Source organism: Molothrus aeneus, chromosome 14 (genome assembly GCF_037042795.1).
Source record: "Molothrus aeneus isolate 106 chromosome 14, BPBGC_Maene_1.0, whole genome shotgun sequence".
Classification (NCBI taxonomy): Eukaryota; Metazoa; Chordata; class Aves; order Passeriformes; family Icteridae; genus Molothrus; species Molothrus aeneus.
The window spans coordinates 11,014,284-11,142,433 of record NC_089659.1 but is presented as its reverse complement, the minus strand read 5'-3'; the positions used below and the strand labels follow the sequence as shown (position 1 = coordinate 11,142,433).

The 128,150-nt window shown below is 41.0% G+C and overlaps 5 protein-coding genes and 2 long non-coding RNA genes across 8 annotated transcripts; 4 read left to right on the top strand and 3 right to left on the bottom strand.

The window, feature by feature from the left end:
- Positions 1-27,610: 27,610 nt before the first annotated feature.
- LOC136562792 (sarcoplasmic reticulum histidine-rich calcium-binding protein-like) lies at positions 27,611-28,762 on the top strand. The gene has a single exon (XM_066559799.1). The coding sequence runs from the start codon at positions 27,611-27,613 to the stop codon at positions 28,760-28,762; it is 1,152 nt and encodes a 383-aa protein (XP_066415896.1).
- Positions 28,763-35,820: 7,058 nt separating this feature from the next.
- On the bottom strand, positions 35,821-38,359 carry LOC136562704 (uncharacterized). 2 transcript variants are annotated; one of them, XR_010784548.1, is made up of 3 exons: positions 38,105-38,359; positions 36,743-36,885; positions 35,821-35,976 (listed from the first exon to the last, which is right to left on the bottom strand). It is a non-coding gene; the product is annotated as an uncharacterized lncRNA (long non-coding RNA). The 2 variants fall into 2 exon arrangements; XR_010784547.1 differs by lacking the exon at positions 38,105-38,359 and adding an exon at positions 37,730-37,796.
- Positions 38,043-45,724, top strand: ESX1 (ESX homeobox 1). Its single transcript, XM_066559677.1, has 5 exons — positions 38,043-38,157; positions 38,264-38,477; positions 38,556-38,601; positions 43,113-43,399; positions 44,316-45,724. Exons 1-5 carry the CDS (start codon positions 38,058-38,060, stop codon positions 44,539-44,541), a joined length of 873 nt encoding a protein of 290 aa, XP_066415774.1. The 5' UTR covers positions 38,043-38,057; the 3' UTR covers positions 44,542-45,724.
- Positions 45,725-48,442: 2,718 nt separating this feature from the next.
- LOC136562764 (uncharacterized) lies at positions 48,443-50,857 on the bottom strand. Its single transcript, XR_010784563.1, has 3 exons — positions 50,814-50,857; positions 50,632-50,739; positions 48,443-49,237 (listed from the first exon to the last, which is right to left on the bottom strand). It is a non-coding gene; the product is annotated as an uncharacterized lncRNA (long non-coding RNA).
- Positions 50,858-64,228: 13,371 nt separating this feature from the next.
- FAM199X (family with sequence similarity 199, X-linked) lies at positions 64,229-77,073 on the bottom strand. The gene is made up of 6 exons (XM_066559681.1): positions 76,862-77,073; positions 73,942-74,161; positions 71,702-71,851; positions 71,136-71,297; positions 69,780-70,040; positions 64,229-68,944 (listed from the first exon to the last, which is right to left on the bottom strand). The coding sequence occupies exons 1-6, from the start codon at positions 77,047-77,049 to the stop codon at positions 68,774-68,776; spliced, it is 1,152 nt and encodes a 383-aa protein (XP_066415778.1). The 5' UTR covers positions 77,050-77,073; the 3' UTR covers positions 64,229-68,773.
- A 162-nt stretch (positions 77,074-77,235) lies between these two features.
- On the top strand, positions 77,236-92,941 carry COMMD5 (COMM domain containing 5). The gene is made up of 7 exons (XM_066559751.1): positions 77,236-77,386; positions 79,423-79,583; positions 80,698-80,726; positions 83,992-84,042; positions 88,023-88,118; positions 89,813-89,888; positions 92,423-92,941. The coding sequence occupies exons 1-7, from the start codon at positions 77,242-77,244 to the stop codon at positions 92,522-92,524; spliced, it is 660 nt and encodes a 219-aa protein (XP_066415848.1). The 5' UTR covers positions 77,236-77,241; the 3' UTR covers positions 92,525-92,941.
- Positions 92,942-99,256: 6,315 nt separating this feature from the next.
- On the top strand, positions 99,257-119,060 carry LONRF3 (LON peptidase N-terminal domain and ring finger 3). The gene is made up of 12 exons (XM_066559814.1): positions 99,257-99,878; positions 101,074-101,192; positions 101,753-101,875; positions 104,065-104,220; positions 105,591-105,834; positions 106,513-106,603; positions 109,747-109,861; positions 110,260-110,381; positions 111,078-111,236; positions 112,224-112,386; positions 113,175-113,324; positions 114,026-119,060. Exons 1-12 carry the CDS (start codon positions 99,257-99,259, stop codon positions 114,182-114,184), a joined length of 2,223 nt encoding a protein of 740 aa, XP_066415911.1. The 3' UTR covers positions 114,185-119,060.
- The last annotated feature ends 9,090 nt before the right edge of the window (positions 119,061-128,150 follow it).

Sequence of the window (128,150 nt, the reverse complement as noted above, 5' to 3'; positions counted from 1 at the left end):
AACTCCTCTCCATGTGCACAAATAGTGTCCTCCTGCCTTTGCAGTGTTCTGTGTTTTCACTGTCAGTGCCCAGCAGGATAATTCACTAATTTTGTTGGTGCAGTGACAGTGATTGATATCCCTCTGGTAATGGCACTGGGGAATGAACCATGGCACATAACTCCACTGCTGCTGCCCCAACAGGCAACAAGGCAAACCCAGGCCATGTCAGTCACCTCCTTGATCTATCCAAGGCCATGGATAACCCATTGGTATTTCTGCTGATCTTGGCACCTAGCTCCTTTTCAGAAACTCATTTCAGAAAAAGTAATTCCCAGAGTACTGGACAGCATGGAGATACAACGACATCCTCACCACAATCAAGAATTCAGTTGGAAGAAGCAAGAGATGGTTTCAGTCTGTGTTTCAAGAACCATTCAGATACTGGTCACAAAAGAGTCAATGATGCAAAAGCCTTGGGTCAGGACACACAGCTGCCCTGTCCTGGGGCACCAAGCTTTGGGAAAATAATCTCTTCCTCTTGGACTCAGTGAATTCTGAATTTTTCTGCACAGACCTGCAGCCTGGGGCTGTGCCAGCCCCTCCTGAGGGCTGGAGACCACAGGAGCTTTTGCTTATGAAACAGGAGGTATATGTTTGTTGCTGCAAAGGAAGGAAGGGAGATGGAAGCTGAGTCCCTTCTCACATCTCTGCCCATGGGCCAGGTGTAAGCTGTCATTTCCCAGCCTGTGAGGCAGCCAAGCACTGCAAAGTGCAAATGCAGGTGCCCACATACTACTACAATTAATTCACTGAAGCAAAACAAACTCCAAGAACAGGATAAAAGAGATCTGTGTCCAGTTCTTGAAGATACAGGCAAGGACAGCTGAGTGCTGAGACATTAATCCTGTGGGGAAGGCCAGGCTCTGAGGTCCTTGCTGTTGTACTGTCCTGAGCCCTGATCCTGGCATCTTTACTGAGCACTGCCCTAATCACAACAGCAACACCTGATGGGAGCAGTGCCTAAATAAGGATGGCAGAATCAGGCCTGAAATTTCCATGAGAATATGATCACAATATTTGGCAGAATAATATCTCATGGCTCCACTAGATTATTTATATCCTTGATTTCTGCTAACAGTCTTGTCAAATAGGGAGAGATTTATTATTTTAATTATCTCAAGCTTGTAGAGATTTAAACATCTGTTATAGGTGTTCAATAAGTATTAGAACAGCAATCAATTTTTTTCTTAAACAGGGGAGTGATTCATGGTGTTCTGTGAATAGATAAACTCTCCACAGTCAGTACCAGTCAGATACATTGTAAGAAAGCAGAAGGCTTTTTTAATTAGCTCCTAGTTAACTCTGTTTAAGAAGTCTAGATCAAACATAATGTTTAGGAACGCTAAAAGTCATTTAATTACAGGATTTGGTGTGTTCCTCTCAGATCTTTCATGCCAAAGCAGCAGTGCTTTCTGTTCTGTTTCCCAGCAGGACAGTGTTTATGGATTATCTGTACAAATTTCATTGAACATCCTCTGTCCCACAGGGCTTTCCTGCTTATGTAACAGATTTATCATTTAGCAGTGATAGCCCATCGGAAGAATTCAGCCCAGAGCTTTTCTTGATGTGATTTACATCCCCCCTTGGGCATGACTTAACATCAATAAAAATCAGAAAGGAGGAGACTTCCAGGCTTGATTTGGCACAAAGGCTCAGTTAAAACAGCACATCTTAGAGACCACAGATCTTGGAGTCTCAGCCTTTGTGTCCAGCATCCATTCTGAGGTAAAACTTCAGCTCTAGAGTAACATCTTCCTGTGCAAAGCCATGGGACTTTCTCTGAGTAAATGTGCCACAGGCCCCAGGAGGATGAGAGGATGGCAAATCTCTGCCTCTGCTCCTCCCCACCAAGGTAACTTTACCTCCATCATCTCCTGCAGCGTCTCAGGCCAGCCCAGGTGTTTGCACCTCCAGTGTCTTTTAATGCATCCCCCAATCCTGATTCTCCCACAAAGTAACATTCCCATCCTAGGACCTCCTCTGTTGAGGATCTAGTCCAAAATAAAATAAAAAAAGGCAATTAAAGGCAGAGCTAACACAAAGATTGTTATTACTTTCTTACTGTGGGCAGTCCTAAATTAATTTTCATGTGAGATTTAAGGTAAGAAGGAGTAGAATTGGAAGATAAGGATGTATCCTATGAATAGGAGACAGCAGGAAAATGAGACATGGAGCTGTTTATGGCAGAAATGGATGAATGGAGTATTGAAACTCATCAAGTTAATGGGACAAAGACAGATGTCTAAACAGAGAAGGCTTTAAACAGGATATCTGAAAGATGCAGTGAGCAAAAATAACTACCATAAATCTGTTTGCTGCTCCCCAACAGAAAGCAGACAACTTTTAGCACAAATTATCCCCCAAAGCAATGATAGGAATATCATTTTCTCCTCTATAACAGATTTTATCAGTTTCCAACCTTTAAAGTCAATCTTTTCTGCAATCAACAGACAAAGCCAATATTTTTAGGAATTAGAATACAGGTGCAAAAACAAAGGCCAGCTACAAATCTTAATAAATTCACCATCAGTTTCAAGAAAGCCTTTGACTATGTACTGAATAGATAAAAATTAATACACAGTCAAGGGTGGCACTTCTTCAGCATCAGATGCCATTACTGAATTTCAGGAATCCTATATGAGGAAGCAAATCCCCACTGTGTCAGGTGCAGGGGGCAGCATCTGCAGGGGGAAGTCAGCAGTCTGAACAGATGAAGCAGCCAAGACTCTGAGGAGAAAGCACAGCACAAGGGTGAGTAATGTCCTTAGGGTTGCAGTAGACAGTCTGGGTACAGAACCAGGTGTCCTGGCTCCCAGCTCTGCTTACAGCACCACATCACTGTGCCAGACACACAGATGCTGCAGTCTGAAGCCTATCAGTCTTCATGTCAGGTGTTACCTCAATTTATATGAGGTAAAAGTGTCATAGTAATTCCTCGCAGATTTCTGTAATTTTTTTGGCCTTGCCAGTTGTGTTAGAATGCAGTCCACAATCACTACCAAGTTGGGATCTTTCTATTTGTGCCTTTTCTCAGAATTTTTGCATCATTTTGTTTTCCTGCATATAAATAAACACCAACCATTTGCAGGTGAATATAAAACCATAGACACAACAGTTTTGGGTAGTGTTACATCTCTTCTATCACTCACAGAATTGGACTATCCATCAAGGATCATGCTAGATTGTTTCACACTCAGATAATCTAATTTAGTTCAAAGGAGTCCTCACAGCAAAATATGACTTTGAAAAATCAGTCAGCAGACTGTTGTCAGGAAGTTTATCCTAGCTACCTTCTACTTCCAAACTGATTCCAAAGTGTCCCTTGTCTCTGACAGCTGGCTGTGCATAAGAGGAAAGCAGCACGCAGAGAACGTGGCTAAAATCAGAGAGGAAGGTTAAGAGGAAAATCAGCAGGGAAAAAAAATCAGTCTAACATCCTAGTCTTCAAAAACTCTGCTGAGTTACAGGAGGTCTATAAATGCTCTTAGAAGCTCTCTGAGAGAATAGGTCACTGAGAGGTTAGGGAGAGGAAGAAAACCTGATGAAAGATCAGCAAAATGAAGGAGGGCTGTAATTTCACCTAAAAGGACAGCTCTGAATTTGATGGAGCTGCTGGAGCAGACACTACCACCCATCAGAACTTCTCTTCTTCCCTGTGGAGAATGAGCAGATTTGTAAAAGCTCCCCAATCTTCAAAGATTGTCTCATAATAAAGCACCACGATATCTGCAGCACAGCAAGAAAGCCAGAGGTAAGGTTGCCACAGTATCCTCCTTCTGAAATGTATGGCAGGGTTTTTCACAGGAGCTTGAAACAGAAAAGGGACCAAATCACACAGATAAAAAGCAGCAGGAACTGAGTATCTCCCAGCTTTCTTTGAGGGAGGAATCCAATTAGCCATCCCTAACAAGATCATCTGGTCTGGGACTATGAAGAGTCTATGAAGAATATGTCTTGGCCTAAATCCTGCAGGGACTTTGCTGGTGGTGGGTGCTCTGAAAATCCAGAGGCATTTTTCTGCTGCCCCAGAGTTCACAAGTCATAAGTGAAAGGCAAAATCACAGTCCCTACAAAATAGACACAGCCAAAACTCTCAAGTGAGGTATGCCAAAGGGCTACAACAGAAGGAGTCCTGTAATTCTTCAATACTTTAGGTTTCTAGAAAGACCATGATTATTTTATGACAGGACATAAGACTCACCAAATGCTCAGTTTACTCCTCTTTCCTGACTGCAATATGGTGGACCCTTTAGGCAGGATCCTAATGAACTACAGAAACTAATTCCATCCCTCTTTCTCTAGAAATTCACTGTACAATAAAATAAGTGGAAATTGATTTTAATTAACTCTTCTTCCCTCTCCACTATTTTTCTTTCTCACTCTTTTCTCTCTCACTTTTTTAGAAGGCAAAAATGCAATGCAGACTCCTACATGCTCCACACATTCCCAGGCTGAGACCTTCAGAGCACAAACTCTCTCCCCACTGAATTTCTGTAGATGATGTGCCACACATGAGTTCTCCTTACCAGAGATTTCTGACTGGACAAATTAAGCCTAATGCCTGATGTCTGTAGAAGTGCAAACAGCCAAAGACTTAACCTAGCACATAATTTTTCATATTTATCCCTTACTCTGGGTATCAATCTGCATGCAGAAACTCAGACAAGAAGTAAAGGGTTTATTTCAGGTGGATTCAGTGATCTGTGAAAACCTTGTTCCTTACTGCCCCATGGGCCCCCAGGAGCTCCCACCATCACACAACACCTTATAACAGGCAAGAGGAAGGTAAAACTCCAGGAAGTGTGGAAACAACATGCAAGATCAAGACAGAAGCAGTGACAATAGAAGCAAAATGAGATGAATATGGCAGTGCAAAGAGCATTTGCTTTAATCCAGGGCCACAGTTCAGAACCGCAGCACTGCCTTACGTTATTGTAGCCAGCATTAAAGAGAATCCAAATATAATTTCTTTCTGGTGAAATACTATTACCACACTACTAAAAAAGATCCAACAGTATATCCCCCAGCCTCTCCATGACTCAAGGGGTCATGATACAGTTGAGGGTTTATGATGAAGTCCCACACATCTACATAGGCACCATAGTTTGAAGAGGCAATTGTCTGTTCTAATAGTCCAACAAATGTTCTTCCTCTAAAGCGCAGGAAAGACACATGGTGAGAAACTTGTGTAGAACATATGGTGCTGAAATAGTAAGCTGATAGTTCTTTAACAGCTTTTGACAGTGGTAAGAGATCAATTATTGCACTATAAATATTAAAAAGTTCCTCCAGCCATTGGCTGGAATGAATGTATATTTAAAAATCAGTGTTTCCCTTTAATGGTAGCCAAGTTGTGTCTGAATCACAAAGTTATGCAGCCCCACAAAATTAAATTAAATGATCAATTGTTGTATATTTACATCTCCAGCTGCTGAAGAACCACCCTAGTGACTGAAGCACAAACTCCTGAAGGCACTGAAGGTGCAGGCACTCTGAAAACGGCCCTTGACCTTTTGTTGAAACTGAAGTGTAAAATGGAATTGCCATTCCCTTCCTTACCGTTCCCTGCAATTGCATGAGTTTGCAACAGAAATAACCAAACATGGTTCTGAAAAGTATTGGGGAAGACAGGTTGATTTCCCAGCTTGACTGCTGAGCCAGCTGACATGAGTATGATTTTATTCTCTGAATTTCTTGACCCATGAGATTTCTGCCTTGGACTAATATCCATGTGTATATAAATATGTGTGTGTGCATACAGAGACCCACACTACTCCAAGCATTTGTTTGAATCATGAAGAAAGCTGACAGCTCTGTTTCAACAGTTCTCTGTGCAAAGTCACCAAGGTACCACAATGATGATATAGGTTTCCTACTCAAATCAATACTATATGTGGCATTCTTTGTGGAGATTTTATGACAGAACCACATATAATGACCCTGGGCTCAAGTTCAAAGCACAGATACAGAGCTAAAATGTCTTATTATGGTTCTGAAATAATTCATATGGATCCACTTCTATTCCTTAAGGGCAGCCTACTCCAGAAGCACACCAACTCCTTGCTCTGAAAAGCTTCCTATCCAAGGGAAGCTATCTTCTCATGTTTTGAGTTTTTAAAAGTGCCTGCCTCTGCTGACTGCTATAGGTAGGGCTGTTATAAACCATATCCATTATTCATACCAGTGGGATCACACAGTGATAGCAGGGAAGGTCGTGGCTTTGCTGTGCATCAGTGAACACTCCCTTGCCACATGAACAGAGAAAACAGGGAGAGAGGCAGAATAACACAAAGGGTAATGAACTCTTGAGTTCCAGCACAGCACTGATGAATAGCAGAGGGGAGTTTCTGTGCTCCCAGGCCAGTGCATCACCTGACAGGCCAAATCACTGCCCTGCTTCTCACTCAATTCAACACTACCCACATTTGACCCTCTGTGATCCAGATTCCCAACATGCCCTGAGGGCATGGCTAGCCTTACACACAGCAAACTATCCCATGAACAGATATTGTTTCAGGATGTTTTCTGGCTCTTTCTGTTGGTTTGGTATTTGATTTTGGTTTGGATTTTTTTTAAATAGCTGGGCAAGCATGTTCAGGAAAGTAAGGAAGTAATCTCTCTGCCTTGAACCAGTGGAAGTGCAGCACCTGCCTGTCAGATATTTTAGTCTCAATTGCAGGGCTACAGTTCCCAACCTTCCCTTTCGCTCCAGCTGCAATGGGCCAGACTGCACAATACAAATGGGCATAAATGGAGATTATAATGCCATGGAAACCTCTGCAGGTTACCAGCATGGTCAAGACAATCATGAACCCACATAAATGAAAACAACTAAGTGTTCCACAACCCTTCACTCTTGAGAGAACCTAAAACATCAGTGGAAACATGTGAATGAACAAAACAAAGCACAGAAGATGAACCTGAGGCTGAGATGAGATGGAATTTCAAGGAACTTTATTTCAACACAGGAAATAAAGTTTCCCAAAAGTAGAGTAGGTTTGAAAGCAATACTAATCTAATACAACTCCTAGAAACAGCACACCATGTAGACAGAAACGTTCTGTAGAAAAAATTCACCTAAAATACTCCCCATCAATGAAAATATACCTTTTTCAAATCAGGTTTGATTGACTCCAAACAACCCCAAGAAAAGGTCCAGTGGTGAAACCTAGGCTGCAATGAAGTGCAAAGGTACTTACTCAGTGTGGACTGGCCAGAGGCACCGAGGACCATTGCAAGTCAAGGTGACACTGAGTGTGTGTGCAGAGGTTGGGCCTACAGTCAGCAACCCAGGAGCCCTTATCTCAAAAAATGGCCCTGAATGACAAACAGGCAAAGACCAGAGCCAGAAAAAGCAGCAAAGTGAGGAAACAAGGGAGGGAGGGAGGCTCAGGAGGAGATGGAGCAGGCTCAGCCAGCAGTGGCACTGCCTTGACACCTGCCTGGCTGACAGCCAGGAGCTTGCCATGGCTCACAGCACCTTGTGTGGAACAAGCACTGCATCATCAGCCCCCCAGCTACTCCTGCCTGTTTCACAGCTTGTGTCAGCAGTGCCAATGCCGAGAAAGAGAAACACATTTTGCCCAAAAGGAGTGTGGGCCAAGGGGAGTAAATTTACAGTGACATATTTCAGCATTTACAGAATGATATCCAGTTCATAGGAAGTGTCAAAATATTTATTAGCAGTCTGATTCAAACTGACACAAAATATAATTTAAAAAAAGTTGTAAAACAACATGGGAAACCTGCCTTTTGGCCAGCTCCAAATGATATCCCCATGTCAACACAAAAAACTAGGCACGTGTTTCTTCCTTCTGTATTTCCTTGTTGCACTGCACAACTGTAAGAACAAGGAGGTAACACACTCGTTACATTTCATAGGCTGATGTGGATCTGATCCCATTTTCAATCAGCAGAATTTGCAGTCAATTAGTCAAGTTATTTTCTAACATCATTGCAGGACATTCAAATGGTTGGCCTTTTTTTTTTTTACAGAAGCTAGGCTACTTTTAGAGATTTATGTCTTGCTTTCATGCCTTACAGCACTCCTTGAAACATTAGTAATATCATTTAGGCAGGAGCAATAAAATGCCAGAACCCCTAACCACATGCAACACTGCCTGACACCAAATCAAGTTTCTCAAGTGAAATATAGATTGAAGAAAGAAGTGGTGTAAGGAGCAGAATTAAATTCATCTCAGTTATACTCATGCCACTGATGTCAATATATTACCATCCCTACCATGCTAAACCAAGGGTATCTTCTGAAAGATACAGGGGTAGAGCCTTGAACTGGAAACAAAACTGACACAGGGGTCTGTGTCTATTTTTAACATTACATAGTGTTGTACTTTCTAACTCTGAATTACTCTTTTTTATTACAAAAAAATCCTATTCTTTCTGCTCAAAGCCATCTAAAAGATTTAATAAGACTGTAGGAAATAGAGAGAGGAGGAGTAACAGACTGATTTTAATCCTGCCATTAGTCAATGAAAAGATTGTAGATGAAAGGCTGCAGATTAGTCTTTTCAGTCTCTGTCTCCAATTCCCCGGATCTGGTGGGAGAATTAAATGTGAATTACAGCCACAGTCAAATGATCACACTAGATATTTATTTTCCAGACACTGTTGAAAAGAAACATTTATTTCAGCAGACTTTATTTCTGTGGAATCCTGAGCACCAAATTGCCCTCAAGAAAAGACCTTCTCCTCACTCAACCCAAGACATTTCATGTCATTCTGACAGTACTAAGAGCACTTAATATGATCATGCCTTGTAGCCTCTGACATGCTGTCAAAGAAGGGGAAAATACTTTAGTGCAATTGAGAATTGAATTCAGAGTATATTAAAACAAACAAGAATGAAATCAAAATGCCATCAAAAGAATGACTTTTGTGGAATCCACCCATGAGTACTGAGGGAGCTGGCAGCTGAGCTGTCCTAGCCACTTTCCTTCAATTGATGCCTAAAGAGGCTACCTGGAACAGAGGCTAGACAGTGTTAGAGGAATGAAGTAGGTACTTATTAAAAGGCCTTTAAAGGATACACCTTGGGCAATGCAAGAGCCTGGCCATAGCTCTACCCAAGATGGACCTGAGCTGGGCCCAAGATGGACAGCCAGTCACAAGTTTTCCCACTTTTATAGGTATTGGCCCATTTCCATATTGGGGATAATTGTCCAATTACAGCTCCAGGTAACCAGATTGCTCTCCTCAATTCTCTATTTACACTTCTTAGGCCTGAAGCTGTAATGGTGTCCTTGGTTCTCCGGCTGGAAAAGGATTGTTTTGTCTAACTAAACTGTGAAGAGAACTTGCTAATACTTTATATAAGAGTCACACACTAAGGCAGTACCAGAATCTGAAAAATGTAAAAGCTAAAACTCAAGGCATCACAATTACCAGCAATCCTGGCTAACCAAGGAGATCCCAGCTGAGTAGAGGTTGGTAAATGTTATATCCATTTCCAAGAAGGGCTGGAAAGAGGATCTGGTGAACAAAGGACCAGGGTGGTGACCATCCCAAGTGCTGGGCACTGGGGACACCCCACCTCAGACCCTGTGCTCAGCATTGGGCCCTTCACTACAAGAAAGACATTGAGGAGCTCGAACTATCCAGAGAAGGCCAACAGAGCTGGGAAAGGGGCTGGAGCACAGATTTTTTGAGGAGAGACTGAAAGAGCTGGCAGTGTTCTTCCTGGCAAAAAGGAGACTCAGGGGGACTTGATTTCTCTGTAAAACTCCCTGACAAAAGGACACAGGCAGGGGTTGGTCTCTCTTCCCAGGTAACAAGAAATAAGACAAGAGGAAACAGCCTCAAGTTGCAAAAAGAGGAGGTTTAGATTGGATATTAGGAAAAAATCCAGCACTGAAACAGGCTGCCCAAAGCAATGAGAGTCACCATCCCTGGAAGTATTGAAGGGATGTGTAGATGTGGCACCTGCAGACATGGTTTAGTGGTGGGCTTGGCAGTGCTGTGCTAATGGTTGGACTTTATTGTCTTAGAAATCATTTCCTACTTAAAAAATTCAATGGTTTTCTGATTTTATAAAATGTCTAAGGGACAGAACTCAAACATTACTCAGGGTGTTTGAATGCCATTACATAAATGCCAATTTCCATCCTTCAGGACAGGCCAGCAGCAAGATATTCATATATTGTCCCTCTTGAAGATTTCTGCTTGTTCCCAAGCAGAATTTTAAGGCTTTTCCCTGTTATGCTGCCCTTGACAGCTGTCAAATAGGATCCAACTCATGCCAATAAAGCTGTCAAAAAAAACACACTGGTCAAAGCATTTTGTCCTTAGCTCACACTGCCACTTACTGCTTAGTGCTGCCCAGTTACTTGCTCTTGTAAACTCTTTTCATACTCAAATTTAAATTGCTTCATCCTCATAACATGTGCAAGTCCAGGGAGACCAGAGCTCAGTATGCCTCCAAAGAAAAACACTTATTTAGACATATATTACTTTATTGACATACAGGTTGAAAATTGCTGGTTGTTTATAGCCAAAAGTCTCATGGAAACGAGGCCCTGGCCTTCCAGGAACAGTGCCTTCCAATAATGAAATAGTGACTTTATAATGCAGACTGAGGTCTGAAGCACAACACCTCCTGCCTGTGAGGGGCTCTGCTGCAGGGCTGATGAACAGACACACAGTGCACGTGAGGCCAGCCCCGAGTCCCTGACTCCAGGGGTGCATTTCAGTTTTTAGCAGGGCTCACAACTGCACCTTCTCCCCCAGGCCATAACACAGGACCAAGAGCCACCTTTCTCGTGTCTCCCTGCCAATGCCCACTGCCCCACTGACCAAGTGACAATGGCCACCAGTGCTTGGTCACTGCTGGGGGCACACTGCAGGAAGGCTGCGCTGTGCCCACCCCCTGCACGGGCAGCATCTCCACACTGCAGCACTTACAGGGAGCTGTGCAGGAGCACCAACCCCTCTGTGTGATTCCCAGCACAGTTCCCACCTGATCCCACGGGCTGCCTTAGGGCCCAGCCTTCCTGCAGGCTGAGGAGCTCCCCACAAGTGAGCAGATTGGTGCCTGGGTCAAGGGCTGCCTATGCAGATTGCTCCCAGGCAGCTTCACTTTGAACCCACACATAGCCAGAAATTATGTTTTGCCTGCTCTGTCTGCAGAGAACATTGAAAGAGCACAGTGAGCATGCATTGCTTTTTAGAGATCATGATTGACAATGATTTATGCTTAATTAGCAAATTCCCTATGATTACTTGATAGTGCAGATTAAACCCTAATAAATGTGTTTCCTGCAGGATTAAGTGACTAACTCTATGATCTATTAGACTTGTCTCATCATTTTTCTTGGTAACCATAAAAACTTCAAAAGAATTGGCAGCATCTGTGCCTGGAGTATAAAAGAAATCTATTTTTATTTGCAGAATTTTGCACAAATTAATTCCAGTCTCGTATATAAAATGCTACACTTTGTATTATTTCTGCATATTTATTAGAAAAATTCAGAACAAACCCCTATAATCAGTAAAAAAATTAAATTGTTAGATATTCCTCAAACATTATAACAAATCCTCTCAAACTGCAGTTTCATATTTTATTTCCTAGTTGTTTTATGTGTCTCAGTTAGACATTTACAGCACATAATATATTCTGTGTTATTCCTCCCCATTCCTAATACTTTTATGTGTTGATCACTACAGGGAAGTTTTAACATGCATCTTCTTTTGGTTAACATCCGTCAGAAACCCAAAAAATTAATGTCTGGTGCTGAGCAGCAGGTCCAAACTTCACAAGCCTCCATTAAAATTTTGATCACTCTGGAGGAAAGGGGTATTTCAGAATCTCTCTGAATGCAAGAGGGAGGGAAATAATCACTTTGAATGAAAAATCCAAATTCACTCAACTGGTAATGAAATTGCATGGAATATTGATTCAGGGTTCTAATGAGCTCAGAATTTCAAAGCAAGCACTGAAAGGCAAACATTCCTTCCTTTTCCTTTAGAGAAATCTTCAGTAGTACCACAAAGTAAGATTTCACTTTGTTCTAAATATACAAGATTATAAGAGTTCTGAAAGCAGTCCTGCAATAACACCCTTTGCCCTCCCCTTTCTCTCTCCCTCTCCCCCTCATTTGTACACCAAAAATTTTAACATCAACTAAATTCCAAGCCAGAGAAAGCAATTTAAAGTGATTTACAGCTAAATTAATAGTTTTCTGTCTCCCTTTGGTTTTCAGAAATTATAGAATTGCCTTTTTTTTTTTACTAAACCAGACTACTCTGAAATTAATGTTCAGCTAAAGCTCATCCTTCATTCCTCCCAGCTATGCCAGAGACACTAATGACAATGTTAGGAGTTAGTTTTGCAGAGGATTCCAGTCACCACAGCACAGAAGGAGAGTTACAAACAGTAGAAAGGGAATTCTTCAATTTTTTTTTTTTAAATCAGTTACCAGCTTTTCTTCTCCCAGCAGATGGTGGGACAGGCTGCACAAAGAAAGGAAAGGGAGAAAGGCTTTTTTGAGAGTTTTGCCTGATTAAGGATTTGCACATATGACACTGATCAGAGGAGGGTTTCCAGGTTGTAACTCAAAGATGAGAGGCCGAGGGCTCTCTGTGTTAATGCTGGAGAGTTCCTGGCAGCAGCAGGAGCCTGCCCTCGCCTGCTCAGGAAACTGAGGATTGCTGTGGGCAATCCTCTGACATTCCAGAGGATCCCAGGGAGGATTGGCTGCCCTCAGAACTGAGCTGCCACTGCTTAGCAATGCTGCCAGTGGGGCAGGCAGCAATCTTGACTGTGCTGATGACCAAGCAAAAGCACTTTGCTGTTCAATGCTTCCATTCTCTTCCTGCAAAGCAGGGATAAAATCCACCACAAAGCATTATGGAAGCACTGGGCACACTGTCGTGCTCTTTGGGGCTCTTTATCAATCATCCATTCTCAGAAAGGATCAGCTACTGATGGGAGTGAGTGAGACCTTCCCTGATCACACACTCTGAGGTCTCAGAATGAGACCTCAGAAATGCCTTCTCAAAATATGCTAGGTCATTTAGAGCAAAGTTTAAGCTTTTGCCCCCACACCATCCTCACTCTGATGTAACAGTTCTATGTGCTAACATTTTCCCATTATTCTCTGGATAAAAAGGGCTGTCTCTTCCTTTCCACTAACTTTTTCTATAAGAACTTAACAGATTCCAGCACTCAGAAGTCCATCACTAGCCAAGTCTCTGCTACTTGCTTCTAAGAGCTGGCACTTTTGAAAAACATCTATTTGCACTCTGCCTAGCTGTAGCAGGACTATGAGGTTTCATGGTCACTAAGCACCGTGTTGTGTGCCTGGTAGGCACTTTAGCTAATATTCTGTGTGCTTCAACAAAGTATTGAACTTGGAATAAAATCCAACTATTTCTTACTAGACCACTATCAACACAAAGATCATCAAGATATTGCTAAGGATGCTCTGTCCCAAATGGAACTGGGAATTTTGCTTTGGCCAATATTTGTGGCTCTGGGCTGGAGAGAAGAAAGCACTTTCTCTCCATGGCATCCTTACTGTCTGAGAAGCCTTAGAGCTGACATGCACATCCTACTCCTGCTACCTTCTGTCCCCTCCTGGTAAGTCACCATGTTTCACACTGCAGGCTTCAAAGACACTCTGGTGATGCAATGCAGTCACACCTTTACATTCAGGAAGTGTCAGGCTTGGCTCTAGCTGCCAGCATCTCCCTCTCTGCACAGCATGACACGGCTTGCACACCAGCACATGGTTCCCATATGTCTATTGTTATAAATCACAGCCCTTTGTGCATTCAGGATGTCATGGGATAGGGCAGGTGAGGAGAATAAACTATTTAATTATAACTTATGTCATGCACTGAAAGAGAATATTAATCATAGTAGAAGACACAGCACAGACTATAATATAGGATTAAAAGGAACAGTTAGATTATGGTGACCCATTCCCTGCTGTTATCAGTACCTTGTCAGATCTCTCTTTGTCTGAACAAGCTCTATTTCAAGATAAACAGACACTGGGAGGGCTGAGATATTTTTGGGGTTCATTGGCCCAAATACACCAATACAGCACAGCACTGCACAGCAAATTGACAACTATGGATGAGCCTTGTGCCTGGTAAACAGCAAGGCACCCAGCATGCTGCCAACTGCATATGCTGTCCCCATACAGATCGATATAGTCATTGGGAAAAAATACCTGCCAGATCCCTGGCTGCAACGTGAGTGTCAGGGTGAAAATGAAAGGGAAGCACCACCCACACAAACCATCCACAAACATCCCCCAACATGTCTGCTAATAGAGGAAAAAAGATATCTTACTTCAAGGCCTAGCATAAGTTAAACCTTGGACTACATTTTCAAGAGTTAGATATTATATGGATAAACACAGAGCTGGCTTTGTAATGTCTCTTCACTCTTTCTCACAGTCTAGCTAGCTTCAGGATGCAGCCTCAGGCTTCAACTTCACAATCAGCAACTTCCACTCTGAGTATTCTAGTAAACATTATGGTACATGGAGCTGAGAGAAGAAAGAGGCATATGTGAGCAGAACACAGAAACCAAACAATCCTGAAAAAGCCTCAGCTTCTGTTACTTTTCAGATTTTCTTTTACTATGTTTATCTGTTATATAAAATGAGGGGTGGAGGAATAAATTTATTACAAAGCCCAGGGTATGGGCTAACTGCTATTGATGATCAGCAACATCTGACTTTTGAAGTACAGTAGCTCTACCTATGAGTTCATAAAAGCCTGATGGAAAGAACACTATGTGAAACAAAACCTAAGGCATGGTGTAACAGTTGGGCACAGGAGGCAGAGCTGTGTATCTTTGCCATAGCAGGGGTTTAATTTTAACTTCTTGAACATTTCATTCTTTGTTACTGCCTTGCTTGAGAAAACCACTTTCTTATGTTTGTCCATCTGCAATTCTGCAGAGAAAGAGAAGCTATAGGCAGCTTTTCTTTCATCACCTACTCGCATGAAACTTACTTCTCTGAATTCTCATAGCACATAAAATGTCCCTGCTGCTGCAAGATAAAATGTGTCACTGCTCCATCTGCTACTCATTTGCCGATGATTCTGTGTGGCAACATGCTGCCGAGCAGAAGATTCCAAAAAAGAAGAAACTGCGCAGCCCAACAGATCTGGTTTTGACAGAGGTACAGTTCGGCCTCATTAATCATTTCCCTGTGCTCCCTAAAGTACCTGGTGGAGTATTAAGACTGCCTCCCCAACTCAATATTTCATGGTACCATCACACACTTCTTGGAGAACTCTTCCTTTGGGACAGGAATGTCGAAATAGAGGCAGCAGGAGATTCTCAGTGCTAAACGATTCCTTATTTCAGTATGGCTCTGAAATTCACAGGCACAGGTCCTTTGTTTGGGGGCAAGAAGTGATGGCAATCCAGGTACAGAATGTACTCAGCTTCGTCTGTAGTGTGCTAAAGCTGTATCTGAAGATACCCAGATTTAAGACACACGGTAGTGAGGCATTGCCAGGTACTATGGTATGGATCCCTGCCCAGTGCCTGCCTACTAAGCAGAAATTTTACCTCTGTTTTGGAGAAACAAATTGCCCCTCAGCATTTGCCAGTGGGCAAAATTCAGGGGAGCACAGCAAGAGATGTGCAACTTCTGGCCACTCTCAGGGAGGCTGCTCACCATAAGCACAGATTGTGCAGGAGACTGGACAGAGCCAAGCACTGAGGAAAAGCTTTTTAGAGGGCAGGTTGGAGAAGAAATATAAATAATGTTTCCATTCAAGTCACTCAATGGTTCCACTGTATAGAGTTGCTGCAGGACAAACAAAGGAATCTCAATTTTTATCCAGAATCAGGATCACAAGCCTGTTGTGCAGGGCCATAGATGGGAGTTTAGTTCTACCCTCCAGTGCATACTAATGCCATAAAGTCAGCCTCGTTGTCCTAGATCTTGTGACAGCCTCACTACACTGCTTCCAGCTCTTCTGCAGTAAAACTGTGATTTAACAGGCTTCTCCAAACACTCCAAGGCAGCAAAACTCTTGAAGCAACTACCTGAACACTTCAAGACTCCATAAGAAGGCAGAAGATGAGGTTAACTCTGATACAGTGCACAAATCAGCACAAACAAAAAAAGCTGCTATGAAAGTCTTTATTGCTCATTACCAAGATGCAAAGGAGAGGAAATTTGGATGGCTGGAAGCAGCAATCTCCTGTTAATATTCTTTCAAGCCATCACACTCAGTCTTCCACATGGTCAGCAATTACCACACCAGCCTCACTCTCCTGTGACACTCCCCTAGGCACTCATATATCAACCACACTCCTTAAAAACTGTAAATGCTGAAAATTTTGTTGACATGCCACTTGGTGGTTTTTTACAACAAAGGTGTATTTTGTAAAAACAAAGTCTTTCAAAAAGTATGAGAAATGAAGGGTATTTATAAAAATAACCAGAATCCTTCCCCGAGGCATTCTGAATAAGACATTCCCAACTGCCTAAAGGTCCAATGTCAGCAATGTGAGGCTTGATGAAGCATTGAAAAGGCACATCTCTTTCCATAATTAAAGGGTAACTTCATTTCTGATTACTTCAGTGGAGTGACAGTGAGTACGTGATTAACTCAATATCCAGAGAGCTAAACACACTTGCATCCCCCCAGAAGAACCCAGCATTGACAAGGTGGAATAAATGCCCTGCTTTAGTTTAACAGACTTTTTAAAAACCATATGCAAAATACAGTAATGTCAGCACAAATCTGAGGCCAACTGCATAGGTTACTTTTTGTATCAGGACCACTCCACTGATTTTATCAGGAGCCAGGCAAAAAACTGGGAGACATCTCAAAAGGGTTACCAGTGAACTGTTGTTTTCACTCTGAAATTTAGTCACAGGCTTTTTTTTAGTACTCAACTGATGAACAGTCCCACCCAAGAACTTCCCCTAGAAAAAATAACTTCCATAGTAAAAGTTTCATTCTCTCTGATCTTAAAAGCCCAAAACAGTGAGAATTCACGTCCATGGAGCCTAAGAATACACATTGCCTGAGAATGCTTAGGATCATATTTACTTGCCTGCAAAAAGGGCACATTGATATCCCAACCAAAGTCGGGCTCAGGAAAATTGTTTCATGGAAAATAGACGCAACCAGCTCTATGACCATGTCCTTTGAGGCCCTCCTACTTTAGAGGTTAAAAATCTGTCTCCTACTGGCAGTAATACACTCACAAACACATTGTCTTTCCCCCAAGCCTTTCAAAAAGTTCAAATTCTCACCTAGTCACCAATCAGTGCTGTAAAGGTTTTAACAATCCAAGAGAGAAACTTTTGCTGCTATACTTCATAAGTTGGCTTCCATACCTCAACCTCACTCACAAGCCTATTTGTTCCTCATCCTCCCAAGCTGGGATACATTGATCTACAATTCTTTCACCTTGCAGCAGCCAAGGCACCAAACTGTACATTTATCACACTTTCTTTGTCTTGGCTACTGCTTAAACCTGCTTTCTTGTTTCCTTCCTCCCCTGTCCCTTGGGTCCTTGACCCATCCTACAGGGATTAGCTTAATAAATTTAGAGCAAGAGAATTCTCTTCTGGCATGTTTTGCTGGAGTTTCTCTTGTTCCACAAAGACCTTCCTGAAAACCTGTACTCAGTAGAAATTCCAGTCATAAGATGAAGCTTCAGCTTAAATCAACAACAGCCACTTGAATTCATAACACACTCTCATCTAGAACATCACACACAATTTCAATAGGAATAGTTATAGTTTATATCCGGATTTCAGCTCCTCAAAGACCTCCACCCCATCCCTCACACATCCACATCTTCCTCCAAAAGATACTGGGCCATGTGCTAAGCTGTGCATAACACACTGAAGTCCTGGCTTTAGGGAAGCCTCAACCCACCCTCAAAGTGAGCAAATCTCTGAATATCCACTCACAGCTCAGACACCTGTGTGCCTGCCCCACATGAAATGTCTAATTACTCTGTTCTCACATGTCACTAAGTCTGTCAAGCCTCACATTTTGCCCTCCGTGCCTGCAGAGGATCTCTGTTAAAGAGACGCCCTTTCTCCTGGTGCTAGGTGAAAAGGCCACACGTGTGCTGTAACACGGACCACGGGCTCTGGGATCTGCTCAGGATGGGCTGGAAGGGCTGGAACCCCTCAGGAGCCGGAGCAGCAGAGCAGGCGGGGGGTCACTGGCTGCTCCCCTCGCTCCCTGCCCAGCAACCGCCCGTGAGCCCCTGCCAGGGGCAGGCATCGGCAGGCCCCTTCCAGGCCTGGTCTTCTTCCTCCTTCCTCACAGGCTTGTGAAGAAGTAAAATCTCAGCTGTCAGGGGCTGGCGAGAGGAGCAGGGTTTCTAGGTGAGAAGAACAGGCCAAATGCTCTCTTTCTATCACTCTCCAATGTGCCAGCTTCAAAAACCTGCTGACAGTCCTTGAGAGCTGATGACATTTTTCAAAACACTGACAAAAATAGAGAAGCACTTTCCCCCACCATTGAAAAAACTACTTCCACAAAGTCTTTCTGCTCTCCACTCTCTTTCTTTGACCACCTTCACAGATGGCTCTTATCTATCAAAGCATTTACAAAGACTCACCCTGTTCCAGAGGAAAATGTCCTGTCTTCTAGGGAGAGATGACACCCCAGGCCCTTACGAGATTCTAAAATTTTAAACAGCAGCTACCATACATTGTAAACTCTGTTTCTCTCCCCTTAAACAGAAAACTCTAGCAACCACAAAACCATATTTGCTTGAGGGAGATTTTAATGTAATGATTTCCCAAAATGTAAATGAACTCTAACTAACCTCTAACTAAAACTGGGAAAACAGTTAATGCTCATTGATCTCATAATTTCAAATTAAAAATTTATTTCTGTAACCTGAGTACATACCTTGTTACATAAAAACAGTGTCCTTTGATTATGCACTAAACTGACCTAAGTGTTTTAAAGACATTTATATCTGTACCTTTTGTACTGATCTTCTAAAATTTGTAATTAAGCCTCTGTTGGAAAGGAAATGTACTAAGATATGTATTCTAGAGGGGCAATACAAATACTTTACAAAACAGGGATTAATATGCCCATTATAAGTAATTAAATCACATAGGAATAACAGTAAAATGGGAAGCATTTCAGCTCTTACTGTACTTAATACTTCTGTTTTGAATATGCCTGCATCCCTGTAGAAAAAGGAAGTTGCTTTTCACCAGATTAGGGGCATGAAGAATCAAACTCTCACAAGAAAACGATGCTGTTATGACAAGTACTGTGATATTTGTGAATAATCAAGTATCACATGCAGAGTAAAACCACACAGTCCTACTAGAGATAAAAAGCCAAAGCAATTGAGATTGAAATCTTACAGAGACTAGGTCTATTTATGAAGTACAGACCTTTTCTCTGAGCTCATTAGAAGTTAGTTTTGCTGTGTGTTGCTCTGATTTAGAAGAATTTCTCCTGTTTCTTATGTCATCCCACATAAAAGGAACTCTTAGACACTGCCCAGCCTGCTCCAACAAGTCTAAGAACATGCCTAAATTATTGACAGCTCTGTTTGTCTTTAAAATAAAAGGTCACAAATAAAAGCTGTTCATGTTGCAAGCTCACAAATCTGAATGCAACATTTCACAAATCTGAAGACAACATCATCTTCATTACAGCATGAAAACTAGTAATCTCCAACCTTTTTTTTTTCATTTCCTATGTTTTAACCATAACTTTCTGTAAGAGAGTCAGCAAAAAATCCTCCTAAAGCCACAGCAGGTATTACTCATTACATACTTAGCAGTTTTTAATTATCAAAATTCTATATTCAAAAACATCTCCAGCCTTATAACTTAACCACAGTACAGAAGTTATTGGACTCCCCAAAGGCAGCTTAATGTTTATATACAAATTCTGACTCTTCAATAAAATATCCTTCTTCCTCAGAACAAACTCACAAAACACTAGTTCTCTTTTATATAAATCAAACATATTTTCAAGTTTTGTGTTAAGTAACATCAAATTAATGACTCATATGCTAGCATAACACTTAGCTGTATCCTGATCCTACACTCTCGAGACTCCAATATTTCTATCCTTATGCTTGCTAGAAAATTCTCTCTCTGGTTGAACAACTTAACAAATTCCTATTATGTACATAACATAGGTAATAAAGAGGTGATAAACTCCATATGCACATTGAGGTAGTCACATATCTCATAAGCTTTTTTTGGCAATGATCAATGGAGCATTATTGTCAAGCAGAAAAAGATGTTGTAGCAAGTAATTTAGCCCAATTCCCATCATTGCTTATATTCATTGAGGAAAGACGAAGATCCACTGAGCACAAATTGTCTATAATTAAGTTGCTTACATGAGATTAGAAAACCCACATTAACACAAAGCAAGCCATGTAATCAGAAGAAAAACTACCAGCATGTCTGTTCTTGCACTGCAATGTTTTCAAAAGCAATGAAATTTATTGTTGAAATCTCAACTCATCCAAAAAAAGCTCTAACTCACCACCATCATGGAATATTTTTTACAACTGTTCCAGCAAGATGTTACAATAGGGCCAGTCAATAAAAGCTGCTGGGAAAACAAATGTCTGAGCCTGTTCAGAAAGTTTCAGTAGCTCATTAGACATTTTCATCAATTTTGTTTGATTACTAAATATGCCGCTTTTCCCCTACTGACAAACATGGCCTGTTCATGCTACCAATCTGCACTGGGCAATGTTGTCATTAATTGCAAAGATTCCATATTGTTGTTTGCTTATTGTGAGAGCTTCATACCTCCTTGATGTTTCTCATAAGCAGCTCCTCTAAGCACTGACTCTCCCTTCTTCTCACAGCAGCCAACTGACTCCAGTTCCCCCTCACCCAGCCACCCCACTCTTTTACAGCACTCTTCTTCTCTTTGGTTACAGCTGTGGCCTGTTAAAGTCAGGCTTGCTCCTAGTCTTTAATAATTAGCCCAGCTGCAACTCCTTAGGGGTAAGATTACTTTCTATGCTACCTTTATTTTCTTATATTCTATCCCCCTACAGGGCAAGACACTCCTACCTGCACACAAATGTACAGCAAAGGAAGCTGGAGAAAATACTCACAGCCCCAGTAGTAATTTAGAGGGGTTAGCCTGGCACAGAGGCACAGGTGGTTGTGCACCCAGTTTTCTCATAGCCCCTGTTTTTCTACTCTACTTTGCCTCACATCACTAAGCATCAAACACAGTCCTTGAATAAACACTTCTCATGCAGGATCAAAGCCAAATGGTCTGACTTTGTATACTAGGGTTTTATATTATTTTCCTCATTACTCCTCATTTCAGTATGACTTTTGTCTTTTTCTTACTGCTCTTGGATCTGTATGGTCCCTGTGTGATGCTATAGCAGCCAGGAATGATCTGTTTGCTCACCCTCCAGCTCTTAACTTTGGGAAAGTCAGATCCATTTGCTGCATGGGCCAAACACTGTATTTATGAAGTCTATATTTAAAAAATTTATGGAAATCCCATTGCATGGGATCGATCAGAGTAGTGCAACGTATTCCGTGCCAAATGTTCACAGACCAAAGAACAAGCTCATATTGGCCTAAATCTTGTCTCACTGAAAGCCAAGATATCCACATCCATCCTGAGCATATGACAGTCTGGATCTGCCTAGTGAGGAACAGCTCAGAAATGAGTCTATGAATTCAAGTCTTTTGTCCTGTCACAGTCACAGTCAATCATATTCAGGCATTGTATTTCTCTCTGTACAAACAAGCCCTTCCTTTTTCACACAGAAGGTTGAAAGGGACCTTTCCTATGCTGGGTATCTCAGTCTATCTGACTAAAGCAGAATCTCAGGGTTCAGATAAGCAAGAATCTTCTGCACTGGCTCTTTCTTTCCAGTCATTTCTTGATTTATGATGTGAACAACACAGAGTTTTCATTGTTCACACTATTTTTTTCCTTCAAAATTGCAAGTATCAATGAAAGCTGCAACAAAAGAAAGGAAGTTTCCACTAAATTCTGAATCCAATTTTTAGCCCATTCTATATCCTACCAAAACATAGTGTAAGAAAATAACTGGAAAATGTTACATGCTCTCTGCTGAGAAAATCTCAGAAAATTCTTCCATAACAGCACATTTTTATGTAGCAGATAGATTTATCTTGCCTTGCCTGTGAGTGTGCAAGCACCATAACTTCTCCCAGCCCATTAAGAGACAAGGTAGGAAATCAGAGAAAGGCAGGAGAGAGCTCTGAGTGGCTACCTTCTTCATACCTCTTGTCAAAGTCTTTAAACCCTGTGTTACACCACAGATAAACTGTTCAAGGCTGCTAATACAGGCTCTAATGCATGGGCTTGGGCAGCTGGGTTAAGGCTGTGGCAGAGCTAAGGGTGTATCCAGACCACTAGTGCACATTAAAACTGCAACACCTGAATTCTCACTAGAATTTACCTTGGGCTAACAGTGTTAACCTTGTTTTCCTCAAAACAGCAAAGCTGTGAGGACTAGTACCCTCATCAAGGCTGGTCACAATGATGTTTCAGGGAAGGAAGTACTTAGAAAGGGAAAATTAGAGAGCAGCTGCTCCTTTAAATGTAAGAAATGTAAGACATGGAATCAAGACTACTGCAACCATGGCTGAGGAAGCAATACTAGAGGGGGGAGTGATCCCACCTCCTGTGTGTACCTCCCAGCCAAGAACCCTATTGCTATGCTAGGATGGTGGGCCAGAGCACCCTGTGCTCCTCACAGCTCTTTGATCCTCACTGCCTAGGGACAGAACAGCCTCTGCTCCTCCTGGGAACAGAGCCTAAAATCCTCTGTGCATAACTGGGACAGGGAGAGCTCACTTGTTTTCTGCAGGCAAAGAGGAGAACCAGGCTGGTGCTGGCCCTACTCTCACCAGCTACCTTACATGTATAAATAGTCACATCCCAGAAAGATGCCCATAATTGCTGAGTCTGGATAGCAGCTAATTTAAGTCCATAGCAGAGCTTTTAAAACAGAAATTCTTTGTCAGCACAGCCCTTCCTTGCTGGAAGGTAACATCTCTTTTACCTGAAACAAAGACTTGCATAATTCTGTCTCTCTGGTGACACTAATGAGTAGCTGCTCTGGGGAAAGCTCACTCAGATCCCTCTAAATTATTTCCTTTAAGCCGTCATAGCTGCTGGCTGCACCACAGCTCCATACTATGGAAATAAGGCCTCCAGGGTAGCACATTCGCTGTTTGCTTTGTTTCTTTTATCTGTTTCCCCTCTCCTAAGTCCTTACCTTTATTCTCTAAACTTAGACCTACCACAGGTCAGGGCATGAAGCGTCAGATGAGCCTTAAATGTGAATTCATTCTCTTCCTCCCACATAACCCTCACCTGCCATCACCTCCCCCAATACCTTTCACTCTGCCTTCTCAATCCTTTACTCACACTTTGGTCTTTTACAGGTTTAGGGTTCTACTTTGAAATGTGACATGAAACCTTGCATAGGATTCTATGCTCATTGTCTTTGAGTGACTCCAGATCAGAGTTCAGTTCAGAAGAGGAGTGGGGGCAAGAGAACCAGATGCAGCAAAGTTTCTGGCAGCTCAGGAGTTTGGCTGCCATTCTCCCTTCCTCAAAGTGTTCTGCAGATTGAAGCGAGCATTTTGAACAGGAAGGTACCACTGTTCTCAGCCTTGTTCACAGGAACAGCAGGGCCAAAATCCAATCCAAAATGAGGGCATCACTAAAGCCCTCAGACCTGATTCCATAGGCACAGGGAACAGATGCAAAGAGCAGTAATACATTAACCAAAGTCATCATGCTGTAAATTCACTGGACCTAAACCTTCTGTTTCACCCAGTGATTCTCTAATCCTAAAACTCATCCTAACCACATCTGTCTTCTTCCATTTCAGAGATGTTACCAAGCCCAGTGGTGTTGTTAGAAGCTCTATAGACAAACTGCTCTCTGGTTTCCATATCTGATACCTACCACTACTCAGCCTCCTTTCTCTCCTCTTCCTTTATCTCTTGCATGTCATCTTCCATCAGTGGAAGCCACTGTTTTCACAGTACTGCCCACCCCACTGTCTTCCAAGTCATTAAACAAAGCTGTGGGAAAGCAGCAAATGTACAAAATTTTCATGGATCTTCATGGGAAAATTTTGCTCTCTTTCTTTTTGAGTAATGTCAAAACTTGAACCAGGCATTTTTGCAATGCTAAGGGGTCAGTGGGACATTCTGAACATGAGATCATGACTCCATATCTTCATAATGCTAAGATATGAAGATATGTTCCAAGCCACAGAGAACTGAACAAATTGCATGAAAATAAGACTGTCAGGGCAGACAGAGAAAAGTGGCTTACAGGCTCTGTGGTGTGCAAGGACTGTTTTGGGCTCAGTGTTAAGTACAGGATTCACTGTGAGCTTTCCTTGGGCATATTGGGAAAGACAATATAGACTGATACAAAGCTATAAAAAGTTCTAGAGGCATATGGACACTAAAACATCAGATGCTGATGACTGGCAAGTTTAAAGCCTATCAGCTGTGAACAAATGAGAGGAAAAGCAAAGGGGTAAAATAAATAAAAGAAAATGTAAGATAGTCAGACAAATAAAGAAAAAAAATCAAGTCCAGAAGGCACATGGGGCGCTAGTAGTAAAGCAGCCAGAATGGCTCGGAGGGACACAGCAGCCAGGGAAATTTATCGAGATGGCAAAATGACGTTTTCTAAAACAAGATAAATTAATTATTTGCCTCAGTGCCCCAGAAGGAGAAAAGAAGCTGACAGAAAATGACATGTCATATAATTCTCAGGGTGACAAGGAGGGGAACTAACAGAGATGCAAGGGTTGAGGCACTTATATCCCCGCGGTGCTTCTTGGCTGCCCAGGGCAAAGCCTTCAGTGGATGAATACAGAGAACATACCAATGGCAGGCCAGCTGTGCTCTGTGATGGGGAAAGGCTCTGTCTGATCATTTTCATAAAGCTGAAGAAGATTTCTAGGTCTGACTCCTCTTTGCCACAGCCCTTATATCTTCATTTTTGCCTGCATAAACTGACTGTGAAATTCTTCCAAAGAAGAATTCTCCTTTTTCCTCAGTGGTAGCTCAACATTCCCAGTTCACAGGTATAAATGTTTAGACAGGGTGCCAAGAAAAACATCAGATATTAACATATACTGCTATTTACAAAAAAAAAAAAAAAATAGGTCAGAAGCCTTTTCCAAAGTCATGTGAAGTTAACAGTGGAGAGTTTTGACCTTTCACAAGCAAGATGCAGCCCCCTGTGCTCTTGTTGTTTTTCTGCACAGTGAAGGTATTGCTGACTCCCTGACCCTGAATGGACCTCAGTGTAAGACAGAGGACTTATATAAGTATAGCCAGTTGACAAGAGCAAGAACTGAGGTGAAAACTCATTTTGATTAATAGATGGACATGTTAACTCATGAATGCAAAATTCTTTGTCACACTTTTCCAGATTTTAAGAACTACAATAGTGATCAAAACTTGAGATAAAGACCATTAAAACAAGACCAGATACACATTTGGCATTATTGTTGATTAACTTTCCATAAGCATAGAAAGTCTTTTAGCTACTATGACACGTATGCATGAAAAGATTACATGGTGTAATATTATTTAGGATCATTAAAAGTGGCCTTACAGGCAAGCCTTATCAACAGTTGTTTAACCACACAAGGAGATAAATTTTGAAGAAGAGATAACACACTTGCAGTAAACTAGGAAAATTGCAGTAAACTTGGAAGCTAATCCCAAAATTGTCTGTTCCTCAGCACAAGTCTGACCAATTCATTTGTCAGCTGTACATTCTCTGCCTCCAGCATTCAAAACGACATTTCACAATATTATCATCACACACAATGCAGGCAAGCAGCTACACAGAGATAGATGAACTTAAGGTCAGGAAAAACAGATAAGGTGGGAAATACCATTAATATATTTAAGTAAAAGAGCCTTAAATGAGGCTGCTTGAATTGCCTCTTTTCAGATGTCCGTGAGCTGGATGATCGTGGCAATTGTTTACTTAAGATGCTCTAAAAAAGGTAATCAAAAAAGAAGAGAGATAATTCAATTTCATTTGTTTTTATGATTTTTTTCCACTGCCTCAGCCACAAGATGGAGCTGGAAGGGAATACTGGGACTAGGATTTGTCAGTGTGTGTTTTTAGAGAGTTATTTCACCACAAAGCAACTGTTAGTGCAGTTAGAACACCAACAGGAGTGGATAGAATAATTGACAAAACAACAGGTTACACATGGATCCTGTTTCTTTTTGCCTTTTTACTGGGAAGTTGTGGCAAAAAGAACCTCACTTAATGCCTGCATTTAGGAGCATCCTGCAGTATTCTACAACAAGGGCCAGAGAACAAAGAGGCATTGATCAACTCTTCTCCCCAGCACAACCTGTCCTTTACATATTGCCATTCTAAAATTATTGATTGGCTCAGGTTCTGACTGAATTTCTATTCTTTGTCCAAAATTCAGTCTTCTTACTCTTTGTGAACAAGAGACACCTCCCTTCCCTGGACAGTGACATCTTGGTACCATCTGCAGTAGACAGAAGCGTACAAAGCTTTGTTGATCTCGTAGGATGTTCTGCACCCTAACATCTCTTTGCAGTAGAATTTAAATTTCTTATTTCCCAACATCTTGTAAAACAACAATAACTTAGATATTCAGTATTATGGCCCATCTCTTTCTTGTACATTCTTCATCCTTGAATGATTCTTTTGTATTGGAATGATTTACAGCATCCATTAAGCAGTTTAAGTGTTGTTTATTTTTCCTAACCTTACCCTGGAGTAATCTTTTGTTAGAGATTTCTATACCTTCCTCTACTTGCAAACTTCTGATACACACTGGAGTCAGTACATTCACCTCTGGTGTAAATGCAGACCTGAAATGTGAATGATCCAGATAAGCACTTTCTGTTACCTCTGGGTCTGAGATTTTGGAGCCTGTGCCTGCACTTTGCAGGTTTTTTCCTATCCTCCAAGCCATAGGGGCCAATTTTTCTTCATTGTACTAAAATGATTCTCCCTTTGTTTATTGCTGACCAGAACTGTTCAAAACTTACACTGTTCTTATCCCACTTCATGTTTCACCTTTTCCCAATTCTCGTCCCCATCCCAGCTGTGTGTTAGTGTCTGGGGTTAAACCACAGCAACCTGTATAAGAGCTATATATAACCTGTTAAGTTTTATGTAGAATTCATCTCTAGATTCTACTAAACCATTTATTTTTGCCTTTTTCCTCCTTGGACTTTCCATAGAAACTAAGTACAGCATAGTTTTCATAAAGACTGAACAACAAGAAATTTTGATAAGGAAGGACACAGCAGCTCTCTTCTTGCCCTGTGTCCATTTGCTTTTAGTTTTTTTCTTAGTTATTACACTATTTGATGCCCAAAACAACATAATTTCAGCTGCTTTCCTGAAACGCTGCAGCAAAGTTTTCGGACACGATTAAAACAAAGATTTTGTGATCCTGTGATCACAAAAAGCGGGCGGGCAGCAGCAGCGATGGCGTTTTTAAAGCTGCCAGAACATAAACCCACAGGGGGAGCACCGAGAGCTGGGGAGCCCCGGGGGCTCGATGGGAGCCGGGCTGGGCAGCAGCGACCGCGAAGCTCCGGCGCTCGCAGCGGCCGGCGGCGACACCGCGCGGTGCCCAGCGCAAGCGACAGCGCCGGGACAGCACGGGCACCGAGACAGGGACACCGGGACGAGGACACCGAGACGGGGACACCGAGACAGGGACACCGGGACGGGGACACCGGGACGGGGACACCGAGACGGGGACACCGAGACAGAGGACACCGGGACGGGGACACCGAGACGGGGACACCGAGACGGGGACACAGGGACGGGGACACCGAGACAGGGACACCGAGACGGGGGCACCGGGACGGGGACACCGAGACGGGGACACCGGGAGAGGGGACACCGGGACGGGGACACCGGGACAGGGGACACCGGGACGGGGACACAGAGACAGGGGACACCGAGACAGGGACACCGAGACAGGGACACCGAGACAGGGGACACCGAGACAGGGACACCGAGACGGGGACACCGAGTCAGGGGACACCGAGACAGGGACACCGAGACAGGGACACCGAGACAGGGACACCGAGACGGGGACACCGGGACAGGGGACACCGAGACGGGGACACCGAGACGGGGACACCGAGACGGGGACACAGAGACAGAGGACACCGGGACAGGGACACCGAGACGGGGACACCGAGACGGGGACACAGAGACAGAGGACACCGGGACAGGGACACAGAGACGGGGACACCGAGACGGGGACACAGAGACAGGGGACATCGGGACAGGGGACACCGAGACAGGGACACCGAGACGGGGACATCGGGACAGGGGACACCGAGACGGGGACACCGAGACAGGGGACACCGAGACGGGGGACACCGAGTCAGGGGACACCGAGACAGGGACACCGAGACGGGGACACAGAGACGGGGACACCGAGACAGGGGACACCGAGACAGGGGACACCGGGACGGGGACACCGGGACGGGGACACCGAGACGGAGACACCGAGACACGGGACACCGAGACAGGGGACACCGGGACGGGGGACACCGAGACAGGGGACACCGAGACGGGGACACCGAGGCGGGGACACCGAGACAGGGACACCGCAGCCACCGGCCCCTCCAAGGCAGCGGGCAGGACTCGGGCTCTCCTTGCTCCCCATCGCCAGCGAACAGCGCAGGGATAGGTCGCACAATGGGACTCAGTCACAGAATGGTTGGGGTTGAAGGGATCTCAGAGATGGGCAGGGACTCCTTGCACAAGGGGAGAAGAGAGAAGGCAAAAGAAGCTGGAGAACAGGCTCTGTATTAATGAGCTAGCTGCTCAAATCCTGTGTAGCTGTGTTAAGGAAAATATGCACTGAAAAGTCAAGGCCATCCTGAAAATAAAAGAGGAGAACTGCTGGAGTCTAAGTCCAATTGCTGAACTTCAAAGCAAGGGAATTTTCATCCTGTTTTAAGTGAAAAGTTCAATAGACCCAATCCATTCACTTCCATAAACCAAGCATGGATTAAACCACCTCAGTGCTGGATAAAGCTGGCTTCTAATGGACTGTTGTCCACACATCAACTGTCCCCTACCTTTGAACCCACTCTAAACACCTAATGCTGCACTGAAGCCCACACCAATGACTCTCAGAGAGTAAATCAAAATGAGACCATTTAAACACATCTATTTTTATCAGCCAGAAGCTCACCAAAATTTCTTCAGTGACGTTTAGAAATCTTCATTATCCCATCGGGGGCTGCAAAAAAGTGCAATAGCATATAATTCCCTGGGCACTGAGGCATGTGCCAGCACTCAAACAGGGAACACTTAGTTCTTTTTAGGCTCCCTACACTATTTTCTGCAAGGCAAGGACCAGCCCTATCCTGGCCTGGCTGCTGCCCTGTGCAAATCTACTGAGGAAGCATCAGTGAACAAGGATAATACACCATTTTCAGTGACCTCTCCCTGGAGGAAGGAGCTCTCAGTCTCCTCTACTACATATCCTGGGCAGGGCTGGCTGTCAGGAAGTATTTTTACTTTGAGGTGGTTAAGTTTATGCCACATAAATCTCCATGGTCTCTCAGCTGGCAAAGGATGCCAGGCAGCTACGAGTCTCTGCCAAGCATCTGGAGTGGAGGAAAAGGCTCAGTAGAGGCAGCCAGGCTGCAGATCCACTGCACCCACCTGGGCTGCAAGATGAGCACGCAGAGGTTTGTGTCAGCCAGAACAAGTCATGTCTTTCAAGATGTTCCCTGTAGATCGACAAGAGTAGAGGTTGTTCCAGCCCTCTGCCACCTCATCCATCCACCTCCTGCACACAAGCACAGCTAATTTTCCCCCTGTCCCTGTGAGTTGATAGGACAGGGCAGCTGAGCCACCATCTCAAGCCACTGTGGCAATCTGTCAGCATCAGTACTGAACAATCACTGGTTTTGTGCTGGTTTGCTTCCCTCCCAGACATCATTCCAAGTCAGAGGAATGAGTATATTAAATTCCCTTTTAAAACAGCTTTCCGTGCATGTATTCATTCATCTTACAGAATAAAGTTGCCTCTATGACTCTTGCACCCATCTTATAAGTTGGCCCAAATATTGCAAGCTTCAAGAACATAAGCCCTTGATCATGGAAAACCCAAATGGCTTTTCAGGAAAATTAATTTTCTTGTGTATTCCAGCCGAAAGTTTTCACATAACTAAACTTGTTTGATGGATGTTGCCAAAACCATCGGCCTTTTCACAATGAGGGTTGCTTCTAGAAATAGGTAAATGTCCTTCACCCAAGAGCTGGGACCCCAGCTTCAACAGAATACACAGACCTTTCCTGCACCTACTAACTGCTGAAGCATTTCCTGGGCACAACAGACTCCATCAGTGCCAAAGAAAAAAGGTCACTGAAGAAAGAGAATCTCAGAACAATAATGGGTACTACCAGCAGCCAGCTTTACTACAGGGGTAAAATGACACCTTCTTGAGAGAATCTCTCTAATTCCACCAAGTCTGGGATGAGTTTTAATTCAGAATAAGGGAACAATGCTTGCTAAACCATCACAGCATTGAAATTAACATAGTTACTCCTACATTCAGATTTTCAGAACCAGAACAATAAGTAGTGTCTTATTTGGAGAGAATTTCGAAAGTGGCAGGTAATTTTATTTTGTGCCTGTCCCTCTCTTGTTATCTGGCCCTCATGTCTCAGCACTACTTTTGCATTCATCAGCAAGGCCAGTTAAAAATTGCCTGAACTGCTGTTTGACCAAGTGCTTATCTGCACAACTGCACAGCCCATACCATCAGTTAGGAAAAACAATTTTCCCTGGCTACTCGAGACAGCCTAATTACCTAATCTGACAGGTTATTAATGGTCCAAGTCAACAAAAAGTATAATGGATGCTGATAAGCACGAGCTGCCTGAACATTTGGCACGTACAACCCAGCCAGAAATCTTTGCTGTGAAAGGCTGCCATTGGCCACAGGACTGAACTGTCTGATTTCTCAGGGTGTCATTTAACAGGTCTATCAACATGATAAAGAGACAAACTAGCAAGTTTAATCCATTCATGAGGACTGTGAATCAGCCGAACAGTATAAAAGATATTTATGTAGCAGGTTAATGTAAAAATAAATCTCTGCTTCATTTCTCAATAATTGTAACACCCTCACCTCCATCCTAGGAAGGAGAGCAGCACATGTCCGTGTTCACCAGGAAATGGGCAGCAAGAATTATAACAGAGCCCTTGTTTAAAGCACTGTCAGCACTCCCATAACTCACCACAAGTGCTGCACTATTTCATGGGTCTGTTTTAAAGACCCAATTACTAGACTCACATGATCCCATCAGAAGCTCAGGTTTTCATTTTAAAGAGGAAAAAAAAAGATATATTACTTGCAGGTACTGGGAGCACTGGACAAAGGTGTTTCCTGAACAGCTCAAAGACAGAAAGTGTTGAAACAGGAGCTCATGACACCAGTCCTTTATTTTAACCTAAGGGTTCTACAGGCCACTCTTTTAATCATTTGGCTCCTTCCCCCTGAGGTGTAAATGCCTGGGGATAGCATCAGTGAGGCATTTAGGGATGAAAATAAAGAAACTGATTTGTCCCTTAGACTTCAAATTGTAGTTAGCACATTCCAAAGCTGATAGGAGCTGGAACAACTGCACCACAATGGCAAACAGCAGCTCACACCTCTAACACCCAAGAGATAGATTTTTCATAGAAACTATTTAAATTCAGTCTGGCTCACTGACTTTTTTTTTAATTAAGTAGAACATCTTTTATTGTGTTTTGTTGTCCAATTCCCTGTGAGACCTTTCATCCACTTCTTTACATAAGTATCCATCTTCTACTGCTCATACAATGAAAGGGTTTAAGGGGGCAATGAATACCCCAGAAGATCTCATGTATGTTTTGAAATGTGTCCCATCGTTAAACAAAACTCCACACCACTGAAATATTTATTTCTGTATCTCTGCAAATCCCCAGGTTCATGACAGCTGCACCTTGGAAAAGTATGAGACACCTACACACTTTAACGTGCTCTGGATGATGCTCCTAAGTGACTTTTAAAATCAAGATACTTCAGGTGTTCCCCATTTACAACAGCTTGTACTCCCTGAAAATAAGTCTCAGTGGCTCACTCAATACTTGCATTGCTTAGAGTACTTTAGGGCTTCTAATCCAGATAAGGTAAATATTGATTTCTTTGCATGGTTTTTCCTCAACCCAGCAGTAAAACTACAAATATCTGTACAAATATACATAAGAATTCTGAGGCAAACTCAGATTCTTTAAGTCACAGCAAAGAGAAATGGAAAGCAATTTTGCTCAGAACTGTTGAGTGAGCCACACCAACAACAGAATCTTTCATTAATGTTAAAATTTTTCACCATTATTGCAGTTTAACACCAGACAGCAACTAAGCACCACACAGCCACCCAGTGGAATGTGTAAAAGAGAAAGTAAATGTGAGAATAGAATACCCTGTTGAGAAAAAGACAGTTTCATAGGAAAGCAAAAGTTGTACACACAAGCAAATCAAAACAAGGATCTCATTTCCCACTTTGCCAAGGCATGCAGGTTCTCAGCGTCCCCAGGACAGCAGGGCTACATTACATGTACAGTGACTGGGGAAGACAAACACCATCACTCCAAATGCCTTCCCTTCCTCCTTCTCTCCCAGATTTCCGTGCTGAGGATGAGGCCCCATGGTCTGGGACATCCCTGGGGTCAGTTGGGATCAGCTGTCCTGGCTGTGTCCCCTTCCAGCTCCTTGTGCAGCCCCAGCCTCTCGCTGCTGGGGTGGGCTGAGGGGCAGAGAAGGCTCAGCTCAGGGTAAACCCTGCTCAGCAGTAACAAAAACACCTCTGAGTTATCAGCACTGCATCCAGCACAAATCCAAACCACAGCCCCAAAACAACTACTGTTAAGAAAATTAACTCCATCCCACCTTCTCAAAATCCCACTATATCTAACCAACAGCAATGGCTCATACTGTCCACAAGACTATTGGTGATACTGCATGATATTGGAGGCTGAAGACATTTAATGGATACAGTTATGGTCAACAGAGAAGGGAAGTCATTATATAACCTGCAGAATATTATTAGCCTGTTTAGGCAGTGATACCATCGTTCCTTAAAACTATAATTGGGCCAAACCCACAGTCATTCTGTGGTGTTAGTTCTGTATCATTGAGCCAGACCTGTTTCTCTTTTCCTGTAACTGTGTAAGACCAGTTACATCTTTAACAACTACATAACTACTTACCTCTCTGATATTCCTCACTTGTCTCTCAGTAACTTGAAGACCAGACTTTGCACCCGTTCACAGCCGCAGGGGGTCCTGGAGCTCTGGGCACTCCCACATGTGTGTATGCAGTAACACTGCAGCCCATGGCAAAGACATAAAGCTAAATAGTGAAGTCCCCTTCAAACCAGGCTCCTCACCCTGCAGATGACGTTGCATAATGCTTCACTACAAAGTTTAAAAAAATTCTTCCCTGAGGAAGAATATTTCCAGAAATATTTCCAGAAAAACACATTGTCACAAGTGGCATTATGGAGTCCAAGAAAACACAGCATCTCTACAGAGTCAGAGCAACCTGCAGTAATCTGGGGTGTAGTAATCGCTGTTGCTATTCCTCTTCTCATCTCTAGAGTGCACATAATTTCCACCTATGGGATCAGTATCTTTGCACATCTAATGTAAATGTTGCATAAAATCTAGGGCCAAGCAAGCTAATGGATTACAAAATGAATGCATTTTCTGCTATTGGATCACAAACCTGAAGAAAAAGTAAGGGAAAGGGAAAAATACACCAAATACACCAAAGAAGTAGTAGAAAGGGGAAGATACACCAAATGGCACAAAGGCCTGCAGGAAGTGACATAAAAACTCAACTAATGTGAGGTAAATATTCCTAAGCTGTTCTTTCATGTGTATATGTAAAAATCAATCAACAGAGCATATACCTAACTGTATTTCACAATTCTGAATTCCCTCACTATTGGAAAGCTATGATAAAATCCAGCATTTAGCCTTGCTTTAGAAAGTTATTTGCTTCAGGTCTGTCTTTTGACCTAAGAAAACCTTTTACTTTCACACCACTTCGGGTAACATCAGAAATCTGACTTTATTCTGTCACAAGATGCTAAGTAAAACGAACACATTCCACTTCCCTCACTGTCACAGGCAGTTTTTCCCCAAACTTTCTTCACATTTCTACATGTGCCACAAGAGGGAGCACAGAGCTCACCTTCCTGAAGCTCTGCCAAAGAAAAGGTAAACTGCTCGATGTAGTCACAAAGTGTGACCCGAGTCAGGCTAGAAGTTGAGTGGTTTTGTACAGCACATTTTACAATTGTAAATGGGTAAACATCAGCTGTGTTTATTCTAAACATTATTCTAAACAGACCCAGCTTTCCCAGAGATAATTTAGTAGCAAAGAGACCATTCCAATTTCTTATATGAATAAATGATGCATATAGAAGTGGTGATTTGTTGTCAAGGGCCAGAAAAGGCAGAAGGAATGTGGTCCTCCAAGTCTAGTCCAACATTCATAGTCAACCCCTTAAAAAAGCAATTTGAAAAAAAAGTAATTTTCACTCTAGGAATGTGCAAACATGATAGAGGACTGACACCCCTCAGAAACAGTAAAATATGAACTCTTAAACAGAGATAAAAAATGGGGGTTTAGCCTATTATCTATCACTTTCTAAGAAAAAACAAATTAATACTGCATCCTTTTTACTTATTCTTGGTCTTCTGGGACCCTAGGTGCTACCTGTTTTTTGCTCCATAAATGTGGAGTCTAGAAACTTTGAGATGTTAAAACATACTTTTTTTTACCTTTTAGAAGAGAGGAGAGCCTCATTTAATTGTGACCCCAAAGGGGTGGCTTTAGCAGATCCAGTAAATATTAATTTATCATAACTGCTAGAGGTACCTGTGCACCAAGGAGCTCTTCACATTTTACCTGAAGGGTTTGAGAAATAGTGCACTACAGCAGTTGCTGGGAGAACACTCAGTGCAGTATGCTGAGGTCATTCCAGGTATCTTGCAACACTTTGATGTCACTTCAACAGGAACCTCTTACATGCCAGTCTTTCAAGAACTATTGAACTATCTATCTATCTATCTATCTATCTATCTATCTATCTATCTATCTATCACCTATCTGTCTGTTATCTATCTATCTATCTATCTATCTATCTATCTATCTATCTATCACCTATCTGTCTATCTGTTATCTATCTATCTATCTATCTGTCTGTCTGTCTATCTCTCATCTATCTCTCTCCTTCAAAAATCAACTATATAAAGGGAAGACCGAGGCTCTCCATTTATTTGTCTGCATAAAATCAAAGGTCTGCAGAGAGTGAAGGAAGAGATCTGCAAGTGAGATTTCCAAGAGATTTGGATGGGGACACAAGAGAGGGACATCTGCTCCAGGCAGGTTGGTCAGAATGAGCACAGTGACAGCAGTGTCTGCCATCTCAACACAATGCCTTCTCCATAGTCAGCAACATTCCAATTCTTATCTTATTCTTCTTTCAACTAATATTTTATTGGTGCTTTTGAATATGCAGCACAGAAAGGGAAGCTGAATTGCCATGTACTGCACACACATCCTTTTGCAAGCAGTCACGTATGCCTAATCAGCAAAAAGCACTTACATTATTTTCACAAGTTATTAACTGAAATGGGAAACCAGCTTACTGTGATTCCATTACAAAAGAGTTACTGCAGCTGGTATAATAAGTATCAATTGGCTTGAGAAACCAACTAAGGCTGTACCACAACATTCAGTCTTGCATTTCCCCAGTATTTACAGGATTGCCACACACAACCTAGATCTAATCCCATAAAATGAAAGAGAGGTGCTGATCTTCAAGTTTATGCAGATCTTCAGGCCTCTGTGTAAAACAGAAACAGAATGAGAAAACAGTTGTGTTAATAAGAATATGAACAATCCAAAGAGGTATACTGGCATTAAAGGTTTTCAGCACTTTTCATCTGCTTCCTTGGACATCAACCACAGTCAATGCAGAGCTCTCATCAGAATCACTTCTGCTTTATGCAAGTCTTGCACTTAATTCTCAAGTTGGCAGTTATTTTCCTTCTACAAGCCAATAAAGATCCATGCTGAGCTATCAAACCAACTCCTTGGACACACTCAATGTTGTTCATGGATTTGGTTTGTATGGAAGACAGAAGTAACAAAAGTTAGCCACTTCTGGCTCCAATGGGAGATCCCATTGGAATTCCTGGGCATGCTTTCCAAGATGCAGGGGCTTCTCTTTGACCGTAGACACATGTGCAACTGTAACACATTTGTAACTATAAAACAAACTTATCACTGGCTATTTCACATCCAGGACATTCCTTATGAAGTTCTGACAGTTTCTTTAGTCAGAGGAAATTAGATCGCTCAAATCTCGTTTCCTGGAGTTCACAGCATTTGGTCCATAGGATGCATAGAATCATTGTTTTTCCCAACACAAATGAGTCCCTAGGCCTTTGAACACAATTAAGGTTGAATGTGGCAGCCTGAGCTTTAGAACTTAGGATCAGGATATGAATAGGGCAATAAACTAGGAAATGTCAAGAAAACACCATGTTAAAAAAAAACCCCACCTTCTGTAAATGTTACCAGAGTCATCTTTCATACAAGCACCTTACTTTTCAAGAGTTAGCATCACAAAGCGCTGTCCCAAACGTTCTCATAGAGAATGCCACAGGAATAGGTTCACAAAGGTATTGCTCCAGGCCAAACCAAACAGTAGTGAAAGGAATGAAGTCGAGGTCTGAGTCAAAGATGAGCCCTGCAGCAGAACAGAGAGACAGCAAGGTGTTCTGTCAGTATAAAGATAGAAGCACTAAAGCAGTCACACAGCCCCAGTGAGGTGAAAGGAGAGAAGGAAAAAACTGAAAAAAATTTGCCTGTGGGCTGTAATGCCAGGAGTAACCAAAAGATTTTTGACAGGTCAGAGTCAGGAAGCTTTTCTGCACTGATAGCCTCTATGTCTTCAGCTGGAATGTAAACTAATCCAGACTTGATATGAAGACAGAGAACACAGAACTCCATCACTCTTTTTTCAAAACTTAGATATAAACATACAGATTTTTTAATCTTGGCCTTATTTCTAATCTAAATTTTTCTGGCTTCAGCTTTCAGCCTCTAGTTTTAGGTTTGGGGTTAGGTTAGGTTCTTAACCCTTTCATGCTGCACTCTGCATAAGACTCTAGAAAGTAGTATTTCATTCTCATCCCCCAAAATCAAGATCTCATTTTGTCATTTTGTCATCTCATTTATGACTGTCTCTATCAGTACACTAAAGTAAGATCACTAAACTGCTGGAAGTCTCCCTGTGCAGGAAATCGTTTCCAGGCCTCCTGTTGAGGAACCATTGCTGTAACAGCACCGACAGCATCATTACAGCAGGAGTGGAATTAGAGATTTCCAGGAGAAAGGACTCAGTCTTGCATGGGTTTGTGCACTTTCCCTTCACCGGCTGGCACACTGTACTTTGCAAGGTTAGCCTTAAAAAGCTGAATTCAGCAAGTGTAATGTCATGAGGAGCAATAAAGGTGAACACTAGTGACTCCTCTCCCTCACTCCTGGGTCTCAGCCGGGTCCCTCAGCCCTCACTGCGGACCCATCCTCACCTCTCGAGGAGCCGGGCACGGCTCTCCCGCACCGCGGCGGGCACCGGCACAACTTCCCCGCAGCCGCTCCGAGCCCCCGAACGAGGCTTCCAAAAGTTACCGCCGGCCTGCGGGAGCGGAGGGAGCGGGAGGTACGGCCCCAGGGCAGTGAACGTCTCTGTGCCCGCCCGGGGGAGGTGGCCCGGCTCCTGCGCGGCGAGCGGGGCACGGCGCGTCCCACCCCCGGCCTTGACGCCACGCGCTAATGAAATGCTAATGCCGGGGCGCGGAGCCGGGCGCTGCCCGCGCCCATAAAACGCGGCGCGGCGCGGGGGCCCTGCCCGCAGCCATGCAGAGCGCGGCCCCCGCCGCCCCGCCGGCCCTGCACCTCCTCACCTCCTACTTCATCGACAGCATCCTGGGCCGGGGCCCCGCCGCGGGCCGGCACGGTGAGGGGCGGCGGGGAGGGTGGCACGGTGAGAGGTGGCCCGGCGAGGGGCGGCGGGGTCGCTGCACGCCCGCCCGCCCCGGTAACTCCGCGGTTGTCTCTCTCAGGCGCAGAACGCGCGGAGACGCCGCGGCCCGGCCGAGCGCGCAGCCCCGCGGAGGAGCCGCAGGCGGAGGAGCGCGAGGAGCGCCCGCCCGGCTCCGAGGCACCGGGCCCGGTGAAGAGGAAGCAGCGGCGGTACCGCACCACGTTCAGCACGTTCCAGCTGGAGGAGCTGGAGCGCGCCTTCTGCAAGTCCCACTACCCCGACGTGTTCACCAGGTAGCGGCGGGAGGGGCGGGCCCGGCCGTGCCGGGGCGGCGGGCGAGCTCCGGCTCTAACTGAGTGCTCTTCCCGCAGAGAGGAGCTGGCCCTGCGCCTTGACCTGACGGAAGCCCGGGTGCAGGTGAGTGCCGGAGGGGACGAGGGGCAGGAGAGGGTTGAACACAGCGCGTTTTCCCTCTGGTTCCGCCGGGCGAGAGCGGAACAGCGGCGGCGCCGGGCACGCGTCCTGTCCGCGGCGGGTGGTGCTGAAGGGAGGGAGGACGAGCCCTGGCGGGGAAGCGGCGGCTCAGGGACATTCCCCCGTTGTGCTTCTCTCCCGCTTGTGCTGACGCCCTCATGGGTCGAAAGGCAGGAATAAAAAAGCATAAATTAAGTTGTTTACAGAAAATGAGGGGTTCTGTGGGGCATTCAAAGTTATTTACTGAGGCTGCCCAGTTAACACCCTTCTCTTGGTCTAACTTAGCTCAATAAAATTAAAAACGCTTCTAAATGACTGGTTAAAACAAATGAAAGATGAATTTGACATTCATATATGACAGTAAGGTCCAGGAGAATTTTATGCCCAGCTGGGCTGTGATTGCAGCAATGCCTGTAGAACTTCAGCAGGCTTAGACAGACACTAATCCCTTGTAGGCTGCAGTTTGCTTAAACTACAAACTACTCTGAGTAACTTTTCCTGACTCTATGCACTCCTGCTTAACAATATCTCTTAAAAACCCTTTCCTTTATATTCATCTCTTGATAAACTAGAAATCTCCTTTTTATACAGAAATTATAGCCTAAAAAAATATTTCAAAAGGTGTGAAGACTTTCAAGTATTTGTAAGCTGCAAATGACAATTGTACTAAATTTGGCTTGTGCTGTAGATCAGATATTGACTGTTCCAGCACAACTCTGGGTATGTGCCTACTTGTGAAAGACTGAGAATTGGTGCAGCTGCTCAGTGTGACAGTCCTGCTTACTACTGCATAGCTTTGATACTGTTAATGCCAGATCCTTGTTTGTATACTTTGTCATTACTCCAGTCACTGGATCTGCGATGGTTCACACCACAGTTACAGTTTGTAAAACTGTAACTTTTTTAGCTTTTTAATATGCACCATCTTCAAAAAAGGCATTAGAAGTATGAATGATACTTTATTATTGACTCAAAGAATATCTAGATGAGCTTTTCAGCTCCCTTTTGGGGACTTGGGGGAAATTATGTACCCTCCACTCTTCCTAACACCAACAATAACTAAAACCTCCAGTCACTGACATGCCCCAGTCTCTGACAATTGCACGTGGCATCTAACAGAGAAAAAGACATGGGTGAAAAGTTGTTACTTTAACTGTTACTGTCAAATTCCCTTTGTGGGGTACATACTCTTTAGACCCTGTGAAGGAATGGTGCAATGGGACACGGCAAAGAGGAACTCATCTCCTCTTAACTCCTCTAGGAAAAAAAAAAGAAAAAAACAAAACAAAACCAAAACATTTGTGTTTGATGTAGCCAAAAAGGAATTAACAAGAAAATTAACAAGAAAATTAACAAGAGTTGATGCATCCCCAGGGGATGGAAGGAGCAGCAAAGAGCTGTTCCTGGTATGTCTTTGCCTCCTGAATCTGTTAGGTCATAACACAAGTGTCCTGAGCATGTAGCATGGAGTCAGCACAGTTGTTTAGTGTGAGCTTGCAGTGCACAGAGCCAAGCCCCAGTTCCTGTCCTGTGGGAAACTGGGCTCAGCCTGGAGGGAAGGGGATGGGTAGGAATAACAGTGATGTACTGTACTTAAACTACCATAATTACCAAATACTTGTCCATGCTCACAGTTGCTCTGTAATGCATCCCGTGTGAAATGAAGACTTGCAACCCTCTCCCATGGTACCTGGCTAAATCAGCTGACATGGAAAGTGGCATCTCTTTACTTAGTCGAGTGTAAACTCAAGAAATTAATCTTACCCAATGTAGTCAGAACATTTCTTCACCTCAGTGTGTTTTACAAATGGAGCTTTGCTTCTCTAGGGAGAAATCAGCTGAAATGGGTACCAGCCACTGCATTGCTCCTCCTTTTGAATCTTACATGAAAATGAACAAATAAGAAAAATAATTGCATGAATATATTCTCATTCCATCATCATTTCAAAGAGATCTCCCTCATCCAACACCCCCCTTATTTACTTTTATAGAAGAAGGGAGAATTCCTTCCCAAATTCCTTCCCAATAAGATTCCTTGCCTTGGGAAAGATGCAGTCAGAGAGTCTGCAAAACCTTTTCATAACCTAGAGCCACGTTGGGATTGCTCTTCAATAGCATTTGCATCTGTTGTTGCCACTCATGTTTCTCATTATTCATATTGTTAGGATGGGAAGAAAATAAGAAAAAGTTAAAGGAATCTTTTCTCTTGTTTAACATGAGGGGTAAAAGGTTTCATGGGTATTTCATTGCCATAAACTGCATCAGTTTTAAAACATTGGCTTATAGATATAATTGATCAAGAAATCCTTGTCATATTTTCTCATTACAATCCTCTTATTCATTTACAGCAGAAACATGATACACTTATGCACATCTATGTATCTTTCTAGCATCATTAGGTATTACATCAATTAAATAGGATACATTTTTACAGAAAATTACAGCAAGAAAGCAATCAAATTTTACCTGCTCACATTTTCCTTTGTAAAAGACATGAATCTCTTGTCAGATATGCACGATGCTACTAATTGCAAATATAATCTGGGTAATATTTAGTATGCAATCCAAAACTTAATGATTTAAAACTCATTCTTGTGTATTAAGTAATACCTTTTTCTAGAGTATTTTGCCATTGATATTACAGTCATAAAAATCTTAAGACTGGTATAGCAATTTCTGTTATGGTTAGTTTGTCACTTCAGCAGTGTCTGAAAATAGAATAAAGGCAAGTTAAGGCTTTTATTGGAAGTAAAGGAAAACTGCTTAACAAATGGTTCAAGATGACTAATCTGAATGTTAAGGACTATAATGTGTGCAGTAAATTTTGAAAGCTGTTTGTCATGTCAGTCTAAGATATGAGGCATTGGTTTACTCCTGTTACCACTTGAACTGATGGGTTTGTACCAATAAGGAGTGGAAAGTCAGCTTTTTTTCTAATGGTAATTATTAGATATCTATGCTGGTATTTCCTCCCAGTTTGAGAAATACAAAATCTGAGAGACAATTAAATTTTGGAGTTAAGCCCAAATTACCTGTAACATTGAAAAAAAATATTTTGTAGTCAAAGTGCATGTCTGAACAATCAAATGGATTTGCTTTAGGATGGAGAAAGCAGAAAAGCAGACATTTAATTTTGTGTTAGGCTTCTTTATGAAGAACAGATTGAAGAACAGTGCTACCATTTAGTAAGGACATGAACACCCTTGCTGCATTTATCCTTTTTAGGAAAGGCTGAATCTGCATATCTCAGTGTGAGACAGTTATTGCCTCTCAACTGGATATTTTTCATAGAAAACACTAAAACCTTTGAGTTGGTAGTCTTCTCCTCTGATATCTTAGGTAAGCTCCACTTACAAATATTTGGGATTACTGTTTAACAGGGATTTAAATTAATCTGATCCCAGTAATTTAGTTTTCCTTACCAGACCCCTATCTTGGACTAATACTGATGGAGTATCTAGTCATGCCATGCAGGCATAGCTGCCTGGTATTTCTTAGGTTCAGATATCCCTTTGTAAGACATCTGACTATTGAAAGCTGATGGTTGCTGGAGGAAAAACCAAAGAATGAGTCTTGCCACTCAAGAATTTCAAGTATCAACTTCAAAATTTTGATGTTCTGATTTTCTGTTGAGTGCATCTCCCTCTGCCAACTGCCTGTGAGCGAGACAGTTCTGTGTTACACACTCACCCTGAGGGGTGTAAATGCCTCTGCCAGAACAGCAGCTTTCCAGTGTAAATATACTGCCTGCAATGGAAGGACTGGCACAGTATTTCTTCAGATGGATCCTGAGAACGCAGAGCAAGTGCTTTGAAAGAGTCAATTGTGTCTCTGTCAATTGACAGAGAGAAACAACATCAGGCTCAGGACAGCAAGGCTGGGCTGTGCTGCAGCCTTGTTTGGGGATCAGCACCCCAGTGTGTGCAGGGCTTTTCTCCCAAACACAATTCATGACATTCAAGCACCTGAAGGTAAGTTACACTGCTGGAAATGGTCATAGGGCATGGCTGAGGTAAAGCAAGCTGGTTTTTAACCTCAAAAACCTGGTTTTTAAATACTGTAGATGCTCTTTAAAACTTTTGGAAAACAATTTTTGTACTGTATTATAATTGCCACCTCTTGAATGGCTTTGTTGAAATTTAACTTTCAATAAATAGGTTATGAAAGGAAGAATGATCATTTTTAATAATTGTTCTTGCATTTCAGTTTAACATATGACAATGGCTTTAAAACCTTCGTGACTCTTCAGTCAAAGAGTAGTCAAATTTACAGTATTGAAAAGTGATTTATTTTGTAATAAACCCACTAAGGCCTTTATGAAAAGATCTTTTATATTAAAGAAGTGGCGTTTGCTTAAACAGAAATTATTTTGCCATATCAATACGTGCTGTAGTATCTGGTAAGACAAACTGCAGAGTAAGTTCAGCTAATGCCTTTATAATTTCTTGTTCAAGGTCTGGTTCCAAAACAGAAGGGCAAAGTGGAGGAAACGTGAAAAAAATGAAATTCTGGGGACTGTTCCGGGAATCTCCTTAACGCACCCACTTGGTCTATTTTTGGATGTTCCACTGAGCCATTCTCCCCTCCTAGATCACACATGGAGGTCAATGCCTCTTTCAACACTGGCTGTGCCGTCCATGTCCCCAGCTTTTAGTCCTTCAGCCTTAGGGCCATTTGGCCTCAGCAGTCTTACCTGGACTTCTCTCTTCAGAAATCCTATATTAAATCCACATTTTGGAAGGTATAGAATAATTTTCTTTTTTTTCTAAATCTCAAAACTGTTAAAAATGCTGCTTTTATATTATTTTGCTACTCACACGTTCTCAATAAACTTACTAAAATGGGTTAGTTCCTGTGTAGGATCACTTGATTAGGAACAGCTAGATTTGGGTTTAGGTCATGCTAATAAAATCTTAATAGGTAATTGCTTTTTGAAGACAAATTGTGCATACTTACTGCAATTTTGGTCTCACTGAACTCTAGCCTTCATACAGACTGCTGTGACCTGTGTGGCCACAGCTCCATCCTTCTCTCTCACTCTCTCTCAAGTATAAATACATTATATATAAAATACATAAATACATTATATATTATATGTAAGTATATATATATATATATATATATATATAAATATAAGACAGTGTCCTTGCTGAAATTAGAGCTTGTATCTTAGTACTACATTAGCAGACAAACAAATGCTTTTCACATGAAATCAATTGATCTGAACAAATTGTCTGCATAAACAGCTATATAAATTGGCCTTTTTATGAGATGGTTTATTGCTTTCACAGAACAGGCTGATCTACAGCATCCAACGTTTGTTTAGAAAGGATTTAGTATGAGGGGTTCAGCAAATGGTTGCTGGTTTAGATATCTGCATGCCGTGTATAAACCTGTCTTGCCTATTTTATTTAAAAGTTCTTCGGTTTTTTATTTAGGGTGGGATTTTCTGCTTGGGTTTTTTTTTGGGTTTTTTGTGGGTTTTTTTAAGGGCAAGACACTATACTGCAAAATGAAGCTAAAAAATGTACATTTGGAAAAAATTGGAAATTTTGGAACTTTTTTTTCTAATACTTTGTTGGGGGGAAACTGCAATTCAGTATTTGTTCTCCAAAACAATTCTTAATTTGGGTAATATTGACTTCTTTCAAATACAGGTTTCTCAATGCTTTAAATCCTCTCGTGACAACAGCTTCAGTACTAATGAAAGCTCCTGGACCCCCGTCAGACCCTGTTCTCACTGCCTTCACTGATCCAGCAGCAGTTGAAAGGAAAACGTCAAGCATTGCAGCACTAAGACTCAAAGCGAAAGAACATTCAGCACAAATCCCTCAATTAAACCTCATCTCCAGTCTTACAAACACTAACAAAGAACTTTGTTAGGAGCTCTCCCACAGACTACAGCCACGGAGAGGAAAGTGAATGCCTTCTCCAATAAGTAGCTCTCATTAGAGAGACACATTTAAAAAAAGAAAACACACACACACACAGAGCTGTATTTCCTGCAGCTTCAGTAACAGACTGAAAGGAAATAAACCTGCTAAATATTGTTTTCCTTCATTACAACATGAAATCAGCTAGTAAATTGGTTTGTATAATTTCTTGCACTGCAGAAACAGAAGCAGGAACTATCTCATCTGTGTAAATCAGGCTAGCATGTATCTGAAGCTTTGAAATCACTGAACTCACCAGAAGCTAGTCCAAAGGCTCAAAATTCTTTGTAGGAATAACCACTTTTCTAAGCAATTCTTAACTTCTCAGGAGGAACTCTTATATGCAGTACTTGAGAATCAGTACACAGTTATTAACTTGGAGACCATGCTTCATGTTGAAGTGCAAATGCCAGTCAAATATTGCATTCTAGACAGACTTAGCAGAAACAAGATGGGGACTATTTTCAGTATGGGCTTTTGATTCAGAATTAGGTTTGTGCAAAGAGTACCTTGTTTCAAATTTTAAAAAAGTTTGCTTTATGTTCAGGGTGTCAATGTCTTAACTAAGAAAGTTTAACCTCTGTACATGAACTGTATTCTGTGAAAGTAGGTTAGCAGTGTGCAGTAAATTGTCTGTAGGTCTCTGTGTATGTATATACATGTCAATCAGTAACTTACAGCTGTAAATATGAGATTGCTGAATACTTTTAGCAAGATTTCTGGCACACCTTACCAGACCAGTAAGTTAACAGATTACTTGCATATTTTGAGACATTTCATGCCTTGAGTAGTTTCAGAATGTAAATGAGTACTCAATGTGTTCAATTCTTCCTTGGACCAATGTTGAAATGAGTGAAAACAGAGGCCTTACTGAGCAGGAGTCTGCACTCCATCACAATCCTGGACTCCATTACAGGTCATTTTAAAGTCTTTGCTGAACTTCCCCATCCAGGACATGGGACTGAGAACAACTTTCCACAGGTCTGATGCTTTAGTGTAAAGTGAGGATATGTAGCATCCTCCTGGTGCTGTAGTGAAAAGCAAGGACAGGTCATCGTATGCTCCTTTGGCAGCTCACTCGCCTACCTCACAGGGCTGTTGTGAGGACTCATTAAACAAACACACTGTGCAAATGGGAGAGTGATACAAGTGCTAATTTTTGCTTCACAGCAACAAAAGAAAGGCCAACAGCTGGCTGCACATGGAGATCACCTTTTCCACACCAGCAGCAGAGGTCCAAGCAAAATCTGTTCCTGCAGTTGATGGGACAGCATGGAACTCCTGCACTGATGCTGCCTGTTTTCTCAAAACTGTCCTCAAACACATTTACACTGAAAATATTTTGTGTATTTCAGAACTTCTTTCTCAAGGCAGCTCTAGGCCTACTCTTAAGACTACACAGTTGAGCTCTCAGCTAGAGTTTGAGGTGCGGAGCTCCAGCTACATCGCTGCTGCTTCTGGAGACTGCACCAAGCTTGTACTTAGCTCCAGGACAGAGAAGGAAGTTTGCTGGGTCAAAGACAAATACTCATCACTTTCCACTAGAGGGGAAGTATTTCTGTTGGGTTCATAGACCTCACTGGGAGCACAGGCAGGAGGAGATGGTGGTATCTCAGCTGTTGGGAAAAGCCAGCTCCCTGATGGAGTTACAGCAGGGCTGTACTGTGTGTCCAGCAGCAGGAGACTGCGGAAGTGAAGCAAGCAGGACCTCTCACACAAAGTTTAAGTGTGTTTCTCCCACAAGAGCTATTTGCTTCCACCAGTCCACTCTCATGGCCCAGGCTGCCAACTGGCAGCACAACACTCAAGTGTTGAGTTTGTTCCAAATAAACCTTTTAAGTAGGTTAAAGCCTTGAAAACTGTCATTACACAACTCCTGTTCTGTACAAGCTTCTGTGGTATCGTTCCTTGCCACAAGTGTCTCTCTCTTGCAATGCAGAGGTTCTGCAGGAAAGGAGACTCACTGTTTCATTTAAAGTATCAGAAACTGTCCTGCCCTTTCCATAAGTCATTAAGAAAAGAACTCTGCAATAATAATAAAACCTGGGTATTTTTGCCCAACTTACATTCGTAGACAAGTTACCAGAAGCAGCATGTGAAAAACAAGAGCTGAAGGCTGATGTAATATATTGCATTAAATACTAGGTCCTGTGTTATCAACAAAATCTTCATCACTGACCACAGGGCCTATCTCACTCAGGTATGGAGGAATGAAAATCACAAGCTAAATTTCAGCAGTTACATCAGAGATAATATTTATCTATGAACAAAGCTTTTCCAATAGTTATGGTTAGAAATAATTTCATGGACAGCAATTAAACACACAGAGGCAAGTAACTTCACTCATGTGCCAGAGCTGGGAGCTGCTACCTCCACCCAGCACACTGAGTCACTTCAGCACCAGCATGGGAACTGCAGGGTTGGACAGCAGGGCTGGCTCCCAAGCCTTGCCAGTCTGGGTGCTGCTCTGTCCTCATTCTCCTTACAAGAGGGCAAGCTTCTCCAAGACATCCTCCTCTCCTGCTGAGAGCACAGCCTGCTGGGTACACTCCCTGCCAGCTGTGAACTCTTCCCAGTGCCACACTGGGGCCAGGACTGTCTCCATGGTGTACACTCCTGCATGGCTCTGCAGCTCCAAGCTACTGTGCCCAATTTGACAGATGGCAGAACAGCAAAGGTAAGTGCATTGCCTGTTTTGTTCCTGGTTAAGGAAGAGCTGTCAGCCCTGTGCCATCTGGGCAGAAGCCACTGTCTGCAATCATCAGCAGTTCCCAATGGGTACAGCTAGAGAACACAGCTTCCTGATGTTTCATCTGGGTTTACATTGAAATGAAGAGTTTTTCTTTAAGGTGATTTCATTTTTTCTGCTTTAACGAGTCCTTCCAAGAAACATCCATTCTTCCATGTGACTTGAAATCCAGTTGTGAGAGCTAATGGTATTATGAAAATAAATATGCAGGGCAACACTTGAAATCAGCTTAGGAACCACAGAGTGCTCATAACCAAAACTCAGAAAGTTTTATGTGTTAATTATTACTACCTTAAAATGAAATATCACACCAAGGGAAGAAGGCTTATTTATTCAATTTGTTTAAATTTTAAATAAAGAGTCTTAATTACCAGTTTCTATGGATATAGTACTAAAATTACATTTCAAAAAACTTTGGAGAGCTATTAATTGAAAAACCTTCAGCCTAGTGTCATAGTTGCACACAGGGTCAACTATTTGCTATTAATCCAGCAGGGACATTTGCTCTCCTAGTCTTTCTCAGGGCAATGGGGTCTGCAGCCTCCCATATCCTGAAAAGTCAGCCATTTTACAGAGTGTGTCTCACACTAAACATAGCAATTATTTCCTGACATTTTATCTTGACTTGTGCAATAAATTATTTAGTCCTAATTTAGGCAAAGGCTGCACTGACCTGGACTGAGACTGCAGGATATGTGCCTATGCCTCTCTTCTGAATAAAGAAAGGTTGCAGCCTAAATCTTCTCTGGGTGACATCAAGATTGTTTCCTGGCATAGATTTCAACTCAAGCAGACCTGAAGCCCTGGTTGTTTTATTGGGTTTATCTGATTTTCCTGAAAGCAAAAACATATGGGAGGATTTCCAAAGCCACAGAGAAATTGGAATACAATCCTACCCCAGCCATCTTCTACAACTACTGAGGAAAAAACTTTTCAAATTAAACCTCTTGACTTTCCCTTCCACATCACATTTTGAGGTGATTTGCTGGCAGATCCTGCAAGCATATTAGTATCTCTTCAGAAAACATTGATAAATATTTCTATTGGAGGACTCACATTTGGCTAAATTGTCAAATTTTTTCAGTTTGTTTTCTGGTTCTAGTTCAGTTCTGGTGCCATAGGATGTTGGATAAATTTCCGTATTTCCAGTGACATTATATCATCAGAACCTTGCCTACAAAGAGTGAATGATTTTGTTGGGGCAAAAAAAAAGGAGAATAATAGGCCAGGTGTTTGAAGAAAAGACAAAGAAACAAGCACAGTAGGGTGTTCTGACTCACAAATCTGTATTGAGAAAGAAGTATTCATGAAGAAAATTAATTTAAGAAGTATGTAGTTCAGGTTTTGAGCCCATAAGTTCCTTTCAAAAACAGATTAGTGATTAAAAACTTTTTTAGTCTAGCAATCTCTTAAACAATTAGCACAGTAATTGGAAAGGGACTACAAATTCAAATCTAGATGGACATAAAAGAGTTTCCCCATAGAGCTTTGCCTTGGTTTTGTGGGTAACTGGCATGCACCTGCCTTTACCATCAGTGGGACTGAAATACTGAAAAAGTGCTCTGAATAGGGATACAAATGCCCCAAACAGTAATGCCATACAAATTACTTAATTAATGTAAAGTAGAAGTAATTGTATTGATTATGAATGTGTGAGTGACTCCTTTATTTCAGGTTATATGAGATGTAAGCCACCAGCTTTCAATGGGGTCCTTGCTGCAAATTTGCCATCCATAGAGTGGGATGTTACTTTTTTCCTTAGCTTGAGCAATAAGTACAATGCACTGCCATTTGGAAACAGAGATCTGCTGAATTTAAGCTAAACCAGGTAAATAAGGATTTCTCTCCTCCAGCCAGGTAGCAGTTTTGCTCTTCTTGTTCATCCTGTGAAAGATGCCTGAAATCAAAGAAAAGGGGACATAAGGGAGAAACATCCCCAAACTTCAGATGTTTTTCCTCAAAGTAGAACCTTTTTTTCCCCTTTTTGATATTATTGTCATAAAACACCATGGATCACCAGATAAAACCTACACTGCCAAAAGAAAAGAAAAAGCAAGGAGGGAGGAAGAGATTGTGCACAGTGTCCCTAGCAATATAATTACCTAACAGCAAAAGTCTGACCTATGGCTTCCCAGGAAGCTGTATGAGAGCACATATGGGGAGTGCCTGTGATAATACACACACACCTGTACTTCACTTACTGCAGCTGCACTGCCAGCCCAAAAGACACAAAAGGCAGCTAAGGACAGGGCATTTCCATAGACCTTATAGTCCAGCAGTTCTACACATGGACTCTTCAGAAATTGAGCTAGTGGGTTGTGTCACAGCCTGCCCTCATTTTGGATATCCCTTCTGCCCCATCCAGGCCTGAGAACAGGGCTGTCCTTGCTGCAGGTGGAGGAGCCACAGCACAAGGCAGCTCAGGCATGACTTCACAGCAGCTGCTTCTCTTCTCCTCAACCTCTGGTCAAACTGTCCTTACCAATTAACAACTGAGTTTACCAAAAAATGGGAGGAAAACCTGGGAAGAACATCATATTCTCTATTAACTTCCTTTGTTGGCTGCAGCAATGTTTCCTATACTTCAGCTGGAGACTTGCTCTGTCCTGGCTGGTGGGAAGTCACTGGAAGATTGGGATGATCTTGCAAAGTCACACTGGTTGAGTAACGAAACTTTTACATTAAAAATATAACTGAATGGAGGATTGTTGGTTTGGTTTGATTGGGTTGTTGGTTGGGTTTCTTTATTTTATAAAAACTACCTTATCAGAAATGACCTGCAGAAAAACTAGGACAAAATATCTGATGTTACAGATAAAAACTTCAGCCTTTGGTCTGAGCAGCATAGTGACATTATTGTGAACTAAAGCAGAAGCAAACAAGACAGCTTGAATTACAGTTTCATCTGGTTCAAAAGGGTTGCTAGTGAAATGTATTTAAGGGATCTGCTAAAGAAAAGAATACATTGCATTTTGTAAGTACCCAGTCACAGCTAGAGATTTTGACAAAAGTTGACTTTCACACGCAATTAAACACAATAATTTCAGTTTTCTAGTTTCATAGAAGCTGATCCACAGACTGCCCTATCTCCAGGGTTATTTTGTACTGATAAAAAATCACGGGATTAATGTTTGTGAAAGAAGACAAGAAAGGACAGCATTATTATAGCCTTATTTTCTATATATCCCAAAGTGAATATAGGAAAAGAAGTGAAGCAGGCTAAAATGTTAATGTATGAGAAGAGCCTGGAGACACTCTCATCAGTAAGTTATCAGAACACCTCAGTCTTACCTCTGTTTGTGCTCTCTCAAACTGAACTAGTAGAGAAGTTGCTGACAGCAGCAATAAAGTTTGCAGGTGATGTTTGGCACTGTGTACATTCAGCTTCTTTGTACAGAGCTGAGCAAAGAGAAAGCAAAGCAGTGAGGGGGCTATGTTTGGAGAACACAGGAGCAAATGGGAGAGATTCTTACTTGCTTCCCAGCTCAACAGCAGGGTTTCTGCTTTGGGACTGTGGTGAGCTCTAAGCTCAGCCCTGGCTGTAAAACAAATAACCTTCCCCAAGCAGGGTGGATGGCAAGTACTAAGGACTGCCAAGACACAGCCTTGAAGACAAAAAAAAAGCAGCACCAAGCATTACCAGAGCATTCACAAAATTCTCAGTTTAAAAAGAACCCAATCTGCATTTCAATTTCTCATCCTGAGTCTAAGAGAAGGCAGCAGAGAACCTCATTTATTATTTCTAGCACAGGCATGGCCATTACTATTGACTCTTACAGAATTCTACCTTATGAAGGTGCCATTTCAAATCTTTTCAAAACTAACTGTTAAGACCAAAATGCATGGCTATGCTTGTGTCAAATATTTGAAATTATCCACAGCCTTAACACTGAAGTGTTCAGCAATTTTGATTGTGGGAGACCACTTTGGTAAGAGAAATAAAATGCAGGGAAGGCCATTCAAAAACCCCAGTCTGTTTCTTAGACATGCATATCTAGGGAAAACATACCTGACAGTGAAAGAAACTTTGATGATTGTAGCAAATCAAAAAGCACCCTCAAAATCCCCACTGTTACTACTTAAAAACCAGTTATTCACACCCTGCTTTTGATTAGGTGGTCTCTGTTCACTGTTCTATCTTCCTGGCATCCACTCCAGTGCTTCTTACAGAATCTTCCTCTACATTAGGAATGACTTAAAAGAAAGATCTACTTCTAGACTGAAAAGCAAAAAAAATGAACAAGAAAACACCTAGCTCCATGCATACAGGGCAACAAAGGCCTCAGCAGCCTATGGAATGAGAGCCATACATCACCTGAATTAGAGCTAAACCAGCTCAATGAGAAGATCTAACCAGGCTGAACTGAGACTTTCTGGTCCCACTGATGTATACTGTGAACAGCACAGGGTTTAGAGATGTTAAAAATTTCTGCCATACTTTTAGTAGCCAGAAAGTTGGGGTTTTAAGTGGTATTTTCCCCAAAATTTAGAAATTACTTTTTGCTTTAAATAGCTTTTTCCCCCAGAATTGGCCTTGTGCCAGGAAGCTAAGCCATGTTAAACACCCCAGAATATTACCCTTCACTTCCAGAGCTTGCCAGTGTTATTTTGAGGGTCTGCTGTTTTGTGTAAGTCCATTATTAATCAGTTAATATGCCTTGCAAAACTCATTTTTAAACATTATTTTCATAAACACAACTCAACTGAAATCATGGCTGCATGATAACAATAAAACAAACCTACAAAATTACCGTCTTAGATAATTCCTGCATTATCTAAAGGGGAGAACGATGAGCATTGTAATGTCAGGATATCGTTGTTTGTCTCCCTTTAAAATTTAGAAGGTGTTACATACAGACTTTGCAGTTTGGCAGCTATACAGCAAAACAGACAGAAAATATTCTGTTCTCTGCTACTATTTCAATATGGAAAGGTCTCATACACAATGCAACGGATTCACAGCAGGTCTTTAGAAAATATTGTACCTTTAGTACCTTTGAGTAAACAGGCGACTTTGGAAGGAGAGAAATGAATACAACAAGCAATCCAAACAAATTTTGAAATAATTTCACGAATGGTTTCCCTTTCAGAAGGATAAAAACTCTGTCTACTCTCTAAAACACTCAACTGATGGCTTACTTATTAGACAAAAATTAGTGTCTATTCAACCATGAAAAAGACAAGCCATTATATGCTATAAGGGAGATCAAACTGACATCAGCTACTGTACATCTTGACACTTACTACATAATCAAAGTAAACTTTGCTGTATGTGTCTGATCTAATGTACCTGTCAGTTATCACTGTCTCTGCTCAGATGAGTTCGTGTGTCACCTATATATGGGGGACAAAACAAATAAATAAATTGCAGTGTTATCTCTTCAAGCTGCTCACACAGTAAGGGGAAAGTACTTAGTATTCCGTAATGGAGTTAGGAGTAATTTGCTGAGAGATAATTTCTTTTGGACCTAAAATCTCCTACCTCCTGTCGAGCAGACAAATAGAACTATCTTACAGGAAATGGGGCATGATAATACTGCTCTTTAAATAGAACTAACAAAATGGAAATACAATAGGCATTACAAAATATATAGCTAACAGTTACCAAAACCTTTGATGTTTTTATAGCTATTTACTACAAGAGATTCTATTAGCTGCTCCAGCCCATTTTAATATGAGGAAAGTTTACCATGTGTTTTTTAAAACACTTTAAAAAAAAAGTTAAGCCTATAAAGTAGTACTCTCAGGTATTTGGAGAAACTGAGCAGAAGGAGGGAAAGCCACTTGGTTGATGAAACAACAAAGATTTGGCAATCAGCCCCTGTAGTGGACAAGAAAAATCTTATGGAATAAGGGCCTTATAGGCCTCTGATCACTTCTGTTCCTTTCTGTCACTTTTGGTCATCAAGAAGAACTCTGGGAAAGGTTTGTCCTATCGTTAACAGGACAGTAGAAAACAAGTTACATACCCTAGAAAACAAGTTGTTGTGTTGGTTTAACAGAGGCAGCCTCTGAGAGAAGCTGCTCAAAGCTTTTGCCATGTCCTGCAGAGCCAATCCCTGATGGCTCTGAAGATGGACATGCTGCTGGCCCAACTAGAGAAGTTGGTCACACCTCCATGAGGACAAATTTAAGAGAGGAAAAAATCACACCCAGCTCTTTTGAGGGGTGGGGAGGGACCAGGGCCATTCCACAGCATGGTGAGTGGTTCCCCGGTATGGAGCACAAACAAAATCAACCTTTCAGTGCTGCAAAACCCTATAAGAACTTTCCAATTGATAGAACTTGAGAACAAAAGAACCTATAGACAACAATTTTCTCCTGAGTCAGAGAAAAGGAAAATTTGAGGACACATGAGGAGAACAAAATGGCGACACTAAGGTTGGTGAAAGGAAGGAGGGGAGGAGGTGCTCCAAACGTTGGAGCTGAGATTGTTCTGCAAGCTGTGGTGAGGATATAACACAACAAACTGTCCCTGTAATCCATGAAGTCCATGGGGGGATGCAGAGACCCACTCACAGCCCATGAGTAAAGCTGCTCACGTTGGAGTGGGTGCATGCTGAAAAGCTGTAATCTAGGGGGAAACTCTTAACAGAGAAAGAAGACCCCTGCTTCCAGAGCTAGAGAAAGAGAGCTCTTGATTCCAAACTAGAGCAGCTTACCCTTGAAAGACTACACCCATGAACTAAAATGACCCACACCATGGCAGTTTTGGGAGGACTGTTTGCCCATGGGAGAGACTCATGGTTCTCACCTCTCTTGGCTTTTCTCTTTTGCCTTGGGCCTGGTGATACCTCTCTAAAATTAAAATATAAATTATCCAGGAATAAAATTGTTCCTGTAACAGAACATGAAATGACTGCAGCTACCCAAACCCAGCTTTGCTCTGCATCCTAGGGTCAAGTTGAATCTCCAGCCACCAAGAATGCTGCTTTATAACAAATTTTTCAGGGCATTCTGTGCTGAGCTTTTTTCCAGAGCATCTCTTTTGATCCTTTGGCTGGTGTCATTTCCCTCTCAGGGAACTTTTTCAGTACAACAAAATATTTATCAATGCTGAATGCTCTGTGAAGTAGAAGTGGGAAGATTCTCTTCAGTGGAAGATATTTAAAATATTTCACTTTCCAAGTAGCTCTGTGAATACAGGGAAGAAATGCATAACTTAAACACAAGGAGTTACTGACCCAGAAGTGATTAGCATTAGTGTAAAGCTTTCAGACCCTTTTTCATCTTATTGATTCTAAGCAGAATAAATCCGTAAATGATAATAGGGCTCAATTTAAATTACCTACAGCAAGTGCTGCTTTTCAGCTCTCATCAGACAATCATGCTGTTCAATCAGCTCCATTCTGTATGTACAAAGCAAATTAATGTGTATAAAACAGTCGTAACTCAGGCCAGTTTTCAACAAAAGAATCTTTTATGTAGCACACAACTGCCTTTTATCGACATGCTTTTAATTGAACTTCTAATGCTATATCCATATTCCACCTAATTATAGCAGAAAATTCATATATGTTTTAAAATACTGACCATACCTTTTCCTTTGTAAAGTTCCCAGATACTTTACCAGGGTAGGGGATGATATTCTCAGTTAAGCTCAGATTTGTTTAGAAACCCTGAAAGGGTGCACAAAGGCAATTCTGAGCCTATGGCAGCCAAGCAATGTCTCAAGGACAATTACACTGGTGCACTGAATCAGCAAGGCCAGCTCCTCACTCCTTGAATCCAGCCTATAAATGTGCCTCTAAAAACCAGGGAGAGAGCATTGCACAAGAGGCATTGATAGAGAAGCCTCCAGTCTGCAAGAATTCTTTCTTAAGCAATTTGTTTCTGTTTCAAAAGGCATCTTTTGTGTGTCTCACTTTCTTGTGTTGCTGAGTTTACCAGGGAACAGGCAGAGAGGACACCACTTCTTTAAAGGGAGAAATCCTGTGACAACAGAAGCAGCAATGGAAGGAAAAAGAGAATTAAAGGTGGACTCTGGAAAATACTTCTGGGTCAATCCAAGACATTTGGCCTGTGGAATTATCTTTGAGAGGGCAGAAGTGCCAGTGGTGGGGGAGATAACTTGAATTTGTCTCTGCCATTTCAAGCAGATGGCTTAGAGAGAGTTAGTGAGGGATTCTATAGAGATGAAGGAGGACAGAGGACAGGCCTTTTATTTCCATTTCAACATCACCAAGTCCAGACCTTGCTGTGGGTAGGAAAAATCCTGTTGTCAACTTCCACAGCCTTTGCAATAAGGCCTCAAGCTAAGACAACAGCACATATTCTTCTTTAAGAACCATGCATGCCATACCATGGTTACCAGCAGCAAAGAGCAAATAAACCCAAGGCTAAAATCAACTAAACTGTTGACATTGATTTTAACATGGGTAGAACTCCACCTCAAGGATGTACATTGCAATTACTCAATTTTATTGCCAAGCTCTTCTGACAGGTCTGATCCACGTTGACACTACACACAGGACTCCCATTTAATATTTTGCTTTAAACATTTTTCTATTAACCAGTCATCTCAAATAGAGATTAAGGTGGAGGACATGAGTGCAGCCACCCTTAGGTGCACACAGATGCAGCAAGCAGCTAGGAACACCACACAGAAAGGCAAGTCCACAGAAGAACACAAATACTCCTCCTGATCAATAGGTACAAAAGAAACCTGTAGTGTAAATTATTCAGCTACACTTCCCACCACACAAACACACTTGCCTGGCATTCAGATGAGCAGGTGGAGCATGGCAGCCAGTGCTCCCACTCAGGGCAGCAGCTCTCCACAGGAGTGACCTTCTCTTCCTCTTTCTTCACTTCTCCTTTCTTGAGGAGTTTTGTCAAGCGCTGCAATTAAAAGTCTGTGAGCACTTGTGGAGTCAAAGTAAATAGATGTTTAATCTCTCTGGGGAAATATTTAAGAAGTGTACCCAGATGTATTTACTGAAGATTTCACTAATTCAAATAAATCAAGTTAAAATTACAGACTAGACTGGCTATTGTCAGTTTTCTGAAAACCTTTCAATTCAAAAAAGCAAATGGAAATGGTAAGTTCATTTGTCCTTAGCTTTTTGACTGGGAGCAGAGCTGACATTGATGTGGTGAAAGACATTAGTATTTAACTACTTGAAGAAATTCACATTACCACAGTGTCCTTTTAAATTGCTGTACTTATGTTCGCCACATAAGTTGCTATTAGCAACTCTAAAAAAACAAAAAAAACCAACGCTTATATTACAGTCCTGAACATATCAAAGGTTTATTGTTCTATGTTCTTTGGAGCTTTCTTCACTCAATATTTGAAATAGAATTAAAATGCTATCCCTGGAAAAGAACTATTTCTTCTAAAGTGTATCATTCACTGTAAAAACAGACATTATAAACTAATGTAGCTGACAAGTAATCTCCAAGTTTTATATCATAAAGTAAAACAAGTCCTTGTGAGAACATTGACTTGCCCCTTAAGCTTGACTTTCCAGATTTTAAGATAAATAAAAGCATGTTGGTAAAATCCTTATATTGAAGGGATTTTGATTTCTCTAAAGCATGTGATAATTCTTGTTTGCCTTCCAACACTTTTTTTATTTACATATCACTTTTCCAAATTTATAGTACCATAAAGTTCTAGAGGAGTAGAGTTTAGATACTATATATTTAAAGTTGAAGCAAACATTTTATCTAGGACATATCAAACCCTTTGAGAGAATCTGCCTTAAATATTTAAGTAATGATTTTCTAGGAATAAGGCAGGCCACTCGATGTTAAAACAAAATAATTATTTTAATGTCTGCTTTACTAAATAAAAAATGTGTCTAACATTCAGATTTGGAGGACTGAGCTTTCCACTCAGGTAAACAACATTCTATTGAAATAGCAAACAAAATCCTTGTTTCTGAAAACACACAGCATTAACAAAAAAGAATGACAACATGGCTCAAATTAAAAAAAAAAAAACAACATGCCAGTAGATTCTCATTTACCATCCTTTTACACAAAAAGGAGGATCAAGAGGATCAAATTAACACTCAAATGAAGAAAACAGGTCCAATCTGGTAGCAGTGTAGTACTAAAGAAGGAGAAAAATCATTAAAGGAGCAAAATTATTAAGTCAGGAAGAATGTTGGAAGGTCCTGCTTCCCTTTCGACATGTGTCAGAATCCAGATCAGCTCAAAACATTGTGTTTTCCTCTCTGAGAACTGGGCAGTAACACATCTAGGACCTATAGGAATGAACACAGGATCAACTTCCTTTGGTACAGAAGCAGCTTTGCTGCTCTATGCATACTTAGATACAAGCATCTAACCTGTTTAAATAATACAAGATAAACAAAAGCTTCAGAGAATGGAATTCTTTCACTGTTACTATGAAATGTCTCTCACTGGCAATTTATATCTAAAAATATAATTAGTCTCAAAATTTCCCTCTATGAAGTTTGGAGCTTAGTGCCTTGCAGCAGTAGAGTCCCATGTTCCATTATGCTCCATTATCAATAATATTCTTTATGGTATTTTAGTCAGGGGGACACAGCTCATTAACTAACCAGGGGAAGGAACAAGACAAGGGTGACAAGAAGAGGAACCTCAATGGCAGAAAATTGTTCACATCACGTGCATTCAGCATGAGAGTTTATCAGTTTGGAAGATACACTTTCCCCGTCAGTGCCAAACCACTTCACCAAAGAAATGTAGTTAAATATGCCTTCAGGAATGGGCTAAAATACTGCTGAAGTGGGGCTTTCAGGTCTCACTTTAAAGTAAGACTTTAAATTCTATTCTGTGGAGTTAAAGAGGGACCAAAACTCCTTTTTCTCTTACACAAATACTCTTACCAAGACCACCTCCAAAAATACTTTTTTAAAAAATTATAGCTGGGCTCAGATTCTTCTCAATTCTTACTTTTTTCTGGCAGTACTGCTCAAGTTAATTTTTGTTGTCTCAGCAGAACAGATCCTAGATTTCCATGCTTTTATAGTTGCAAAAAATGCTGTTTTCCTCTGGAACAGAGGATCTAGATTTAGTTCAGTCACTAAATTAATTTTTCTAATGCATTCCAGGTCTCTGGAGACAGGTGGTTCGGGATGGAGAAATAAATATAGCTGTTTCTCCATGGAGCATTCTGTTGCCTCAGGTTTCCAAATCCAAATTAAGTAGTTAATGATTTATGTATACACTGAGCATTAGCATCTTTGTGCCACGTTAGTCATCAGATCACAAGTGGCTCTAAAGAGGCTTCAGTCAAACAAATGAATATTGGGTTGAATGATTCAGATCACTCCATGCAAACAGTTCCAGCATGTTCACATCGATCACCACGAAACAGCACAGAGGCAGCAGGCTCACTTGTAAAGGTGAGGGAAAAAACCAACACTCTCATGGGAGCAGCAACAAGCCCCTGGCTCCTCTTTAAATTCAGATCTTATCACACAGATATGCCCTTCTCCAGATGTATTTTCCGAGCTTGCAAGCATTCACTGTAGGTAGTGGTTTTATTAAAGCTTCACCGATGCCATTATGAAATTGCAGGACTGTGTCTCTTCCTTTAAAGATAACTTTCAGCTTTCATGGTCACAAGAAACCCTGAAGCTGTAAATGCATAACCAGAGACCAGCTATATTTATGCATACATGCAAGTATAAATGACTTTTTTTTTTAACCTAATTCCTAGTGCAAAGATTTAACTTGGACTTTTTAGACACTGAGTAGGCAATACAGGGCAGGTGTGAATTCTTCATTTTCACCAAAGCTACTGGTTGTACATTTTCCTCTTTAAACCAAAGTTTCCTCTGAGGGTGTTGGGTTTTGATACTCACAGTGAATCATTTTATCACCTTTGCATTGTCCTCACTGACAAGACCAACCCTCAGGAATCTCTGACTCAGGAAACCAGGGTGGAGGAATGTTGGAAGGAAGACTTCCCCTTGGTCAAGAAAGACTGGGTTGGAGAACACCTATGCAAACCTGCCATCCACAAATCCACGGGCCCTGACCATTCTAGTAATGAGCAGGGTTTACTCTGCAACAAGGAAAGCAAAATTGTCTCAAAACCAGAGTTAACTTGCAGGGATGGCCTTAAAAAGAAGAATTCAGAGACAACTTGAATAATACCAGTTTTCAAGGTTAAATTAGTTTTGTTGTACAAATTTAAGAGAGTTACTGCAAATGGTTTGGCCTGACCAAGTAGAATAATTACATTTCAAGGAAAGGAGCAGTTGTAAAATTTTTGTTTGTTTATACTCTGCTTTAGATAAAGTGACATCAGAAGTCCTTTAACAAAAGTACTCCTCAGCTGTATTCCCAGTCCCACATTGACAACAAGGCAATTCTCTGAATGTAGAGAAGATAAATTGTGCTAATGCCACTAAGCAAACATGACATTTTTGTTGTACTGTGATCATAGATGAGTCACCAAGTAAAATGATTAATCACAAATCCATGTTACTAGGCTCATTTAGAGATGATTCTCCCTTCACAAAGCAGGTAGAAGCTCTAAATTTATAGGCTAATGCGTTTATTCTAGCTGTAGCAGTCTCATTATTGGTCTTAAGCATCAGAGTCTGCAGGAAATTTGTGTGCAATTAAGCTAAAGTGATGACCTCCTTATACACATTTTGGCACTTTTTTATCTGACAGTCTGTTGTGCAAATATATAAATGAATTGAAGCATTACATAGAAATTACAGCTAATGCAATACTAAGAAAAATAGACATATCCCCAAACTTTAATACATATGCCAGTAAGGTATCTCGACCATAAATTACACTCATTTTATCAGTCTACAAATGGGTTTATCAGTCCACAAATGGGTTTGTGCTAAGATTTCAGACTGCTTCATTTTTGCTTGGCTAACATTTGTAACTTCTACAAACAGTTTTATGACCTAAATTGTTTCAAGAGGAAGTGCATGCATTTGTTGAACAACATGTTTATAAGTCAAACACACATTGTGAATACTTACTATTTAGTAAATAAACTCACCTTATTTAAAAATTAAGCAGAAAAAAAATTCTTTCCAACTTCATAAAGGCTTGCTAGCACCATGGTGCTTTTTCCCTCACCTTGAGTTTAATAAAATTAAATACTCACATAAACTCATGTATTTTTTTATCTGCCTACCAAATTAGTCAATACAAATTGTCACTGAAGTGATCATTTCCATGTACCAAGAGCAAAAGGTTGTACCAGTCCTAGACATGATAGGCCCTGGTCCTCTGAACTACCCTAGAGAGGGACTATTCCAAAGCAGAGCTGGCTGAATATCAAATGTGCTTTAAAGAACATGAAATAAATACATGACAATCTGATGAACTTTAATGTTCAATTATACTTGCAGCAGGGAGTAATTAGTTGAATATAATAAAAATACTTCTGAGTGTGTGGTGAAAGTCACTTAGCACCAAAGATTTTAGACCCTCCTAACACACAATGGTTTTGCTTTGTTCAGTAACAAAGAGATGGGATATAGAGGTGGTCTGTGTTCTAGAAGAGCAGAGAGGAGTTGCCAAGTGGAATCACCCAGAAGTTGTGAGATCCTAAGCAAAAAGAATTTGCAGTAACTGCTAAGCAGCTGACACTGCTCTTGCCAGAAAATACCAGCCAGGTAGTGAACACACCACTGTGCTTGGCTTTGGAGCAAGAGCAAGAACAAAACCTCTGGACATGCACAAACCTGCCCTGCATGAGGAGCATTTATTGCTCAAAGCATAAGCCCATCATCACAGTTCTTACAGTCCTCCAGTGCTCCTCAAGATCATAACTGCTGCACTGCCTCTTTAAATACATCTGCAACACAGGAGACATGAAACCTACAAAATTATCTAAACTATGTTTAGATGTTGTCCATACCTGAAAACTGACCAGCTATTAAAGTGAACTAATTTCTTTCTTTGCTCCTACTAGGCACAATGGAAAGTAAAACAAAATCCTGTGACTAACTATTTATTTCTACACTGAACAAAGAAAGCAAGGACTAAATCAACTTTTAAATGACTAAGAAAGGAAACAAATACCATGAAATAAGAATTACCTAAATAACAAGGATGGTCTGTAATTAATTAAAACAATTTCAGCAACTCCTGCAATAAACTGCCATGTTGTACTCACAGCTTACTGTTCTCAGGAGGTGTAGACAGGAACTAGGTGTCAAGAAAAACAAGCAATGTAGATAAAAACAGCTATCTGCCACATTTAAAATCTCTTTACTCTGTGATTATGATTTAGAACTTTATTCCCTCTTTCAAGATTATTTGAGAACACATCTTCCCTAAGGGAAATATCCTACAGTTGAAGACTTTGAATCTGCTACTGTTTTATGACAGCTAAAGACACAATAGAGGATGGCTGTGCAATCACACAGAAGTGCTCAAAGCCCTCCTAGTTCTGCACAGAACCATTAAAAGCTTGACTTCCAAGAATGAACCCAAGATACCAGGGAGAACTCCTCACATGTTCTCTGCAGTTATATGTGTTAGTAAGCTTTTTGAAAGGTAGCAATAACTGTCAGATGAGCAAAGAGAGAAAAAGAAACACTACAGAAAAGCTCCCTTTGAAGCAGTACTTTACTTTGCTCCAAAGGAAGCCAAATTCAGAGGTTATTTAAAAAAAATAAAGCTAGTCAAGGTACATCTTTTCTGCAGTGCCTCCCAGGGACTGACAGCTATGTGCTTTATGAGACTCAGCACATCACAAGCTGGCTGCTTGTTTTCTATCATCACCTAATATTTTCAACTGCAAAATGCTCAGCCCCCAGTGAGGAAGTCTGAACTCAAAACAGAAATCAGGGAATTTAAACAGCAAAGCAGTGCATACATAACACTAAACAGGAGTGTATTTCCACCTTCCAGTTGCAATAAGCAAGATCAGACAAGAATTAGCAATCATCCTGAATAGAAAAAGCTAACTTTTCCCTTAGTCACTGGAAATGTTGTTGTAAAACTGACCCTTTACAGACAGCTCCCTACTCCAAAAACAGCATAAGAGGAGAAGCAAACATCTTTCACCAGGATGTAACAGAAAATAAAGGAAAGCATTTGTAGCAAAGCAACGCTGGCAGCTGTAGTTTAAAATCCAGTAAATGACCGTGGTGCTCCCCCTGGTGACAACAGACGGGCCGAGGTACCTGCGGTGAGAATCAGCCACTGCAATAAATCCTCCTGCTTCGAAAAACTTAGCAGCAATACTACTCCCACTGAAGTAGGATCAGAAAGACTCTCATGAATTATCATGCTTTAGCTTCAGGAATGTGTTCTACATTATCAGAAATAAGTTCCAACACCAGTGATGCTGCCAGGTGTAAGTCACTGCAGCATGAAGGAAAGAGCATGAAATGAGATTTCAGAACAGAAATGTGGATTTGGATTTATATTTATATTTGATTTCAACACTAGAGAAACGATTTGCAATGGATGAATGTTCCAGAAGGAGGTGAAAAAAGGAAGTTTTCTACCCAGTAGGGCACGGGATCTTTAGGAACACATACAAAGGATCTCAGGAAACCAAAGTGTAACTAGTTTTGCACAGGAAAATGTTTGGGTGAAGTCTACAGTTCAGGCCAGTATAGTAAGAATGGGTTGAGGATGGCAAGCCCATAGCCAATACCCCTGTCAATTAGGTAAAGCAAACTTTTCAATTGGTTTTTGCCAGTGTGGAAATCACTCAGCTTGTGCCTTGTTTGGCCATCAAATGAAACCTTCGCAATGCAGTGAAACTGGCTACACTTGAGAGAGAAATGAAGAAATGCTTAAGGATGGCTGATAAGAGATTCATAACACCATTGGCTGTGCCCATGTAACCCTGGTGACAGGCAGGGTTTGCCAGGAGATCAGACCCAGCTGGTACCTGATAATGAACTGCTGCAACAGGACAGACTGGGAAGGTTCTGGGAGTCAGAGTGTGAGCATCAGCTTCCCTGCAGCTCCTGGGTGCTGTCCAAGGAAACATCAGCCCTCACTACAAGCCAACACCCCAGTGGGTCAAGGTCCTTGGAAACATTTCAATTTGGTTTTTGTTGCAAAACATTCCACACTGTCACTCACCTTTGGGTGAAAACAGAAAAAGCACACAAGCAGGCTGCTCAGGTGGAGGCACAGCACCACAAGAGCAAGAGCTTCCACAGTCCTGTTCACAACAAGTAAAGATCTCTCACAGTTTGACAAGACTTGCTGTGATATGCAGCACTTTCACCCTGTCCTTCCATCCCCTGACATCTACAGAAACTGGGATATCAACATTTGGTCAGTTTTAACTTTTGTCAGTGTTTGATGAGAATCAACTCCCAGAAGTGTTTGATGAGCCATAGCCAAGACAAAGAAAGCAGTTTTAGATCCCTGAGCTGCTGCAGGAAACTTTCTGCACGCTGAGGAATACATCCCTATGCCAGCTATCCTCTTCTCAGGTTTTCAGGATTTTTTTACTGGACTCCGAAGGGAAAAAGGAGGTTTTGCAATACTACACTTCAAACTTCAGTATTGCAGAAGGCAAATTTTGTTCAGGGACACAACTTCTACAAGCTGGCAAGTGTCCTCACTCTTGCCTGCTCAAAGACTGCCATGTTCTTGCTGGTGCTGAGCATAGATATAAAAAATACCTCTGGAACAGGAATCAAAACAAAAGACAGACAGCTTTAAGTACATGACCTTGGGTTATACAATTCACAACAATTAATTGCTTCCATATGAAACTATTCTTGTCAGATTTTGCAGTTAACAAACCCCTTTAGCTAAGGGGGAACCAGTTTGCTTTCTGCCATCAAGAACAATTAAGATGTGCCACTTTATTGTTATTTTCTGCCTGTGCAGCAACAGAAAATTTGTATTTTCTGCCTGTGAAGAGTGACTTCACAGGTCCTGTATATGAATCCCCCTCCTCTGAAGAAGACACCACATCATTTCATAATAATATCTTTGCTATATCATTAATTTTAATTCCAACCTGTACTTCAATATGCACATAACTATTTTCAAATACAATGAAAACTTAAATTCAACAGCATCAGAGCTTTCAGTAAATCCTTCACAACTTCAGAAAAATCTCTATAAACATTGTGTAAAGTAGATACAGAATGTACAGAGAATGGTTTTCTATACAAAAGTGCATTTTAGCAATACAATTAGCAGAGAACCTGGAAAAAAACCCCCTCAATTTAAGCAATACCATATACTCTAATCTATACCCTCCTCTCGCCCCCCCACAAAAAGAAAGAAAAAAAAATCAACCCCCCCCACCTTCCCCTTGCTTTGGTTATTAACTATATTCAAGGCTTCCACATTACAATTTTTTTTTTTACACTGGACTATTTATTTGTAATTTGGAAATGTTTTAAAGTTAGCCAGATGAGAGAGAATGCAAATATGATTCATCAGAGTTAACAGTCAAAATAGACAAACTTTGAATATTACATAGATTTGCTCTTGATAGATTAATAAACTAATCTTTGCAATCCTTAAATGGACAACTGTTGACTTTTCTGTGCCCAAGAATTGCAAGATCAGTAAGCTTAAAAAAATTAAACCAATAAATCTAACATTTGCCATGAAAATCTGGCTTATATGAATGAACTTTAAAAGCTCCCAAAACAGTCAGGTTTATTAATATTTATAAACCAATGCATCAACTGATTTCAAAGTTGAAGGAGTGTTAGGAGAAAAGAAATGGCTTCAGGCCATTCAGCATAGATAAACAGTAAATATTGCCATTTTTATTTTTCTGTGTTGTATATGCACTCTGATGTAAATGCATGTAAGTAAGTTCAAGCAGGTTGGTTGGTTTGTTTTCTTTCCAAAGAATGATCTTCACAGGTTTCAAACCACAATATAAGAACTAAAATTTGAGCCCAGGAAAGTCTTGTAAAGAATTTTCCTGCTCTTCTGAGTAAGCACCTCATACTGAGCACATTGTAACCATCTTTTTATCAGCTTCCCAGATTAAAAAAAAAAATAGGTATTTTAACAGAAGATGACATTAGATACACAGAAATCAGCCAAGTTTGTCAGGCAGCTTTCTTCCTCATATTTAAAATCATATTAGAAAATAATGTTCTCTCTTGTTTACAGTCCTATTGCAATCAGACTTTCAGTGCTCCTTCTAAGCCTTTTTAGAGAAAAAGTTACCATGGAAGCAAACTGTTATCATTACAGAGTGTAAATTGTTTACATCCACACTGCAGTGGGTACAAAGTTCCTACAGACACAGTTTTAGTACCATGAAGCCATGTAACTATGAGCTTTTTCCTGTGTGTCTCTGTATTGCTTTTAAGCTTAACATTTTTTCTCTATTAATAAAAAACAGGGTTTTGATTTATTTTTTTAAGAAAAAAAACTCAATAAGGATGCATTATTTTAGCAGTCCGCTACTATTCTTCATCAGAACCCAGTAGTTACACCTATAGCCACAAAGGCCATAACTTGTATCAGCAAGATCAGATTTCACTGACATTGCAACTGTTTGACTACTACCACAGGTATTTCACAGAAATTAATAGATTTAGATTGGAAAAGTCCTTTTAGGATCATCAACCCTAAATCTAACACTGCCAAGCCCACCACTAAACCATGGTCTAAGTGCCACATTTACATGTCTTTTAAAACCACCATGGACAGAGTCTTCCTGAGTAAATGTTGAGCATGCTGCAGGGAAAAACATGAATCTGACAAAAAACCTTCCCCCACCACAAAATGAGTGTACCACTGCAACTACAGAGGATGAGAAAGCAAAAGGAAAAAAACCTCAGATGTGTAGAAGGTATATGAGAACTGAATGCCACAGTCACTTCAGGCCTGATTCTCTGAGATCAGGGAGAGACAACATTGTATCTCTGAGTACTTGGCAAAGACCATTCAGGGTAAGCAAGATGTTATTCTGCATTCTTACCAGAACATTCAGAGTTTTGTATTCTTTGTATTCTTATGAGCATCCTGGATCTATGAGATCACAGAGCTATAAATTATTAGCATGGAATTCCTGGAAATCCACTCTCTTGTATCATTTTAACTGTCACACACATGACTGAAGTACCTGCTGGAGACAACACAGCACAATCAGCTATTCTGGCACCCAGGACCTTTTTGTCCAATGTAACAGATGAGCAACTGGACCCATCTAATCACTTAGAATAATTTATACTTACATGCTCACACTATGATGGAAATACTATCCTCCCTCATTTCAGGATCTCTGGAAGCTAGGAAACAGGTGGCCAGAATGAACTGTACCTCATCAAAATGATGGGGTCTTCTCTCAACAAAACCCTGAGGCATTTTAAACTCTGAATAACTGCTGAAACAGAATAAAGTGAACACACTTTCATGCTCCACCACACTGAGATATTGCACCTTCCTTACAATTCACTTCAGAGTTTTAATTCTCTACAGTACAAAGTGTGCATTTTTCTTCAGAAAAAAAAATTCAATCACATTTCAAAGTCACTGCAGAAAATAAAGGTTGTACTGAAATGTGACAGTGTACATATGAAGTATTTCATGATGAATTCATCCATTACCATGGAAGAGTTTAACAACCACACCTTGAAATTAGCCAAATTGATAGCAATTGAATTTTATCTTCTGTACAAGATATTTGAAAGAAGCTCCAGATTTAAGTCAATCTAAATTCTCAGTAAAGTGTATACTGTTAAGAAGTTTTCAGTATTGATTATACAGGAGGGAGGCATCAATCAGCAACAGCACAGTCCAAGCAAATACTGACAGGTGACAGACACTTGTGGATATTGGACAGAGAACTGGCCATATGGGACAGCTAACTTGAGCTTAAAATGACATTACCAGGCTTTTAGTCAGTCAGTGGCCAAGCCTGGGGACCTGTTGTAGAGCACCACTAAGTTCAAACATATTAGTTTGACTATTTATTACCCCATTATTTACCCCATTTATTTCTATCAAAACTCTTTCAGAGGCCATTGTTCAGATAATTTACTGGTCAGTTTATTTTGAGGCTAAAAGGAATGCCACTTCTGAAAGAAAAATATTTCAGCTGTCAGGGCTAGCAAGTCTGTGCAGGGCATGGAACATTAATGTCAGTAGTCCTAAAGCTGATCATGCATTCTGCAGAATTGGGCTACATCCTGCAATTACAGACACCTGTGGCCACACTAAACTGTCAAACTCCTTAATTGAAGAGCAAAATTAAAGTAATGAAACATCAACATAATAAAAAATTATTTCCTAAACTCAGAATTCAAAATACTTTTATACACTTTTCAATTTCACATTAAAATTTAGAACTATCATTTTTATGTCTGCCATGGGGGAAGGAGTTCTATAAAAGTTGTTCCAAGATAAAAACTAAAATCAGCTTAAAGATTGTCAGAATTAAGAAAAAGGTTGAAACTACTACTGTTTCCCTACCTGAAAGCCACAATTTTACCTAATTTTCTTATCATGAGAAATTTCAAAAGCTGATAGACAACAAAAGGAGAATTCTGATACATGTCATGGTGTAACGACCCACACAGAAGACAACCTCAGCTAAACATACAATTTAAAAAGTACAGCTGCATTAATTAAATTCTCCTGTCAACAATATGAATCAAATATATTTAGATATGCTTCTAGGGAAGAAAACATCTGAAGTTGTGTGTCACTTGTTTGCACCTCTGTTTCCAGTAGTGTTTTTAGCTATTTTATGTAGTGTCCTAGACAACTTAATTGCAGGTTAGTGTATTTTCAATGTATAAATGTGTTTTTATTGGAATCTTTTCACAGAAATACTAGAGATGTTCTGGTGAACCATTAGTAATAATCGTAAGATACTGAGCAACAAAATAACCTTCTGAAGACTAAGTCTGCAATTATTTTGAGGGGTTTTTTAATTTTTAGTTGGTTCCTAAGAACTACATTATTAGGCAGTATTTGTATTACAGATTCTCTGCACTAGAAGTCCTGTTTCCTGTTTTCTGTGTAGTTTAATTTAAATCACAACTTTTAGAAAAGTATCAACAGTACTTTGCTTTTGTACAAACCAAGAGCAAGGCTGAAGAAAGCCCCACAGAGCAAAAGATTTTTCCTCATGCTAAACAATCTTCCTAATAATGGAAAAGGAGGACAGAAAAAGTCAAGTGTAATACTAACTCAAAGCTGGAAAAAAACTAAAAAAGCTGAAGCATAGTAATGCATGCTTTGTGTCATCCAAAACTACCCCTAGACTTACGTGCAAGTAAGTTAGCATGTTAACCAAGTTCAAATTTCCTTAAAATCACATCTATTCAGCAGCTTTTCAGAAGACAGGTAAGTTTCTGAATTCTTTGTTGCAAAATTAGTCTCAAAAAGCTGAAGTTACTCAATACTTAGACCTTCATAGCAGAATTACACTTGAGAAAAGATCTGGTTTGTATTGTTAATACTAATCAAAATTTGGTCAAGAAATATATGTAAACAATAAGGATAATACATTTAAGGCTTAGAAAGAACACTGATAAATTCACCCCTGTCACATTAAAACATCCACATCTCCTTCATGGTCCTCCTCAGTCACTTTTAAAGACAGCACTTCTTCATTAAGAAATAATCCACTCAGTCTTTCCTTACGAGCCTGTCTTTGCTCTTTCAGCTGTCTCTTCCGTAAGGCCTTTTGCTGGAGTTTCCGTTGCTTGGAACGTTTCTGTCAAAATACAGAAGAGACAAAACATAAGATTTTGTTCTGTAAATTAGAAAAAACACCTCTAAAGCTGGAAAATATAAATTAACCTCTAAAACAACATCTGCTCTGAAAATTAACAAATATGAATCAGCAGTGGTGTAAACATTCATCCAAAATCATACCTAATATTAAAATATTAAGACCATTTATCACAACTGAATTCTGAGGCACAACATTAACCTGTGATGGTGCATAGTCAAGTCTTCAATTGAAAGAATCTTTATTGCTGGAGAAATTTTACAGTCTTACATTAACAAACCCAAGATGCTGAAGAGCAAGAAAGAACTGCTCCTCTCCTTCATACTTGAAATTTAAATTATGGGGACAGGAGTGCCACAGTTCTACTTTAAATGAGACATGCTTCAGAGGGTCCCTTCTCACCAAGGAATCTCATGAGACATGCTCAAAAAATAAAGAACATTAAAAAAGCCTGATGAAACTTCTAGTTGAGAAAAAAACCATCATGGGTGTCTCTACTGTCCAGAAATTATGCCTAGATTACGCTGATCATTCTTAAACAGTTTTTTCCTTAAGTTAGATACATAAGCCCTTATTCAAGCCCATTCAACTTATCCTAAACAAAAGGAATTAGAATATCTACCACATACAAACACCAGGCTTTTGGTTAGAAGTGATGGGAAGAGCACAAGTTTAAACTCCTTAAGATCATTGGCTTAGACAGACAACTCAGTTACTCTGCTCCTTCAGGACAAACATCCCAGGTAAGATCCCATGAGCAAGCTTCAGGAGTTAAGACAGCTTAATTAACACAGCTACACATAACTAGAAACTTTACTTTGGAATCCCGGATTCTCTCTGCAGCACTTGTGGACAAATTGCTGTCACTGTGCGCTCGACTCATGTTGGCACTGGAGTTGGAGGCGGAGTTGGCAACGCTGGAGCCGCTGCTGCTGGCTGAGCTGACCATGCTGGCACTGCTGCTGCTGCCACTGGCACCACTCACACCACTGGTACTTGCACAGCTGTAGCTGCTCCTTTTCCAGCTCTCCCTTGCAGACCGCTGGCGAGGTCCGTGCTCCTTGATATAGTTTCTCACCTTTAGAACAGAGGCAGCAAAATTACTGTAGTTTGATTAATGATGCACTGAGATACTGCTTTTCATGGAAAAAAAACCACAATCTAATAATGATGAAGTTATTGGTTCAGTTCAGTTAGGCTTTTAAAACATTTTCTTGTGGCTGCTTAAATCACAAGCAGTCTGGAGTCACCCAGAGAACTTAACTATGTTAACATTTGTGACATTTCACTATGGAAGGAAGAAAAATATGTAGCAAGGGCTGGGGGGTTCTTTTCTCTTCTGCCTGTCAGGTTTGTGACTATGTAACAATAAGTTATTATTTTAACAACAAACAGGAATATCAGTCAAGTTCAACTGAATTAAGGTGTTTACTTAATGTATCAAACCCCTTTATTTTGCCAGGTATACTCAAACCAAAGAGTGTAAATAAAGAAGCACTTTTCTACTTTAAGATGACACAAAATGATTGAAATATGAAACAGACCAAGCCCATAAAAGCAGTGAATATTTTCTATTTTCAACTTTATCTTCATCATTATCAGTGCAACACTGAGGAGTTCAGCTTGTATGGACACTGCATCTCTTCCCAACACCACATCTCAATAACTCAATGACTGAGAAAAGAGTAGAATGTATCTACTCTATCAGCCAGTCACCCTTCTTGGTTATAATTTGCATCTTCTAACATCTTTAAAATGCATTATTCTCTATCCCTTTCTACATGAAATTTATGGTCTTCCCTAATGAATTCCAGTCTTTTGGGGTCTTAAATGCTAGTTTACATACAGTGAGCAAATGTAGACTCTCAGCTGGCTGATGGTCATGAAGTGGAGTACAGTGCCATAACCAGCACCAGGTCCACAACCTGACCCATTACACACTCACCAGCTCCGGCTTAACACACAATGAGAATATACAACCAGTCTTATGTCAAGGTTTAATACATACAAATATGCTTTTGAACTCTATTTTCTGTCACTGACAGTATTGTACTCTAGTGTCTCTCTCTACATCTAATGATTATGCATAAAAATTGATCACAAGTCCTTAAGATTTTGCAACATATAACCAGATGCCGAAACCTTGAAGTCAAATGTACAAACCTTAACTCACCTGTTTCAGTTTTTCATCTGTGAGACAGTTCAATTCAATAATGAATTCACTATCTGTAGGTGAGATCTGAGCAGTAGGATCAATAATTTTAATAATATCAAGTTGCTCTCGAAGGCCCATCTCTGTACTGACTTTGCGACTCAAATATTCAATATATTCAACCTAGGACCCAAAGAAAGGCAGGTCATTTTGAAGTATTACTAATTCTAAATGAGAAACAGAAAAAAGAACTGACAGAATAAAACATGCTCAAATATCATTGTTCTAGCCTTAAAAACTGAGGGTGAAAACTTGAGTAGGCATTAAACTGCTATACTACACATCAGTTTTATTGAAATAAGTTATAATTGTGTAAATTGAAGTATTCTATTTTAAAGTATTTTTGGATCTAGAGGAGGCATTAAACTGCCTCCTCTAGATCCAAAGGATGAGGTTTAGTTTTAAGAATCAAATAGTACTGCACAAGTCTGCATTTACACCTACAGCAAACAGGATGGGCTTTAAGTTGTGTCTTTTAATTGGAAGTTCTTCTGTACATTGCAGTTCTCACATAGGAAAAAAGTCACCTGTTCATCATTTGTCATTGCACTCCATGGAAGCTCATCAAGATTCCTGTGCTTGTTTTTCTTTTTGGGAAGCAGACAGGGAGAGCTTGGAATACTTGGTATAACATCAGAGAGCACATCACTCCCACTTGCAATGTCGCTGCCAGGCAACTTGTAACATGCAAAAGGAAGAACAAAGCTTTAGAATAGAGTAGGCAGATTGTAAATTATTCTAACACTATTAACAATTCAAAACATACCATCAAATTAGCAAAGCATTGATTATCTCTGTACTTTAACAAACTCTTTCTAATTACTCATAAACCTGCAATACTCCCTTGAATCTTCCTGTAAACAGCAAGTGCAGCAAACTCAATTCACACTATTCTGTACTCATCAATCCTCTTTAAAAATTTGTGTTTAAGAAAACACAGACTGAAGTTGCATTTCAACTATTTCCCTTTTCCATCAGTGGAAACTGTCCATTACAATCTAAACCTAAATCTAAACTTCCCATTTTGGAGCATAAGTCTGGTTTAAGGAATAATTTTAAAGTAGGTCTGTAATTCCTACCAAACTCCATAATTACACAAGAAAATGCAGTTTAAATCACTGTCATTTTCCTGGAAGCAACTGAGAACTTCGGCTAGCTTCATTTATACAACTGATATGTGATTTCTGAATGCACTTCCAATTCAAGTGGGACAGCTGGAATACTTGGGCTCAGATTCTGTCAGATAACACCATAAAGACCTACACAAAAGCCTTCCCAAAATCCTACAAATCTAATCAAGTAAGTCTCTTAAGAAAAGTTTGTTTTAAAAAACAAAGAGGAATAAAAAAGCTGGTTACCAATCAAACATACTGTCAGCTAGCTAAGGCATAGGAAATGGCTTCTTATCAAAACAATTGTCAAGTGTATCAGGCAATCGAAATCTCACAATTCAATAAAGCTCTGAATCTTTGGGATCCAACCTGAGCTGTTCCTACAGACTGCATTATATACACACACTTGTAACTTCAGTGATATAACAAACATTGTTGAGACCAGCAGCTGGACTAAGACAGTCAGAAATTCAAAGCTGATCTCAGTACACGTCTCATGTTCACGTGCATCTTCTGGAACAGGATTTGAACTTTCCTGAAATCAGTTTTCAGTTCCTGTACTGTCCTTACAAGACTCTCTACATGCTCTGACTAAGCTTTATGACAAAATTTTCAAGTATTCTCCAAAAAACTCTGAAGCCCTATGCTGCCTATTTCAAAGTCATGTATACGTTGACAGCTGATTTAGGTCTTTAATACAAAAAGTCAGTTTAGGTCTATAATACATTAAAAATGCATATCACATTTGAAAATCTGCTGACAGGGAAGACTATCACAAACCAGAAATACCCAATGAGGACTGTATCCAGCACAGACTTGGGAAAAGGATGTGATTCACCTTCCCATTCTGGTGAGACAAAATGGGCTCTGTACTCTTACTGGGGTAGAAAAAATACTATAGAAATAAGCTATGGCAAGAGTTTGTACACTTTACCTAGAAAGTATCAGTAGGACCAGACATCTATAACTAGATTTCATTAGCAGGGCAGATCCTCAGTACAAAGGGTCTAAGCTCATGGCTACAAGAAACACACACTGGTCTCTAAAACCAAACGACCATAATATGTAAGCAACTTTCTTTGAAGAGCTGACCTTCAGTCTCTCCTCCTGATTAAGGAGGTGGGAATAAAATGAAACAAAACATTTTTTCTATCATTCAAGATTCAGATATGCACTCCTATGTTCAGTAGTTACAAGGAAACAAGTGCTGAGGTCACTTGGTTTGTTCAGAAGAGGAGACTGAGGGGAGACTTCATAGCTGTCTACAGCTTCTCAAGAGGGGAAGAGGAGAGGGAGGCAGCAATCTCTCCTCTCTGGTGACCAGTGACAGGACACAAGAGAACAGCAGGATGCCAGGTCAGGGGAAGTTAAAGTTAGGTATCAGGAAAAGATTCTTCCCTCAGAGGCTGCTGGGGAAGTGGAACAGTGGAACAGGCTCCCCAGCCTGACAGAGTTCAAGGAATGTTTAGGCAACACTCTCAGACAGAGGGTGTAACTTCTGGGCTTGTCCTGTGCAGGACCAGGAGCTGGACTTCAGTGATCCCTGTGGGTCCCTTCCAACTCAGGATATTCTATTCCATCACTTTTCAACTACAGCTAAATCCAGCATGCAATAGTCTACACAAAATTTTACATTTCCAGTGGAACCAGTTTACCTGCCACTCAAACTCACTGTCTGACCAATCCCAGTAAGTGCTGATAGAAGAGGAGACATCACTGCAGACACTGCCCTCGGGGAACAGATCAAAAGAGGTGAACTCCTGGTCATCCAGCAGAGAGTAGCAATCATCCTGATCCCCCACGGACACGGATGAGAACAGCTCCTCGCTGCACTCCGAGCTGGCCACGCTCGTCCCACAAGATGTCAAGTTCCACCTGCAAAACAGGACAACACAATTAGAGAGCAGCAAACCTTGGCATCATGTGTCCTCAGAAATTCCTTTAAGCCTAAAACTATCTCAAATTTGCTAGTCAGTGATACTATACATCAGTTTTATTGAAACAAGTTATAATTGTGTAAATTGAAGTATTCTATTTTTAAGTATTTTTAAAAGTACATCAACAACACCAAAGGGAACACGGTGTTACAAATATCAAGGCAAAAGTTCATATACAGTTAGTATAATTACACCTTTATTTTCATATATTGTCAATTTCTACCCCAGAACTATGACTCCTGTAGGATGGAAATTGACCCTTTTATGCTGCTAGTTGGGTTTTTAAAACACACTGGTCTAAAAAAAAATTTCCATGTATTGGGATATTTAAACTTCCATATAAACTGGAAAAAACAGAAGTAAGTAATTAATCAATTTGACTTCAGGACAAATTGAAGTCAAGAAGAAATTCCAGGTTGATAGTCCCCCACAAAATTAAGGCTTACTAAGGAAACACATTATGGATCTATTGTTCACAACTCTGAATGGCAAAACCATCGGACATGGCACAGTGCAGGATGGGGAAGTGACCTGTGTGAAAATGATACCATGCCAAAACGAAACACTTTTTTGCCTCATTACAAAGCTAGTTGAAGTTGTTGCTAAAGGAAAGCTGTTGAGAACTCAATTTTCACAGAACAGATTTTTTACTCTAATGCGAGTAAGCCAGAATGCAACAAGCTCATGAAATCAGTCTCCATATCTGGAACTTATTTTACATATTGGAGAAAAGTAGGTCGAGACAAATATGAGTCAGCACAGCACTGCAATATGGCCAAAACAATTTGAAAAGGGCTTCTAAAATGCACCACACAAACCCACACAATCAACTCCTGTTCCATCAGCCTGTCCACTTCAGCCTGCTAACTAGAAAACACTCTTCTATCCAACTGAGAAATCATATCACCAGAAAGGCTGGTCCTCAATCTCATTAAACTGCATACCAGGCTGGCTAAATATGTTTATGATGGATTCACTCCCACACCTACTTGGCAGATGTGAATTTATCCAATGTTAAAGACATTTCCAAAACTTTCCTCGTAGCAGATTCAGGAGTTCTTGCCCTGCCTCCCTTTCTGCATCCCCCATAGATGTGCAAAGCCTTGCTGGTACAGACTCTTGTGGGCAAAGCAATCCATGGGCAATGAGCAGAACAAGACTGTGGTGACACAGCACAGTACTCAACATGAATACAGTTTCAGAATCCATGAAATAATAATGAAATGAGAGATAGAGTGGACAAAGTTCCCAGACATATCAAAACAAAGGATGAGGTACAGGGGCTCTAGCACTAACAAACTACACAGATACTCCAGGTGCAGGCAGCCAGCCTCACCTCTCAAGGCTGGGGGGCTGCTGTGCTCCCTGGGGTGAACTGCATTAAATTACTCCTAACTTCAAAGAATAGAAAGCCTTATGTGAACACCACGGACTGAGCTGCACATCTGCAATGGCTTAATCAGTGCAAGACAGGGCATGTCCTTTTCCAGAGAAGTCAAAACAACCCCTCAAGATGCCTGGGTTACAAACCTGGGCTTGTAAAAAGAGCAAACCTGAGCAACACACTTGGGAAGGCAACACAGAGAAATGTACAAAATTAATTAAATGCAAATTTGGTGACTATCACACATTTATTTACAGATATTATAAGAATATATCTTACTGCTCATGTCTTATGACTCAAGAACTATACTATGAGAGTGCATGATGTTTGATCAAGACTCTTCATGCTGAATCATTTAAGAATGTATAATTAAAAGTTTGCCCTTGTGAATGACACTTTTAAAGTGCAATTTTCATGACTTGATACAAATTCAGTCTTCATAATTGTGCCACAGAAATACTAATAACCCATAAAAGAATCCTGCAAGACTGGAACAGGAATGTTGGAGATACATATGTTGGAGACTAAAATCTCATAGAGTATTCTCAAAGAAAGCTATTGCTATATTCAAGCTTAATATTACATATTAGCAGAATTGGGTTCTTAGGAAAGCAGGACTGTGATTTTGATTTTATGAACACAACTGGAACTTCTTTGCAGAGCTGTATTAGCACTTCTACAAATTACAGGCAGAATAATTTGCCCTTAATTATTTGCATGGGGTGGAAATGTTTCTGCAGGAGTCAGTGGAGTCACCACGCCACCTAACTCATTCTGAATCTCTAAAGGTCTGGCTGGTCTGACCATGCAAGTCTTATAAACACACCATTCTGTAGCTGCCTACAGCCCTCAAAAATTCAAAATCTCGAAAATTAAGAAACTCAGACTGAGGGTAGGAGCATCCTGATTCAAGTGGATGGTGTCCCTGCCAGGGCAGGCAGTTGGAGCTACATGACCTTTAGGGTCCCTTCCAACCATTCTGTGATTCTATGAAAAAGCACATCTTACAAAACCCACCCAGTTCACACTGTCAACCGTAACGTGATGAGCCGAAGCCAGGGAAGGGTAACCCGGCAGGGCGTGGGGAGGACACGGGGGACACCTGCAGCCCGGCCGTGCCCGGCCCGCCCCGGGCAGGAGCAGGGGAAGGATGCGCGGCCCTGTCAGGGGCGGCCCCGACCCCGCCGCGACCCCCGCACCCGTCCCCGGCCCTCAGCATCACCCGGCCCGGCCGCCCCGAGGCGCCGAGCGGACCTGTTGGAGTGGAAGCGGTGCAGAGGGTCGGTGCGGTGGCAGGAGGAGAGCTGGCAGCCGAAATCGCTGACGTCCAGGCAGCCCTCCTCGCTCAGGCTCAAGCTGCCGCCCCGCGGCGGGTGCTGGTGCGAGAGCAGCGGGCACGGCTCCTCGGGGGTCAGGAACTTCTCGTACGGCTCCTCGGTCATGGCGGCGGGCGCGGGGGCGGCGGGAGCGCCTCAGGCGGCGGCGGGAGCGCCTCGGGCACACGGCGTCGGCGGCGCCGCCATCAGCGGCCGGTCCCGGGACGCGCCGCGCTGTCGCGGCCGCTCCTTCCGGCGCCGCGCCCCCACAGCGCCCCCTGCCGCGGGGAGGGCGCGCGGCGGACGGGAGGTGCGGCCATGGCGGCCGGCGCGGCGCAGGGGCTCGGCGAGGGCGGCGGCGGCGGCCGCGGGTTCCTGGGCCCGCGAGTGCCGGCCGAGGTGGAGGCCATGGCCAGGGGCGTGCAGGACGTGGGCAAGGAGACCTTCCGGCGGCTCCTCAAAGGTAGGGCCCGTGCGGGGCCCACTGGGCGCCGCCCCGGCGCGGAGGCGCCGCGCTGCCCCCGCTCAGGGACGCGCGGGGTTCCAGGCGGAGCCCGTGGGCAGCAGCCGCGTTCCCCAAGGAAGCCGTGGATCCTCTCGGGAAGGCAAGGACAGCTCTTAGAGAGCTTCCAAAGGATACCCAAAAGTGTGGTGAAAGGCCATAGCGGGGAAACCGTGCGGACTGAGGTCACTTGGTCCGCTCGGTCTGGAGGGGGCTGAAGGGAGACCTCAAAGCCGGCTACAACCTCCTCTCGAGAGGCTGCAGACAGACGGACACTGATGCCCGCTCTGGTGACCAGTGACAGGACACGAGGGAACAACATAATGCTGTGTCAGGGCACTTCAGGTTACTATAAGGAAAAGATTCTTTCCCTGGCAGGTGTTGGGCACTGGAACGGGCTCCCCAGGAAAGTGGTCACAGCCTGACAGACCTCAGGGGGTGTTGAGACAATTCTCTCAGGCACATGGTGGGATTCTTGGGGTATCCTGTGCAGGGCTGGGCTGGACTCAATGATTCTTCTGGGTCCATTACAACTCAGAACATTCTGTGATTATGTGACAGCTTGGAGGGCTGCAGCTGCAAGGCTGCAGCTTCTTGGAGCACTTCCCTTTGCTTTTCCCAACAGGAAGCTAGAGCTGAGCTTTAAATAAAATGAGGGGCTTGATTCATTGTATTCCACAATTCTGTGAAATAATGAGGAACGGAGTTCTGCAGCTGTGGATGTCAAAGTCAGCTGAGTGCTGTTAAAGTCATTCCTCTCCCATCCCTGTGTCCCAGAGCCCCCAGCCCAGTCACTGTCAGGTTGTGTATGGCAGTCAGAGACCCCTGGGCATCTACAGAATGTCCAGGAGACAGTACAGCAACCCCAAGGTGCAGGTGTCCTGTTGAGGTTGAGGCTATAAGATTTGCGATAACTGATTTCATTTTTGTCTGTGAGGTTTCTCCCTCTAGTGAGAATTTTTTCAAGACACCTTTGACCATCAAAATCAAGAGTTACACACTTGAGTAAATTATGGTATGTAAAACAATCATGGAATAATGGAAGAGTTGATTAGTGGAGTGAAAGCACAGCTTGCTGGAGGGTAGCTGCTGCCCAGCATGGTGTGACCCTGACATGTTCTCTCAGCTAACATCTTGTCTGGGATTTCCTTTTTTATTTTTAGGACTCAAAACATCTGGTAGCTGGTTTGTCTCTGAAAGTGTTGCTGCACAGTAGCAGAAACAAGCAATGTATTCAGGGGCTCCTTGTCATACTTGAAATAATAAAGCTGTGTACAGGCAGAGGCATTTGGGACAGAAGTACGTACACATTTTAAACTACATTTGCTGTCTAGTGCAGGAACATAGAGACTGAAAAGCCTTTTCAATGCCAGGAAGCCTGACTGTATGGGTTTTATTTTGGTGTAAGCTATCACCTGCTTTCAGGTGTGCAATAAATGCTTCCTACCATAGCAGGGGCAGACAGTCCTTCAAAACCAAGTGCCTGGAGCCAGGGCAGTGACCCCAGTGCAGGTCCCCCTGCAGTGGGTGGGCACAGCTTCCCTCTGCTTATGCAGAGCTGGCACAAATCTCCCATCGCTGTCTGCTCTTGCTGGCCTGTGACTCACAGTTTGCAGGGCTGCAGTTTTTCCTGTGAAGGTTTTGTAATCTTTGAAGATGTGATGGATTTCAACACTGTTTATTTACATCATTCTTGCACTTGCACCAGGTTTGTTTTTTGAGGCCGTTGCTGTTACTCTATTGCTAAACAAAGACTGTTGTAAAAAATGAGATGCAGTTTCATGTAGCTGGTCAGTTCGCTATGTAAAAACTGCATGTAACAGTATCTGAAGATTATCCAGCCAGTGGTGTTGCAGGCTCTGCTACACTGTCTCAATGATTGATTTAATTTTTGTGTGTGAGGCTTCTCCCTGTGATGAGAATTTTCTTTGACCATCAAAGTCAAGAGCTGCACAGTTGAGTAAATCAAGAATCTTGCTTTGCTTTCTTATTCGCAGTCACTGTTAATGCATTGGAAGGAAAAGACTGCAGGGAATCTGTCAGGCTGATTGCAGAAAGTGCTAACCTCTCAGAAGAGCAACTTGCTTTCCTCATTTCTGGCATGTACACCCTCCTCCGAGAAGCATTGAGACTCCCCTTGTCAACTTTCAAACAAGAAGTAAGTTCTGGGAGTACTTGGAACCTTGATAAGGTAAAAGCTGCATCAGACACAAGTCACCATCTAAATCTCATTTGCCTAGGTGGGAAAATGCACATAAAAATTGTTCTCCAAGTTTAGGTTGTTGGAAGAAACTGTTAAAAGTCTGGAACTTATTATTTCACTTGTTGAGTAGATTTAGAGTGAGTTTTTGAAAAAATATTTAAGCTTTAGGAAAAAGATTCCTGTATCTATTTCTACTTCAGCATCTTGTTCACTGTGCATGTTTGTTTTCACTCATAAATTAAAACCACCAAAGAAATCATAGCAAAATGTTATTTCACAGGCATCAACACTCTCTCTTACTGGGTGTTCACACATACCACTCATTTTTGCCCATGTTTTCAATTTCTCATATTTGTTTGCCTCCTTTGTTCACATTTCTTCCATAGAGGAAAGAAGGTATAAAGGCCAGAACAATATAGTGGAATTTGGAAGAAAAGGCAGTTTCCATTTATGCTTTGGATGTTTGGTGTGAATATGCACATACCCACCATGTTCCCAACTCCTATCCCTTCTTCATGGCTATTTTCTTAATTTTTCGTGTTCCCTTACCTTACAATTTTCTTTTCTCATTTTTATGTGAGCGAGCAACTTCAAGGTTCCCAGTACCTCTTGTTTAAGATACAGCTTCATATTTACCCAGGCATACTGGGAAAGCTTCCATATTGCAGGAAATGTAGTGGAAGTCTGCTTTTAATATTCAGACCTTATCTTCTGCCATTTCCTTTTTCTTGTCATAGTTTAAACAAGTTACTGCAAAATGTATTTGAGAATAAGGGCGTATAGTCACTCTGAAAGAAAAATGTTTCTGAATAGCTACATAAAAGAAGTGGCAGAGGTGTTGTTTTGAGAAATAAAGGCTTCCAAGATATTTAGGTCTTTAAATCACAACTTGATTGAACACTTCTGAAAATTCTCTTCAAAATATTACCAGTCATTTAAAAACTACTGGCACTGAAGTCTAAAATTTTTGGGGAGAGATACCAAATAAGTAACCACTATTGTGTCAGTAGGTAAGAAATTATCATTTAAGGCTATATCATGTAAAATTTCATCTTCCTTGTCTTTTCAGGTTTTTAAAGAAGACCTGAAGGAGCTCAGGTATGCCTGTATACACCAGTTCATTTAATGTTTGTTTTTTTCATGGCTTTTATGTAACTGCTTCCCCAAATTAACTTTTTTACACAAAAAAAGTTAGTATAAAAATTACCTGTAAATAACTCTTAATGCATCTGTTGCCAAACATCATGTAGAGCCAGAGGGAAAAAACAGGTGTTGTGTAAGACTTGATTTAGCACTGAGCATGAGCAGTTTTATTTCACCTGCTGGGGAGAATGGTCTGATTTATTCTGTAATGTAGGTTATGCAAATATGAGTGACCTTCTCTCTGCCATCCCCATCTTGCCCTGCTATATTTTTTTAAGTGTTTGGTAAGACAGTGGTAGCATTTCAGAAGCTAAGAACTGCCCTACTTCTTTCCTTCTTTGAAAGGTCAATGATATAACGTTCATGAAACCCGACCACCATGTTCAGCTTTGATTTCTCGTGCCCATTACCCAAGAAATCATGACCTTTGTTACAGCCTTTGACAAAATCTATATCAGTCTTCCATGAGTATATCTGAAGGGATCATATCCTAAAAGCTAGAGGTCAGATGCTAGTAATATTTATAGGTTTTCCCTTATTTCTATATTCAGTAGCAATGAGAGAATAACAGCAGTTGATGTTTTCTTCTGTAGTGAAACCTCTGCACCAAGGCTTAATTATTTTAAAACACTATTTTTCTTTAACATTGCTACCTAGGAGAAAGATGTTTCTAATTCTGTCTTTTTTCATCCTTATTTGTCCATTAACCTGTAAAATAATGGCTTCTCCTCATAAGCAGTTAAATCATAAGCACAATTTACTTTATGAGCAACTTCAGGCAAGCTAAAACTGCAGCTATAATTGGGGTGTAATCAATGAAAGGTGGCATTTGGGCCATAGTGAAAGGTGCCTTGCAAGTTGATACAGTTTTGTCTGTGGCTCAGTGCTGGTGTTTGGCCTGCCTTTTGTCTTGAGTGCTCACATGCCAGCTGCTGCCTCTGCCACATCATGGAGTTCACACCCAGGTTAAAGTAGGTCAGTAAGAAACTGATGAATTGCTTTTGGCCCGGTGGGAGCTGGTGTCTTTTGAGATGCACACAGAATGTGCCAAACTTGATTATGGAATAATGAAGAATACAAAAGCTCCATGCCAAATTCTCTGGGGCTGGGTGAATATTCCTCTTCTGAGCAGTGGAGAAAGTTGGTATAAGAGTGTCAGAAGTCACTGGCTGGGCTGGCTGTGTCAGAAGTGCAGACTCCCAGGTCCTTGTCATTTGACCACGCTTCAATGACTTATGCTTTTGTAGTTGTGTTTCGGAGTTTTTTTCCCACTTAATGGTTTATTCATACATTTTACTCAGATACTTTCCAGTCTTGATGCCCTTTTTTATATCTTGGTACATCTTTTTATCTTATTGTTCTGGTTAATAGGGCTGATCTAGCAGCAATAGTTAGGTAACTGCATTTGTGCTGCTTGCAGACTTGAGTGTTTTATGTGCTGCTAGTTGCTGCTATGCTTCATTATTCTCACAGTATTGGGACTCTTCCTAACTTCTACCTCTGACATATAACTCTGCCCATATAATATCCTGTAATTCTCAATTTTCTGGTGATGTACCTGATCTTGGCTTCTAGTTTTGATGAAGAGAGAGGCTGGAGTACATGCCCAATTCTGATTAACTACATCAATATTACTAGTTTAAAAGAGTTGCAATTCCCTATTTCTCAGCCTGAGTGGTTGAGCCAGTGGGAATAAATTCACACTAAATTGTGGGTGCTTTTTTTTTCCTCCCCTCACAGATTATTTAATAACTTTATGACTCAGGCGAATAACATGGGATTGAGACATCTTCACACATTTCTTGCCCTTTGAGTCCCTTCCTCAGAATGTTCCAATGACAAGTGATTGCTATCTGTAGTTCAGGCTGAACTGTGCCATGTTCTATCTTATCTGTGTCATGTCTGACTGGCCTCAAGTGTGCTGAGGAGCCAGGAAGAGAATTTTCAGTGAGATCATTGACTGCACAGCAAAAATAATGCAAACTCAAAGGTGGTGTTAATGTTTCTGTTTTAGTAATGCTCTTGAGTCAATCAAGTGTTGTGGTAGGTGTCATCATAATCATATTACAGCCCTGTCTCCGGCTATTCCACCACATAGTCAGGGTATCCAGTCAGTGTCAGGATGGACTAAATGATACACTTGCACAAAAGTGTGAGTAATGTTTGCAGAAATAGTCTTGTCTCTTCTGAAAGTCAGACTCTTGCAGCCAAAAAACACTGTTCTAGTGCTTGCTAAAATGAATTTCTTTTTATCCAAGCACTATTTTAAAATGTGGTTTAACCCCACTTCTCCCCTTCTGAATTCGAGCTGTAGGAACTGCTGTTTCATCATCCCACTGTGTGAGTTGATGAGTTGTTTTTCTCTGGTCATTAGACACTGTAAGCCCTTTAGGACATATAACTTCCTTGTTTGCTTTGATTTTTCTTTGATACACTGCTGTGTGCCTCAAGCCACAGGTGAGTAATATCTCTGGGCACTGATTCATGGTGAGTGCTGGATTTAACTGTGGCAGCAGCTGTAGTGACTTCTCCCACTTGTCCAACCTGCCTCTCTGTAGGAGGTTACTGTCCCTGTGGCAAAGGCAGCTAGTGGATAGTGTTTGCTCTGTGGTCTTTGCAATTCACAGCCTGATCTATTGAACTGAAAATCAACAGAAGCTTGTTTGTAAGGCAACAAGGAGTGGAGAGATGTAGGGTAGATGGAGTGTGTTAGTCTCTTCAACCAGTCCCCATGTATGCTCCTTTTGTAAGTAGGGCCTCTGAATGTTGAGAGGCAATTCCTTCTGTGTTCATTACACTTGAGGTGAAAGCGAAATGAAACATGTAAGTTTGGGATTTTTGAAAGCATGCATTGCTCGCCTGCCTTCTGCACTTGTCAGAGCCATCAGTAAAATTTTTCTTGACTTTACTGAGAGAAGTTAAGCCAATACTGGGTTCTTTTGAAATACACCATTGCCATACAAGGTAGGATGGGCAGATGTAGCAGTTTTTAGGGTTCTTGATATATAAACATAGGTTTTGGGAGTCCTTTCTTTTGAGAGTCCTGACTGAATCGATACTGAAGTGCTTACATAAGAGCTGGCAATTTTAAGCAATGGAAGATGGAAAATGTTGACACATCTTTTGTGTTCTGTAATAGATTGAGGGTTTTTTCAGGTAAGGCCGTATAACTATGGTTACAAAAAATCCCTAACTGTTTTGTCTTGCTCTTCTCTTTCAGAATACCAGAAGATTTCATTGTGGACTTTTCCAGTGTAGTCTTTGGTAACAGGTTAGTGTCTTCATTGTGCAGACAGCAGGACTGCACAGAGCTCTGCTGACACAAATGCTTGGTGTATTGAAGGAACAGCAATATTTTCCAAATTAATGAGAACAAGACTTGTCCCATTAGTTTGATTCAGCACAGAATGATGTCCATCATGCATGGCAATACATGCATTAAGTAGCTTTCTTGCCAGTTCTCAGTTTTTCTGTGTTCATCAGTTTTTATAATGTTCTATAGACTGTGAGGTTGATCAATACCCACAGATGAAAAATGCAGCACAGAATTACTCATTTTTGCCATCATTATCATTGCAAGTTATAGCAGAGGAGGCAGGCTACATAAGCCCTCTACCTGCTCTGGTTCATGGCAGCTTTCTCAGATAGCATTTCTCAAGTCTTAATGTACAGTTCAGTTGGGAATTCACTCTGAGTGACTTGATGACAACACATATGAGATATCAAGTGCTCTGCCTGCTGTAATTCACTTTTTAAGCAACATTCCTCAGTAACTCTAGAGTAAGTAATAAATTGAGTGCTTTTTGAACAGCCTGTCTCTTTTGTCACTTCTTGGGATTCCCTTTTTCTAGAAGTTTCTCTGCTCAACCATGTTTAGCCTATTCTACATCTAGAAATAAAAAATCTTGAACATTTTGAATATGCAAACTTGTACAGGGCGAGGAGTTGGACTCAGATGATCATTGTGGGCCAACTTTCCTTCTTGAAATCTGAGGTCACTCAGCATGTGACATCACTAACCCAATGCTGCTCCAGATGCTCTGCGTGGAATCCCAATAATCATAGTTGTGGTTTTGCAGTTACCCTCAAGGGTCTGAGTGCTGCTACCAAAGCTAAAAATATTTTCCATTTCTTTGATTAAGATCTTGGCTTACAGATAAAGGTTCTTGGAGTAAAAATAAATTCAGTCATTTCATCTTTTCTTTGCTCTTCTGTTTGAATTATAGGTGTTAAGAATGCAAAATTCATGGTTGCAAAGTGGAAATACTGCTTGCAGTAGGGAAGGAAGATAAATTTAGCTGTAATTTGAAGCATGCATGATTGTCTGTTTTCTACTGTGAAATCACGATGCTGGAAAATTTAGCTTTTTCTCATTTTGAAAGCTGTGATTATCCAGTGTAATCTTGCTCTGTGTTTTGAGACCAGAGAAGAACACCTCAGGTTTGATTTTTAGACAGATCTGCTTCTACAATCTTAAATGTAACACTGAATCATACATATGCTTATTGAGTTGTAAATATACATGTTTGTGATGGTAAGAGGTGCATTAGCATGTGATCAAAAATTCAGTAATTCAGTATGAGCAAGATAACCCAGAAAAATCCATTTTTAATACTTTTCCTGGCATCTTATCTTATTTTGGGAGTTCTTTTCACTAAACAACAGCTCTGAAGTATTTGGCATTTGTGTTTGTGTCCCCACAGTTCCACCAAGCTATGTAGACTGAAATAAAAACTTGCCACATCAAATAACTACAGGAAATTAAAACTGTCTTTTCAGGGAAAGAATAACACTAACTTCACCCTCTCTGAATGTTTATAATAAATGCACTGGGGTTTTTTTCTGATGGTGTACCTTTAGTTTCTACCAGGAGGGTGCATTCTGTGTTGTCAGCATTTCACACATACAAGTTTGTTCAGCCTTCCAGCTCAGTGGCCTGCTAGGCATGTCTTGTTATGTGCATAGGGAACCATCCAGAACTTGTCTCTAGTTTTGGTACTGGTAGATCAGCTGCTGCTCCAAGTTCTCTAATCTTTCATTTTCGAGTTGCATCCTTTAGCAGGTGATGTTCTTGTCACCAGGTGTATCATCCTTTCCACCACACCTTGTACGGTCTCTAGGATGGTCTCTACCTGATCCATGGTCTTTTGCTTGTTCTGACTTCTGTCTTCTGCACAATGTGCTGACAGTATATTGCAGCTGCTGGCACAGAGTGTTTACAAAATGTAATTATAGACTATAGGTTTTAGATACAAGATTCATTGAGTATTTTCTGCTCTATTTTGCTATTCCTCTCAGAAATCAATGGCTTGATTAGCAGCCTGTAATTTCTGAATGCATGTTGGCCACTATGCACATTCTGTCATCTGTACAGGATTCTTGCAGTTCCCATTGTGGTCTTGTCCAAGCTGGGAAGGTCCTGACAGAAGCTTAAACTAACCTATAGAAGCTGTGACTCTTCCTAGGAGAATGGTACAGAAGTGCAGTCCTGACCAGAAATAAAGCTTTTTGTTTGACCACAGAAATGCCATCTCTCAACAGTATTCAAAGTTTCCCCTCTGTTTGGGAGGTCACCATTTCTGATCTTTCCCACCACTGCTAAGTAGAATATCTTTCTGTTTTTAAAACTCCTTTCTTCCCCCAGGGTGCTGGTGCTGCACTGAATGGACTGACTTCCATTGATGGGAGTTAACATGTCTTAAGGAAACGGTAGCAGTGTGGCTATTTTTAGGGAGTCTCCAACATAAGCAATACTCTGGCAGCAGCTCTCCACTGAGGGAAAGGCCTGTTCTTACTGTTTAATCCTGCTAATGACTGTTCTGGACTCCAGCTCCTCATGGCTGCCCCCAGCTGTGGTGACCTACTTCCTATCCAGGAGTTGACAATGAGTAAGAACCAGCTGATCTACTTTTTTTGCTCATTTCTTTACCATGCTATTAGGAATGTGTCTCAGTTCTGACACCACCCAACCTCCCCTCATCAAAGAGATAAATTCTTTCTTATATCACCTTTGCAAAATGCAGGACACTTGGAGGATCTCAGCCTGTGAGTTCCTGTACTCATTAATCTTTCTGGCCAATTTCTAAAGGCCCAGCTAACTTGCACACAAGAATCTCAGTAGTGATGTGAAACTGCCATTCCTACAGTGCTTGATTTGTTCAGAGAGGATTGCTTTCTGATGCAAAGTCTGTAATTAGATTATGTCTAGCACCATGGATAAAGGATGTAATGTTTCTTATCCTGCCCTTAGTGGAAGTACTGGAGTAGTCTTGAAATGTACAGTAAATAAATTCCAGGGACATGGGATGCTTAGAGAGAAAAGAAAAGAGTAACACAAAGTCCAGAATCCACCTCCTGAATGGACCAGCACAGTGACCTCATTCTGAAGTTATTTCCGCATGTATATCTAAGAGTGAATGGTTATTATGTATTTGTATCAGTTTTGCCATTTAGTTATCCAGAACTTAGCATGTCATTAAAATTCTGAAAGTTGTCAACCATCTGAAGTTTAATTGCTGTTAACTGTATTCCCACACTAGGACTTGATCAGCCTGATTCTTCCTGCAATATGAGCAACAAATGAAATGCTTGGCTTCTTACACATTAGGCTAGGCAAAAATCTTGAAGGCTGAGCTGGGGTTGGCACTGAACATTATGTAAGGAACTTAAAGTTTGTAAATTATGTTGGATCAACAAGAACCACTGTGGGGTTTTTTAAGTATGCTTCAAAATACACTCAATACACTAATATTATATTTTAAAATATTGCTGCTTGCCAATACTAGATGGTTTTTGCTGAGGAAGAACAGTGACCTTATGCAACTGTTTTGCCTAAGTCATCTGTCTTGTCTCTGCTTGCTTGTTCCTGTTGGATTTGCATGAAGGTAAGGATATGTTTGCAGGTCCCTTTCTATGCCTCACAGTTGCATTTAATTGAAATAATAGGTATGCCAGCCACCACAATGATTCTCAGTAATCTTTAAAGTGACATCAGTTTACTAGAATTATACAGTCACTTGGTCTCTTTTTTCAACATGGACCATAGTTAAGCATCAAAAAAGGGGATAATCTGAGCACAACTGTCTTAAATCCACAAAAACTCTGCTTATTCAGACCTCCTTAAGTGAGGACAGATGTAGGAGAGAAACAAATTCTGGACAGGTTTGTACAGAGGAATTCTATTTTCTCTTTGGATTGTTCCTTCTTTTATGGATTTACATTGCAATCTCTTATTTCTGATTGACTCTTCAGGCGTCCCCCTTCCGAAGGCACAGCTCTGGTACAAAGAAGTCGGCTGCCAAGTATCCAGGACTTCAAGTGGAGGGTGGATGTAGCTATATCCACAAGGTACAAAAGACAATCATGCACATCCCTGGAATTACCTAAGATTAAACTGATTTCTTGTGCTGCTTAAACATGTTAATGGGGGTCAAAACGTGCCTTGCTATTAGGGGTTGGTAGGTAGCCTTAAATAGTAAGATACAGGTGGAATTTTCTGAACAGTGTAGAAGTCAGTGTATGTAGACTTTACTGCTGGTAACATTTCACTCAAAGATTGAGTATCTTATTTTAAAACTTAACAGAGCTGATACAAATCCACAGGTCCTGGTGATGATGGCATAAATTAGTCAGATTGAGCCTCAAGCAGCTAAGCAAGCTCTTAGTTTTACTGGAACAGGGGAGTGTATTCATCTATTCAACTTCTCAAGCAGACCATCATTTTTTGCACATGTTAAATGAATTTCCACCTCTCGTACTCTGCTTCTACAAAGAGCAGTTTCAGGCCAGCACCTTTACACTGCCATAGTTATGTAACTGGTCATTGAACTACCTCCTAGTTTCTTACACAGCAGGAGTAAAAGCCTTTGAGATCATCCTGCCTGTCCTGCAGTGAACAGCTTCTTACCATCTGCCACAACAGAGGCATGTGGGGGATGGATCTTTGGCTACACCCAGAAGGAAACAGAAACCTGTTGTCTGTGCTGTTTGCTCTCTGTCTAGTCCTAACCAGGACAGACCAAGCTGAAAGAAATTAGATGATCCGGTCTTTGTTAGTAGTGTAATTTGTTAGTGTGAATAACTTCATGTTGTGTGTCTGAAAACCTGCATCTGGGAGAGAGTGCTGTCTCTTGGCTGCCAGAGAGGCCCATGGTTGATCAGGATTGTCTTCCTGAAATCAAGAAAAAAGGCTCCTAAGAGAAAATTGGAATGGCCACAAGCTACTAGTTCAGGTGACTTTCTGATGAGCAGTGCTGTAAGCACCACACAGGTATCACTCTGTAGAAAAAGAATCTATACTGATATGAGAGCAAAATGTCCAGGTAAACATTCTCAGGCACAGTGCTTGCAAGCTGAAAGCAAATCCTCTGATTTGTTTTCCAAATTACACAGGAGGAGCAATACATTACCGGTTTTTGTTTTCCTTCCTTTTAATTTTGTTTTCAGTTAATCTTCCCCCTGGGATTTCTTGTTTATCATCCAGCAACAGCCTCTGCAGGGAGGTATGGCAGCTTTGGGCTGTAGTGCCTGTCTGTACCTGAGCAGGCTTTGGCAGTGTCAGTTGATGGAAGCTGCACAAGAATGACTCACTTCCCTTCTTTGGGTCATCAAATAAAATAACACACAAATTTAGGATGAAGCCTGGAAGAGGCTGATTCCCCGAATGAGGTGGAAGTTGAACGTATGAAAGGATGGAAATGATTAATGCAGCATGGTAAACTGCATAAGAAAACTGTGCATTATTATTAGCAGTACTTGGTCAGCTCTTATCCCTATCATAGTTCCACTAAACCAATTACGTAAAAATTAAAATGCTCCTAAACTTGCAGTTACTAAACTATTAACTAAATGTTAAGTCTCAATACTGAGGTAAATTCGACAGAGCTGTTGTGTTCATGAGTTTCCAGCCAGACTCTGTGACTGAAATTACTCATGTTCTGTGTAAAGCCTACATGAACATCTAAAATTGTTAAAGTGGAATGCTGTACTCATCACAGTGCTGATCTGTACTGCTGTAATCCTAATGATGTAAATAATTTCAGTTCACTGGCCCGTGCACTCCAGCCATCCATTCTGATGATGATGAAGCTTTCAGATGGGACAGCTCATCGCTTTGAAGTAAGTCTGATTGCCATAATAAATAGTAAGGAAACCACTTCTAGTTTTATTTAGAAAGTTGAATTATTACTTAAAATACTAAAGCTTTTGTAAATGGTGTGTTACCATTGGTTGGTTTGCTTTGGAATCCTTCATGTTCAATGTAGCCACATAAAGTATTTAATGAAATACTAATCAAAATCATTTCATACCTTGTTCCTGCACATGTTCTGCTGAACTGCAATTTATTAGAAGAATATTAATTACTGGAAAGCACTATTACATAATGTCTGGTTTGATTAAAAGTTATGGGGTTGTTATGAACTGTAACCTTCAGACCTGATGTTGTCTCTTGAGGGCAGAAAAATTACTGGGATAGTTTATATAATGTATGATACACTTGTAAACCTTCTGCATTTGGCAGAGAATGGTAACATTCTTTTCTGTGGCAGAGGTAGTTTTATTCTTTTTCTTCAGAACTGTTCTGGCTGCCAGAAAGTAAAAAAAAAAAAACCCTCTTTGCTTGTTACAGGATTAGTCAGTGGCAGTATTTATGACAGTGTACCTAAAGGCTTGCCAGAAGATGGCATAAACTCTTCCATAATTTTAACCTTTGAGAAGGAATGCTATTTGTTCTATAAATAGCATGGTGGTGCGTACAGGAATTCAATGCACAGCAGGCATTGTTACATTTGAACTCTGTACAGATTTTGGCTTCAGTTCTCTCATTAGTAGCAGTCTGGAAGAAGCACCAAAGCCCTGTGGGTTGAAAGAGGTGGACTGATTTTACTGTTGAATTGTTTTGCAATAAAGCATCTGTAGAAAAGGGCATAAATTCTGTGCTACATTGCAAACTGTTGAGGGTGTCGCTTCACAGGAGATCAAATTTACCCCTCTGGACTGTCCAGCTCAGAGCATCCTATACACTCTTTTGAGGACTTCCATGGAACTTAAATGATGCCATGGACTTCAGGTTAACCCTTTACAAAAGGGTAAGTTTCACTTGTGAGGATAAAATCTAGTTTATTCCCACTTTAGTTCCTGGCATATCATGTCCAGTGTTGGTCTTGGTGCCATTTTTTCTGACTGTTTTGGTTTGATTTTAGGGTTTGTTTTTTGTGGGTTTTTTCCTCAATGTGGAAGACCTTTAGTTATTCTGCAGTGGAGATGTGTTTGTCCAGCATGTGCAGGAGTGCAGATATCTGATAACAAACAGTGTGCTTCTCTTAGAATCAGCTCTTTACTGTTGCTGCCTCTTGGATGTGAATGCCAAGGGTGTGACTTCAGACAGGATTTCTAGATCTGATGAGAGGTCTTCCCACAGTTAGCTCTTTGGAATAAACTTGTGTTTTGGTTAGAGTAAGTAAGTTTATGCAAGTAAACATAGTCCTCAGATGTTCAGTTTTCCTTTATTTGAACACATTCAGAATGTCGTGCTACCTAACAGGGCTTATGTAAGATGGTAAGTCCAGAAAATAATTCTGTTGTGAACAGTTTTAAAATGTGTATAGCACAGGGAGAAGTTACACTCTTTGGTCTCCATTTGGTATTTTAATCACAGTGTGGCTTCTGACTGAAGTTGTTTTTTTTAAGCAGTGGGAATTGCAGCATTTTGAGTCTTGTTGTATATATGTCAAAAGTGAAAAGGACATGGTGCCTTTTTATGCATTTCTGATATATGTGGAAAATGCAAATCAGGTGTTGGATTCCTCTCATATAATTGGTATCTGTGCCAGAGTGGGCAGGAGGATGACAAGGTGCTCTGCCAAAAGAACTGCTGTCTTCAGTGCAGTCAGAGGAGTAAATTCGGCAGTGCTGTGCAGACTGTGTGGGACCAGCCAGACTGCACTGGGCACTTGTGTGAGCATCTGTTTGTGCACTGCACTTGTGTCACCAGGCTGTGTCACCAGGCTGTGTCACCAGGCTGTGTCACCAGGCTGTGCCTGCACTCAGCTGGGGGTCTCTTTCTTCATAGATAAATTTCCATCCACTGGGCTTCTCAGGCCTGAAATGGGAAAGGAGATCCCGTGAGTCTCCTGCACAGTTGAAAATGCTTTGTGTGTTTAACCCTAAATCTTTTGCCTTCCACACATTGTGGAAGTGCCATTTGCTCTTGAGGTTGTTGCCAAGTGTCTGGCCTTGAGTCTCAATTCCTTTGTCTTGCAAGTTTGGACAAGCAGAATATCTTGAATTTGTTGCTTGAGAATTCTGTAGTCTCCACGACCTTCCAGATGTCTTTCCTTCCAGTCCATGACTTTTATATCACCCAAGCAGCTCTCAATTTACATCCTTGAGTATTTCTTTTCTCTCATCAGGCGTACAGAAAATGTACAATCTAGGTGTTATTTCTGGTTTTTTCCCACTCTCCTTTTCCATGTGGATTTAGTTGAATTACCTGAATTTTATTAACCTTAAATCCTTTGTCTTAAGTCTGGAAAAAATAAGTATTTTAAGAGAAATTTGCCTTACACTGCAGAATGTCCCATATCCATAGGCATGCCCTAGTCAAGTTCCTGAGATGTCTTGTGTTTTCTAACCTGAGCATTCTGTTTCAGGTGCCAGTTGCAAAGTTTCAAGAACTGAGATACAATGTTGCCCTTATACTGAAGGAAATGAATGATTTGGAGAAGAGGAGCATACTGAAGATCCAAGACTGAGCACTTTTAAATTGGGAGGTTTTGGAAGAGATCTGAAACCCTCAGCATGTTTGGTGAATACAAAACAGGGGACCATCACCACTTTGCCTCTATGAACTTCAATGTGGCATTTATGATGTCTGCTGTAAATATTTTTTTTCAACTCAAGAGTTTAAAGCACAAGCTCTTTTTGTAAGACTTAGGAAAAACAAAACATTTATCTATGAAAAAGTATAACGCTCTCTGTGAACATTTTTGCATGATTCATCAAAACATTTTTTAAATAACCATCTTAATAGATGTTAGAGTCATTTGTTTCTGACTATGATTCGTAATTCTGATTTTTTTTTAAAGTTTGCTACCGGAAGCCCTATCAATGTGTATGTATCATAAGAAAGCTCTGCAATATTTCAAATAAAAAATAAAATAACAAACCCACTCCTGCCTTCCAGTATGACAAATGTGATCTTGAGTTTTTGCTTAAAATTGTTGCCTCATTACTTACTAAGTGACTATGGTTTTGCTATGGATAGTTAAAGGCTAATTTGGAAGACTGGATCAAGAAAGAAGTATCATCTGGGCTTCCAGGACTAATTCCATGGAATTACAGCAGTGGAAAGGTGAAATCTATTTCTTTATCTGGTTGATCAGAATGGGCTAAATAGCTGTAATCTCCTAGTTTTGTGACTGGAGATGCCTGCCTCTTGTTTCATGTGATGCCTGTGTGTTTGATTCCATGGAATCAGCTGTCATGATTAGGCAGAAACCTCTGGCCTTGCAGTGGTGGTGAGCAGCAGGAGGCAGCGATCTTGTAACCCACCCCAGCTCATCAGTCCTGCAGGCCAGACCCCAGGATGAAGAGGCTGCCTACAGCTGGGATGGAAGTCACAGGTATGAGGATATCCAAGCCCCCAGGCTGAGAAAGCAGTTCAGCACAGGCTGAAGTTTCCTGAGCTGCTCAGGCAGTTGGACTGGATGGTCATTGTAGGTCCCTCCATTTGTACTGGAATAGTCTGTTCTGAGTTACTCCTTTGGTGAATTTACCTTGGAAGGATTCCCTTAATGTGAAACATGTTTCGAGTCTCATTTAAATGCTGCGGGACCACATGTATGTCCCTAAGAGCTTTGCCAAAAAATTTTGCTGATTAATTCCTCACTCCTTGCCTGAATGAATTTTCCCCAGCAGCAAAGACAGGGAGGCTGTGATTCTGGAACTCAGTTTGTCAGAAGTCAGATGTACTTTAGAAAGCACATGCCACTGCTGCTGTTAAGCACTGGCTTATTCCAGCTAATTGCAGGGTTTCTATCACAGTAATACCACCCATATTTGTCTCTTTCATGTTTTATGGTTGTAGAACTTGCCTTTATCTTCCTCACTCCCTGCAGAAAATTACTGAAATTAAAATTGTGGGTTAAGGCGGCCTTTTACACTCCCACAGATGTTTGTGTAGGAAAGGATGACTTGCCTTTTGGATTTAAAAAATCACAACAAGCATAGTAAGACTTATTTGTCATACTTCTAAAGAGACTTCTTTGACAGCAGTCCATACCAATATAAAGATAGCTGAATAGCTGTGGTCCAGAAAGCTTTTAAAACCTGTGCAAGAATGTGTCCTGTAGTTTCAAATAAACCATCAGCAGGATTTCAAATTGTTCAGAAGCTTCCTGTTCCATTTGCTTTGTAGTGGAGCATCAATAACTTCCAGCTTTGATCCATACTGCATCTTAGTCTGTTAACTTCCAAGTGGACTGCAGACTGCATTAATTCATCTGTGAATCTTGTTCATCTTCCTTGTATCTTAGCACAGGCTGTGAAACAAAACATACATCTTTGTGTTCCTTCTTACAACATTTCCCTTCTGGCTGCTTAGACTTGCATTGTTTCAAACTTAAAATGTTTCTCAGCTGAGCCTACGTGAAGTCATTTCAGACAAAGGGAGTTCTGCTGCATGGAGGTAAAATGACCTGTTGGTAAAGGCATTTGCACAGTCATTTCTTACTGCTCAGAGCAGAGGAATCCATGAACACCTTCTAGAATATATTCATTTGGTGGTTCTGTAACAGTAATTGCTCATGTTCTCCAGAACTGGAAAGACTTCTTGGCCGGATTTGTCATGTTCTCTGTTCTCACTTAATCTTGAATTTATCTTGCTACACATTAAGCAGCAGTTTACTGTAATTGGAGGGTTACCATGTATGCTGATGGGTGCTTGAAAACTTGGGGTGTTCAGTCCTCTGAAAGGATTAGAAGAATTAATTTGGCCTTTCCTGAGAGATTAGTAAAGCAGAAGTTGTCACCAAAATGGCTAGTGGGAGTGCATAGCAGATAGTTCCTCAGTTTTGCTAAAATAAGAGTATTCAAAACATTGTTAGGTTTTTCAGAATTCAATAATGAATTACTTGTTAAATATTTGTTCAATGCTGAAATATCTTCTTTCTTCACAACTGAAATACCCTGGAATTTGAATTTCACTGAATTTCTGGCTGTAGCCCTTTCATTCCAATGCAGAACAAAAGTAACCTTCTAAGAATCTGGGTATGTCTGAACAGAAATTATTTTATCTCAGTCACTCCAGGTTTGGTTATGCTTCAAGGGCACATTGTGAATCCCCCTTTCAGTGTCAAGCAGTGAGAGACACAGCCTGAGTGGGATGCTTGCTTTGTCAGTCCTGAGGTCTTGTCAAGCTGATCACCAGCCAGTCATCAATTAGGCAGGCAGGGGTTTGTGTGGGAAGGGCACTGGGGTTTTTTCTTATTCCACAGTTCATGGACCAGTAAGTAACAAGAACCTTTTGCAGGCTCTGTTGGTATTTTATATTGAGAAACAACACCCTGTGATAGCATTGCTCTCTCTATTGGTGCCTTGCATTTATTTAAACTGGATCATGTATTTGTGTCTTAATTGTAGTGATTCTCTAACCATGGCATATGAACATAAACTTCTCTATTAAGCCTTTTCTTTAATTTTCTTTATAGAGGACAGAAATTTTTTTTCTTTTAAGATTAATTAATTTTAAACAGATTTAAAGTAAAACTTGGACTTGATAGTTTCTCAATGTAAATCATGTGTGTATGATAGCAAGGATGTCCAGTACATGAAGGAGTAGTCACAATAGGCAGAATACAAAATAAGAGGTAAAGATAGTTGCCAAAAGTCATTCAGAGGTTCAGTGGCAAAATAACACAGAAGAACACACACATCTTCTCCTCTTGTTCCCTATGCATATGTTAGTGCAGCTTCCTGACATAATGGTCAGGCTTCCTGCCTGGTATTTTTTTTTGAAATTGCCTGAACTGCATGGGCCATTAGTCAAAATCTGTTCTTGCTATGGACTATTACAGCATGTGCAGAGCACATGGAAATAAAAAGTCACCTGTATTTGTGATGTGACTTTTCACATCCCTTCTTCCTCTAGAGAAGTAGCTCAGTCAGTGTGACTGGTGGTTTGGAATTTCACACTTGAGTTAGTTGTGTTTGAGAGGGGGGCAATGCAGGTTTATTGGTGGCTTTTGTGGACTCAAAGCCTAATGCAGTTTATGGATTCAGAAGAAAGCTGAAGAATGTAGTCATGCTCTCATGCTGCTTGTTATGCCAGCCATTAACTGCTGGAAGAAGATCAGTATTGTGCTCATTGTCATTAAAAGGAAGAAATTAAACCTCCCTTTGCAGAGAAATCATACAAGGGAGATGTGCTTTTGCAGAGTGAGTCACCTCCTCACTTTAACTTTTTCTGTTTAAGTAAAGGATAAATCCATTCTTGATCTCATGAACAATGCAGGTAGGCAGGAGGGTGCTTTTTTGCCTCTTTCTTTTTTTTCTTTTGCCTTCTAATCAAGTACACCTCATGACCTACTGCTGCTCCAAGTCCATGAATATATGTATGAATGTATGAAAACTCTATGCTTTCAGGATGTGTTATATAAAAACACCCCAGCATATCTAGATTATGTATGATCAATTCACACAGCTGTTTTTGCTAAAAAAGTCTCTGCAGAGCCAGGCCTGATATCAGAGTCAAATATTTAGTAGTTGTTTGACTTTTAGTGAACAGTAAATTAGTATCTTGGCTTTAAAGTATTTTGCTGTTAGTGACTGTACGGCTCACTCTGTACCTGTCACACCCCACCAAGTACTAACATTTACCAAACACCACACATACCAGGAACTAGGAGAGGCACAGCCAGCTGCTTTCTCCCCTGAAAAAGAGGGTCACAGAGTTGTTGCCCATGGGCCATCTGTCATAAGGTCATAACTATTTGCAGGCTTGGGATAAAGCTCTGTGTTCTGAACCCTCCTTAGCACACAGCTCCCACCACGGGGAGTAGCTCATAAGCACAGCTGCTCTTTTCCCTTGAAATGTTTCAGCCATGTCCTGCTGGCAGAAGAGAATTCCCAGAAGCGCATTTCCCAGTGCCTTTCTGAGACTCCTTTCAGTCCAGAGTGCTCAGACTGCCAGCCAGCCCTGCAGCTGCTTTCATACATTGAGAATAGGAACTGTGGAAGCTCCTTGCAGAGCCCAAATGTTGATTGCATTTCCTATGATAAATCTATTCCCCTTCCCTAGCTTGAATTCATGTTCTGCTAGAAACCCTCCCTTTCTACCATGACTTATCTCTTTAAGTGTCTGCTATGTAACTATGTAAATACTGGTGGCATTTCTCTGATAGAGATTGTCACTGCATTGCTACTGGTAACCAGTGGTTATGTCACTTTCCCTCGCTTGAATAGGCTTTGACTCATAGTGGTTTTCAGGACAATGGTTATAAAATAACACACTGAGGGGTTGCCGAGACTATAGTTTTGCAATAGAGACAACTGCTGACCTCAAGGCTCCAAGAAAGCATTTTTCTTCTTTTTCTTAAGGGTTTTGTTCTTTAATAGCATGAGATTTTCTTGCATGGAAGTTTGGAAAACAAGAAGTCTATGTTAGCAAGCTGGGGCCTGGAGGGAAAACCCCACACTCCTGAGCACAAATGCTCATTCTTTCTAACTCTTCTGAAGCACTGCTTAACTGAAATTTTCAGTGCTTCAGTTGTCCCACTTTTCTTTGGTTTGCTTACTGGCAGCCTGTGCCATACTTTGGATTATTGTCTGATTTAAATGATGGCAGAAAGAAGTACTGAAACCAGTGCTTATTCAATTCTGTTTCTAATTAAAGGACTTGCTTGAGAGCAGCAGTTAGATGTTAAACTTTTTCCTTTTTTTAAGATTCAAGAACCCTAGAGAAAAGGACCAAAATTTTGGCACATGCAAAATATCCTTACATCACAAGAATCAAAAGACAATTGAAGGATCTGATGGCTGGCTTCTCTTCCCAGGTACAGATCTGATTTTCTGTATAAGCATAATGTTGCCCACACATGGACACAAACATCACAGAATTAGTGTGTATCATTAAAAGTTAAATCCAGATTTTAAACAGCTTTAAACTAATTTTTCTTTTTAAATCTAAGGTAATCTGAATTTTGTCAAGTATCCTCCCTAAACAAGGTCTTGCAAAACTCAGGTTGCCTCTCCTTTCTTTCATCTTTTCTCTGGTCCATCCAAGCTCCACAGGCAGGGCTTGTCCCTTAATACCTGCTTAGCTCACGTAGTCTAAACTGGGGAGTCCAGACACTTCTGCAAGTAAGAAAATGGAAATTAATTCCTTCAGCCCCTCTCTTGAGCTTCGTGAGGAGGCTGATTATATCAGTAATAGGATATCACCAGAAATTTCCAATTCTGCAGTGGATTTTAAGACAGTGTGAAAAGTGCTCTATATTTTTAGAGCATATGTATACATAACATGGGCATTTCTGGTAACTGTAAATATGCATAAAGCTGCAAACAAAAAGCATTACACAACTTCTTTTAGAACAGCTTCTTTTCTGTAGTAGCACAGGTGCTTTTCTCCCTAGACTACATTTAGCACAGACAGTTACACAACTAGTGCAACTGTCTCATCCAACAAGAATTGGTGGGAACATGCAGATTGAAACGGTCAACAGAGCTGCTCTTAAATAAAACAAAGATACATCACAAGGCATGTGCTTTTTCTTCGAGAATCTGGCACGGACAGGTAGAGCTGTGCAACATGCCACACTGCAAAACCAAATAAACACAACAATGTTTTCCTTAGTTGTTCTAAAACCAGGAGTACCTGACATTAAAATAGCTTCACTACTCCGTAGATTCCCTTAAAGAGAGTGATTAACTGTGTAGCTACAAAGCTTCGCGATTCCAACTCCAGCAGGAAACGGCATTCTCGCTTTTCAAAATCACTGCGAGCCGATGCTTCTTTCGCATTACCGGAGGTACCAAAACACCGGACCCTGGAGCGTGTCTCACCGGGGCGCCGGTGCAGACCGGCGGGTCAAGCCCAACTCCGCGCCCGATGTGCCGGGTGGGCAGCGCTCCCCAGCCGGGCGCCCCGGCTCTCCGCAGGGCTCAGACCCAGGCGGGACGGGGTGTCCTAGGGGGCGGAGGAGCCCTCCCGAGGGGCTGCGAGCCCCGGGCCCGGCGCGGGGCGGCCCCTCCCGGCGCGGGCCGGACCCGGCGCGTTACAAAACCGCCTGGTTTTGTAACAACCTGCGGGCGCGGCCCAATGAGCGCCGCCGCCGCCGTCACGTGCCCGGGTTTATATAAGCGGCGGCGGCGGCGCGGGGCGCTCCCGGCGCGGGGCGGCAGCAGCAGCACCATGGCCCGGCGGGGCCGCGCCGCGCCCGCGCCTCACGGCGTCCCGCGCCGCCCGCCGCGCTAGAGGAGCCGCCGCCATGGGCTCGCACCTGCCGCCGCGTCCCGAGCCCCAGCTGGTGCTGCAGCTGGCGGCCGGCGCTCTACAGGCGCAGAACTTGGAGGCGCCCGGCGGCGGCCTGGGGCCCGAGTGGCAGGTGCTGCTCGGGCGGGCGGACGCGCTGGCCTTCGGCGGGCGGCTGCACGAGGCGCTGCCGCTGTACCAGCTGGCGTCCCGCCACCAGCAGCTGCGCGCCGAGCAACTGGAGAAGCTGGTGGAGTGCCTGGCGCAGAGCGTCCGGATCAAAGAGGGACTGCCCGCCGCCGGGCAGCCCGCGGCACCCCGCGAGTGGGACGTCTTCAGGTGCCGCAAATGCCAGGGCTTCCTCTTCGAGCCCGTTTCCTTGCCTTGCGGACACACGTTCTGCAAAAAGTGCCTGGAGAGGGACCGGGCGCCCGAGCCCCGCTGCGTCCTGTGCAAGGAGGCGGGCAGCGCGGCGGCCGGGCAGCTCCTGCGGGTCAATGTCATCCTCAGCAACCTGCTGACCAAGTGGTTCCCCTGCCAAGTGAAGGCTTCGCAGCTCCGGCACGAAGGGAACCTCCTCTACAAGGAGAAGAAGCTCCAAGCAGCCCTGCAGAAGTACAATGAAGCGGTTAGCCTAGGTAAGGGCTCCCTCTCCTATCCCTTGCTGGTCCCCGGCTCCGCGCCGGGGCAGGGATAACTTTCCACCGGCCGGGGCTCGCTGGCGGCCTCTCCGGCGCCTCTCGCTCCACCGAGCCCAGGGCTCGGCCGGGGATACCCCGGTGTCCGGGAGCGTGCTGGGGACGCACTCCCGCTCCCCGGGCCGGGTCCTGGGGCGGGTGTCCGGAGGGGAGCCCCGGGGAGGGGTCTCAGCTCTTCGGCCCGCGGTGAAACTGGGTCAGGAGAGCAGCGGTTGCGTAAGCCCGAGCCTGCGGTCCGGCCGGGCTCCCCCCGGCCGGCGCCGTTGTGTAACCGGCGGAGCCGGGCGGGAGCGGAGCGCCGCGCCCTGGGCATCCCGCCGTGCCCCGGGAAGGGCTCCGGGCGCGGGATCCCCGCCGAGCACCCCCGGGCGCGGAGCAGCCGCTCGCAGCCCAGGCAGCGCCGGGGATGCGTGTCCGGGCCCGGGCGTGTCCCGCACCCCCAGCCCGCCCGGCCCCGCCAGCGCCGGGAAGCGCCTGCGGGGCTGCGCAGGGAGAACTTTGGATGCGGTCTTTTTCATGCAGGTTTTCCTGAGAAAAAGTGACTCACGCTGCAAGTACTAAGTAGAAGTTAAAGGCAAGGTACTATAGGGAAGCGTTTCACTGAAATGAAAATGTTCCCAGCAAAAGTGCCCAGCCTTCCCCCAGCACAGGCTGTGTCCCGATGCTGCAGTGGGTGTAACTCGGTGATCGTTGTAACCCTACCTGATTCTTCATGCTGTACCTTCTTTTTCTGTGTTTTGAGCTCTGGCATGAAAAGAATTTATCACTTAAAAACTTTGATGCTACCAATTTTGAAACTCCTCCCTACAGTATGACAGCATCCCTCCTGCTGTTTTAAGTGTCTCCTGTGTGTCTCTACCAACCATCTGATCCTCAGTCAGTGCTGGTAATTTATTGTGTGAGTGTCTCAGCATTTATTTATGCAATGTTCTCTGTAGTTATATAAGACATAACTGGCATTTTGTCTGGAGTTACCCAAAGAGGTTTCCAGATTTAATTTAGTACATGGATATTTTGTGGGTTTCTGCAACTTGGAAGCACCAATATGTGTTTTAAAAAAATTTAAAATTAAGGAATAAAGCTTATGTAACTAATTTCTTTTTACCTAATCAACCACTTTTTCTATTTCCTACAGCTCCAAATGACCACTTATTATATAGCAACCGGTCCCAGATTAACTCCACTTTGAAAGCTTGTGAAGATGCTTTGCATGATGCAGAAACAGCGTGCAGGCTCCAGCCATACTGGTTGAAAGTAAGTTCTGACTCCAGTTGCACTTTTTTAAAACCTTGATAGTGCCCTGATAGAAAACAGTTGGAATGGTCAGACAATGGAATCTGAGGGAAGCTTTAAGTCCCTGTAACTTTTGGACTCCTGCAATTTGCAGACATTTAACCAATATATTCTTGAGCTTCCTGGGGTGAAGAAAGAGAGTGCTAGTCCTGGAGAATGAGCTCTAAACCTTGACTTGGATGAATATCAACTTTGTGTACTCTCTAAAAATTGAATACTAAGAACAAAATCACTATTTTAGAAGATGGATGTAGGGGAGGTAGATGTTTCCAATATCAGTTGGGCTCAGGTGCTGTGAGAATCATACTTGCACGAGTGGAAGAATATCCTGTTTATGCTTGTATTCCAGGACTGTTGTGTTTAGACTCCCAGGCACTGGTGGTGTCTAGGTGTAAGACATGGTTATGGTGACTTTTCCTGTCTAACTTTTCCTTCTTCGGAAAGATCTTTTGTACTTTCACTGTGGTTTTATTGCATATCCTCTTGACAAAAGCTGCAGCTGTGGATGTGTTTCCTTGCAGGGTCACCTAAGGAAAGGACAAGCATTAGCTAATCTGGGGAAAACAGAAGAAGCTTTAAGGGAGTTTCTATTCTGCCTTGCTCTAGATAGTGGGAACAAGACAGCCAAGTCTGAGGCACAAAAGGTGAGTTCCCTAAATCATCTAGATCTGCACAATTGTTTTCAGGAGCCTCTCATAAAGGAGGATACAAATTTTTTTCTTTTTCCCTCTCTCATTACTGCAGAGAGCTGGATGGAGATACAAATCCAGACTGTTGTTCACATTTGAGTCATGTATTGCTGATCTGAAGATAGGAAGGTAGCAAGAAAATATAATCAGCAGCCATTCAGTGGATACAGTTACAGTGCTAGCATCAAAAAATTTGAAGGAAAACTGAATTGTTAATAATTGCCACCCACAGACTATTGTGATTCTCAAATTTCTAATTGATTCCTAGCCTGGCAATCTATTCCTAATGCTGGAGTGCAGAAGAGGGGGAGTTGCTATTGAATGATGAATCAGGCCAGTGACTGGCAGAGCACAACACGCAGCACTCATCAAACTCCACTTGGGAGCAGCAGCTTTCTTCCTACTGCCAGTCATGCTGCCCCAGTGTCAGTGTGTGCAGGAGGTGTGGAAGAGGAAGCAGTCAACAAAGGAAGAGCAGTTTTAAAAATAGTTTTTTAGGGTTGCTAATAATTAATGCTAAATAAGCAAAAAAATGGATCTGCAGTGAGGCTTTTTTCAGATGCAATTTACAATGTGTGGGAATTCTTAGATGGCTTTTTTGAATACTGCTGTTTTGCCCACCCCTCAAATCTCTGGTATCCTGTAAATCAGTATTTTGACATTTGATAATTTTTTGTTGCTGTCATAGTTAAAAGGCTCAGTGTTGCAATGATTATTTAGGGCAATAAAAATATAATAGTTTTATTTTCCTTTATGGCAGTGTATTTATGCCATTCTCAATCACTGGTGGGACTGGAACATTAAGGTTTCTATGTTCTGTAGCACATAAGGCTTTCTAAGCACAGTAGAATTCTTACAGTAAAACTCTACTCACAAAGGTAACAGAGTATAACCTCAATGGTTGTAGTGAAATTAAATTTCTCTCATTTTATATATGGTTGAGATTTCAGCCTCTGTGGGTTTTTTTGTCACTTATGTTTGAGGGTTTTGTTTGCTTTTTTCCCCAGGGCTTCCATGCAGTCTTTCATTGTCATTATGTCATGATTTGTGCTCACAGTCATGCTGGAAGACTTTCTGTGCACTAGAGCAAAAAGACCAGAAACAAACAGATATGTTTCTAAATTCTGACTCCAAATAGCCGTTTCCAAGACATTTAATTTCTGAGCAGTGGGGCTCTGAGAAAAACTAGGCTTCTTATGACTGAAAGAATTACTTGTGCACTCATCAGACACAGAGTTCATCCATGATGCAATATTTTACTGGGTCATTTCCAAGGCTGGTCACATAACAGTGACATACTACATTTTACCAAATTCTTTGGGTGCAGTTGTGATGTTCTGCCTGTATTAACTGACTGCCTGTGTTAGTTTGGACACAGTGTGATCCTGTGAAATCCTTTTTGGCTTTAAATAGAAATCTCAGCTGTCATGTGGCTTCCTCAGGCATCAGCAGGATCACCTCAGTAGTATGTTGAAATTAGTTTTTGAAGTGTGAATCTTCTATTCATGTCTGTTTCTTTGCTTAAATATTCATCTGATAATCTATGCCATACAAGAGGCTTCAAGCTGCTACTTGAAACAGATTCACTTATTTTCTTATAGAAAATGAAAAAATGGCATTTTTCTACTGCCTACCTTTTTTGTATTCTGACATAAGTGAATTAAAAATAGCCACAGTTTACAATATCAGACACATTTACCCAACTGATCTTGGATTAAGCCTGTGAGATGAGTGCTTTCTGTACTAGTAAACTCCTCTGAAAGATGATGTGCAGCAAAAAAAAAACCAAAAAAAAAAAAAAACCAAACAAAAGCAATGACCCAAAAGCATTTAAGAAAGATATTAACAATTTCTGGTGAGCCCTGAACTGCAGGACAAAGAGGACAAAGGCATGTGTGTGTCACATCACAGAGAATGGTTAGTGACTCTGTGGGCTTGTTTAACTCTGAAAATGTTCCTTGCTGTCTGTTTGGCCTGTATTGCATTAGCTCTTGCACTCTTTGTTCCTACCCTCGTTTAAAGGACTCTTTAAATGGTTTTAACAAAATCCTGGATGCTTCTTTCAGCTGTTCCCTTACTTGCTTTTTCATTTAGAGGTTGCAGGGAAGGAACTAAGCAGTGAAGTGTTCTGTTTTATATCACAGCTTCTACTTAGTTTGTTTTCACTGATCCCGGGAAATGCTCAGGAACACTTACCCGATATCCTGCAGCTGTTGTCACATCACTCTAGATTAAAGGGGAATCTCCTAAATTCAGTGGGATCTGGAGGCACCAGCCATAACCTACAAAGGTTGCTCAAGGTAAAGATCAAGTCTGATGTGTGGTTCTTAATTTGTTGTGTGTTTTGTGTTCACATTGGGAAGCCTTCTCTCCTTTTTGCCTCTGGGAGATAGGAGGATACATTTTCTCAAATTTTTACTGAGCTTCAGAACATACAAAACAGTGTTAACTTACTGAAGTCCCCTTATTTGACTTTTTTTTTTAATAGAAGTCCTCTGTTCTGATAAATTTTATGTCAGAATTAAGTGGGTTCTACTCCTGTAATTATCTTTAGGTCTTCCAAGTAGTTGGTAGTGGAAAGGAGCCTCTGTAGATTGGATTTAGATACTCTCAAATGCTGTGAAATGCTAAAATCTAGAGCTTCAACTTGAGCTATAGCTGGTGATGCCAGTAATCAATTCATTCTATACTCTGTACAATACTTAAAGGTTATTGTAGGGCTACATAAGATATGATAGCTACTTCATAACTTTGATTTTGCAGCTGCAGTTTTGTAAATGGCTGCAGAAGTTTACATTCATAGGTTTGTAAGGATCACTTCTGCTTCACTGAGACCTGAACTTTGAGATGGGGTTTGCATATATTGTATATTGAGGAGAAAACTTGGCTAGTCCTTACAGACAGAGGTGGAGGTTTTGAGCTGCCTTGTTGAGACTGATAAGAAACAATCAGTGGCATTGCCCCATGGAAAGGCTGTTAGGATATTCTGACAAGAAACCCTTTTGCATGACTTTGACAAAACCATTCAAGGGACAGTTCACTCATCTTCCTGCATGTTACACATCACAATCCAGTGTCTGGTTTTGGGTCCATCCAGGGAGGTGATGTTACAAAGCTGACAGGTGATGTCAGTGCAGGGGCTGCTCACAGGATGTCCTGTGACCATAGCAGATAAACCCTGAACGGTTTATCCTCTGAGAAAGGAATCTGGCTTACAAGAGGAAGCTCTGGACATTTTCTCTTTTATAAGTTTTGTGTGTTTTTACTGCTTCCTTAAAATGAACTGAATTATTTTGGTTTTTCTGTTGGTTGATACCATCTCTGTGATGTAAACAATATGCATTTTCCCATAGGTTCAGTGATAACAATATATTTAACATGAGATCTAGCCACGTTTCTGCCTGAATCCAGTTTCACAACCTTTGAGCTTTAAAGCCACACAAAAGGGCTGAAAGGCCTTAATGGTGGGGAGGGGAAATCAAGTTTGTTGGTTTCTTGCTTTTTGGGCTTTTATTTTTTTAAATTAGGATTAGCAATTCTCAAACTCTTGCTTCTTGACCTACAAAGTCCTTCCTGGTGATCTATAATATTAAAGATTTTTGACAGGTTGAGTTTTTTCCTTACCAGGTTGTTGGAAGATTGGTCTAATGTTAGTCCTCTCTTCACACAGGTCAATGTGGAACAGAAAAAGGGTTTTTCCATTCAAGAGGAACCAAATGTAACTACTTCTGGTTGTTTGAGGAAACCCATACAAATTACAGAGAGCAAAAAGGACTGCTCAGAGGAGGAGAATAAATTCACCTCCATGCCAGAGTCTACTTTTCTCCTCTCTGAGAAATGCAGCCTCCTAAAAAGGAAGTGCTGCTCAGAGGAGGTGAGAAATGCTGAGGTGCCCTGCAAGCTGATGAAGAAAGGTATGCTTAATTACAGGACAGGTTCCATGGCAGGCCACCCATGGAATCTTTTCTTCTGTAAGATTCAGACAAAGAGGGACCAAATTCCACTTTGCCTTTTATCTTTTTTTTTGTCTAATCAAGGGATGCATGTTGTGAAAGCTTTACTGTGTGCAGAGAGAAAAAAAGTCTAAATAGGGGCAAAGAAGGTTGGGTCATGTGCTTTCCTCAGCAGAGCCCAGAGTCTTTTAAAGAACATCAGTGTTGCACATGGTCTTAGCACTTTCTATAATAATTCTAAAAGTTTTAAAGTACAAACTCTATTTGTTCTTGGTATCTGGCCTTGTTTTCATGCTGTGGGATGTATTTACAATGGTATGAGAGAAGAGTTTGTCTCACTTTAGGCTTTCAGCACTAACAGAATGTTTTGACTTTGATTGCCAATGCAAGGCCAGATTGATCCCTCTGTAAGTGGCTATAATGTGACCAAAATTAAGGGGAGATGTGCTGATTTGTGCCAAGGCTTTTGAATTTGAAGCTTTGATTAGAAATTACTGTAATGATGCTTCATGGTTCAGTAAGTTGCAAGTATATACAACACACATTTAAGTATCAGATGCTGGTGTAAATACATGAGATGGCATTGTGCTTGCATGGTTCTGTTCAACTGCCTTTTTTTTTTTTTTTTCTTATTGATAGACATAGTTGATATTAGGGAAAATAGTACTGGACAACATATTCCATTTGAAGTTGTGGATCCATCAGATTTGGACTGCTCCTTGTGTATGAGGTGTGTTCTTTTCTCACAGATTTCTATAGCTTTCCAGCTGTATCTTCCTCTCTTTTATGACCTAGAGATTTTTCTAGCTTGCTTACTTATTTTTGCCTGTGACATGAAATTAGCTTTGACTGTGATTGTTACTCCAGTGATGCATTTCTAGACCTTTGGTTCTGAGCACTGTTGATGAGTGGGCACTCTTTGATCTTCTCTGGGCTGGTGACTGATTTGGAAAGGGCACACAGTCACGTGGGGCTTAAGCATGTTAGAGAAGGTTTGCTCTCACCTCTGACAGAGTGCACAAACCCACAGTTGTCACCTGGGAATTTGTGGAGCTGTTTGTCAGAAAAGCATAAAATACCTAAAGAGACCACATCCAGTGAATATTCTGAGTTTGCATGTGAAATGCTGTGTTGCTGCTATTGCAATAGGAGGATCCTGTGAGTAAGCAAGAGTGTGCTTTAACTCTTGCTTTAGAGTTGTGTTCCTCACTTTACTGAGGCAGTCACTCCATTTGCTTGAAGATTTCTTCTTCCAGTAGAGAAAATTGTTGTTAATAAAGCAGCAGTTATTCCTGGGAACAGCAGTGGCTTAGTAAATCAAGTAGGAGTTGTCAACTGCACCTATTTTACTACTTGTTTTGTACAAAACATTTCCACTTTGGCAAATACATTATCTGGGGGGGGTTTTAGTGACTTAGAAATATTGGGAAGGTGTTTCACTTGCTGCAGTGGGTGTTGCTTAGGTTGTTTGTTTTTTTTAATTACCCAGATTTATCTGTAATTCATATTGGGGTTGGTTTTGCACAATATTTTAAAATTCTTAAATAGCAGATAGCCTCTTTAGGGATTTACTTCTGAAGGCTTGTGTTTTGAGAAATTTGGATTTTGTTGTTTGTATGCAGAGGAGGAGGCTTCAATTTGTTTTAGACAAACTGAAAGCTTTGAGGACCAACTGCTGTATTGTCTGATTTGCTTCTGCTTGGAATAAATCAGATCTGCCCCCTCTCCCTCTGCCTGTCTACAGCTGAAGTATGTTCCAAAAGTTTGTGCAGCTGTCAAAACACTCAATAGTGCAAAGAGCAAAACTTTCCTCTAACAGAAAGCCACACAATTAGTCTTAGATGGCTTGGTGATTCTGCTTGTTTATCATTGTGTCCACAAAACATTTTTCAGATGTTATAAATAAAATTAATTAATCCTACTTTCTCATCCCCTATGTTAAATCAGAAACAGCCAGACTACAATACATTTGTGAAGGAATTAGCCCAAGGATTACTGTTTCCCTTATAGAATAGAGGATGTATAGGTGCTGTGCCTGGAATTGTAGTCCCAAATGCAGACTTTGCCTTCAGAAGGATGTGGGCTTTGTAACATCACTGCACAAGGAGGGCTTGTGCTCAGGAAAGCTCTCCTAAGATCTTTCTGGTTATTTATGCAGACCCATTGTAATTACTTCCTGCCATGTTCTTCAGAAGCCTTTTGGGGTTTTGGTTCCTGAGTGCTTTGGTCTAATTACCCAGTAACCTACTGACCTGCTCACAATTAACTGCAGGAGCTGTTATTAACCTGTTTGTCTGATGGAGTGGCAAAAATGTTATTGATCTACCTTTGCTCCAGCAGCAAGCAGAAAATACAGAGTAGTCAAAGCAAGGTACTAGTGAGAAAAGGAGTATTATTCCACAGCATCTTAGTTTCTGTGTTACAGTAGCTCAAAATAATGTCATGACAAGTCTTGGTGTGTAGTATTTCTTTCTGCAAGTCATGGAGCTTGTCCAGGTCCTCTTAGAGTTGTTAGGAAAAGCTGCTGCTGGCTTTTGTGAGAGCTAGGGCAGGCTCAGGAATCTTAAGAGGAGTATTTTCTCTTTATGCTGTGTTTCAGATGAAGTCAGTCCCAAATAATTACATATGCAATGCAGTGCTTACTGGAACACTGGGGTAGAATTCAGTGTTTCACATGGTTTAAGTGAGGTTTCTGTTCATGAAACAGTTAACAAGTGTTTTCAATTATACCATCAAGTTGCAATAAGATAGGTGTGGCATTTTAGATACTATTTCATATGTTCCATTGCTTAAATGTCAATGTTTTTAGTAACTAATGACATTTAATGAGCTCTCTATAGCAGTCTTGTTAAAAGCCAGTTGCATTCTTAAATACACTCATCTTGTCAAAGATGCTGATAAACGTGAGTTTATGTATTTTAATCTCCACATGTTTAACAGAACATAGTGTACTGTTTTGATAAACTAATACTTTTAAGAAAAATTATTAATTCACTTAAATTATAATGAGGCTAGTATTTAAGACCTTAAAATGTTCAGACAGTATGTTATAAAATATAGTATATTCCAGACAATTTAGTATCTAGATTTGAATTGTTTCTATTTTAAAAAAAACTTCTGTGTTATTTACAGCTCCTTAAGGTCTTTATTGACAAGGAAACATGACTTTGCAGTATTGCATAATCGTAATAAGGAAAAAATCTTTATATGAAAATAAGTGTCATAGAGGTCCTTGAAATGGGTAAAGAATAGGTACCATGATACTTTGAATACCCGCCCTTATATATTTAAATATTCTTCCAGATAAAATATGAACCTCCTGTCACTCATTTCCAGAAAAGCAGTGCCTTGAAGGTTAAAAACTCTATTAAAAAAATACCCATTAGAGCTGGCAATAATAGAATCATGCCAAGTCCCAGTTTATTGTAATTACTCATGTGGGCTATTACTGCAAATAGGTATTTTGTGCTTAGCTCCACACATACAAGTAATCACGAAATTTCAGTAATAGTTGTGGAAGTATTGCTCAATTTCATTAGTGAAGTCAGATAGTCCAACTTCTGGGTCTGTTTATTGCTCACACAGAGGAAAATTAAAAGCTGCCTTGTTGGAAGTTCGTGACAATATTGTCCCTCACATTCACTGAAGTCAGAGTTTGTGGGCTGCCTTTCATGTTGGGTGGCAATAACAAAGTCTGTAGGCTGAATAAATACAAAAGTTGGTTGAAGAAATTAAAAGCAAGAAGAGACTTTATCCCTGTAGTAGTCAGTAGTTAAGTTAGTAAATAAATTCAGCTATTTTTAGTAGCAACTTTTTTCTTTTGCTTTAGTACACGATATTGTTGTCTTTTTGCTCTTGGATTTTCCAATCCAGGCTCTTCTATGAACCTGTCACTACACCTTGTGGACACACCTTCTGTCTCAAATGTCTGGAGAGATGCCTGGATCACAACCCAAAATGTCCCCTGTGCAAGGAAGGGCTCTCAGAGGTAATACTTGGATTTTTTCAGCATAAGTTCAAGTGCTACTGGTAGGAACCACTTCACCTTCAGACAGCCTTGATATTTCCCAACACAAAAGAAATATTACATAACTCAGGAAGAATGTGAATTTTAAAATGCTCCTGTGAGTTGCCAAGCATGGGTAGTCTCTGTTCAAACCTTAGGACCAGGCCTGTACTTAGAAAATCTGTAGGTGATTTTTGCTTTCCAGATTTCCTAAGTGAATGTCTGTAACACAGGAAATAGTTAAAAAACAGCTCTTCAGTGGCAAGTTTGACAGATGATAGAAACACAGACATCAGAAAATGGGGTGATGTCCTTTGCACAGGCACCAAACACTGTGAAGTGCTGGATGTTCTAACTGCTTGTGTGTGTTCTTACTGCAGTGTTTGGCTATGAGGAAATATTGTAAAACAGTGCTAATGGAGGAGCTAATAGCCAGATATCTTCCAGAAGAACTCACTGAAAGGAGAAAGATTTATGAAGAGGAAATAGCAGAGCTTTCCAAGTACGTAATCCATTTATGTAAAATCCCATCTCTAATTCTGCTGCTGTTGGCTGGGAGTGGCTCTGGCTGCTGTGGAACATGAGCTGAGATGCTGATAGAGCTTCTTTCTCTGTACCATGTGATTTCAGAGAACAGGGTCCGGGGAAACTGTGCTTGAGTGAGCATAATAACTAGACACTGTGCTGAAGAATAAAGAGAAGTAGAAGAAAGAGAATAAAGAGAAGTAGTAGAAGTCGCTTTATAAACAAAGTACAAAGCAATGTGTCTGCTTTCAGTGGACCTCTATGAAAGGCACAGAGTGAGAAGCAGTCTGACAAGATGGGGTTTGGAATGTACTGGATAGGGAAGAAATGGGATTAAGGAAAATAAAGAAAATGAAAGCAATAATAGCGATCCAATAATGTTTTCACAAACAAATCCAGAAAGCTTAATGAACAAACTGTCTGCTATTAAATGGTATATAATTTTCTAGAGTATTTAGTCACTTAAAGGGAAAATAGTTTTAGCTTTTACTATTCCATTAAGAATGAAATTAAGCTTTTACCAATAATTTTAGCTTTCGTTATTCCATTAAGAATTTTGTGCTAAAGATGCTATAATTTCTATTTAAAGACGTCACAATTTTAAAGCATATGAGCCTTATGAGTCAGTAGTTTGGTAAAACGTCATACCTGATTTGTCCTTTCTTTCTTACAGCCTAAATAAGAATGTTCCCATATTTGTGTGCACCATGGCCTATCCCACAGTGCCCTGTCCTTTGCATATCTTCGAGCCCTGCTACCGGCTGATGATCCGCAGGTGCATGGAGACAGGCACCAGACAGTTTGGCATGTGCATCAGCGACCCTGTCAAGGGGTGAGTGAACAGCTTGGACCATCTGAGGCACCTTCTTAGTCTGGAGCCAGTGGAGAGGAGCAGAAAGGTCCATGGCTGTAATATCTGTGGTAGCTTTCCAGTAAAGTTTCTTCCTGATCATGCAGGTTAAAGACATTGAGGAGGCAGAAGTTTCTCTTGAGCACTTGGATTCTGACTAATATGATGGTCTGCTCTCTCAAAACACTCAGAACTGAATGTGTGTCACATGTGACTGAGCTGCAGACCTTCTGTAATACATAAAAAGCAAGTGTATTTTTCTCCTGCTTTGAAATCTGTTTTGGCACAAGAAATCAAAATGGCAGCAAGGTGTGTCCTTGGGCTAAATTTCCTTAAATTATAGGATATGTTTATATCCTTTATATATTTATAGTGGTGGCTGCAGAGCTATAACATGACCTTCATAAGGACTGGCTGAGCATTTACATTGAGCCATTTATGGTCAGTCTTAGGTAATTTGACTTCAATGTTTGACTCTATTTAGCTTTTCTTCCTTCTTTTTATGCTATAAACTTAGTGGGTATGTATAGTCTGTGAAAGGTATGATTTGCAGAAAATACTCACCTACAAAGTAAAATATGCTGAAATAGTGCAAACACTTTTTTCATCATAGATTTCCTTGTCCTTTCATAATGCTAATATTCTGAATTGCAGTTGTCCTTCTGTACAAACTGACTGAACATATTAGGATTATGAGGAAAGTTTCCTTCTGATCTGTGTATCTTTCTGTTTCCTGTATTCCAAAACATCCAGTTAGCATTAATCAGATTAGACAGTCTGAATCTTCCTGATAGTTTTGCAAACAATTGTGGAATAATTTGAACTAGAGCAGGTCAGTGCTATGAACAATAGAAATGAGCTGACATTGGTAAATACCTTTGTGGCAGGGACTGGCTGCATGGCAGCTCTGTGGAACTCAGGGTGGAGAGAATAAGATTTGTTTACTTGCTTTTGTTCTGATTTCAATAGGTTTGCAGATTATGGCTGCATTCTGGAGATAAGAAATGTTGAATTCTTTGCTGATGGTCGCTCTGTTGTAGACAGCATTGGCAAGAGGAGATTTAAGGTGATCCAGCACAGCCAGCGTGATGGATATAATACAGCAGATATTGAGTACATTGAGGATCAAAAGGTAAGTTCAGAAATATTTCATTTAAACTGTATTACATGTGAAATTCTAAGCAAGTATGTTTTTAGGGAGTTCTTTTTTTTTTTAGAAGTTTCTAATAAAACAAACTTGTGGTATTTAATAACTGCTCATGGTTAAGGTGGGAGACATACTAGTCAGCACAAGCATGCACACACACTGCCCAAGTACTGAAGAGTGTTTCCTGGAGGTATTTATCAGAGGACCAGACTAAGTGAATCCAGTCTGAGCTCTTACTGCTCTTCTAGACAGAATAACTGCAGTTTATAAGAGGGTGGAGGGGGAGCCCTGCACCGTTTGTATGGAAGTCAATTTTAAAATCACTATTCAGGTAGGAAGTAGCAGGATTTGGGTGTACCATAACCTTCAAAATTGCTTGCATTAATTAATTCTTTAGAGATTTTGGTATGTAATGGGAAGATAAAATGTCTACTCTGAGGTTCTACTGATTTTTTTTTTTTAAAGCTTTGCACAATCTTTTTTTCCTGTTTTTGTGTGCTATTTGTGTAAAGGTTTTTTCATATGAAAATCCAGAAACTGCAAATTCTACAAATAGATATTTTTGGTTTAGAATACAGGCAAAGTGAAGAATTTGGTTAGTGGAGGGTCATCAGAAGGGGGAACACCAAATGAACTCTCACTATTTATTCCAGAACTCTTTTGGCATGGTTTTTTTCTTTTCCTTTCCCTTACCCAACCCTGAAAATCCTATGCCTTCCCCAGCATGCAGCCTGAACTAACAGTAACCTTCCCCTTCTCATTTCTCATTCCAGGTGCAAGGACAGGAGTATGCTGCATTACTTGTTCTCCATGACTCTGTCTATGATCAGGCCTATACGTGGTTTAACTCCCTCAAGCAAGCACTCAAAAGTCGAATTCTCAGTCATTTTGGTCCAATGCCAGCTAAGGATCCTGACCCACAGGTATCCACAATCAGTGGCTTATGTAACTTTTAGGGACAGAAATAGCAGGGATATCCGATAAGCTGGCAGGCATTGTGTTTTAAGATGAAAATATGAATACTCTGCATTTACCCCACGTAAGCTGAGCCTCTAAATTCTGTTGCCACACACCAGTGGTAGCACAGTTGCAAAGAAAAAGTTTGTATTTAATGTTGATAACTTTCTGAGGCTGTTTATCTCACTGCATTAATCCCAGGAGACTGAGCTGCCTCTTTGCCTGCTCTACTTCCCCAGTTAAGTGACTGAGAGTAAATAGGCAACTGGAAACTTCTACTTTTGATAAAGGACTGCAAATGGTGGGGTCCTAAAATAACAGAATATAACAACAAGAGCTAAATATCATAAAGTGTCATAAAGTATGAAGAAGGAATCCCAAGGATCTGGGTCAGTAATAACATGGGAAGAAAACAGATTTTTAAAAATCCAGAAGGCCTAGCTTATAAATTGTTCCTAGCAATAGAAATGCATCCAATTTTAACATTCTATTTTTAGGAAAGGTGCCACTTGTTTGTAACCTGTTTCAGGCCAACCAGTAATGATAAGCCATTAGGCTGGCAATGAAATAATCCACTTGCTGCGTTGCTATCGACAACCGCGTTTCAGAGTTAAATCCTCAAAACCAGCCCCTGACTTCTAATTTATATTTTTCCCCCTGACTGCAGGCAAACCCCAATGGGCCAGCCTGGTGCTGGTGGGTCCTGGCTGTGCTGCCCCTGGAGAACAGAGCCCAGCTGCCCTTCCTGGCCATGCAGTCGCTGCGGGAGCGCCTGAGCGGCATCCGCCGCGTGCTGACCTTCATGGCGCGCGCCCGGGCGCGGTGACGCCGGCGCTGGAGCTGGGCAGCTCCCACTGCCCCCTGTCACTCCAGTAACTGCAATAATGTCTTACAGATCTGAGTGTGTCAGGATGCTTCAAGCCCTGAGCTTCAAAGAGAATGACTTATAAAGAGCAGGGGATGTTTATGGATACTTCAATAGTTTCCGTTCGGAACAGAGACAAGTATTCAATCGCTGCACTGCTAAATTCATAACAAATGTGATAGAACAAAAAGTGATCTTGTTTGCCATAAACCTTTTAAAAATCTTAAGGGTTTTTTTTAATTTATTTTATTTTTATTTTTTAGTGGATAAAGGATAAACTGTGCAGTTTAATGTGAAGCAGAAATAATAAGGTTAATGCGTTATTTCAGTGAACTGCAAAGTCTTTTATTCAAATGGTTCAGGTTTTATATAGCATTGTGTAAAATAATGTTCACAACTTCTGTTTGATAATTTATTTTTGCACTATGATTTTTTTGTGTCAAAATGTATATTATTTATGTGTTCATTCACTAAAGGAAAGTGAGCTGCTCTATTTATAGTGTTTTTACCCTGTATTTATGACTGGGGACAAAAATGATGATTCTTGCAGTGCCCAAGCAACTGCTTTGATAATTTTTCAGTTATTTGTGTTCAAATACTTTGAATGTTTTTCTACTCATCCCCAGTTCTGCTGTAGCTTAAGAATGCCCCCAAAACATCCTGCCTTGAAGTCTTCAAATACACAGATTGTCCAAGTTAGTTCAAGCACAGCTGTTGAAGGTTCATCCTATGCTTGTGGACAGGTTCCTGATGCAACCAAACAGTCAAGCACCTGCTTAAGCATGTGTTTATGTGCTTGGGTAAATTCAAGTACTGATGGTTGATGTCAGTGGGAATTGACCATAGTGTTGACAGAAGGATCTAACCCCTAATATTTCACAGAACAGAATAACTTGAAGTTGAATTTATATCTGAACTCTTTCTTGCAAAAATGGACAATGGCTACAAACAACTGCGAAGAAAGAGCTGCAATATATGGAAAGTGGCTTATCCTAGAAAAACTGGAAGTACTGGTGTCATTTCATTGTAGGCTAATACCTAGATTTTTTTTTCCATCAACTCTTATTGCTGTTAAGATGAGTTTTATTTCTTTTAACTGTTTGGTGGGGTTTGACTTTGGAGTGTGTGTATGGGAGGGGGAGGGGGGAGTTATTTTGAACTGTAGGACTCAGAGGGTAGTTTGTGTCACATAAGAAGGAATATGTTGTAATAAATGCTATTTATTTCACCCCAATCTTCAGGTTTCTGTTAGCTTCAAATCTCTACCCAGCCATTGCTTTTCTCTTAAGAGATTGGGTAGTGTTGCTAATAATAGTTATCTCCCAAGGAAGGCAAGTGAATTTTAGCATGATTACTTCTAGCTATAAAGCAGGTAAAAATAGGGCAGAAATGAGAACAGGAAGTATCTTGGTTTTGATTTTTTTTTTAATCAACAGTTCATGTACTTGTTTTGCTGCTTGTATTGCTTGCAGTGTACCACTTTCTGGGACTGCTCTTACTTCCATCTGATTTTGACTTTCACTGATTTCAATGTGAGCAAAACTGGGCCTTTATTCTAAGCTACTGTTTTCCTTTTCGGTGGCAAAAACTAGAATGAAGTGAGAATGTTGGAATGCTATAAATTTCTTTGGGTTTTTTTTATGCAGGATAGCACTCTGCCATTTCATGCCTTTATGAAAAAAATGCAGTAGGATTTAATGGAACTTTTCTGCACATTTTTCCATTATCTCATCAGAAATATTTGTTAGTTAAAATTAGTTTCCATAAAGCTACCTTTGTTTCCCTTTTGTTAAATTCTGTAGAACTTTTTTATAAGGGTACCAAAGAAACTAATGGAAGGCAAACATGTTTCACCCTTGTGGTGCACATGGAATCTGTGTCCTGTTTGCATTGAGCTACTTTGGAAATGCTGTAACTTCCTTCCACACTGCTGGGTTGCTGCACTTCCTCCATGAGTGGTATTTGGCATGCTCTAAACAATGTAGAAAAACACCTACATCTTCTGAACAGTACCAAGTGATGGTGGCTGACACCTGCTATGGCATTTTGTGTTCATAAGTCAACAAAGTGATTTCTATTTGTTTGGAAGTGAAGCTGCATTAAATGCAATTCTTCCACAAATCCTTATGTACTATTGCACAGCATAAGTGTCTCATATTGCTCCCACAGGAAAAACAGCTTCCACTTCTGTTACTCTTATCTGTGAGAAAAGGAGCTTAAATACCTAATTTAAACTGTTTTCTCACTGATGTAATTATTTTTTTTATCCTGCACGCTGTGTCTTCTACATACTCATTCTGCCTATTTTGTTGTTTTAGAAAAGATGTCATGGAAAGAATCCTTGATTTTAAAGATGAATATTGTCTTTTCTGTTACCCTTGAGTAAAGCTGCCAGAATTTCTAAGCAGAGACTTGTGTCCATGCCCTGCATCGTGAGCACCCAGTGCATTTGTTGCAGCCTGGAAACACTGGACCTACTGCATGTAATGCAAACAGGTGATCTGCATGCACAACAAATCAAAATTCCATCTGTACAGGTACAGTAGCATTCTTGCTGGGGCTGCTCTATGGCCACACATCCTAGATTAATGGCTAAAGTCTGAAAATTCCATCAGAAATGAAAACCAATACTGAGAAAGATATATGCTAATGAACACAAACCTGTCCAGGAAAAACCAGTCAAGGAGTACCCTTAGCCTTCATTATGTTGAGATGGTAAAGTTTCAGTAATGATGCTTAAAATAAAAAAAATCTAGGTTTGCCACACTACCACTGATTTTTTCAGTTACATAAATAAGTACAAGGATGTAAATGCAACATTTATCACAGGCATGAATAAACAGCTGAACAGATTTAAAAATACCTTCAGTTTAATTATAGAAAGAGCATTGATCAGATAAAATACTAATTGGGGGAATATTTTATTTAAGCTGCTCACATTTTTCTAGACACCAAACCCAGTTTTATAACCAGTCCTGCTCATCTGCTAAAAACAAAAAACCCAACAAACCAAATCATGATTCAAATTTGTATTTCCTGTGTGTTCAGAAGTATTGATTAATTGTTGTGGGAGCATAGGCTGCTTAGACAGTAGTTCAGTAGTTTTAATAATGAAATGATAAAATGGTGTGATAGGCCTTTATGCTAAGTCTTGAGTGACATTCTGGTGTTAGCTGTAAAAGTTCCTCTTGCTGTTTTTCTGTAATTAATTTGAGTGCTGCTATCTTCCATGACAATGTAGCAATAAGAGATACCAGCTGTCAGACCTGTGGCTCGCCGTCCTTCTGTCCTGCACCACTGCTCACTGACAGAACACCTCAACCATGGATTTATTAATCCAAAGATTGTTTTAATCTTAAAAAAAAAAATAGTGGATCTGGATGTAGCAAGTTAATCTGTGCTGTAGAGAAAGAGCTTCATAGAGTTGAGTTCTGGTTTAGATGGTCTTTTCACGGAATCAGAATCCCAGGTTGAAAGGGACCTCAAGGATCAGCTGGTCCAACTTTTCTTGGCAAAAGCATGGTCTAGACAAGGTGGTCCAGCAAGCAATCCAGCCAAATCTTACAGGTGTCCAATGTTGGGAAATCCAACTCTTGCCTGGGAAGATTACTTCAGTGGCTGATTGTTCTCATTGTGAAAATTTTTCTTTTTAATGATTTCTACTTGGTGCTGAAGTTTTACTGGTGTTTAAATCAATGACAGGGGTTGTATTTAAATGTAATGTTTAGGAATGGAGAACATGTTCACAAACACTTATTTAAAAAAGAAAGTGAAAATTATCTATAGGGGTTTTGTGCATAAAAACCCCATGGACCTATATGCACTTAGGGTAGTGCTCCCCATTTCCCCCAAGTCCTACATCAGATGAACACAATCCCTCTTTTCAACCCCTGCTTAGTTCTCATTTAATTCACAACTGAAACTGTAACTAGTGCAGCATGTAGTTTAGGAGCTGGGGTTTATTTCCAAAGCCCAGCAAATCACTGGAAGTCTTATGGCAATAGCAAAATGGTAGTTTGAGCAAAGTCACTCTCTTGAAACACTTTGCTAAATAAATATTGTCTGAAAGAAGAAAGAAACTAATCTGCTTAGTCAGGATTAAAATGGTGGATAATAAAAACCTGAACTATTACATTGACTTACTCATCCAGGTATCATGTGAAGTGCTTACTGATGTTTGATTTTCATAAGGTCTAAAGTAACCCTCACATAGAAGTGCCTGTATTCTGTTATTGCCATTCTTGAGCTTTTTAATAGTCATAGCCATATATTTTATAAATATAAAACATATGCAGCTTTTAATCTTTACATTCAGTTTGCAGAACAAAGGTTTACAGAGCAGAAGTGTAGCAAAACCAATGTAATAGCTTCTATAATTCCCTGAAAAGGAACAGGAGAAGTACAAAAATGAGGAGCAAAAGACTATCTGTGTAAGATGTCTTAATTTGGAACCATATACTTGTCCAATTTAATTCCATCAAGCTATGTGGTTACAAGAGTGCCAGAAATATATCTATCAAGCCATTTTAAATAAAATGTTTTGTGGACTTGTATATTCCATTTGTTTGTAAAACATCCTTTTGTGCACTGTAATGAACTTGAAATGAAACTTAAGTTATACTCTCATATCACTGGACAGAATACTGTTCAGCTACCTCTACATAAGTTTGAAGTAATTTGTTTTTTTCCAGATTTGTTTGCATTGTCATATAAAATATATTTTAAAAAATCATAGTCCAAAGAACCTGTATGTGTTTGTAGATGTACTTATAACTATGTTGTACCAACAAAGTCTGTGTGGAGAGTTGTTTCCTAATTAAAATTTTTGTCTTCTTTACTCTTTGGCTTGCATAACAACTACAGAGGCAAACAAATATTACAGGGGAGCTGCTTTTTGCAGGTCTTTTAGATAAAGGAACAAAGAACAACTCCTCTATCCTGCAGTCACACAACAACACTTGAAGTCAAGAAGCCAAACCATAGTAATTAAGTTGTTCAAACCTCAAATGTTGTAAAACATGACAGCATGTGCTGCTGGGTTTTGGGGGGGGGTTTGGGCTTGGTTTTATTCCCCCTCCTCTCTTCCTTTGTTGCTGTGGTAAAGTGAAAAGGATGGGAGCTGAAGAAGGCCTGGCTTACTGCACCACCCTGCACTTCTGTGGGCTTTTATTCCTCTGCTGCTTTACTATTTGCTTTACAGGTTGCTGTGATTTAAGCCTAGGACCAGGATACCTTTTCATGTCTCAGGCAGGAGTGCATCCCAGCCACATTTAAGCTGTGTCTATGTGGTGATGAAAGGGCTATTTTCAGTGATGACCACTTCAGAAGTTCCATCAAACTCCACAGAGAAAGCTGAAGAACACCTTTATTCATAAATTCAATACTAAGAGTTTATTCTACAAAAAATACGAAGATTGGAAAATTTTTTGCAAGTTACATATGTATAGACTGCTTCCTTTGCCTTGTCATTTGAGCAGGTTGGAGCATGCTTGTGACTTGCTGCCTAAGCCCCAGCCACTGCTGGGGTCAGAGGTTGCCTTGCTGGCCTCTTATGTAAGCTTGTTCAGGCTCTGCATCTACTTTAGAATCCAGGGCACAGGCTAAGGCCTATGGTGAGCCTACAACTCAGTATGTCAAGGTCTCTATTATCTGTAACAAAATATATTTGTGTCTGATCAGAGGAAGTTTTGGTTGAAGTGCTATTTTCATCAGGAAATAGTAAATAATTAAAACTGGACCTTTTCTTGGGAACATGTTGATTTAAACTATTCAGTCATAACTTTAGTTTTAAAAGCTTTAAGAGTGGTTATGAAAAAGAGGGGTTTAGATGCAATATGAAACAGAATTTAACCCAAATATAGGATAGCAAAATATTTCCCAACTACTTTCTCACTATGTCCTCGTTTTATAACTGTACCTACACAGATTGATTCAAATGGTATTTGAAATATGCTAAAGTCATCCACACTTACATAATGCTTCATATTAAAATGATCATTAGCAATTTTGGATGATTTCTATCCTGTGAAGCAGTTAAAGGAAAGCCACTGCCTCCAGTCAGCCTTTGCTCCCCAGTTCCCTGACACAGGACCCTGTGCTGACTTTGCTGTGCATATCAGGACCCTGTACCTTGCTGGGCAAAGGGACATGGGACTGGCTGTCACCTGCCCCAGCTTCAAAATGCTGTCAGTAACATGTTTTTATTCTGTAAATGAGATGCCACAAAATCCTGGAGCATCTCTTAATGCGCCATGGTTCTCTATGTGACTGGGTGAAAGGTACAATGGCAGCAGTTTTATCTTCAAAAGAGGTGCTGACTTCTTAATTTCAACAATTCTTTAGCCTCTACTGTAGGATCCATAGATTGCCTGGTCTTTGCTCCATACTACTCACAACCAAGGATGAGGTAAGGAATGCCATCTCTCAGCCTCTTGGCCACATGTACAGATGAAAGACTAGAAACTGCTTTACTAAACTATTTAGGGCTAGGATGGGTTTTTAAAGGTCTTCCTGATTTTCAAACAGGCTTTTATCATCAGTCACTAATATCAAGCTCTCTAAAACCTACACAACAAAAGAACTGGTTACATCATGCTTGCTAGACAAGAGTAATGTTATATTTTAACTACACAGATAAATTGTATATTGATACCAAAAATTGATATACAGAGGCTACTAGAAAACTGATGGAAAGGACAAGCTTTGCTATGAAGACCAGCCTTCAGCTGACTCATACTAAATACTTTACTTCTCAGGACAGGATGATTTTCAAGTTGCTAAAGCCCAAAAATCACTGGCTGGAAGAATCTATATAATGAAAGTATGCACATGCTGTCAATACCTGTTTTATGCTGGTGTAACATCTTTTGTTTCAGTAGATCTGCTCTTGATTTATAATTCCATATAAATGAAAGTAGAATTAAGCTATTTATGTAAGGGACTTTATATAACTGACTTATGCTGTATTATGTGATGGCAAAAAAACCAAGCACATGTCTCTTTTGTGTTTTCTATGAGCTACAGAAAGATTTTGTGAAAGTAATGCTAGCAATAAACAGCTTTCTCTTTGAGACATTAGAAATTCATTCTCATCCACAGGGAGGTTTTATCATGAGTAGAATACAGGGTAATAGATGATACGATAATGTGGAAGGATTTTAGCAAGTCTGCAGACAGTCTAGAAAATGTGAAAGCTGCACATCACAATTTAGACTGCAAATCAGTTCAACAAAGCAATTGTTATTCAGGCTCTTCCTTGGATGAGTCAATGATTTGTACTGTGACTATTAGTACTGAATGTACCATCTAAAATTCATTTTGAAAGATTACTGAAGCATTAATGATTTTAAAATTGGTTCTACAAGTATTTTTTTTATCAATGAGAAGTCCAAACACTATCAAGGCTAAAGAGCATAACACAGGGATTTTCAATATAGCAGAATTAGGGTTTTTTTCACGTGCTTTTACATTGTTTTTACTCCTTAGTGAACAATGACTATATAATATTTAGGAAATCAGGGTCAGTAGAGTAAATGCTTCTGTAGCAATGTGGCAGACACACCTTTCATAACTCATAAAGTCACTACTGGAAAGGCACAACTGGGTCACAGAAGTGCATGGTGGGATGCTGCTTTCCAGTTATGCAACCAGGGTAACTAAAGGTTAGAGCAAGTACTTGAATAACGAGCTTTTTGCCAGAAAGAGTGGAACAGAAAAACAGTGTTTTTAAATGCTGGCTTCTGAGCAGCAGCCGCCTAACGTGTCTCGTTAGGAGTCATCACACCGAAATAGAACCGGATGCGTCAGAACTTTGAAGAATGGCAGCTCAACATCCCAAAAGAAAAATACATCTGCTTGTGTTCCAAAAGCAGATTCTACCGGTTCTCTCTTTCCCACAGATGATACTAGAGACATTTGCAGCATGCTGCTCCACTTTTTCTCCTGGCTCACTGTAACTGGCTTTATCACTCATCTTTTTACTTTCTCCATCATCCAGCAACATTTCCTACTTTAAGGAATTCCACAGTTTGCCCCGTTCTTTTTCCTCCTTCTATGCATATGTTGCTGGATTACTTCTAATAAACATAATTAGTGCAGAATTCTTACCCAACTTCTGACAGAGGAAAGAAGAGAGGAAGGAAATTGTGTTTCCACACTACGATTTTCCAAGGTTTGGAAAGCTAGGACCATAGCCCAAGGGCACAAATTATAACATAACCAGCACCTAACTCCCATCAGGTTCAGGGATATTAGTCACAAAAACCAAAGGCCAGTGCAAGGAGACTAAAGAAAACGGTGGTCTTTTAATCACAATTACATGTCCTGTTCCAGCTGCACACCAGATAAATATATTAATCAAAATGACCTCATTTTAGGCATGCGTAGCAGTGTGTTATGTAACCATGTTAAGTATGCTATTTTATTTTCCTCCCGCCAAGGAAAAATGGTATTTGTCTCACAAGAGTTCCAAATAAGTCTGGTTATAAAGTGATGGAGAAAAGAACAGGAAGGAGAGACAAAAGTGAGAGCATTAATAAGCAAAATGACTCATTTCCCAAGTGCAGAGGTGATGTTACACTCCACTTCTATCTCACGACTCTGTAGGAAACTAATGTTGTCATCAGCAGTCTCAGCATTCCTAGCATGCCCAGTATTTCTCAGGATGGGAAAAACAGATGTGTGACAAGGATGGACACTACACCTTTTGGGACCTCACTGGTTCACAGCATTCCTGATTTGTTTTCAAAGCTGCTTTTGAAGGCTGCCTCCACAAACAAGGATTTTGCAGAATCCCCATCAGTCCTTATGTTGCTCACTTCTTTAGTGAAAAGTGACATTCAATTAATTCTTTTCTAGTGCTACTAATAATGCTTAAACAAGCTCAGAAGCACCCTTAAAAGTAGAATACATCCCCCCACACACAAGGCTGAGGCTTGTCTAGATTCATACTGCACTACAGAAAAAAGGACCAAGAGGCGTACATTTTTGCAATATAAGATCACTCAGCCAGAGAACTCTGATAAGTGCTGAAAATGTGAAAAACAAATGGCAGGGTATGCATTTCCCATTTGCTCAATACACACACATAAAAGAAACACTGTGTAGGCTTCACTGCAGCATACCAGTGCGTCCAAAACTCAAAGGTTAGTTACATAAATGATAAGGCGTGGGCTTAAATGCTTCATTCAGCTTGTTAATTACTTGCTTTGTGGCCTGAGCCAATGTTCTGAAGCAGGTTCATCCAATATTGTGCTGCTTCCTCTGAATTTTCATTTACTGTGTTAAGCTGAAGTGCTGGGAACAATTTGTTGCAATACCTAGGAAGAGTCTGTTTTCTTTTCAAGCAATTCACAGAACAAACTTACTCAGACTAATCCACAGATGCTCTTTAAATGTCCTTGCTATTTCAGAAAATTATGAAATTTAATTCTTTGAGTATTCTTCTTAAACAAGGGAACTGCTGGCTGCATAAATATGCATGTGTTATTGGCGTATGTTCGAGGGCTCCTTTTTTGTGTTCTTTTCAATCTACAGATCCAACATGGGGAAATGAATGGCAATGTGTTAGAAAACTCTCAAAATGCTTATTATGTCTCTGGCAGAATATGAGAAGTTACATTTTAATAGCAGAGGGTAATATTTCCACCTTCATTTCAGCTAACTGGGACACCTTGTTGGTAGGGCTCTTTAATGCCATGGTTATGAGCAAGACCTCATTACTGAACAGAACATCCCCAGCTGGACAAACCAACAATCTGTTTCCTGAGATGTGCAGGCAGAAATTGGAGTTTAGAATTCCTTACCTCTGTGGAAATAAATCATACTGTGTTGGGAGAAAAATGTAGTTTTACCTCAAGATCTCTCCTGAAGATTGCACCTGGGAAACTTGAGATTTACATCTAACAGAATTTGTTTTAAAATTAAAACTTCTTAACCTGCTTTGTTTTCAGCCGTGTATACTTGCAGACAGCTTGATTTGCAACTCAGACATGGGCTAAGAAGCCTATGGAGACCTTGAATTTAACAGCTACAATAATGTGGAAGCAAATTGAACACAAACATCTCAGAAGTTCTTGACTACCTGCATTTTAAAAATTAAAAAGCATCCTTCAAACATCACCTTTCTATTTCTACGTGAAGCCTCCATCTTTTCTTTCTTTGGTAGGGATGTCACTTAGAGATTTCTGAGTCACAAATGCAGATTAGCATTTGGATTTGAATTACATGTCAAAAAAGGAGGCTGAGTGAAACAGAAACCTCATCCAGTCCATTATATGGACCAACTGCAAAACACAGATCACAGCTGCAAATCTGGGCTGAAGCTCTCTGGCTGTATGGACTGCTGAGGGAAAGGTGATGACATTATCATGTTGATGACATTATCGCCCTATGTAAAACCTTCTTTCTGTATCACTCTCCAGACTCTTCAGGAGAATTACTTCTGAAGTTGCTCATTCCTTTTGTTTCTTCATTTCATATTATTTTCCCTTCTTCTACTGGCTTGCTGTACTTTGCACATTTCCTTATTTCCTGCCCATGGGTCATATCACATAATTTCATCAATATTTTACCAGAATTACTTCCTACTGGAATCAGTACAGATTTCTGCTTAAAAATTGATGGTGCAATATGGCCCCAAGTTTCTCTCCTTATGCACTTGTTCCTCTTGAGGTACAATCCCTCCTTGCCTTAATGCCTTCATTCTTCACATTGTTCAGAATAGCAGAATAGTCTTAACTGTATTTAAGCTATCAAACGAATAACATTTCTAAGTTAGAACATGTATAAAAATGCCTTTTCCATTAGCAAGTGAGACTCAGCCACACTATTTATCTGATTTCACTACACTGATCACTTTTGTCTTCAGGCTAAACATTGTTTCTTCAAACTGAAGATGAAAACTACAATTAAATATAGGCCACAGATGTTCAGAATGCAGAGGACAAAAATATAGGTTTCATAACTCAGCAGTTATGCAACCAGTTGCTTTTCACATATCAAAATGAACATTTAATTTTATGATCTTATTTACCCTTAATCTAAACACAAATAAACCTGTAAGGAGTCCTTGAAATGGTGAGACTTAAAGGAAGATATTTCTGATCTATTTTAACCTTTGATAATAATTTCCTCAAGATGTTCATTATTTTCTGATTTAACTTCAGGTCCCTAAATATTCAGACATCCAATTCTCCATTGCATTAATGAGACAGCTAAATAACTTTGAGGATTTCAGCCTTAATTTTGTCACTTCTCTGCCAAAGGCTAGACTGTTTTAAAATGATGTCTATTATATATAGATGCTATTTACCTTACCTTCTGCATTTTACTTAAAGCATCTACCCTGATATTCAAAGTCCTCTCTGGGACTGGCTGCATGACACCCTGCAGCAGTGAAACCTTCATCTAGTAGAGCACAGTCACACATGCAAGAGACAAATTTTTTATAGCAGCTGAATCTAGACTATGGAATTTAATCCTTTAGCAGATAAAAATGATCAGGGGAATAAGCACTTTCTGTACTTACATAAAAATCCCTTTTTCCAACTTAGCTTCCCTCTAGTAAATCACACATATTAATTCTCTCACAGAGAAATAAAGCAGCAAACAAAACATGTTTGGTAAGTGGAGACAATGTAAAAATGAGAGAATGTTCTTCTTTCAAATATTTATACTTTTAGCCTGGCTTTCTACATAACTTCACTTACAATATGGTCCTGCATGTTCATCATCTCTGAGAAGTTTTGAACACGACTTTTAACCAATTTTTTTTTATATTTCTACCACCTCTTTTCAAATTTCAGCCTGCCAGCCAATCCCCCAACATGCAGGTGCACACAGAGAGAACTTGGTGAACTTCCAGGTGGCTCTGGACTATCTGCAAGGTGGGGTGGAGAATACAAGGGACAGGGAACAATGTGGTAATATATATATATATATATATGTGGAAATATAGAAGAGAAGACACGCAACTCTGTACGAGAGAAAACTTCTGCAGTGTCAGTATTCACAGAATTAGCTTCTTAATTATTCAGAAGACACTTGAATATTTTAGCAGTATGAGCATAGTTCCCAGAATGAGAAATGCAAACCTAGCCTTGCCAGGTATTTCACATGTTTTTAAACTAAGGCCATAAAGCACTATCTTAATGATAATAACAACCGAAAGCAGAATGGGGAGACAAAAGGTTTGCCCAGAGTCAATTAAGGCACTCATTCCCACAACAAGTCATGTTTTGTAATCAACAAGATAGGCTTTGTAGATATGTCAATCTGTATTTTTCACTAGTGTGCATATACAGAGCTAGTAAGCTTTTATTTTTAAGCCAAAGAAGTTCAGTTCAGACACAACCCAGAGCCTCACAATGCCATTTTTGCAGCATAATTGCACTCTGAAGAATGCAAATCAGACAAACTAACAGTCTAAGATTTCTTAGAATAAAATACATGTAAACATCTAGAAGAGCTCTTGACCCTTTTGCAATGTCTGAAGAACTGGAAAGCTACACAAACAAAACACTTAATAAATCTGAATTACAGCTGCTGGTAAAAAACCCTAATATGTTTGTCTGTTCATTCTGGGTCCCCAGAGCCTTGCAGAGGCAGAATCAGCTGTTCCCAACCCCTGAAGAAAACCTCCATGAATCTTTTCTAGGAATCTGACACGGGTCGGTTGGGTCTGTCAGGTTCAGCCAAGCTGCCTGAGTTGAGACAAGAATAGTTTTCCTGGTAACTTGGAGAGAGACAGACAGAGAGATGGTTGTTTTAAAGACCCTATAATAGCCAGTCTGAATCTGGCAGGCCAGTTCCTCTCCACAGCACAAAGCAAGCTTCTCACAGTTTCTAAAAGAAGCAAAAAGTCCTTAATGCAGTTACTAAATGAGAAGTGGCATCTCAGTGGGCTGCCTCAGTGGATTAATTTTAAATGCATAATTCAATATAGACCCACATAAACCTTTATGAATAGAAATAGAGGTTATATAAGCATGTTCTTACAGCATATATTGCAAATTTAAAGGCCAGTTTGAGTATAAATCAACTCTATCTTTTATTAATATTTTCACCTTCCCATTGGTTCATTTCTCTAGCAAATGTGCTAATCAGATTACTTCCTCACTCATACATTGAGATGCCTAAAATAAAAACAGCATTTCATTGCCAGAGACCAACTTTTTCCCTCAATCCTTTAAGAAAAGTTTACACTGGGTTTATTCTGTGGAGGCAGTTTGCATCAGTGGTAGTTCAGCAAAGGCACTGAAGGTGAAACCACCATTTCCCATTGGTCAAAGCCAACCATCCACAAGTCCTGCAGGTCTCTCAAAGCCTTGTCTCACCAGAACATAAAAGATGCTGGACAAGCTTCCATAGAAAACCAGTGCTAGAAGGCAAATTTGCAGAATATATTCCATGAAATGGGTATCAGGCAAGAGTGAAGTGGGATATCCTGTAGAAAACAGGCAAAAGCTCCACGTCTACTCCCTGCCTCCTTTGGAGCCAAAACACACACACTCTTCTGGGAAACCAGAATGGAAACCTGCTTCCTATTTTCAGCCCTTCCTAGCTAGAGAAAATTTGCCTCCAAACATAGGCCTGCATTAGACACAGGCACTTCACTGCTTCTGTGACAATAAATGGTCACAGGTCATTCAGTTTAGCTCTCATTTCTGTGCTTTAAGTACACAGCTGTTAACTCATCAAAGACTTCAGAAAGCAAAAATAAACTAAGACCTACCACAAAACTATTTTTCATGCTGTAGACAGACTGTTTCCCATAAACTGATTTCTTTCAATGCACATCACTGCACTACAAAGAATAAAGGGGAAAAAAAGGTTGGTTTGATGATTCCAGAAATACAAAGACAGTCATCTTTTTAGCCAGGGATTAATACTGCCTTCAAGCAAGGTAAATCCCCAGCCCAAAGAATGT

Excerpts from the sequence above, each read along its gene's own strand:
- COMMD5 (XM_066559751.1), top strand. The coding sequence starts at position 77,242 with ATGGCGGCCGGCGCGGCGCAGGGGCTCGGCGAGGGCGGCGGCGGCGGC. Across the intron at positions 84,043-88,022 it reads AGTGTAGTCTTTGGTAACAG|GCGTCCCCCTTCCGAAGGCA; the intron begins GTTAGTGTCTTC and ends TTGACTCTTCAG. Across the intron at positions 88,119-89,812 it reads GATGTAGCTATATCCACAAG|TTCACTGGCCCGTGCACTCC; the intron begins GTACAAAAGACA and ends AAATAATTTCAG.
- FAM199X (XM_066559681.1), bottom strand. The coding sequence starts at position 77,049 with ATGACCGAGGAGCCGTACGAGAAGTTCCTGACCCCCGAGGAGCCGTGC. Across the intron at positions 74,162-76,861 it reads CACCGCTTCCACTCCAACAG|GTGGAACTTGACATCTTGTG; the intron begins GTCCGCTCGGCG and ends CCTGTTTTGCAG. Across the intron at positions 68,945-69,779 it reads AGAGAATCCGGGATTCCAAA|AAACGTTCCAAGCAACGGAA; the intron begins GTAAAGTTTCTA and ends GTATTTTGACAG.
- ESX1 (XM_066559677.1), top strand. The coding sequence starts at position 38,058 with ATGCAGAGCGCGGCCCCCGCCGCCCCGCCGGCCCTGCACCTCCTCACC. Across the intron at positions 38,158-38,263 it reads CCCCGCCGCGGGCCGGCACG|GCGCAGAACGCGCGGAGACG; the intron begins GTGAGGGGCGGC and ends TGTCTCTCTCAG. Across the intron at positions 38,602-43,112 it reads TGACGGAAGCCCGGGTGCAG|GTCTGGTTCCAAAACAGAAG; the intron begins GTGAGTGCCGGA and ends TTCTTGTTCAAG.
- LONRF3 (XM_066559814.1), top strand. The coding sequence starts at position 99,257 with ATGGGCTCGCACCTGCCGCCGCGTCCCGAGCCCCAGCTGGTGCTGCAG. Across the intron at positions 101,193-101,752 it reads TCCAGCCATACTGGTTGAAA|GGTCACCTAAGGAAAGGACA; the intron begins GTAAGTTCTGAC and ends GTTTCCTTGCAG. Across the intron at positions 111,237-112,223 it reads ATCAGCGACCCTGTCAAGGG|GTTTGCAGATTATGGCTGCA; the intron begins GTGAGTGAACAG and ends TGATTTCAATAG.
- LOC136562792 (XM_066559799.1), top strand. The coding sequence starts at position 27,611 with ATGGGAGCCGGGCTGGGCAGCAGCGACCGCGAAGCTCCGGCGCTCGCA.